The sequence below is a fragment of the Arvicanthis niloticus genome, chromosome 17 (genome assembly GCF_011762505.2).
Source record: "Arvicanthis niloticus isolate mArvNil1 chromosome 17, mArvNil1.pat.X, whole genome shotgun sequence".
Taxonomy (NCBI): domain Eukaryota; kingdom Metazoa; phylum Chordata; class Mammalia; order Rodentia; family Muridae; genus Arvicanthis; species Arvicanthis niloticus.
In genome coordinates, this window is record NC_047674.1 from 53,706,401 (window position 1) to 53,845,409 (window position 139,009).

General features: G+C 49.7%; 5 protein-coding genes and 2 long non-coding RNA genes across 31 annotated transcripts; 3 read left to right on the forward strand and 4 right to left on the reverse strand.

Annotated features, from left to right (window-relative positions):
* The first annotated feature begins 3,116 nt into the window (after positions 1-3,116).
* Positions 3,117-4,189, forward strand: LOC143434865 (uncharacterized). Its single transcript, XR_013104696.1, has 2 exons — positions 3,117-3,278; positions 3,536-4,189. It is a non-coding gene; the product is annotated as an uncharacterized LOC143434865 (long non-coding RNA).
* Positions 3,894-18,607, reverse strand: Slc29a1 (solute carrier family 29 member 1 (Augustine blood group)). 12 transcript variants are annotated; one of them, XM_076915262.1, is made up of 15 exons: positions 12,905-13,025; positions 12,420-12,523; positions 12,278-12,311; positions 11,259-11,341; positions 9,241-9,322; positions 8,908-9,110; positions 8,682-8,821; positions 8,416-8,550; positions 8,214-8,311; positions 8,010-8,088; positions 7,296-7,393; positions 6,800-6,908; positions 6,466-6,554; positions 4,697-4,908; positions 3,894-4,467 (listed from the first exon to the last, which is right to left on the reverse strand). In XM_076915262.1, exons 4-15 carry the CDS (start codon positions 11,285-11,287, stop codon positions 4,356-4,358), a joined length of 1,386 nt encoding a protein of 461 aa, XP_076771377.1. In that variant the 5' UTR covers positions 11,288-11,341; positions 12,278-12,311; positions 12,420-12,523; positions 12,905-13,025; the 3' UTR covers positions 3,894-4,355. The 12 variants fall into 12 exon arrangements, with proteins under 12 accessions (XP_076771377.1, XP_076771378.1, XP_076771376.1 ...); XM_076915263.1 differs by lacking the exon at positions 12,905-13,025 and adding an exon at positions 12,646-12,787; XM_076915261.1 differs by lacking the exons at positions 12,278-12,311; positions 12,905-13,025 and adding an exon at positions 18,496-18,607.
* A 1,342-nt stretch (positions 18,608-19,949) lies between these two features.
* On the reverse strand, positions 19,950-32,110 carry Mymx (myomixer, myoblast fusion factor). 5 transcript variants are annotated; one of them, XM_076915267.1, is made up of 6 exons: positions 31,882-32,110; positions 25,935-26,105; positions 24,546-25,274; positions 22,444-22,544; positions 21,141-21,336; positions 19,950-20,606 (listed from the first exon to the last, which is right to left on the reverse strand). In XM_076915267.1, the coding sequence occupies exon 6, from the start codon at positions 20,590-20,592 to the stop codon at positions 20,338-20,340; it is 255 nt and encodes an 84-aa protein (XP_076771382.1). In that variant the 5' UTR covers positions 20,593-20,606; positions 21,141-21,336; positions 22,444-22,544; positions 24,546-25,274; positions 25,935-26,105; positions 31,882-32,110; the 3' UTR covers positions 19,950-20,337. The 5 variants fall into 5 exon arrangements, with proteins under 5 accessions (XP_076771382.1, XP_076771385.1, XP_076771383.1 ...); XM_076915270.1 differs by lacking the exon at positions 24,546-25,274 and having other exon boundaries at positions 21,141-21,316; XM_076915268.1 differs by lacking the exon at positions 24,546-25,274.
* Positions 32,111-35,605: 3,495 nt separating this feature from the next.
* LOC143434866 (uncharacterized) lies at positions 35,606-40,316 on the forward strand. The gene is made up of 2 exons (XR_013104697.1): positions 35,606-35,815; positions 36,776-40,316. It is a non-coding gene; the product is annotated as an uncharacterized LOC143434866 (long non-coding RNA).
* Positions 40,317-46,015: 5,699 nt separating this feature from the next.
* Capn11 (calpain 11) lies at positions 46,016-68,743 on the reverse strand. 3 transcript variants are annotated; one of them, XR_013104698.1, is made up of 21 exons: positions 68,645-68,743; positions 62,826-63,076; positions 62,513-62,582; positions 57,878-57,996; positions 56,678-56,811; positions 56,316-56,484; positions 54,003-54,086; positions 53,827-53,912; positions 53,592-53,666; positions 53,274-53,437; positions 52,913-53,085; positions 50,194-50,416; positions 49,581-49,620; positions 49,434-49,499; positions 49,271-49,328; positions 49,109-49,173; positions 48,094-48,162; positions 47,611-47,689; positions 47,400-47,516; positions 46,500-46,558; positions 46,016-46,405 (listed from the first exon to the last, which is right to left on the reverse strand). XR_013104698.1 is itself a non-coding variant. In XM_076915271.1 (21 exons), the coding sequence occupies exons 1-21, from the start codon at positions 68,658-68,660 to the stop codon at positions 46,379-46,381; spliced, it is 2,133 nt and encodes a 710-aa protein (XP_076771386.1). In that variant the 5' UTR covers positions 68,661-68,740; the 3' UTR covers positions 46,016-46,378. The 3 variants fall into 3 exon arrangements, 1 of the variants encoding a protein (XP_076771386.1); XM_076915271.1 differs by having other exon boundaries at positions 50,194-50,405; positions 68,645-68,740; XR_013104699.1 differs by lacking the exons at positions 46,016-46,405; positions 46,500-46,558; positions 47,400-47,516; positions 47,611-47,689 and having other exon boundaries at positions 50,194-50,723; positions 68,645-68,740.
* A 3,831-nt stretch (positions 68,744-72,574) lies between these two features.
* Tmem63b (transmembrane protein 63B) lies at positions 72,575-98,207 on the reverse strand. 5 transcript variants are annotated; one of them, XM_034521248.2, is made up of 24 exons: positions 98,072-98,207; positions 91,627-91,809; positions 91,329-91,408; positions 91,056-91,094; positions 90,023-90,113; positions 87,807-87,844; positions 86,749-86,891; positions 86,608-86,659; positions 86,366-86,474; positions 85,812-85,882; positions 82,383-82,463; positions 80,197-80,320; positions 78,890-79,023; positions 78,643-78,780; positions 78,356-78,509; positions 77,734-77,840; positions 77,463-77,549; positions 77,238-77,303; positions 75,912-76,074; positions 75,267-75,372; positions 74,148-74,315; positions 73,858-73,973; positions 73,621-73,701; positions 72,575-73,373 (listed from the first exon to the last, which is right to left on the reverse strand). In XM_034521248.2, the coding sequence occupies exons 2-24, from the start codon at positions 91,783-91,785 to the stop codon at positions 73,182-73,184; spliced, it is 2,499 nt and encodes an 832-aa protein (XP_034377139.1). In that variant the 5' UTR covers positions 91,786-91,809; positions 98,072-98,207; the 3' UTR covers positions 72,575-73,181. The 5 variants fall into 5 exon arrangements, with proteins under 5 accessions (XP_034377139.1, XP_076771387.1, XP_034377140.1 ...); XM_076915272.1 differs by having other exon boundaries at positions 91,627-91,913; positions 98,072-98,205; XM_034521249.2 differs by having other exon boundaries at positions 91,627-91,805; positions 98,072-98,187.
* Positions 98,208-98,247: 40 nt separating this feature from the next.
* Positions 98,248-110,395, forward strand: Mrpl14 (mitochondrial ribosomal protein L14). Of its 4 annotated transcripts, none has more exons than XM_034521253.2 (4): positions 98,289-98,379; positions 104,580-104,613; positions 107,680-107,770; positions 109,962-110,395. In XM_034521253.2, the coding sequence occupies exons 3-4, from the start codon at positions 107,700-107,702 to the stop codon at positions 110,326-110,328; spliced, it is 438 nt and encodes a 145-aa protein (XP_034377144.1). In that variant the 5' UTR covers positions 98,289-98,379; positions 104,580-104,613; positions 107,680-107,699; the 3' UTR covers positions 110,329-110,395. The 4 variants fall into 4 exon arrangements, with proteins under 4 accessions (XP_034377143.1, XP_034377144.1, XP_076771390.1 ...); XM_076915275.1 differs by lacking the exon at positions 98,289-98,379 and adding an exon at positions 102,692-102,759; XM_034521252.2 differs by lacking the exon at positions 104,580-104,613 and having other exon boundaries at positions 98,248-98,379.
* Positions 110,396-139,009: the final 28,614 nt, after the last annotated feature.

Below are 139,009 nucleotides of genomic sequence, written 5' to 3' on the forward strand. Positions count from 1 at the left end.
AACAATTTAGTTTTGGTGAGAATTGAGGTTCTCCTGTCTCTCCACTTCCCTTTATCCCTATTGTCACATCTCCTCCTTTCTATACCTAAATCAGGTTTTTAAACAAAGGTAGAATTTCCCAGTCTTCTCATGTAAACACAAAAAAACCAAACATCCTTGCAGTCACGGGTCTGCTCAATTGCAGTGATGGATTATGCCCACAAGGGGGAGCTCTGCAATCACCACCACTTTGACCCACCCAGTAAAGGGACTTGTACATCAGTGGCAGCCATTCAGAAGACAGACGCTGACTAGACAGACTGCTTTGAACAGAAATGTCAGGAAGTGACGTGCAGCATTGTAGAAGGAAGGATACCTGACAGTCCCTTGTTCAAGCCTCCCTTGCTCCCAGGAAGCGGAAGTGGCCAGCAGTGGCTCCTGATGCTCCTGACCCTCAAAGTGGTGTTGCCTACAGAGCTTGCTTGTGGTCAGAAGCCATCAGTGTCATTACCCAGGCACAAGACTGCGTTAGAAGACTTTGGAGTAGGGGAGGCTGGAGAGAGATCTCCGTGGTTAAGAGCACTGGCTCCTCCTCCAGAGGACCTGGGTTCAATTCCCAGGATCCACATGGCAGCTTACAACTAGATCTACATGCAAACAAAGCACCAATGTACATAAAATAATTCTTAAAAAAGGCTTGTGGGAGCCGGGCGGTGGTGGCGCATGCCTTTAATCCCAGCACTTGGGAGGCAGAGGCAGGCAGATTTCTGAGTTTGAGGCCAGCCTGGTCTACAGAGTGAGTTCCAGGACAGCCAGGGCTACACAGAGAAACCCTGTCTCGAAAAACAAAAAAAACAAAACAAAACAAAACAAAACAAAAAAAAACAAAAAACAAAAAAAAAAAAAAAAAGACTTGCAGGGGACGGGGGTGGGGGGAACAATTATATTCCAGCCATCTTCTTCAACACTGGTGGCAGAATCATAAATGCCTCCCTCCAACACCCATTCAGGTCAGTGCTGGGGTTGAGAGCCTACTAACAGTCAAGGACACGAGCAACGAATGCCACCACATAGCTGGATAGGGCATGAAAATCTTCAGCTCACCCCTAGGAGCCAGGAACAGCACTTTCAGCTCAAAAAAAAAAAAAAAAAAAGTGTGACAAGAGATAAGTCACATTGCAAATACCCTATGGTACAGAAGGGGAAGAGAAGTTCACAAGTCAGTGGTGGCTGGTCAAACATCAGGAAACTTTGGGGAAGTAGGTGCACGTCCCAGGGAGAGACGCCCATTGTAACCGATGTACAAAAGTTTCCTTGTGATGGTGCCATACCTTAATCCTAGCCATCTGGAGGCTAGCCATAGTGAGTACCAGGCCAGCTAGGATGCATAGCCATCTTGCTGAATCTTGAACACTCTTCTGAAAAGCTAAGACTTTGTCTCGTCTTTCAGAAAAAAAAAAAAATGTAATTATAGGCAGGGTAGCAGTGGAGCATGCCTTACATCCCAGCGCTCAGGAGGCAGAGGCAGGAGAATCTCTATAGAGCAAGTTCCAGGACAGTTGGGGCTACACAGAAAAACTCTCAAAAAGGGGGGTGGGGGGTGGGAGACTGGAGAGAGGGCTCGGCTCGGGCTCAGCATTGAGAGCACCAACTGTTCTTCCAGAGGTCCTGAGCTCAATTCCCAGCACCCACATGGTGGCTCACAACCATCTGGAATGAGATCTGATGCCCTCTGCCGGTGTGTCTGAAGACAGCTGCAGTGTACTCATATACATAAAATAAAGCTTTAGAAAAAATGAGTAATTACACCCCCACTAGTTTCTTGTGGGTGCACGTGGGGTGGATTGGGGGAACCCAGGAGCTAGCCTGCAGGTAGGAGATTACTCAGGGTCTCCCGAGGTTCCCAGTGCAGAGGAAGAAAGCTACGAAGCCTCTCTGAGTTTCAGTACAAGGAGGAAGTCAGTCAGTGGAGCTAAGGGCAAGTGGGAGAGACCTGTTTGTATTTTTTAGCTTGCCTCATAGCTAGGGAGCAGGCAGTTTGAACCAGATAGCATAGGAAGGCCATTTCTAACAGCTCAGGTTTTTGTTATGCTGAGGTTTTTTTGTTTATTGGTTGGTTTGGTTGTTTGAAACATGAGATCTGCCTGCCTCTGCCTCTGCCTCTGCCTCTCAAGTGCTGGAATTAAAGGTGTGAGCTACCACTGCCTGGGCGTGTGTGTAGTTTTGACAAACTAGTCTTGGACATCAGTGCTCAGTACAATGATACATTTAACCCCCAATCCACCAATAAGCTTGGCCTTAGTAAGAACTGAGAACAGGCAGCTGGAGGCTGGAGGGGCGGATGGCTCAGTGGTTAATAGCATTGGCTGCCCTTCCAGACTTGGGTTCAGTTCCCAGGAACCACATGGCAGCTGCCAACTGTCTTTAACTCCAGTTCTAGAGGATCAGATGTTCTCACACAGACATACAAGTAAGCGAAAACACCAGTGCACATGAATTTAGAAAAAAAAAAAAAATGGAAGAATTGAAAACAACCCAGGCCATGGTGGTGCACACCTTTATATCCCAGGACTCAAGAAGCAGAGGCAGGTGGATCTCTGAGTTTAAGGCCAGCCTGGTCTATGGAGTTCCAGGACAGCATAGGTTAGAGAGAAACTCTGTCTCAACAAACCACTACCACGGTGGTCTGAAGCCTTTGTTTATATCAGTTCTCACCCTGTGGGTTGTGATACCTTGGGCCGGGTTTAAGGACCCTTCCGCAGGGGTCACCCAAGACCATTGGAAAGCAGGTGTTTATACAGTGATTCATAACAGCAGCAGAACGGCAGTTATGAAACAGCAACAATAATAATGTTATGGTTGGGGCTCACCACATGGGGAAACTGCACTAAAGGGCTCAAGCATCAGGAAGTTTGAGAACCACTGGTTTAAATGAAATGTCTGCAAAAAAGGAAGTCCCAACAGTAGGGCCAACTCTGTAGCCATCAGCTGGTAAAGGACCAGAGAGCAACCAGCCTTGGGGGAGGGGTGGGGGGGGCAAAAGCTTCTGCCTTCCTGGGAAAAGCCTGAGAAGCCTCCCAGGGCTGGGGGTGGGGGGTTGAGAGTGTTTCCCTTGTCTCCACTTAGTCAATCCTGAGCAGCAAGTCCCCTCCCCTGAGTCTCCCATCCCATAACTACCCACCCTTCCTCAGACCACAGTATGGCTGGAGAGCAGGAAGGGCCGACATGAGGACACATAGGCTTGTTGTTCTCCAGGAAGTCTGGCAGCCTGGGCTTTGGTGTCAGGGCCTGAAGCCAAGGTAAGGGAGAGCCCAGGCCTCAGCCTTTTCCTGCCCAGGGATATGGGAGTATGGCCAGGAGCTGGGGGTGGTGCTGGCCAGTTTGGCAGAGTTCATTCCAGGGGCTGAAGACAGCATGGGTGGGGGAGGGGAAGGTAGCCGTGAAGACAAAGCTGCCTCCATTTCCAGGCCTCTGAAATGAGAAAGAGGGGCTGGGGCATAGCTCGGCTAGCAGAGCACCTGCCTAGCATGCACAAAGCCCTGGACTTGATTCCTAGATCCAGGACATGGGGGTACACAGCTGCGATACCAGCACTTAAGAGGCAAAGGCAGAAGGAAGTGGTTCAAGGCCATCTTCAAGGTACGTATGGAATATGAAGAACACTCAGGCCACATCCCGTCTCCAAAAAATTAATCTTTCTAAATCTGGGCCACAGTCTGGGTGAGGTGTCTTTGGCTCCAGGACTGTCCTTTCGCCTGTGGTCCCAGCAGGGGGCGCTGCAGCCCCTCTCAGACTAAAGGACTCCATCCTCCCCGTAAGCCCAGGCCCAGCCTTAGGTCATGCAGAAACCTAGACTCAGGCTGCCAGTCTTCTTTCCTCTCCAAGGAGTTAAACAGTGAGAGGAAGCACAGAGCTATGGAGGAAAAAAAAAATGTTTATTTAATCAGATGGCCTCTGAAGGCACCTGGTTTCTGTCAGTATAAAAAAGGCAGTAAAATGACAAGGAGTGGGGACATGGAACAGGCACAGAAGAAAGAAGGGCAAGGACATCAGGTCACATGATACACCAGTCTCCACCCCATCCTTGTGACAGGCAGACAAGACAGATCTCTCTTGGCCTTGGAGTCTCTTGTGCTTGGTTTAAGCAGGGATCAGTCAAAGCTGTCAGTCAGACCATCGCTGCCTTGCTGTTCTGACCCCCATCCCAAGTCCATCCGCAGAGGCTCCCTCCCTGGTTCCTGGACATCTGGGCCCAGCACGGTCCAGAAGAAAGCAGAAGTCGGCTGAAAGAGCAGTCCCTCTGGACCCCTGCTCATCTCGGGCAGGGAAGGAAGTGAGCAGGAAGCAGGCAGTGTAATTCTTCTGTCCCCACAGGGTCACACAAGTGCCCTCAACAAGAAGGACAATACAGCTCCCAGAGCCAGGCCCAGACACAGAAAGAAAGACATGATGTTTCCTGCTGTTTCCGCCTCAGCTGGTTTGACTTTCCTAAAAGGAAAAGAAGGGTAATCTTAGGCAAGCCAAGCCCAGCCCTGCCCCCGCATACCTCAACTCCCAATCCCAGTGTCTTGGGACCCACCATGCTGGACCCGCCTTGATCTCCTCCCACACAGCTCAGCACGAGCTCTCAGCAAGCCCTCACCTCCACTGCCCCTCCACTGCCATCTCCCTCTAGGTCCTGCCTGAAGTCACCAAATCCCCTCGTGGCCCCACTCACTTGGGCCCGAAGCACATGCAGAGACTGGCAAGGTAGCCATTGGAGAAGGCGAAGGCAGCCATGAAGGTGATGAACCAGGCGTCATGCTTAAAGATGTGGTAGTGCCGCTGCACACCACAGTGGCGCGGCTTCACATTACAGAGCATCAGCAGGGGAACAAACACAATCCGTGAGGCGACCAAAGCCGGCAACCAGCGGCTATCCTGACCAGGCTGCAAGAACAGGCAAAGCTTCATTCAGCGCATGTCAGTCCAACCTCATGGTCTCCTTGGGGCCCCTAGGGACTTGGATAAAGCCTCTAGACCTGGATACCTTTTGAGGGTGCTGATTCCGATTGCAAGGGGTACAGTGGTGCCTATGGGATATCAATTTTTTCTTTGTTTCAAGATTCATTTGTTATCTATACAGCATTCTGCCTGCATGTACATCTGCAGGCCAGAAGAGGGCACCAGATCTCATAACAGATGGTTGTGAGCCACCATGTGGTTGCTGGAACTTGAACTCAGGACCTCTGGAAGAACAGCCAGTGCTCTTAACCTGAGTCATCTCTCCAGCCCCCACCCCCCCTTTTCTGTTTTTTTTTGAGACAGGGTTTCTCTGTGTAGCCTGGGCTGTCCTGAAACTCACTCTGTAGACCAGGCTGGCCTCGAACTCAGAAATCCACCTGCATCTGCCTCCCAAGTGCTGGGATTAAATTTTTTTTGTTTTTAAGACAAGTTCTCATGTATCCCAGGCGGGCCTCAAGCTCACTATGTAGCCAAGGATGACCTTGAACTCCTGATCCTCCTGTTTCTGGATCCCACGTGCTGGGATTTCAGGCGTGTGCTACTGTACTTGTGAGGTGCTGTGGGTTAAGCTCGGGGCTTCGTGGACATGCTAGGCAAGCATCACTGCCAAGCCAAGCCAAGTGGTGGGGTGTATCCTTCGATCCAGTGGGGGGCACACACATACACACCTCTGCGGGGCTACACACCCAAAAACTGTGCACGCAGGTTGAAGATGGTTCAACAGTTAGAGCACTGCTCTTGCAGAAGACCCAGGTTTAGCTTCCAGTACTCACAACCAGTAGCTCAGTCTCCTCTGACTCCAGCTCCAGGGGGTCTGATGCCCTCTTCTGGCCTCTGTGGGCACTGCATTCACACGCACACAACCTCTCACACACATAACTTAAAAACTGTAGCTGGGTCATGGTGGCACATGCATGCACTTGGGAAGCAGGGAGTAATAGATCTGAGTTCGAGGTCAGCCTGGTCTACAGAGTAAATTCCCAGACAGCAACACACAGAAACCCTGCCTTGATAGAAAAACAAATGAATGAATGTGTACACATAGTTACACATAAGTTATGAGTAGATTTGAAAAGGATAGCTCTCTTTACACTGTAGTTTTCCCTTCTTGCAAGTTTTTTTTTTTTTTAAATGAGTGCATTGTCACCATCTTCAGACATACCAGAAGAAGGCATCAGATCCCATTACAGATGGTTGTGAGCCACTATGTGGTTGCTGGGAATTGAACTCAGGACCTCTGGGAAAGCAGCCAGTGCTCTTAACCACTGAGCCATCTCCACGCCCCCACACATACACCCTTTTAATCTATTTTTCCTTCTTGCAGTTTTGCAGTTTTACAAATGGGACTCAGGTGTCATGCATGCTAGGCAAGCCCTCTAACGCAGAGTCACACTGCAGACCCACCATACTTTCTTGGGGGTCCCTCTTGGCCTCAGCTAAACACCTGAACCCCACAGGTCCCACAGTCTATCCTCTACTCACCCACATGCAAACAGCTGTGAGGCTCCGGCCCAGCCAGTCAAAGACATTGAAATTCAAGAAGCAGGCCACGGGAATGAAGTAGGAGCTTTCTAGGAGAGAGACTTAAGACTTAGCACCTGGCCCTCTCTGGACCTCTGTGTCCTCATTCTGCATCAGAAGAGATGTTTCCAGCCAACGGCAGGATGTCAAGTAGGCCCATGTAGATCCAGCTGGGCAGAAGCATCCCCAGGTTGCCCATACTCCACACTTGATTCTGCTTTAGATTCTGTGAGGGAAACGTGCGGTGGGGGTGGGGAGGGGCATTGGGCGTGGAGGGGAGTGGGGACACACTTACTCCAGGGGCTTGGGCCTGTGATGCTGGATTCCACCTCAGCAGTCACAGCAGGGAACAGCCCAATGGTGACCGTGAAGATGAAGCAGACAGACAGAGCCAGGACCCAGATCTGGAGGAAGAGAGAAAAGAGATTCATCCAGGGCCCTGGGTTGTTATGGCTTTGTGTACAAAAGACAAAAGAGCCAGTCACTGGTGGCATACCCCTTTTTAACCCCAGCACTGAGGAAGCAGAGGCAGGCTGATCTCTGAGTTCAAGGCCAGCCTGGTCTACTACAGAGTAAGTTCAAGGACAGCCAGAGCTACACCAAAACCATGTTCTCGAAAAAAAAAAAAAACCAAATAAATAAATAAATAAAACCAGACACACACACACAGAACATTCATAGGAAGACAGGAAAAAGCCCAGTCTTAGGTTAGAAAGAGGGGTGTAAGGTAGACACAGCAAATGGAGAAAGAAGGGTGAGGAAGGGTAGGCAGGACAGCCCGGCCCACGTACACTCTTAAGTATGTCTTTGATAGATTGGTTTCTGTTGGTGGGTGGAGAGTTGGGGCCTGGCACCCCAGATTCCTCTCTTCCTCCTCTTGGCTCCTCTCCTGTTGGGTGAGGTTGTAAAAGGATCTTTAAGTGTTGGGGAAGACAGAACAACAGGTAGGATGAGCTGGAGGTGAGCACCCATCTTAACTGGCTGGTTCATAGTTACACGGTAATAACCCATAGACCTACATCCCTTGACTCACGCCCCTGGGGGCTACCCTTCCCCCAGGAGGCTCCTGTTATTCTGTTGCCTCTGAAACCACTAACCTCTGTCCAAATGCCTGAGACATTCAGGGTGATCCAAGTTTCCCTTTTTTCCTCATCAAGATTTTATGTAGGTCAGGCTGGCCTTGAACTCACTGTACAGCCAAGGATGACCTTGAATCCAATCCTCCTGCCTCTCCTTCCCAAATGCTAAGGCTACATGTGCACCACCTTGCCCAGTGCAGGAATCAAACTCAGGGCTTTGGGCACCCGATCTTACCAACCAAGCGACAGGCCGAGCCCCCTGAGGTCTCTGCTATCTGCCCCAGCTCATCCCTCTTTTACCCTTTCCCTACCCACTCATGGTCACTGTGTCCTCCTTTGACTCCTAGCTGCCAGTTAACACGACATGCCCACAACTGTCCCCCTCCCACCATACTGCCCCACCAGACTTCCTGTAGTAATTAAGACCTTTACTGATGAGGTCCAACTTGGTCTCCTGCTCTGCAGGCCCCGCCAGGGTGAGCTGCTGGTAATGGCGATAGAATTCCTGTTCAAGGGAGATGGGAGAGGCAGAGTCAGGGACAGCCCCAGTACCCAAGCTTGCCATGGTTTAGTTTTAGGGCACCCTTGCTTTGAAACCCTGAGGCCTCCCCAATTCCCCCATTTGCTCACCGTCCGAGGCAGAGCCAGGTAACACACTATGGCCAAAACGACAACTGCACAGGCTGTGATGAAATAGCCAAAGGCGCTTTCTGACAGCTTTGAACCACCTGGCGCGGACAGTGGGCAAGCTCAGATATACTCCACCCCTCCAAATCACCCCACCTGCCTCCCCACAACCAGCAAGCAGGGCAGTGGGCGTGGTCGGACTCACTGGCAATGGCACAGATCATGGCAACAGAGGTGAAGAAGCCAGCCAGGCCCTGGCCACTCATGATGGGGGCTGTGTAGTTGGCTGGCAAGACGCCTGCCAGACCGAAAAGGCTGGCTTGCAAAATGGCACCGAATGCTGGGGAGTAGTGAAGACAGCTTGTCAGCAGTCAGGACTCCCAGGGAGCTTGAACCTGAGCCACCCCCAGCCTGATCTCTGCCCCAGCTCTCAACCCAGACCCAGGGCTGCCCGCCCCGTCCCCCATTTACAATTAATGAGCACAATCTTGATCATGGTGACGACGAAGAAGGACAGAGCATCTATCTCCACCTTCACCAGGGCGGCGGTGACGAGGAACACCAGCAGGATAGCCACCAGGCTGCCCAAGATCCGGACAGACTGAGAGACCCTAGGAGAGAGGCAGGGGGATGGTGGTGCGGGCCAGGAAGGGTCAGCCTGGGGAGCTGGCTGGGTGTCGGGGATGGGGAGACTCACCTCTGATGCAGGAATGAGTTGAGGCAGGTGAAGATCAGCAAAGGCAACATGGCACACAGGGTCATGACATTGTTGAAGATGGCACTGAGAGAACTCCGGGACGGCAAGGACACTGTGTGGTTAGCCAAGGCCTTGGCGCTTTCACATGACTGGTCAGTGACCACGGACAAATTCTGGGACACGTCCAGGCGGTTTGTGAAATACTGTGGGGTTTACAGAGGTTGAGTGTTGGGACCTCTGTCCCTCTCTGTGCTCAGAGGCACAGAACCAGGCCTTGAAAGGCCAGGGGACATGTCCTCTGGAACCGAGTGCCTGCCCCCACTCCAACCTCACCTGGGTTGCTGTCATAAAAAAATTCCAGGGAAGCAGTGTCCCCAGGCCCAGCACAAAGAAGATAAGCCATACTGCCTTATACCTGCATAGGAAAAAAGCAAAATGATTGGTCAGCCTACCTTCCCTCCCTCCCCATCTTCCCAGCTATCCTAGCTGTGTGTATCCACGTGTAGGTGCCCTCTGCAGAGGTGTGAGGTGATGTGTAGGTCCTGGGTACAGAGCAGGCTGTAAGATGGGACAAGGAAAAGAGCCGACGGCAGTTCTTTTTTGTTTGTTTGTTTGGTTTTGGTTTTTTGGAGACAGGGTTTCTCTGTGTAGCCCTGGCTATCCTGGAACTCACCCTGTAGACCAGGCTGGCCTCAAACTCAACCGATGGTAGTTATAAATGACACGGGAGACAGAACCTTTGTTCTCAAGTCCTAGCAGGTTTAGGGGGCCTGGTGAGCTGGGAAGCAGTGTGACCCACCCATCCATAGATGGCTTTGGAACCTCGGCTAAATGAGGCTGGGTGAAGGAGAGAGAGAGCAAGCCCCAGCCCCAGCACACCAGCTGGAAGTAACTGAACTGTCCAAGTGGGGACTCTAGTTCCCTGAGGAACTCTGAGGTCAATTCTAGACCCAGTGGGTCAGATGGGCTGGGTCCTGGGCGTGGGGGACTGGGGAGCAGAGAGCTATAGATTTTCCTGTTTTCCTAACTAGACAGAACCAGTTTTGTAGTCCAAACTACCTAGGGCAGGGCAGATGGACCAGGGCTTATGGACGCCATCTGGTTCTGACCATGACTTTGGACAGTCTTTGCCTGGAAGCTTAGCAACCCCAGTCCCTTCCAGTACAGTTGCCTATACCTGGTAAAATGCCCTCCCCTTAGCCAGCATCTACAGACTTCACAGAGATGGTAGCGAGGATACCCAACTCAGTGGGGCAGGCCTCTTGCAAGCCTTAAATGGGATAGGCAGAAGAATAACCAGGTTGGCCAGTCTAAGCCATGGCCACCAGGGTCTTCAAAGCCCTCCTTGTCCATTCCCCTTGAGGTCAAGATGCCCAAGGCTTGATTCGAAGGCTCAGACAGAAGGTAAAACTCCAAGGGAAGGTTATACAGGACAGGAGGTCAGAGAAGAACTATCGAGCCAGGCAGCAACGAAGTGGGTGAATTGTTGAGGGGCAAGGCCAGGGCACCAGGCAGCCTGGGAAGGAAAGGAGGCAGGAAGCCGGAGTCTGCAATTACAATGCTTCCCCTCAGAAAGCAGTCATAGAAGGCTGATATTCTCACCAGACTTTACAGGTGGAGAAATGGTCCCAGAAAGATGAAGCCAGCTCTCCAGTCAGAATAAGCCTAGTTACATAGCCTTTGGCACAAGAGGGAAACGGTGGGCGGGGGAGCGGTGAGGGCATCAGAGACCCACAGGACAGAGAGGCCATCTGGAAAGACTGCAGCATGGCTTCATAAACTTCCACAAGCCTCAGCCCCTCTGGAGGACGTGATTCAAGCTCCTCCTCCATCCTAACACATTCCCGACCTTAACTAGCTTGGGGAAGATCACAGGCTCCAGAGATAGAAGGCTAGAAGGGTCAGGCCAAAGACCACAGTCAGCTGAGGTCAAAAGAGGCAGAGGCCCCAGGGTAACCTCCGGGGACAAGGGTAGCCCTGCCAGATGTGTTCTGGAATGACAGAAGCAGCCAAGTGTCTCCCCACAGAGATGGTAAGAGGAGCTGGCAGCCACTGTCTAGCTGTGCAGTAACAGTGGAAACACTGACACACTCCAATAGGGGCCTGCTGCCCACCTAGCCCTGCGGGCACGCTAGTCAGCACCCAGCCAAGGCATGCATGTTCTCCACCCTACCCCATGCAGACCTGACTCAGAACCACCAGGCTGGGAACACAGTTAGTCCTGAGGTACCCTCAAGTCCCCAATACTGTACCTACCTCCCACCTTTACCCTAGAGACTCTCCCTAGATTCCTAGACCAGCTCCCCTCCCTGCAACCACCCCTCCCACCACACCCCTTGGCCACCCAGTACCTGTCCTGAGGCTGGTGACTGGTTGTCATGGCTCCAGTGTTCTCGGCTGTGCCTGGCTGGCAGCTCCCTCCCTCTGGCTCTTGCTGGGGGTAAAGGAATATTGAGCCCTGTCTGGCTCTGCTTCCACACTGCCCTGGGCCCTTCTCAGACTCTTGGGGGTAGGGCTGGACTCAGAGCAGGCAAGGGAAGGCACCCTGTGAGCCTTTGTAGACTCAGGACCACTCAACTCAGCCCCATCTGGCCTTTGGCCCCAGGAAGCCCTTCCTGTCGTCTCTCTGCCTGACTGGGCTGCACCTGGCTGCCAGCCTGGCCGCTGCCACCGCTATTTTTATCCAGCAGCAGAAGCAGTTTATAAGCTTAGGAACCGAAGGGTAGGGAGCAAGGGAGGAGGAGGAAGCATGATTGAGAGGCAGGAAAGACAGTCGAAGACGACAGAAGAGATGAAAGGAGTCAGGGACAGTGATGACAGTGGACACAGAGAGAGGACAGAGCGGGCAAAGGGGAGGAGACAGAGCAGAGGGAAAGAGAGGGGAAAAGGGGTAAGACAGCAAACAGACCGCAGGAACCCAGGTCTCCTGAGGCCTGCTGTGAGCCTGCACTCTCCCTCCAGGGTGCCCCCACCCCATCACCCAGTCAAGGCTGTGGCAGGGAGGGCCTTTGCAGACTGCTTCCTAGAGTAATTGGGACTCCCTCCAGGCGCTGCTGGAGCCAGCATCTAAACCTTTCCAACTGCTGCCCAAGGGCTTCCCGAGTTCTCCAAGAATATATTTCATAATTGTGGGAGGGACATGGCCTTCTCCACAGCAAGTTCCTTTCCTTGACCCCCAAGTCCCAGAACGTTCCTTTCTTTCCCACTACCCCCCCCCCCCAGTTTCTTTCTCAGTCACAGGCCACTAACTATCCTCTTCCAGTTTCTGACAGTGGCTTTGAAGGGAAATCTGGAAGGTAAGGCACAGGCTACCACCATGCTCCAAAGCTCCTAACCTCACGCTCAACATCCCGCTCTGTGCTCCACTCACCAAGGGGAGATAACACAGCACCAGTGGGCTAGTCCTGTAGGGAAGCAGGTTCAGAATATGCAAGACACACCCCCACAGGCACCCCCCTCAGACTGCTATTTCTTTGTCTAGGGCAAGCTCCAGCTCTCCTCTCATCACTCACCGAATCTGGAGACTCGATGTTGGCAGGTGGGCGAGAGCCGACGACGGTACCTGGGCGTTCCCCAGGAGGGGGTCCTAGCTCAGGCTCGGGCAGAAGGCTGGGTCCTGGGTGAGGGTCCAGAGTGGAAAAAGTTGGCAAAGGCTTATCAGAAAGAATCCCTCAGGCCTCCAGTGGCCCCCATTCAGTGGGGTCTCACAAGCTAAGAAGCTGCAGAAGCTGGAAGTACCAGAGAAGCTGGGAGATAAAGGCCACCCTGTAGCTGGGAGATAAGACAGCAGAAGCAGCAGGCTCAGCAGGGGAGCTGAGCCTGTGGCAGCCAGGTCAGCTCGCAGGTGCAGCTAGAACTTCAGGCCCCGCCCACCCAGACAATCGTCACAGCTGGTCACCCAGAGGCCCTACAACCGATTTTCTACTCTTCTGTGGGTGAAACCCAGACTGGGCAAAGGTCTTCCTTTCCCTCAGTCCTGGACAGCAAAGCCACACACCTCCAGAAGGAGGCAGAAGGCTCCTACTGTTGGTTTCAGGTTGCTGAGGGTCTCTGCCGGTCAGCCAAGTTCCCTCCTAGGCACTGGGCACAGAGCGGTAAACAGTAGCATTGCTTTTTATCTAGGACAAGAGGGTTCTGCTGGGGCTGGGGAGAGCCTGAGGATTCAGGTTTCTAGTAGGGAAGGGACCCCCATCAGAACACAGCTGACCCTCAGCGCAACACGCCACACTTCTCCCATACACCAGCAAAAGTGAATGTAGCCCCAAGCCAGAGAGAGGGCTAACTCTTCCTCCATAAACCTGGCCAAGGCTTGGGTAAGTGTTTACACACACACACACACACACACACACACACACACACACACACACACAACTTCTCCCCTTGCAAAAATCCCCACCCCACTCCTGGGCACCAGTTAAAGCCATAGGCAGCCCCTGGGTCCCACCCACATCCAAACATTCCATTCGCTGCTTAGGCAGTTTGCTTTTGTCCCACCAGGGATCTGATAGCAGTTCAGGGCCTCTGGTATCATTTTAGCCATGCCTTGACCTGCAGAGATGGAGAGGCCCCGAAAGCAGCCACCCATCTGAGGCCTCACTGCGTCCTAGGGTCCCAACAACTCTCACACAGCTCCGTTTTTCAGCATAGTTTTTGCAACATCAGAATCTTTACTTGCAATCTGCAGACGCCCCTTTTCCAGCTGCCTAGAAGCTAGCAGGGATGAGTGTCTGTTAAACAGATGGGCCAATTGAGGTTTAAAAAGGTTACATCACTTGAGAAAGGCCTCAGAGTTAGTGCGGGGGGTGGGGGGGGACAGCATCAATACTCAATGTACCGATTATTCTAGATTCCTTCTCAGGTGGGGAAGGCGAAATTAATAAGGCTCAGCTATCCATGCAGACTTTCAGGAGGGCAACAGTGCTCCAATTAAAGGGTTAAAACAAGTTGAGAGATTCAGGTCATTCTCCCACATAACATTAGTTTCAGATTCATGGCACCTCACCACCGTTCCATCGCGCATATATTATTGTATGCAAAGCTCACAAAAGCAGGACAGGACGGAGAAGGAGGGTTAACCGAGTAGAGGGGGCTGACCCGCCGCACAGGGTTGGAAAGAGAACCCGAATGGGGTATAAGGTGCAGGGGTGGAGCAAGTCTTCACCACCGGGAGCCTGGGTGTGCGTGTCCTTATCTTGTCACTCGTTCACTCTCCGCGTTGAGTAAATGAGGACGCGCCCAGGAAAGGGAGGCCAGGGACAGGAGTTTAGTCAGTAAATGAGCAGCTAGCTTCCTTAAGTCCATTGGTATTCCCGCATTCCCCATCCTCCTGCCTCGGGGCAGAAGGCAACGCGGTCCCTCTCTCCAGCTCAAACAGAAGCTGTAGCGTTGAACCACCCACTCGCCGACCCTCTGCGGAAGTCGACATAGCGACAGTCCCTTTCAGGCCCAGAAGCCAGGCTGTCTCGGGCCCGGCTCCTCCCCGGTCCCCACAAAAGGCTCATCCCCCTACCCAGAGCCAGGCCCCTACGCGCCACGTGCTGCGCTGATCTGCACGCGCCGCGTGGGGGCCGCACCCCAAAGTCCCTGTCGCGGCCTCGGAGCTGGCAGGCCGAGCCTCCCTTGCCCTCGTGGCAGGCCGGACACGCCACTCTCTGCCCCAGAGTCCCCAGCACGTCCCACCCGGGTCCTAGGAGCACCTGCTGGAGAAGGACACCTCCGGCGAAGAAATCTGCGCGCTTGGCCAGCGCTTCCCGCGCCCGCCGCCCGAGCGCTTTCAAACCCGCCCTCTGCTGGGCCCGCCCCGAGCCCGTGCGAGCCACCTCCTCCCGGCGACAGCCCCGCCCCCGGGCTCCACGCCGCCCCCTCAACAGATCACCGGCTCCCAGCCCCAGACACCCTGCGCCTAGAGCCACCGGGGCTGCTGGCTTCGATGGCAAGAACGTCTCTGGACCCTTCCCAACTGTCGCCCGGACACGAAAGCCTGGGAGTGGGGAACGGGCCCCACACTGGGTACCCCGAATGTCTGCGCTGGGCCTGCTCTCCCAACTCCTACACGTTCCAGTTCCACGGGACTCTTGCACAGACAGGCCCTCTGCTCACCCGGGCCCAGACGCCCCCACAGCCACGCTCCACCTCAGGTGTTCCGTTATCCCTCTCCGAACCCCGCCCACGCCATTATTCACACTCCATCGTTTTACTGCTAGCACCGCCTCACACACACACACACCCTTCTAATACATCCTTTTTTTTTTTTCCACTCCTCCTTTTCCCTTCAAGAAGACTTTTCCACCCACTATCCTGGTGGGATACCTCAGATTTGATTGTTCTGGAACCCGGACGCAGGAGGTGTTTGTTTTCTCTCTCCAACCCTCAGACTCGCACACCACACAAACGTCATTCCTCCTCCTCCCCCCCCCCCCATAACTTTGCCTTGAAGTCTCTTTGCATAGGGGGACAGCCCTGAGGCCTCTAAGAAAAACTGAAACACAGCTGGAGACCGGAGAAAGGGGAACCAGGAAGAAAGGCCTCACATCTTTGTCCTAGCCAGCATTTATTTCACTGTCCCATCCCAAGAGAACCCTCATGGATAGAAGCCTTGCTGAACCTCGTACCATCAATACCCGCCTCCAGCCCCCACGCTGGGGTAGAAAGAAGAAAGGACCTATTGGAAGCTCCTAGAGTAGCACCCCCTACTGTATGTAACCCAGAAGTTGGGGAGGGTCCTGAGGCAAGAGCATCCCATTCAGATTGCCTGCCTCAGCCCAGCTCCCTAAGGAGCCCGTGCCCCAGAGAAGACATTGGAACTAATTAACAATTACCAGTACTAACATCATAGGGAAAAGGTGCAATCACCCTCCCCAGAGAACGACTGGGCCCTTAGGAGGTAGCTGACTGTGTAGGACAGTGGGTTCTCTCAGGCTGCTCTGGTAGGGGTGTATACAGCTTTCCTGCTCCCACAGAGATGACACATCTCCCCACTAGCACTAAGCAAACAGAGGGCAAGAAGTCGGGCTTGGGTGGTATTTTTCTGGGCACTATCCCATGGCTTAGGAGTAGCCTTACGTCTGTCCACAACGCCAGATGCCTGCCTTGTTTGTCCAGTCTCTGTCTCTCCCTGCCTTTGCCTCCCTTTGTCCGTTGGTCCCCAGCCTCACCCCCTCTTCCCCTTCTCAGGTCTGGCCCTGTAGCCATCCGTAGCTGGCACAGCTGTGGGAGAGATCCACTCGGCATGGCTGGGAGCCCTTGTATGCAAAGCAAAATAGACATAGACAAAAGAAGTGGGGAGGGTCTCGGCCAGACTGGGGAAGGCTGGTTCCTTTCCTCACGCCCACTGGGACCTGGCCGTCTATGCAGATGGCCACAGCCAGGCCTGTTATTATTGGAGGTCAGCCCTTCTGGCAAGCTCCTTGCCTGGGCTCCAGCCAGCACCCACACCCCAGGCAGTCTCAGCCAGTTGCTGGTGCCAGAGCCCTCTGCTGGACAGCCCTGGGAACCCAGCTCGCTCAAGCCTGGGCCTGGGCAGATTCTTAGGCAGGTCTACCAGGTTTTTTTTGTTTTGGGGTTTTTGTTTGTTTGTTTGTTTTGTTTTTAACTTTTTTCCTCATATCATGGCTCCCCTCTCCCTGTCCCTAAGGTTAAGTCGGGAGGGCTGGTCCACCTGACCTGACGCTCACTTTTATGTCCTGTCCCCCACCCCAGTTGGGACCGTGGCTTGCTCTATCACTTCTGCCCCTCCCTCTTTAGAAGGTAGGTTTGCTTCCACCACACTCACAGCCAGCCCTCTCCCTCTCCAGGCCTGTTCTCTCTGCTGTTAGCCACAACCATCTGTGTTTGCTGCAACAGTGTTTGCTCCCGGCTTGGGGGGGAGGGGGAGAAGGGCGGTGTCACAAGCCATGTCTCAAGTTCTCTGTTGTTAGTGATCAGATCTTTGTGGGCTTGTGGCAGAAAAGGAACTAGGGAAAACCCAGGGGAAACACTTGCCCAATGTGCTGAATTTAAGGGGACACCAAAAGGAGTGAGTGATGGATGAAGAAGAATTTTAAGGCAATGTGGGTTCTGTTGTCTTTGTTTTGCTCTTGTTTGTTTTAGGACACTGGGGTCAAGTTCAGGGCCTGGAACATGCTAGGGATACCTCGAGCCATTGAGCTAGCTCCTGAACCCTAATGCCACTGTTAAAGCATAAATACATTAGTGGAAGGACTCCATAATTAATACAAGATCAAACTCCCTCTCCCCCTTCTGTGTGTGTGTGTGTGTGTGTGTGTGTGTGTGTGTGTGTGTGTGTGTGTATGTGTGTATGTATGTGAGTGTGTTTGTGTGAGTGTGAGTGTGTATGTGTGTGTGAGTGTGTGTGTGTGTATGTGTGTGTGTGAGTGTGTGTGTGTGTATGTGTGTGTGTGTGTATGTGTGAGTATGTATGTGTGTGTGTGAGTGTCTATGTGAGTGTGTGTGAGTATGTGTGTGTGTGTTTGTGTGTGTGTGTATGTGTGTGTGTGAGTGTGTGTGTGTGTGTGTGTGTGTGTGTGTGTAGCCAGAAAACTACCTTTGGCTGCAGTTCCTTAGGGACCATCCACATTGGTTTGGTTTTTTTCAAGATTCTGTATTTGCATGTTTGCACCACCCAGATGCAGGTGTATGTGGAGGCTTGGGGGCGGGGGCGCTTTGGATCCCTTGGAACTGGACTTGTAGGCTGTTGTGAGCTACCTGATGTGGGTGCTGGGACCCAACCCAGGTCCTCTCCAAAAGCAGTAGTCACTCATAACCACTGAGCCGATTCTCCAGCCACCTTGAGTTTTGTTTTTTTGAGACAGGATCTCACCCTGTAGCTCTGGCTGGCCTGGAATTCTCTAGGTAGACCAGACTAGCCTGTAGCTCACACAGATCTGCCTGCCCCACTGTAGGACTGCTAAAATCAAAGGCCTGTACCACTAGCCTGGCCTGTTTTGTGACATAGGATTTCTAACCATTTGTCCTCTCCCTTGCCTTCCTTTCCCAGTGATGGGATTTTAAGTGGCATCATAGCTTTGGAAAAAAATATGTATATATGTACATACATTCACATATACATACATACATACATATATACATAGGCTCTAAGAGAATTGAACCAATTGATCCAGTCTTCTCCATGCCCAGTATCAAATTTTCAAATAAAGACAGATGTGTACACAGGGTGGATACTAGGTCAGGGTTCAAGAAGACTTTGTTCATTCCGTCTAAGCCTAGGCTTCTAGCCAGATTTCTCCGATGTGTCTTCTAACCCTCCGGGGTTGGCAGGTAAGTCTCCTCTGACCCAGGGGACAATTTTAAGTGGCCCAGAGCTTAAACAACTATCCAATTATGGGCCTACAAACTCTCAGAAGAAAAAAAAAAATCCTTCCTCTTGAGGTGACATATTTGTACTCCGCGGGGCAAATCCTCGTTTTCGAAGGGCCTGTTGGGCACCAGCAGAACCGTTCAGTCCCCATGGGCGCCTGACTGTATCTACTGAGACCGGACTTGGGGTAGGGGTGGGGGTGGGGAGGCTGGACAGGGGAGAATGAAAATTCCCAGGTCGTGGGGACCCCAGCCATCTCCCGACCTCCTCACCTGGGGGTGGGGGCCAAGGCCAAGGCCGGAGCTGACCAGTCTCTGGCACGGGGAGTGAGAGAGTAGCCGTCACCGACGATAGCTCGCTAGCCTCGAGCTCCGCAGCCGCTGCCTGCCCTGCCCCGCCCCGCGCCGCCTGAGTAGATGGGGATACCAGGTGGCACGAAGGAGGCCCAGTGGGAGGGGCCGTGGGACTGAGAAGGGACACAGCAGGAAAGGTGGGACTGCTTTTAATCCACCTGTCCCCACAGGTCGTACGTGCTCTAGTTTCTGAGGACTCTGTAGGAACAGCTGGGTCACGGGGAGGACGGAAAAGTTCTCCGGGGCCTGGGAGGGGGAGGGGCAGCTCAGCTCAGATGTCACGCTTTCCCAGCCTCAAGTTTCTGTCTGTAGGAACCTGTATGGATTCCTTGACAGGGGCCTGTATTCCTTACTATGCTCTTCTTAACCTACAGCCGAAGTCACTCCAGGAAGGATTATTGTGTGGGAATCATAATCAGATTATCCAGAGAATCGTAGTACTCGATGCCCACCCACGCATGCGTACACAAAAGCGCTCATTCAGCTGGGGAGTGAGAAAGTACATTAAAAAAATATTTTTATGTTTATGGATGTTTTGCCTGAGTGTGTGTCTATGCGCCAGGTCACGCCTGGTGGCCTTGGAGGCCAGAGATGAGTGTGGAACTGGGCTTATAGATGGTTGTGAGCTGCCACGTGGATGCTGGAAACTGACCTCAAGTCCTCTGGAAAAGCAGCCAGTGCTCTTAACTGCTGAGTCATCTCTCCAGCCAGCCCCAAGAAGGGAAATTTTGAAGGTGATTCCTTATTTCTTCGAGGGTAGTAAGACGTCCCTAAAGGTTATACATGTCCCCACTTCCCAGCCTACTGCCCTGCTGACCAATCTTCTTTATCCCATTACCTCTAGCTGAGATGTCTCCAAAGCACGCCAGGGATCATTTTTCCTGCCCTGTCGGCCAGCTAGCCTTCCAGCAACACAGACCTAAGAGCCATGGCTGGGCCACAGTAGGACATTCTAAATGAACTTACATAATTCCAAATAACTTGTAGCTTGTGAGGACTGAGGGGCAGATGAACAAGTTATCCAAAGGAAGTGTTACCCGTTGTCTTCACCTCTACCCCTTCTCCAGCTTCCCACAGATAACCCCGAGATAGGTGAGAGTGGGGTGGTGAGATTTTCTGAACCTGAAATTAGCTCAACTGGTAGGCGAGTGCTTGTCTAGCATGCATACAGTTCTGGGTTCAATCCCTAGTACCACCCAAACTGGGCTTGGATGTTGTGGATGCCGGTAACGCCAGCGTCTCTGAAGTAAAGTCATAGAGGATCAGATCATTCATTCTCAGTTCTCAGGAGCCCAAGGCCAGACTGGTATACATAAAACAGTCTCAAAAACAAACCACCACCAGCACCACCAATAACAACACACTGTCATTTATTGACTAACTTGCTGCATACTAAGCTTTGAAAGTACTCGGTCTCTAAAGGGAAGCAAGATATTCTTTTAAGGTAGACTGGACAGGTTGGGTTTAAATACCACCTCTTAGCTAAACAGTCTTGAATCGACTTTAACTGACCTTGATACTCCATTTGCAGGCCCACCCTGGAGGCCAGAGATAAGGCAGAAGGAGCTGCCCCAGGAGGAAGGGCAATCAACACTCTGTAGTCTGCTAGGTGCTAGGGGACTGGGAGCTGTTCGGGTCAGAACCCTCCTGCATTCAGCCCTGTCTTCGCCCACTGGGCATTCTGCAGTCCGTGCTGATGCCTGGACTAACCAGCTCCAACAGTACTTCGATGGACTTTTGCTGTTTCCAGGACCCAAAGCCTCACTTCTGGGGGCCCAATCTCTCCTTCCTCTGGGAGTGGTCCACTCTGGAGGCCTCTCCAGAATCCGGTGGCTGTTGCTGGCTGAGGACAAACAGCAGACAGCTTAGCAAAGCTTCTCTCATGTCTTGGGAGCTCAGTCGGCGGGCCAGCCGGCGCAGCAAGGGTAGGAGGTGCTGGCGGGCCAGGCGGGCAACAGGCAGCAGCAGGCGCGAGAGCAGCGATCGAAGCACCAACGGGAGCAGTGGGACGGGCATGGCAGGACCTGGACCTGCAAAGGGAACCCAGGTTCTAGACTGTACCTCCGGCACCTACCTCACCTGGCAAAGCGGGGGTGCGGAGTCCTCCCTTCAGTTTATAACTCTGCATTCCCCCGGCTTTCAACTCATGGATTAATTTTACTTTGGTGTAGCTCTTTACTGGAATGAAAGCTGGCTCAGGGGGTTCCCTCACTGTTACCACAGAAGGGAACGGAGCCCGGGGCTGGAGGGTGGTGGCCTGAAGCTAGGGCCTACCTCGTGCGGGTTCCAGTACCCACTTCCTTTAATCCCTCCCTTCCTCCCTCCCTTTGCATACTCTGACCCGAAGCCTTCACTCCTTGCCCTCCCGCTCACCAGCTCTAACCCGTCCGTGGCAGCTCTCACCAGTCAGAACTGCTCAGAATCAATTTCAGGATGCATTTGCCTGCGGTGGCTACAGCATCACTGGACAGCAGGAGGGAGCCCCACCCCCCTCAGCCTCCACCCAGCTCAGCTCGCTTGGGTGTGGAGTGGGGGACAAGGAGGGAACAGCTGTGTTCTGGCACCTGGTATATTCGGTCCAGCTGCTCCCTCTTGCCGTCTTAGGAGAAGAAAGGAGGGGCCCTGTGCAGAAATTCCCCATGGGGTGGGTGGGGGCAGACCTCAGCGTCGGGTTGTACTTTCTAGTTGTGTGACCTGAAGCATGTGAACTCTTCTGGGATCCAGTCACCTCAGGTGTTACCTTTGGAAGTAGAGGAAGAGCTGGAGGAATCACAGAAGAGGACAGCATGTGTTTGACACCTCAGATGGAGCTAAGCTGTGCTCAGACTTGTTTCCCACCCCCCCACCCCTACCTGTACCACTCCAGTGGCCAAGCCAGCCAGGACCTGCAGAGGCTCAGCTGGGCCCTTTGGGGGAAGAGGATGGGGTGGGGGGCACAGTTCTTGTTGCAGCTGAGCACAGTTACACAGAGCTGGATTGTATGCCTACCGGAGGACAGAAGAACTTACAGTTCAAGACCGGCTCCAGTCATTTCCCTGCCTTAATCTAAAGGATGGTTATGTATAGAATGTGTGTGTATTTCCAAGTATGTATGTGTGTATATACATATACATAAATATTTAGTTGTATGTATTTCCAGCTATCTCTGGTTGGGTGTACGACCTGGGTTTTTTGTTTCTTTGGTTTTTTTTTTTTTTTGGTACAGGGTTTATCTGTGTAGCCCTGGCTGGCCTGGAACTCACAAACATCCTCCTGCCTCTGCCACCCCTATGTTTTGTTTTAAAATTTTCACTCTCCCCTCAGAAAGCAGCTGTAATTTAAGGCTGGAGTCAGTGCAGATGGTGGCTATTATGGTTGGTTTAATGTCAACTTGCCACAAATAAACATCATCTAAGTAGACAACCTCTCCTGTAGAACTGCCCTGATTACTTTAACTGACAGAGGAAGACTCGACACGTCAAAGAGGCGTGGCCAAGGCAGATGATCCTATTTTTGCTGGATTGGCCGTCTCTCTGTCTCCTAATTGGTTTAGTTAAATTCTTTAATTTTGACATGTTCATCCCATCCGTTCTGTTCTTTTAGAGAACTTATAGAGTATGCATGAAGTGTTTGCAAACTTCAAAGCTGCGGGAATATGGTCGCTTCTCTTGTCATTAGCTATCCCCATCAGTATCAAAGGCCCGACGGAAGAAAAGATCAAAGATTAGAAACAAACGTGGCGAGGTGAGAGTGGAGATCTGCAGGCAGCAGCACGATTCTCTCTTACTTGCCTTGATGTGGTTCAGTAGTCGCAAGCTTGTCCTACCTACCCTACCCTCCCCCTCACACCCCTCCCCCAAGCCCCTGTCCCTGCTGCTGTGCGGATACCTAGCAAAAAACAGGTGAGTCTTGAGTTCCTGGTCTTGCTCAATTTCTCACCTCCACCTTGCAGGGACGAAACAGTGACAGCTATTCAAAAGATGAAGGACCTGAGGGAGAGAATCAGAATCACACTGGATAAATGGCCAGGCCGCACCCCAGAACTGACATTCCCCAGGTTTTCCGTCTTCTGTAACTGGAATTTTCATATATCCAGTGATTTGGGTATTTTCCTAGATCCCTTGCTTCCTGGTGCTGTCCCCACTCATCAGTAAATCTACATAGCTTTTCTTTCAAAGTGGAATTTGTGGGGACGGTGGGATGGTTCAGGAGAGGAGCTGAGTTTAAGACCCCAGATTTCATTCCCCCGAAACCAGCTCCGAAACAAACTAAAATTAACACACACACACACACACACACACACACACACACACACACACATATTTAAAGGGTCTAGCTATCACCTGCAAAGGCCTGGGACTGGAATTTTATAGACAGTTGTGAGCTACCCCAGGTTCTCTGGAAGAACATCCAGTGCCCTTAACTGTCTCTCTCTATTTCTTTCTTTTAATTTATGCATATAAACATTTTGTCTGCGTGTATATTTATGCACCACATGCATGCAGTGCTTGCCAAGGCTAGAAGGCGCCAGACCCTCTGGAACTGGAATTGCAGATGCCTGTCAACCACCGTGTGGATGCTGGGAACCAAATCTAGGTCCTTGGCGAGAATAGTTAAGTGCTCTGAACCACTGAGCCATCTCTCCAGTCCCTAGCCTCTGCTTCTTGCCTTCCCTTACTCTCTACTCCAGGCACAAACGGCCTCCTTACTATTTCTTAACTGTGCCTCAGAGAACAGTAAGTTCTGCCTGAGGTTCTGCATAGAGGACAAAATATTACTGTGTCCCCTGTCTTTTCTAGGTTCTTTGATCAGTATATGAATTAAAACTGATCTGAAAACAGATTGATAGGTGACACAGATTTTAATTATATAAGGACTAATGTGAGTTCTTAAAAAAGAAGTCAGGATGTAAGTAAGCACTGACGCCTACGTACCATCCTAGACATCACATGATGGCTCACAACTATCTGTGACTCCAGTTTCAGAATCGCCAAACCAGGGGAGGCTGAGACACAAAAAAAGTCACACAGAATAGATTGTCTTGTTATGTAGATAAAAGACTCAGGAGCAGCAGCACTGCTGACCTTGTGGCAGGCTGCTCTCATTGCAAGAAAAGAAAGAAACCTTTGTGGTAAAAGTTTCTTTAGAATAGCTGTCTTCCTGATACAAAAGACTTTACAAGTGAACATTTCCTTTCCTTCACAAAAGGGCAGCTTTACCGAGAGACCTCTGTGTCTACAGTTTCTCAAAAATAGACAGTTGAAATAATCACCATGACAAAAAGGTAAGTTTTGAAGTAGCAGAGTCTGGCCTCCTGAGTCCCAATTAAACCTTCCCCTAAGAGGGTCACATTCCCATTATTCCTTGCTGGTTAGCTTTCACAGTAATGGAAGGCTTCTCAGGCTGCTGAGAGAGGAAAGTCATACAGTCTGACTCGGAGGGAACACTGCGCATTAACCCGCCAGGCAGGATAGGCCCCTTGTGTGCAATACTGGCACGGAGGTTACAGGAGCAACCAACCACTTTCTCCTTGGATTTGAGGATTGCTTCTGTAAGAATGTAATTTGAATGTAAGAATGTAATTTCAGGTCCCAGCTTGAACTTAAAATTAAGAGATCCTAAATTTGAGTTTCAGCTTACACTCAAACATTAGCTGCAAACCGCCCCTCCCAGTAAGCCACATCCTGGGAGAAGCACATTCCAAAGACTCTAACAAACATTTCAGGAAGAAAGACCCAAGATAGGAGTTTATCAGAGAGATGAGCACAGTATGCACAGTATACCTGGGTAAACAGAAGCCACTTAAGCTGATCTTTTTGTTGTAAAAGATAAGATGCAAATTTGAGTTACTTAGAAACCCGGCCTGGGAAGGGCTGTTGGAATTTAGCCTTTGTGGTTACTGTTTAAGAGGTAATTGTATAACTGCCCTTGTAAATTCTGTAAAAATGGTATATAAGCTGCCCTTAGCTTTAATTCAAGGTTCCTCTTACCTGCACATAGAGGAGCCCCAATATACTGGTTATCATCTTATCATCAATAAATCTCATGTTATTGCAACGAATCCCGTTCATGAGTGTGTCTCCTGGTTTTGAATCTTTAGGTCCAACACTTCTCACAAGAGGAAATTCAAGCTTGGCACTTCAAACTTGGTCAAATGCCCATGGTTCTGAAGGTCACAGGCCTTCCTGGGAAACTTACAATTGTTATTTTGATAAATGAAAATGCCGTCAAACCACCTTATAAATATTTGTGCTTGTACCCATAGATAAGTACCCTGTCTTTGGACACACCGGAAGTGGGCATCGGGTCCCATTTCAGATCCTTGTGAGCCAACATGTGGTTGCTGGGAATTGAACTCAGGACCTCTGGAAGAGTAGCCAGTGCTCTTAACCACTGAGCCATCTCTCCAGCCCAAAGCTTTCTTTCTTCAATGGGCAACAGTTAAAGCAGACTCTCCTAACTCATCAGCGTTTTGAGGATGAGTGACAGCTCAGCGTGCAGCCTTATGTGGGATATTTATGTTTACCCAGAACTCAGGCAGCATCACGGAGCAGGAGACAGGAAGAACGTCAGAGCTGGGGGATGAGAAGGAACGCTGTGCAACGCTGTCTCACGACAAGACATGGCTTTGTACTCATCAACTCACAACTTGCACAAGACCTCCACAATCTGAGCCGATGAGATCAGTCAACATTGCAGCAGGCAGCACTACTCAGACTCTAGAGTTATACACACACAAAAGGGTGGTGTGAAGATGGGAAGAGGGCTGTTGAGGGATATCTGGGGGGCTGGGGGGAGTTGCTAGAGATATTTATGATTAAGATACACTACGTGCATGTATGGATTTAAAAAAAATAGTCATTTTTTTTTAAAGTTTCACATTCCTGAAACTGGGTCTGGAGATTATGCTATAATAGAAGACAAAGCATTTCTGGCTATGGAAAGAAAAGCAAGAACCAGGTGTAGCGATGCATGCCTGTAATCTCAGCCTTTCAGAGGTGAAGGCAGGAGGATCAGAGTTTAAGGCCTGCTGGTGTCATGTTCATGAGTTCAAGACCAGCCTGGATAATAAAATAAGATTAAAATAAAAAATTTAAAAGGTCCCCAAACACTACCATCACTAACACATTAAAAAAACAAACAAACAACAAGAACAACAAACAACAAACTGGAGTAAGCCTGGTGGCTGTGGGGCACACCTTTTATCCCAGCAGTCATGATGCAGAGGCAGGTGAACTCTGTGAGTTCCAGGTCAGGCTGGCCTACAGAGTGAGTTCCAGGACAGCCAGAGCCACACAGAGAAACCCTGTCTAGGAAAAAAACAAAATAAAACAAAACTGGAGTTCACTATGAGCCAGTTCTGCGTCTAGGAGCCTCACCTAATTGAGAAGCTCCTCAATGCTGGGCTCAAAGCACGTTTCCCAAGTTGTCTCTCGGGGAGCTTCAGGAATGCCGTGGCACCAGGGTCAGCACTGTGTGGGTTGTTATCTCTCCAGAATTGTACTCAGGTCCCTCCAGCCTCGGCTTGCAGAGCTTCCAGAGAGAAGTTCCTGGTTTTGATGATGCAGACAAAAGAGTGGGACAATTAAAAAGATACAAGTTGGACATGGTGGCTCACAAAGGATGCTGGGAAATTTTTCATTTCTTTAGGCTCCATTGCTTTAGGAGTCTGTTAAATTGAGAGACACAAGTGTCTCTTTAGAATATCTTCATTTTTGCCTGGTCAGTTAATAACCACAACAGGACAAAGCGGACAAAAAGCAGGCTTGGAGGGCTCCCTCTGAGAACTCCCAAACTACAAACCTGAAGCTTAATACCTATGAATGCTGTGACACTGCCCAACTCCCACAACCATCCCCACCGACACAGTATGTCACACTGTGTGTTTTCCAGCCTCAGTTTCCACAGCTGGCTTCAGATATATTCCTTCCCAATTTGTCTCAAGCAACCAGGGAATAGCTCCAAGTCCCTGTGCTGGGGAGACCCAGAGAGGAAACAGGCTATTGTGTCTGTTAACAATGAGGAAATCAAGCAGGGGGGCAGGGGCAAGGAAAGACAGTGGCTGGGTCCAAGGAATTTGTTTAATCTTCATCCTCTGTCTCTCTCCACTCCATCCTGGCCTCAACTCCTCTGTCCACCTCCTTCCCATCCTGTCCCACAATAACCCACCCTACAGGATCCCCTTAGCCTGCCTCTAGCATTTTCATTGCTGGTAAGAATGCCTCCTTGAGACCCATCTATGGGCAAGCACCAATCCCTAACACTATTAACAATAGTCTGTTATGCTTGTTGTCCTCTGAGAGGCTCCACTCAGCAGCTGACTCAGACAGACACAGAAACCCACAGCCAAACAGTGGATGGAGCTTGGAAACTCTTATGGAAGACTAGGAAGAAGGATTGTGGGCCCCCGAAGGGGATAGGAACTCCATAGGAAGACAGAGTCAACTAACCTGGACCCTTATGGTTCTCAGAGTTTGAACCACCAACCAAAGAACATGCATGGGCTGGACCTAGACCTCCCTCACAAATGTAGCAGATGTGCAGCTTGGTCTTCATGTGGGTCCTGAACAACTAGAACGGGGACTGTCCCAAAAGCTGATTCCTGCCCGTGGGATGTGTTCTTCCAGTTGGGCTGCCTTGTCTGGCCTTGGTGGGAGAGGAAGCACCTATCCTCACAGAGGCTTCAAGTGCCAGGGTGAGGGGCTACCCAGGGGCCCCCACCAGCTCAGTGGACATGGGGATAGAGGGATAGGGGAAGGAGCATGTGAGGGGTTGACAGGGAGAGAGTCAGTGAGCAGGATGTAAAGTGAGTAAGTAAGAAAAAAAATTAAATCGAAAAATAAAAAAGAATGTTGCCAGAAAACAGTTTCTTCCCGTTCCTGGCTGAGTCTTGTGTGGTGATATAATCTTCCTGGCAGGGAAGATCTCCTAAATCGACCCTCCCTTTGACTATCAAACTATTGAGATAAAGGATCCCCAACCAATTAGAATTTCCCTAGGAATCTCAGGCTGGGGTTATCAAGGGGCGCCCCTGCCCCACCCTCCGAGTCCTCAGATCACCAGAAAGAAATCGTGGAGCTCAGACAGTGAGCTCTATGGCGGACCTTAGCCAGGGCTGCTCAAGTGTGCACTCCTCTTCCCTCTGTGTTGCTTCATTTTTGATAAATTAACACAAATATAGACACATCTGGGAAGAGAGAACCCCAATTTAAAAAATGCCTGTGGGCTGGAGAGATGGCTCAGAGGTTGAGAGCACTGGCCACTCTTCCAGAGGTCCTGAGTTCAATTCCCAGCAATCACGTGGTGGCTCCCAACCATCTGTCATGGGATCTGACGCCCTCTTCTGGTGTGTCTGAAGACAGTGACAGTGTACTCATATACATAAAATAAATCTTAAAAGAAAATGCCTCTGTTCCATGGCCCTGTAAGCAAGTCTGTGGGGGCATTTCCTGATTAATGGCTGATGGGAGAGCCTGCTCACTCTGGACTCCAGCACTCCTGGAGTATTGTCCCAGAAAGGTAGCTGGGGCCGAACCTAAAGAGCGAGCCATCAGGCAACATCGTCCATGGCCTCTGCTTCAATTTCTGCCTCCAGGTCCTGTCCTGATTTCCCTCCATGATAAACTAGGAGATGTAAACGCCTCTGAACATTGCCTCGGGTCCTACTGTTATCACAGCAATAGAAAGCAAGCCAGGACACTTTCTGTTTGAAACCTAAAATCATGCCAAGAACCACTGTGGCCTTGGGTTCCTCTTCCCTCCTTCAACATGTGGACACATTGAACACACCCTTCTTTGCTCAGCTTTTTATTGTTAGGTGGTCATGTTTGCACATAGCCTCCTGGAGACTGGTGACTAAGGACAGCCTGTTAGGGCTCCCAGGCTCTAGACTCTCACCCTAACACCACCACTAACAAAGGGTCTGGCCTGTACTTCCAGACCTGAGTTTCCCATAATCTCGAGGAAATGGGGTGGGGGTGGGGCAGGGAAGAGCAGGCTATGAGGAGACCAATCTAACCTTCTGTTTCCCCAAGGTCAATTAAAAAAATGCCCATACTTGGCATTCTGGAAACCCTTACAGTCTTCCATATGCAAGCATTAAGTTAATCAGGCCATTGTGTCAAGAACCAGAATGCTGCACACACCAAGGGTCAAGCAGGGTCATGGGCAGTATACAGGTAATGCCTTGGTGAGAGTTTAATAGAACTAACGGATTCTGGCCAGACTTGGGAGCATCGAGCCGCTGCCTCCTCCTCCTCCTCCTCCTCCTCCTCCTCCTCCTCCTCCTCCTCCTCCTCCTCCTCCTCCTCCTCCTCCTCCTCTGTTGGTCTGTATTTCTCTACCCAGGGGCTCCAGGGCACTCCATGGCCACTTAGGACCTACAATTAAAATTCTATCTAGGGGCCGGGTGGTGGTGGCGCATGCCTTTAATCCCAGCACTTGGGAGGCAGAGGCAGGCGGATTTCTGAGTTCGAGGCCAGCCTGGTCTACAGAGTGAGTTCCAGGATAGCCAGGACTACACAGAGAAACCCTGTCTCGAAAAAAACCAAACAAAACAAAACAAAACAAAAACAAACAAACAAAAAACTCTATCTAGGGACTAGGTTGTAGCTCTTTGACTCAGCACATGCTCAAAGCCTTGGGTTTGATCCCCTTGCAAAGTGGTTCTCAACTGGTGGGTCTCGACCCCTCTGAGAGTAAAATGACTCTAACATGGGTCGCATTATCAGATAACCTGCATATCAGATATTTACATTACAATTCACAACAGAAACAAAAGTACAGTCAGTTTAATTAATTAAATGGTGGTGGTGGGGGTCACCACAACATGAGGAACTGTGTTAAAGGGTTAGAGCATTAGGAAGGTTGAGAACCATTGTCCTAACACCACGTAAGTCTGCTAGTCCAGCATGAAGAGGCAGGAGAACCAGAAGTTCAGGTATTAGTTACTGGTATCACTGTGGTGATAAAATACCAAGGCCAAAAGCTACTTAGGGAAGAAAGTTTATTTTGGCTCATGGTTCAGAGGGGTAAGGGTCCATCCACCATGGCAGGGATGTGAAGCAACAAGCCTCTGGCAGTCCACCAGGAAAGGAAACTGAACTCATGCCTTGAACTGCAGTCAAACTGAAGGTAATGATACACCTCCTCCATCGAGGCCACGCCTCCTGAACTTTCCAAAACATGGGAAATACCATGTATTGGTATTAAAATACCAATTAAAATACCCAAGTCTGTAGGGGACATTCTCAAAAGCAAAAATACAAGGCCTGGCCTGGTTCCTCAAAGACTTCCTTCTGCCTTCTCAGCTTTTTTGGGGGGAGGGGGTGTTTCGAGACAGGGTTTCTCAGCATAGCCCTGGCTGTCCTGGAACTCATTCTGTAGACCAGGCTGGCCTCGAACTCAGAAATCTGCCTGCCTCTGCCTCCCAAGTGCTGGGATTAAAGGCGTGCACCACCACTGCCCAGATTTTTTTTTTTTTTTTTTTTTTTTTTTTTAAATGAGTACACGGTGGCTGTCTTCAGACACACTAGAACACTAGAAGAGGGCATCAGATCCCATGACAGATGGTTGTAAACCACCATGGGGGTGCTGGGAATTGAACTCAGGACCTCTGCAAGAGCAGTCAGTGCTTTTAACCACTGAGCCATCTCTTCAGTCCCACCTGTTCAGTTTTTAACTTCCAGGAAGTCCCTACTCAGGCCACCTGAATGGATTGGTGTAAAAAGACAGAGAAAATTAGGGGCACATGGGAAGAAAAGGAACCCTGCTCTCTGGAATATTTTTGTTTAATTTACACTTATTTTATGCATATGGGTGTTTTGCCTGGATGCATATCCACTGTGTGAACATTTGGTGACAGAGGAGGGCTAGACTCTCCTAGAACTGGAGATACAGGTAGTTGTGAGTCACCATGTGGGTGATGGGAATTGAACCCAGGTCTTCTGGAAGAGCAACCAGTGTGCTTAACCACTGTGTCATTGCCCTAAACCCTGCCCTCTGGAATCTTGGTTAGGAGCCAGAAACTTCAACACAACTGGTAAAGCCAAAATTGTCTACAGAAATAATGGTCCAGTCAGGTGTGGTGGTCATACGCCTTGAATCCTAACACTCTAGAAGCAGACAGAACTCTGTGAGTCCAGTCTGGTCTGTCTGCAGAGCGAGTTTCAGGATAGTCAGGGCTACACAGAGAAACCCTGTCTCTAAATAAATAAATAAATAAATATTCATTTCCCTAAAGATTTCTCAAAACAAGGGTGCTAAAAACAACAAATAAGGGCCTGGAGAGAGGTGGCTCAGCTGTTAAGAGCACTGGCTGCTCTTCCAGAGAACTCAGGTTTGATTCCTAGCCCCCAGATGGTGACTCACAGCCATTTGTAACTCTAGATCCAAAGAACCCAACCCCTTTTTTTCTGGCCTCCATTGGCACTAAGTATAAACATATACTCGGGCAAAACAGCCATATGCATACACAATAACAACAACAAGAATCATGAATAAATTATGATTACCTATAATGTTTCTGATCTTTAGTGTTGCTGTCTCGTCCTTAAACCTGAACAAAATACTCCAGAAAAGGCATTTAACAATTTTATGTGCAAAGAAGGAAATTCTTTAAAAGAAGAAAAAGGGGCTGGGGATGGAGCAGAGCTGGTAAAAACATTTGCTTGCTTGTTTGCGTGCGTGCGTGCTTACATCATCAAGCTCTGGGTTTGTTCCTTAGCATTGCATAAAACTGGTGTGGTACATGGCTGTAATCCCAGCATTCCTGATGTAGAAGCAGGATGATCCAATTGGAAGCCAGCCTGTTAGGAAAACTTGCCTAAAGAGAGAGGGGGAGGAATGTGCTGAACTTAATCTTTAAATCTCTTGTGATCACAACCGTTGAGCAACGTGGCTCAGAAAGCCCAGAATCATATAGATACCTGTAAAGACATCACACACACACACACACACACACACACACACACACGCTCTGTCTCTCTCATAAGAAGCCTGCACTCATATTTTGGGTACAGTTTTTCCTTTTTCTGTGTCTTTTCCTCTAGATGACTGTACTTAACTCTCTACTTAATAAACTCACATGCTACTGCGTGTGGCAGTGCACAGCATTAATCCTAGCACCTGGGAGGCAGAGGCAGGAGGATCCCTGTGATTTCAAGACCAGCCTGGTCTACCTAGTAAGTTGCAGGATAACCAGTACTACGTAGAGAGAGGTCCTGTCTCAAAAAAAAAAAAAAAAAAAAAATAACAGATTCTGACTTTGCTTCACTCTGACTTATCCTGAAAAGCCTTCCTGCAATACAGTCATGGATCTGAGCTCACCTGAGTGGAGTCCCACGTCCAGCTTTGTTTTTATTTTTGACAGGGTCTCATGTAGCCACCGAGTGTGTAAAGACAAACTCCAAGTGTGGCTGAATGATGACCTTGGACTTCCGGCCCTCCGGTCTCTATCTCCTGAGGGCTAGATAACAAGCATGTGTAACCACACCTGATTTATGTGGTACCCTGGGTCTGGTGTCTGGTAAGTAGGCACTCTACCCACTGAGCAATATCTCCAACCTGCCCATAAGAAGTCTGAAAAACAGACAGGGCAGCCTTACCACGGCCAGGCAGCAAAGGTCACTACTGTTGTGGGTTGCCGTGGTGCTATTTATACTTTGATGTTAATTCTGCTTCCTCAAGAGGCGCTGCCAGGACAGGCTAGAGCCTGTGATTGGGCAGTGGAAGGGAAAGGTGTGGGTGGACGTTTTAGAGAGGGGAAAGTGAGGAAGGAGGAGAGGAAAATGAAGGAAGAGGAGGGAGAAGGAAGATGGAGCAGAACCACGTGGCCCAGAGAAGCTTCGACTAACAAGGGATCTCACAGCTGGAGAATAGTCTCGTAGTAAATCTGCCCAATCTAGACGTGCAGTTTATAAACACTGTAACTGAGTTATGTGGGTTTTGCACGGGCTTATTGGGGTTGGAGATTTACTGCAACAATCTATGACCCAGGAGAAGGGATGGAGGCTTTTGTGCGAAATCTAGGGAGGTGGGCAGGCACAAGACAGATACTAGGCCCTTAACACGGCAATCTGGCAGGATGTGCCTGAAGTGTTCTAGTACACCGGACCAAAGAGGGCAGAGGTTGCTGGAGGGGATGGGTAGCGCAGACAGGTGGAGCCGGACTGTCCCTGAAAACAGTTGCTCTGGTCAGGGAAAAGGATGAGGCCCAAGTGAGTCTGAGTACAGAATGCAGCCATTGTGCCCACGGAACCAGCTGTCATCCCCCTCATGCTCAGCTGACCGCCTGAGGATGAGGTGTGAGTCCTACATAGTACCTCAGCTGCTTGGGCTAGACAGCTGCTCCTAGGACAGTGGGAGGAACAAGGTGGGAAGTCAGAGTCTGTAAGAGGAGACGAAGGGAGACATGCCTAACATATTCCATGAAGGCAGAGAAAACAGCATAAACCACAAGGCCTCAGGGGGAAGAAAAAAATTGAAGAATGATTGGGCAAGACTGTAATAGGAACACATTTCAGAAACCAAAAAAGGGGACTTAAATATCTGGATGGGTGTGCCTGGGAATGGTCAAGAAAGTACCAAGTCACAAATGTTATAAAGATGTTTATTCTCCTCCAGAGTCATCTAGACATTCAAGACATTCTTTTAAATTCAAATCTCAAGAAGAAAAAACAAAACAACAACAAAACAACCCACGGGCACAGTAAAAAAAAAAAAAGAAAAGTTGGTGCAATTCCAGCCACGTACCAAACGGTGACTCGTAGTTTTTTTTCTTTCAGGATCTGAGTAAGCTGCTCATAAAAATGTGTTTTGGAGACCTGGGTATGGTGGCGTAATCGTTGTAAATCCCAGAATTTGGGTGGTAGAGGCAGGAGCATCCAGAGTTCAAGGTCAACTTCACTAACTCATCTCAGGTACAGGGGACCGTGTTTCCAGAATGCAGAAAATATTGTTGGTTAGGTGGCTCAACAGGTAGAGGCTGATGTCCTGGCTGGAAGAATAAAGAGTCACAAGTTGTCCTCTGACTTCCTGCCTTAGCTAGGATTCTATTGTTGTGATAAATACCACCCAGCAGGGGAGGACATGGATTATTAACAGTTTACAATTCTACTTTATAGTCCACCATTGAAGGAAGTCAGGACAAGAACTCAAAGCAGGAACCTGGAGGCAGGAGCTGAAATAGAGGTCGTGGACAAGTGCGGCTTACCGGCTTACCGACTTGCTCCCCGTGACCTTTTCAGCTTTGTTGTTCTATTTCCAGACAGGGTTTCTCTGTGTAACAGCCTTGGCTCACCTGGAACTCATTATGCAGACCAGGCTGGGCTCAAACTCAGAGAGATCAGCCTGCCTCTGCCTGTCAATCATTAATCAGGAATGTGCCTCAACGTCCTGGCCATAGAACCTTCGGGTCCAGACATTTTCTCCATGGAGGTTCCCTTTTCCCAAATGACTCTAGCTTGTGTCAAGCCTGCCGAAAGCTAAACAGAACACTTCTGCAAACACGTACACACATAGAGATATAAATAAGTGAAATAACAATAGTTTAAAAACAGGGAGTGGGGTTGTAACTTGGTTGGGAGAGTTGCTCACTTAGCATGCAGGAAGCCCTAGGTTCAATTCCCAACAGTCATAAACTGGGTGTTGTATCCAAGCCTATAACCCGAACTCCGAGAGGTAGAAGCTGGAGGGGTCAGAAGTTCAAGGTCATGCCCTGCTACACTGGGAATTCAATGCCGGACCTGAACTGTCAACACAACAAAGAAACAAAAACAAACAAATAAACAAACACCAGCCAGCAAGCCCAGGTGTGATTAGGTTACAGATCTAATTATGCAGGTCCGGTCTCAGCTCATCTGTTACTGAACGGAATCTTCAGCAAAGCAGCCAGTAGCTCAGATGTAACTGACCTGTTAGGACAGATCGGACAGGACAGAACCTAATGTAGAAAATGTAACATTGTTAAACAGCCGGTGAATAGGAACCTTTTTTTTTTTTTTTTTTTTTTTTGGTTTTTTTTTTTTTTTTTGGTTTTTTGAGACAGGGTTTCTCTGTGTAGCTCTGGCTGTCCTGGAACTCACTCTGTAGACCAGGCTGGCCTCGAACTCAGAAATCCGCCTGCCTCTGCCTCCCAAGTGCTGGGATTAAAGGCGTGTGTCTCCACTGCCCGGCTAGGAACGTTCTTAAAATGGACTCAACACACGTGGTTAGGTGGGTAGAACACACCTCCAATCACAGCTCTTAGGAGGTGCAGACAGGAGGATCAGGAGTTCAAGCTCCTCCTCTGCTGCTTAGCGAGTTGGAGACTAGCCTGGGCTACATAAGAGCCTTTCTCGTCTACAACAAACAATAACAACAACAACAGCAACCAGAAAACAATATCTAGGCTGTCAAGATGTCGCAGTAGGTAAAGATGAAAAGCCTGCCAGCATGAGTTCACTGGAAACCGAGTAAAGGTCTAACTCCACACAAGTTGGCCGACGACCTGCATAGGAACACAGCAGCACGGGCACTTCCCAGTGCTTTGGAAGAATAAAATAAAAATAAGTTTTAAAAAGTACATTGAAAAAACCCAGTCCTTCAAGATTGTTTGTCACATTACCGTCTGCAGGTATACAGAGTTCTAGGCCTTTATAACTCTTGGTGTTTTGTTTTGTTTTTCCTTTGACAGACGAGTGAACTGAAGTTCCCAGAGAACCTTGGTGACAGAAGAGGCGGGGGGCAAGGCAGATGTGCTACAGAGGTTTGCACATCAACCTAGGTGAGCTGGGGTGGCCCCAGCTGGAGAGTTGGGTCGTGCAGAACACTTTGAAGCCATTCGTCCCTCTAGGCCTCGGACTCATTCAGTATTCACTAGGTACGGGCTCTAAAGGCCAGTGAGGTGCAAAGGTCAATGGAAAGCGCTCGATGCACAGTCAGGATGGGAGACACAACGGGAGACAGGAAGTTTCTGTCCATAGAAAACGGATGTAGGCAGTATGTGCACGAGGTCAGAGAAGGGAGGGGGAGCACGGAAAGGAGGCGGAAGGAGGAGTGGCCAGAGAAGGAGGCGGGCCTTAGACAGGGTCTCCAGGAGGAAGTAGGTTGGGCAATGCCTTCCCGATCAGTGAGTGGGTGCTTCAGGAGGGGGGTCAAGGAAGAAAGAATCTGAGCAAGGACGGGAAGCTAAGTAGTGAACAGACTGAATCCAAAAACTGCCTAATGGAATCTAGGCCTGGGCCACAAGCAAAGCCTAAGGGAGCCTTGGACATCCCTGCGGGTAGGTGGCAGTAACGAAAAAGAAGTCTCCCGGAGCCCTTGGGAAGGTGGCAGCGGGACTCAGACACCGGAAGGAAGGTGATTCCGAGGCCCCTTAAGACCCAGAGTTTGAAGGCCAGGCAGGGAGGTGTCAAGGATTGGCAAGGAAGCTGCCGGGGATGAGCAGGCAGGAAACTCCCACACTGTGGCCTGTGCTGGGAAGCAGAGTAAACAGAGAGGAAAGGGAGCTGCCAGCTCCCCAGAGGTCCTAGAAGTAAATACACACACAGAGACCCACAGAAGCACGGAGGAAGATGGAGCAGGAAGTGGTTTCCCTGGGAGGCAGAATTTAAGGCAGTTTTCTGTGTTTTGCTGAGAATATGCTAATCGGGTTTTGTATTGGGCTTGAGGAATCAGAACCCTGAGGACTGTAGATAAGCATTCCATCCTTTAATTATAATATGCAGCTACCGAAATCAGGACACAAGACACCAATAGGCCAAATGTCATGAGGAAGTGGCAGGGCTTTGTGGTATATGCCTGGGAGAAAACACATCTACCGGAGTGAAGGAGCAGAGTCTATGTGACAGACATAAACAACCCCAGTGGAAAGACAGTGTCAAGAGGAAAGACATGCAACCCTTGTGGGTGGCTGACAAACGTCTAGTCTAATCTTCCTAAAACAGAAATAGTTCTTAAGGGCTGGGGAGTGGCTCAGCCAGTCTAGTGGCGAAGTGCTTGCTATAAGAGCATGGAGACTTTGGTTTGAGCCTAGGAGATGTGTGTGTGTGTGTAGTGTTTGCCTGCAATCCCAGTGCTAGAGAGGTGGAGATAGGACCCACTTCGTGTTTGTTTTATATATAAAGGTATCTCCAAGACAATTTCATACTGGCTTCCTGGGTTAGATGAAATAGCACATGAAGTGGAAACTTCCAGCTTCTTTGGAAAGGTATGTGAAATGATGGTTTGTTGGGGCACACAGGTGAAAGGATCTCTTGTTAAAGCAAACACGTGAAAGTGAAAGACTTCCTGAAGCAGACACAGGTGAAAGGATGTTTTGATACAGCAGACCCGTGGAAGGACCTGTGATGAAGGAGTATAAATATGACCCCCCCACAGTGGCATCGTTAGCACAAGTTGAGCTCAACACGGCCATGTAAGTTGAACATGTGTGTCCTTAGCAAAGGATGAAGCGGAGCAAACCAAACCAGTGCTCAGTGTTCTTCAGCGTCCTTGTGTTGTTTCCTTGTCACAGTGAGACTGATAAAGCCCAACAAACATTGACACTCACAGTCTTGGTTTTTATGGAGATTTATTTGTCTGTATTTATTTGTCTGTGAGTATATATATTCAATGTGAACTGTGCTTATGTGTTTTATGTCATTTACTTCATGCCAGATTGACTCGTAAGTAAGTGCTCATGTAAACTACGGTTGTTACATTGGCCCAGCAACAAGACTAAAACTTTAAGACAAAAAGTCCCAACTGCAACGGCCTCTACAGGCTAAGGTTGGCCTCCTGTCCGTTATGCCAGCCCAAGGGACAGAATGAGGGCAAAGGTCATAAGAGTGATTAATGTGACAACTTGGGTAAAACACAGAGGTGGTGACATCCTGGGTCTTTGTTTGGGATCGACACAAGTTTAGCACAAGCTTCTAGATTCATACTTTTAAAGCCTTAGTTTAAAAAACGTGTGTATAAAATAATCGTACGGTTCTGTTCAAGATGTTATCTCCTAGATCCTTGTCTTCTGGTTCTGGGACACAGCCCTAAGTTTAAGAGACAATGAATGACTCCGGCATCGGCTGCAATGGTTCCCTGTCAGATAATTGTCCCCCTCTGAGATGCTAAACTTCATTTCATGGGTTAAGAAAATGACTTACCTTTGTGTTTTTAGGGGTATGTGTGTGTAAATATAAGTATTTTAAGAAGTTTCAGGGGGCTGGAGAGATGGCTCAGCGATCAAGAGCACCAACTCCTCTTCCAGAGGTTCTGAGTTCAATTCCCAGCAACCACATGGTGGCTTACAACCATCTGTAATGGGATCCGGTGCCCTCTTATGATGTGTCTGAAGACAGCTACAGTGTACTCATATACATAAAATAAATAAATATTTTTTTATAAAAAGTTTTAGCTGAGATGATAGTGTATGCCTTTAATCCCAGCACTGGAGAGGTGGAGGCAGGTGGACTTCTGTGAGTTCGAGGCCAGCATGGTCTGTAGAGCTAGTTCTAGGACAGGTCAGCCAGACCTACAAGGGAAACCCTGTCTCAAAACAACAACAACAACAAACAAACAAGAAAATTTAAAGATATTTTTACTATTACTACTATTTAATTTAATTTAATTTGAGACAGGGATTCTCTGTGTAGCTCCAGATGTCCTGGAACTCTGTAGACCAGACTGGCCAGGAACCTGAGTTCCTCATGTCTCTATCTTCCAAGTGCTGGGATTAAAGGCAATTGACACCACTGCCGGACTCCTACTACTGCATCTTTAAGAAGCAAAGAAACCAGGAGTGGTGGTTTGAATATGTTTGGCCCTTGGGAAGTGGCACTGTTAGGAGGTGTGGTCTTGTGCATCACTGTGGGGGTGGGCTTTGAAGTTCCACCCAGTGCTGAAGAGTCCCTCCTCCTAGCTGCCTGAGAGACAGCCTTCTCCTGGCTGCTTTTGGAACAAGATGCAGAACTCTCAGCTCCTCTTGCACCATGCCTGTCTGGATGCTGCCATGCTCCTGCCTTGATGATAATGGACTGAACTTCTGAACCTGTAAGCCACTCCCAGTGAAATGTCCTTTATAAGAGTTGCCTTGGTCATGGTGTCTGTTCACAGCAATGGAAACCCTAACTAAGACACTGAGGCTGAATAGATGGCTCAGAGGTTAAGAGCACTTTTGTTCTTCCAAAGGATCCATGTCAGGCAGCTCCTAACAACTGCAACTTGAGCTCCAGAGTCCAAGGCCCTCTTCTGGCCTCTGCAGGCACTGTCATGGACATGGTGTGCACACAACACACCTACACATAAATAAAACTTAGAATCTCAAACAAACAAACAAAAAATCCAGCAGGTGTGCTGGAGGGATCACTCAGTGGTTGAGAATGTCAGAGGCTCCTTAAGGGGACCCAGGGTCAGTTTACAGCAGCCACAGGGTAGCTCACCACCTTCAGTAACTTCACTTCCAGGGGATCCAACACTATAGTCTGACTTCAGTGAGCACTGCATACATACATAGGTGTGTCTATGCACCCACAGACTCATACACACAAAATAAAAACAGATGGAGTCTCAAAAGAAAAAAAAGAAAAAAAATGAAACAAAAAGAAAAGAAAACAGGTTTTTCAAGGGCCATATCTTAGTCACACCAGTATTAAGATACATCAAACTATTGGTGGTAAAAGGCCCTATAACATGCTCAGATATTTAACAGACTTTTAACTATTTACTCTAGCTACCGACAGTGAAAAAGATTTGGGATGGATCTTATCCAAATTAGAAGAAAGATACCAATCTCTGAACAACAGCATTCATCGTTTTATATCTTAAGTGCTGATGGTTCCTTATCAAGTAGGTATTTAAGGAATCTTATAATTAACCAGGATTAAAAAATTAATTAAGGGCTGGAAAGACAGCTCAAGTTAAGAGCACTGGCTGCTCTTCCAAAGAACCAAGGTGATTTGCCAGCATCTACATGGCAGCTCACACAATGGAGATCTGACATGTTCTTCTGACTGCCAAGGGCACCAACCAGGCTTGCCTATAGTACACATGCACATAAATACAAAATAATGAAATTAAAAACAATTCCACAGTATTTGTATATTGCTTATAAAGAGTAGATGAGACACTGAAGAAGGGAACTCAAGTGAGCTGCAGCCATGATGGAAGAAACTGAGATGGAGACAACTCTGAGTCTGTCTTCCACAGACAGCAACTCTGTGTTCACCCTTGAGCGGTTCCTGGAGCTAATATAGCACTTCAAGACAGGCCCCGACCCTAACGAGGAAACTCTGGAGGCCTTGGCTGACTTACAATGACACAAGGTGACATTAGGATTTGGTTCCTGTATCGAAGGCAGGGAGATGGAGCTTAAGCCGTTGTCTGAGGCCCACACACCTGACCTGGAGTCAAGGGAATGTACTTTTCGGTCTCAATTTGTTAGAAGCTCTGGGTCAAACTTTGGCCTAGGAATTAGTTTGATGTTCCTCTGTCAGAAGGATTGGGAAAGGTACACCATACCCATCGGGTTCTACAAAGCAGACTCCTCCCCAAATGACCCTGGACTCCCTGCCGCTTTGGAAGCCTTGAATAATCTCATACTCTCTTCTGGGTACCAAAGCAGAGATAGCATGCTAATGTTTTTTCAGCTTTCTTGTTGGGGCAGGGGTCTATTGGGTCTTATGTCTATCGATGGTACATTAATAATAAACCTGGCTATTCCCAAGTAGATGATACTGAAGAGGGTCGAAGCTTTGGGAACCCTTATTAAAAGTAGGTTTTGAAAAATCTAAACCTACATGAAACTACACTGTCTTCTAGAGTCTCATTTCCATTTCTTTTTTTTTTTGGGGGGGGGGAATTGAGACAGGGTTTCTCTGTGTAGTTCTGGCTGTCCTGGAACTCACTCTGTAGACCAGGCTGGCCTTGAACTCAGAAATCCGCCAGTCTCTGCCTCTCAAGTGCTGGGATTTCATTTCCATTTCTTTAAAACCTTTTAAAATGTATTATTTTGCCAGTTTTTGGTGGTACAAGCCTTTAATCCCAGCACTCTGGAGGCAGAGGCAGGTGGATCTCTGTGAGTTCCAGGCCAGCCTGGTCTACATAGTGAGTTTCAGGACAGCCAGGGCTATACAAAGTAAACATTGTCTTGAAAAAAACAAACAATAACAAAAAAAGTATTTTTCTATGTACATGGCTGTCTTGCCTGCGTGTATGTGCCTGGTGGAACTGGAGTCTGAATAATCATGTGGGTGCCGGAAATAGAAGCCAGGTCCTCTGGAAGAGCTTTTAAAAGCCAGCGTTTTTAACCACTGAGCCATCTTCTCCTACTTCTCATTTTCATCCTTGTGAGTTCGAGGCTAGCCTCAAAAAAAAAAAAAAAAAAAAAAAAAAAAAACCAAGAACGAAGATGAGCTAAAAATAGAGGTAGCATATAGAAAAGTAACCCTAAGCTGCAGCTTATGAAGCTCTGGGAAGACAGGCAGCAGCTGATCAAGGCAGGTACATACTACCCTAGGTAGGGAATTTAATGTTCACGTAACCACTGGTGTGTCTCTCTCCAGCCACCTATAGAAATATTTGTACCCGGCAGTCATTTTCAGACCCATCATCTTTGTTAAGCTGTCCAGATTGCCAGAAAAGCTTTACTTTTTGCCTTTCTTCTCTATTTCTTTGGAAAACTGGCCAAAGCCTACTCACTTTGGGAATTTCTTGCACTTTCCCAGAAGTTTTAATTTTTAATAAAATTGTCCCAGAATTTCCTTCTGATTTGCTTCTTAAATCCTTTTATGGTTGAGACTAAGATTTCCCAAGAGGGGAACCAGATTTTCTTTGGTAACATGTGGAACCCCAGGTGAGACTCCCTAAAGTATGTGGTGACCACAAAGGGACCCTAAAGAAGCAACTCAAAGGGCAAAAGGGGTGATTGACTGAATTCCAGTACCTTAGAAGCCATATGTGCAGGACCTTACACTGAGTCCAGCCACTCACTGTGATAACTATCTCAAGGCAGATCCTTGCTTTACTACTTGAATCTAGCCTTGGAGGCCAGAGTCTGGAAGAGCCCAAGGAGAAGCAAAATAAACTACGTATGGTCTGATGCTCCCGAGTGCCTACTGAGGGACTCTGGAGTTCTTGGTTCTGGCTTCTCTTGGTATTCGGACTACGGTTTGCCTAGTAAACCTGCGTTTACTGAGCTGTTTCCCAGCTGGATGAAGTCTTTACAAAGAAAAAGAGAAAGAGACAGGAAAAAATAAATATTTGCACTGGGATGACATAACATGGGCACAGTGTCGTCTCACTGTTTAGAGTGTCAAAAGATTGGAAACACCTGTTAATAATGAGCCCTTAAGTGTCTGGGCGTGGTTGTTCATGCCTGTAATAATACCAGCATCCAGGAAGTTAGGCATGAGGACGAACAGGAGGTTGAGGCAAACAAGCCAATACAGGGATCCGGAGAGATGGCGCAGAGGTTAAGTTCTTCCTCTCCTCCTTCCTGCTCTTGCTGAGGACCAGAGTTCAGTTCCCAGCATCCATATTAAGTAACCTACAACTGCCTTTTTGTTTTTTTGTTTTTGTTTTTCGAGACAGGGTTTCTCTGTGTAGCCCTGGCTGTCCTGGAACTCACTCTGTAGACCAGGCTGGCCTCGAACTCAGAAATCCGCTGCCTCTGCCTCCCAAGTGCTGGGATTAAAGGCGAACAACTGCCTTTAAGTCCAACTCCACACTATCAGACACATTCTTCTGGACTCTGATGGTACCTGCAACACACGTGGCATACACACATAGTGGTACATACACATAAGTAAAAGTCTTTTAAAATATATAAGCAGAGAGAGTGTTGGCTTTTAGACAATTCCACTAGGCTCCGCCCAACAGCTACCTAGCAACAGCTTGCGTCATCACACGGCTCCAGGTGTGAGCCAGGTGCCTAGTGATGACGCAGGTGATTAGAGGATGGCTTGCTACCCAAGCCCTCCTTCCTCCTCTCTTCCTACTTGTTCTCAGCCGGCCTTTTTTTTTTTTTTTTTTTTCCTACTCTTCTGTCCTTCTCAGTCCCTTTTCTCTGCCTTTACCCCTTTTCCAGGTCCCTGCTTCCCTCCCTTCCCACAATAAACCACCTTTTATACTAGGCCTTCTGCATGGCATCATTTCTCAGAAAGACACCTCGGCCGCAGAGTTAAAAGTGGGGGGGGGGATTTCTGAATCCCCGCAGTACCCAGTGGGGCAAGGGAAAGGAAAGGTCGGACAGGATTGCGATAGAACACTCTACCGCCATCTAGAGGATGCCTCTGCTGGGGAAGCTTCAGTCTTGGTCCAACACTTAACTATTAAAATGTCAAGTGGTCAGCTGAGGAGACGGCTCGGGAGGTAAAGGCGTTTGCTGCCAACACTCCTGACCTGAGTTCAATCCCTGGAACCCACATACAGAACTGACTCTGGAAAAACTGTCCTCTCTTGTACAAACTCTTGTTCTCTCTCTCTCTCTCTCTCTCTCTCTCTCTCTCTCTCTCTCTCACACACACACACACACACACACACACACACACACAACTACATAACTGTTTAGAGTTAAGATGCCAGCCAAACAATTTTTGCTTGCATTTCATTGTGTATTTTTAATGTGTGGACTCGGTACTTTGGTGGATATCAGAGAGCAACTTTGGGGATTCAACTCTCTCCTTCTGCCATAAAGGGTTCTGGGTATCAAACTCAGATTGTCAGGCTTGGCAGTAGCTGCCTTCCCCTGCTCCTGAGCCCCTCTTGCTGGCCCATAAAATAATATACTTTGTGTTTTACATATTTGACCACATTGGAAAAAGTAAAATTTCAGTTTAACGAGCTCATTCTCTTTGTTTCTTTACACTGGTTATGTTTCCAGACTGGATCACATTTTAGCTATTGCTTTTAAGTAGTACCTAATATTATGTGGTTTTCCAGAACATTCCAGACCCCGCTTTCTCAGAGACCAAAAGACTGAACAATGGCGATACTTTGAGGGAGGGGAGAAGCAGGGTAGAGTTGTTGTTCTGACATCAAAGGCTTTGCAGTCAAAGAAATGGTGTGTCCTAAGAGGGGCAGTGTCTATGGAAAGTGGCAGTTGGTCATCAAGAGATAAAATCTAGATTGCCTAAACGAAGTCAGCTCACATGTGTGTAAGCTGACATTTCTGTGCCAAGGGGAAAGAGCAGAAATGTAGGCAAACAGCCTGTGGGGACAAATCCTTGGGAGGCCACAGTGGGGACAGCCTCCTAGGACTTTGAGGTGCATAAAGGGCCACATGAAAGCCACTGGGATGGAGTCAAAGAAGCAGACGACTGATGTGTCTTGTTTTCTGTATTTTAACACAAACTGTATAGAACTGTTGCTCATAGACTGCTGGTAAATCCTGATGTCAAGGGTCGAGTGTTCTCACTTTGCTTGCTTGTTTGTTTATTTGAGACAGGGTTTCTCTGTGTAGCCCTGGCTGTCCTGGAACTCACTCTGTACACCAGGCTGGCTTAGATCTGCCTGCTGGGATTAAAGGCATGCACCACCAAGCCCTGTTTTGGTTGAGACCTTTTGACAGTTCAAAGGACCTGTTAGTTTAGAACCTCACTGGTCTTCCTGCTGGGATGTCCTGCCATCCCCAGGGAGATGAGCTCTTTAGGGAGAAAGCACTGTGGAGAACGGGCAGCTGCCTCACTCAGCGGGAAGATAGGAACAGTGCTTTCAGAGGCTCCCTTGAGAGTGTGACTTATCACATGATAAAGGACACGGAGAGGAAGACAAAGGGGTGGTGGAACAGGAACCAAGTCCTCAAGAGACAGTCAGGTGTGGCCGTGATGGAGGGAAGAGGCGGCTCTGTACAGGCTGACTAAATTGATCAATAAAGTGACTGAGGAGCTGGGGTAGGGCTGGAGAATTAGGAAGGGACCTCAGAGGATGGGAACTCCAGCTGTCTGCACAGCTGTGGGCGGGAACTGGAAACAGTGCATATAAGCAGCTCCATGGTGTGGTTAAGGGGAAGGTTCTTACTGTAGGTATGAGAGGGAGAACAGGCAGAGGCGCCAGTTCAGAGCCGAGACAGAAAGTAGTTGATTGAACCTGGCCGTGGCCGGTAGCGAGAGGTGGAAGGAGGGAGACCAGGAGAGCATGGGCAAGAGAGACCAAAAGAGTGGAGTGGGCCAAGAGAGGACAAATGAGAGGAAGATGAGAGAGAGGGAGGGAGGGAGGGAGGGAGGGACATAGTCAAAATAGCAGGGCAGGGTTATAAGGAGATTGGGAAGGGAAGCCCATGAGCTGGAGGAAATTCAGGATGGAAGGAGAGGCAAAAAGAACCAAGAAGGGCCAGGATGCCAACATGGACTCTGAAATGTGTACCGGGCTCTTGTGAGGCTCAGGGAGCTTGGAGACCAGCATGCACTTTGGAATGCTAACAGACAGCAAAGGCAGCTACTTGTTCCCTCTGCCAGTGATAAGGGAAAAGGCTCCTCTTGGCAGAGGGGAACGGGCTTCACAAGTTCCTGACCTCTGGTGGCTTTTGTTTAACTGCCAGAATTTGGGGAAATGGAGTTTCCTTTGGACCTGACAGAAACCACAGTCCTTAGGAAGCTCTACCCAGAGGCAGGAAGTATTCTGAGTGCTCTGTGGAGTGAAGGTTTAATCTAAGGGAAGCCTTATCTAGGAGGCTGAGTCACAGGAGAAAGGTTTTATGATAACATTATTACTGGCTTTATAAGAGAAGGGAGAGAGAGGACCAGGAAGATGGCCTGCCACTCAAGCCTGATGACCAGAGTTTGAATCCAGGGACTCACTTTAAAAAGCCAGATAAGGTGGTGTGCATCTGCAATCTGAGCACTCCTGAGGTGAGGTGGGAGGTGGAAAAACCCCAGCTGCTCACCGCCCAGCCAGTCCTCAGTAGCCTGTGCAGCAGCAGGGAGACTGCCAGTTTCCCAACAGGAGGGACTCCTCATTGTGTGATCTATTGGCTGGCTCTTGCAAGTGCTTGTCCTTTAATTTGTTTGTTTGTTTGTTTGTTTGTTTGTTTTGTTTTCCAAGACAGGGCTCCTCTGTGTAACCCTGGCTGTCTAGGAACTCCTTGTGTAGACCAGGCTGGCCTGAACCCATAGAGATCCACAAGCCTCTGCTTCTCAAGTCTGGGGATTAAAGGCGTGGGTCACCCCCCACCTCACTCCCAACACACACACCTTGAGCTTGTCTTTTGACCTTAGTGCAGTCTTTGGTGGAGGGGCCAATTTGAGGGAAGATAGGACAAAGGCATCTCAAGGCCTTGTGACCTCTGGCTTTGTCAGCCCCAGTTCGGGCTTCGCTGGCCATTGACTCAGTGGCACCCCTTTACCCCACAACGCTCAGCCCATCTAATTGTTGGTAATGTTTTCATAGCTTGGGGCTGAGGTGCGTTTAATATCCCGGAACCCTGCAGCGCCCCCTAGTAATTTGTAGACTAGCACATTTGCAGATGCTTCGCGGAGATATAATGGAGTCCCTCTTTGGTGTTGAAGAATTAAGTGGTAAACCATGTCCTGTTTATTAGAATAATATGTACAAGGCGGCGTGGGGAGGCAATGGAATTCCTGACAAGAGGGCGGGCTAGCAGGCAGGTGTGAGCTGACAGCGTACTGGAACGGGAAGCTGCAAGGCTGCCTTCGCCAGAGAAAAACTGGGGGAGAAGCCACCTCGTTTTTAGTCTAAATGCGGCATGAGAGTGCTCGGGGTGGGTTGGGGGTTAGAGTTCCTGCCAGCCTGGAGCACGGAATAAACACTGCGCCTGGGGCATTGGAAAGCGAAGGCGACAAGAAGCATCTACCATCCAGTCTGGAGCATCGCGGGTGGACGGAGGAGGGAGGGAGCCAGGCTCCCCATCTCCCTACCCCCACATGGTTATTTGCAGCCACTGCAAACAGAGCAGAGGATGGAGAGTGGGCGGGACTAGAGGGGAGGGGATCAAAGTGTGGCCAGACCACCCTTACCATCCCCCTCCCTCTTACCTGGTTTATATTCAAACAAATAGAACCAGTTTTCTTGGTGTCCATGGATAAGAAGAACGCTGTTTTAAGGACAAGGGCGGGGGGGAGGGGGGAGGTAGAGGGGGCGGGGTTAGAGCTGAGATGCTGATCTGAAAGACCCACTCTCCAAGAAAGGAGACACTCTGCAAGCACTTTTACACGCTTGCTCCTTATTGTTTTAACGCAGAGTCTCACTAAGTAGCCTAGGTTGCCCCAAACTTGTGATCCTCCTGTCTTAGCTTCCCAAGTTCAAGAATTATAACTATGGGCTTTTTAATCCTTGGGACAATTTTTTCATTGTTTGTTTATTTGTGTTTTGAGTCTTTTGGCTGACCCAGGCTGACCTCAGACCCACTCTGTAGCTGAGGATGACTTTCAACTCCTGATTTTCCTGCCCCCATCTCCAGAGTGTTGGGAATTAAAGGTGTGTATCACTACACCAGGGCTTGCTGCAAGCTAGGCAAATACTCTACCAACTGGGCTCCATCTCCGGCCCCTGGCAGAATGGCTATCGTCCAAACCAGATATATATATATATATTGGTTTTTCGAGACAGGGTTTCCCTGTGTAGCCCTGGCTGTCCTGGAGCTCACTCTATAGACCAGGCTGGCCTCGAACTCAGAAATCCGCCTGCCTCTGCCTCCCAAGTGCTGGGATTAAAGGCGTGCGCCACCACTGCCGGGCCAAACCATATTTTCTAGAGAAGGAAATAGGGTGCAGAGAGAAGTCACAGCCCCGGCATGTGGTGGACTTGAACTTGGGTCAGGTGTGTGCTCTGTGTGGGAGAGTTTCTGTTGGCGACAGGCCTCAGGATGAATGAATGGGTGTGGGGACAAGCCAGCTCTCCTGGCCTAACCAGAAGGGGGCAGGCGCCTCACTCACCAAACATGGCCTTGAGCCTTAGAAAACAGTTGATGAAGTCATCGAAGCACACAATCATGTTGTCGTCTGCGTACCTAGCAACGATCACCTCAGCCACTCTGTTGTTCATCCTGATGCCTAGGGGGCAGACGGGGAGACCATGAGGGCAGAATTCAGGCCTCAACCTAACCACCCAGCCCCCTGCCTTGGTCAGCCCCTGCTCCTTGGCCACCTGCTTTCTCTATCGCCAAGCGCATCTCGTAGGAGTTCAGGTTGCCGGAGTGGTCCTCGTCACACTCTCTGAAGATCTCCTGAAGACCAGACACACGCCATCGGCTCACAGTGGTTGTAAAACAGAATACTGAAGCAGGACTGACTTACATCATTTGCCCAAGACCCTGGGGCACTCTGATTGGCCATGCAAACCTCTAATGTTCCTGCTTTCTGGCAGTTGAAGGGTTAATCCCAAGCATCGCAGGGGATGTTGGTATACTGCCCAGTGCTTTCTGCAGGCACCCTTTATGACCATAACAGGCTATACTGGTTACTTACAAGTTTGGGGTGTGTGTGTGTGTGTGTGTGTGTGTGTGTGTGTGTGTGTGTGTGTCTGTGTGTGTGTGTCTGTGTGTGTGTGTGTCTGTGTCTCTACAGTTCTAATTAATGGCTTCTTTGTCAGTTTCCATGCCTCTTGGCTGTTTCTTTAAGGGCCTTTTACCATCCATTTCTTGATCTTTCTCCACAGGACCTGGAACTCATGAAGCCCCAGCTTGCCAGAACCATCTTTCTAGGGAGATTAGTCAAGGATTAAAGAGGGCACTCTGGGGATGAGGAAACAGAAGGCTTCCACACAGGCTTGGGGTTCCTGAATGCTAACAGCCAGAACTGGGATCGCTAGCTATCCCCCCACTCCAGATCTTATCCCTATCACAGGGAGGGCACTGAGGCTGGAGGGATGTTGGGGGCCGACTTTTAGCAGAAAGCCGCTATCAGCTTTGCAGCCATCTTGAGCCATATACCCTGACATGAGACTTGGATTACAATAGCCTACAACAGCTGAGCACACTCTGATAATCTTGGTTTAGATACCTTGGGTGTGTGAGATTAAAGGTGTGTGAGATTAAAGGTGTGTAACTTAAGAGTTTGACTTAGAAGTGTAGAGATCAGATTTAGAGACAAGACCTAAGGGCATGATTAAAGGTGTGACCAAAAGGCATGGCTTAGAAGTGAGACATATAAAAGGCAGAGACAGATGGAGAGAATCAGACACTTCAGAGAGTACAACTTGGAGTAGGAATTAGGCATTAGGTAGCAGGCACTTGGAAGAGAACTTGGAAGAAGTAACTTGGAACTTGGAGGCACTAGGGACTAGGAACTAGGGACTAGGAACTTAGGACTTGGGACTTGGAGAGAAGAAGAGAGACTGAAGAATAAACGGGATTGAAACACATTCTGTCTGGTCTCCATTCTTCGAGTCCGTCCTCACTCTCTCTCTTGCTGAACCCCGACCCGCCAACCGGAGCAGCAGCTTGGACCGGGATACAGTGGCTGCCAAACTCGGAGCAGCCCGGGCCTCAACATTTTGCTCAGGCCGCAACATTTATGGCCACCCGAACGTGGGGCTAGTGCGGTTCTCAACAGAGAGAGAGATGGCCACTTCTGAGTCAGGCTTGGAGGGGTCAGGGGAGAAGATAGGAAACACCTGTTAGGCTTGCCACAGGGCAGAAAGATACATCCATGAGGTTGATCATACGGCGACAGACATCCAAGCTAAAGCCTTTCGTCTTGAAGCTCTTGACTGTGAGGGAGGGACGGGGTAAGAAGAAGGGGTGGATGAGTACAGTGGGGACCAGATGGGGTGGGGGTGAGCTATAAGGGCCGGGTGGACCACTCACGTTTAGCCGACATCTTGTTGAGAAGTTTGTGTAGCTCATACATGTCTACTTCATCATCCTAGGAGAGACGACTGTAATCAGTCACCTGCTCTGATTAATCACCTACTATGCGCCTGTGGCCCGATGGCCACCTCCCTTCCACCTCTGCCCCTGGCCCTCTTACCCCGTTTGCCACCATCTCAAACAACTGTATAGAATCCTTGTCCAAATCCTTGTCAGTGATGGTCTCCTGGGGAAAAGGATGGAGTGAGTCAGTCTTTAAAACGTCCTTCACTCTTCCAACCCCATCCAGCCCAGAGCTTCCTGTTACCTCTTGAAGATGTTCAACCCGGTTGACTTCGTCCAGCAACCTGAGCATAAGAGAGTGAAGGCTTAGGGGTAGCTGGGGGTCAGAGATGTGAGGTGATCTGGGGAGGGTCCTGTCATTGTATATGGAGCACTGTCTAATACTCCATTAAATCTGGGCTCTAGAGTCATTCCTATTTCTATTACAAATTTAGAGGGGCTGAAGCCATAGCTTAGTTGTTAAGAGCACTGACTGCTCTTCCAGAGGTCCTGAGTTCAATTCCCGGTAAACATATGGTGGCTCACAAATTTAGACCTCACATCCTGATGCCTTAGTTTCCAAGAATATAACATATGAAGCCGGGCAGTGGTGGTGCATGCCTGTAATCCCAGCACTTGGGAGGCAGAGGCAGGCAGATTTCTGAGTTCGAGGCCAGCCTGGTCTACAGAGTGAGTTCCAGGACAGCCAGAACTACACAGAGAAACCCTGTCTCGAAAAAACCAAAAAAAAAAAAAAAAAAAAAAAAAAAAAAAAAAAAAAAAAAATATAACATACGACTGATGTGAAGGGAGACCAGAATCTGACACTCTCCAGCCCTTGGGCAGGGTACCTCTCCAGTGTGAGGCTGGCCCCTCACCAGGTCTCACTGTGTTTCTCCGTGAAGACCCGAAGCAGGAAGTCAGCATCTTTATGGGGCTCAAAGGTGGAGGGGATAATGATGTATTCTCCCGGGGGCAGCCGAAGATGGCTGTTCACCTCCCTCGAGTTGGTGAAGGTCTCTGAAAAGCCGTGGTCCCAGTATTTCACGAAGAAGTCTTTCTTCAGGTGGATGTCCCGGAGGTTCTGAAACTGTATGTACCCTGGAGGTGGGTACAGGACTAGCATAGGAGAGCAAGGAGACGGGACCTCCCAAGGTGAGCCATCTTGTGGGCCAGATTGATGGTGGGGACCAGGACCACTGCTGTGGCCTGTGCATCCCCCACATCGTCAAAAATTCAATATGGCCTCATCCTTCCCCGACTCCCACCATTGGGTAAAAGGAGCAAGATTCCTAACCCAGGGTTCCCCACAACTTTTCTCCAGATCCCTCCCCTTGCCATTCCATCTGTAGCCAGGAGGGGGCTGGATGTCTGCTCAGGTGTAAGCCTGTTGTACCTCTTTTGGAACCTGAAAGAGAGAGAGAGAGAGAGAGAGAGAGAGAGCGCTTCAGAGCAATGAAGGGGTTCTAGCCATCAGCTAGGTGAGTGTGCATTGTGTGTGTGCCTCTGTATGTACATGTGAGCACAAACGTGAGCCTGTCTTGGGGTTCATTAGGGTACTGGAGCAATGGTAGTGGTGGTGGTGGGGCATAGGCTGATAGCATTAAGAATCTATCGGTTTTGGATTTCAAACTACAGTTTGCCCAAAGTTTACAAAGGTAGATTTTCTTATCAGCCCAGGTTAAAGACAGTGTATGTCCCTAGAATGTTAGTCCACAGAGTGTCATACCTACAGAAATAGTTAGGTGACCGCTGACATGGAGGAGAGAGAGCAAATACGATTGCGTGTTTGCCTTTTGTCTTCTGTCTTGTAGCCCAGGCTTTGAATATGCTGTGTAGCTGAGGGTGCCTTTGAACTTCTGATCTTCCTGCTGCCGCCTCCCAAATGTCGGGCTTACAAACCTGTGCCACCGTGCCCAGTTTTATGCATGACTGGGACTAGAACCCAGGGCTTCTTGCACATGAGTCACGCTAGCTCTTGTTTTGTTTTGATTTTTTTTGGAGGCAGATATCATGTAGACCAGGCTGGCTAACTATGTAGCTGAAGCTGGCCTTGAACTCCTGACCCCTCTGGCCTCTGCAGGTACCTTTATTCATGTGCACGCACTCACACACAGACACACAATTTAAAAACATTTTTTAATATACATGTGTGATGGTGCACACCTTTGATCTCCTCACAAGAAAGGTAGACAGAGGCAAATCTCTGCTAGTTTGAGGCCAGCCTGGTCTACGATCCAGATTCAGGCCATCTAGGACTGCCTAGGGAGACTCTGTAAACTGAATTAAATTAAAAAGCAGTATTTTCTCCAGATGGTGGTGGTGCATGTCTTTAATCCCAGCACCCGGGAGGCAGAAGCAGGCAGATCTCCGAGTTTGAGGCCAGCCTGGTCTACAGAGTGAGGCCAGCCTGGTCTACAGAGTGAGTGCCAGGACAGCCAAGGCTACACAGAGAAACTCTGTCTAAAAAATCGAAACAAGCAAGATATGCTCATGCACCTCTGCAGTCCTACCACTCCTGAGTGAGATGGAGGTGAGACAACAGAAACACCAGCTGCTCACAGACCTGCCAGTCTGGAGCAGCCGTGATGCAGCAGGAGCAAAGAGGGACTGCCACCCAACAAGGCAGCAAGTGAGAACCGGACTCATACATACGTGCATAGATGATGGAGAAACAGGAGGGTGAGATGTGGTGTGCACACTTACAGTCCCAACATTTGGCAGAAGCAGGAGGGTCCAGAGTTCAAGGCCAACCTTGGCAACATAGCAAGGCCAGGGCTAGCCTAGGCTACATGAGGCCCTGGCTTTTTTCACCCTACTCTTTAGTAGGTCATGACCTACTAAAAGCCCCCGCCAGACACCTAGCAGATACTATTGCTGTCTGCTCGGAATGTCAGAGCGGAGGGCTAAGTGGACCTCTTTTCTTTATAAATTAGCCTGTCTGTGGTATTCAGTTATCCCACCAGGAACAGAGCTGAGAAGAGGACAGCAGAGGCTCGCAACAACTCGGTTTATCTTATTCTGAGACAGGCTCTCACGGTATAGACCAGGCTGGCATGCAACTCATGACAATCCTCCAGACTCTGCAGCTTGAACATGCTAAGATTACCGACGGTCCAGAGAGAGAGAAAGAGAGAGAAAGAGAGAGAGAGAGAGAGAGAGAGAGAGAGAGAGAGAGAGAGAGAGAGCGCTGAGGCCCACCACTTCAGCAGCAGGGCTGTGCAGTCTTTGGGGTGACTCATGCTCACAGGGGTCTTAAGAGGTGAAGCACACATCTCTGAGTTCGAAGCTAGCCTGATCTATACAGCAAGTTCCAGGACAGCTAAGGCTACACAGGGAAATAGTGTCTCAAAAACAAAACAAAACAACCAACCAACCAAACAAACAAACAAACAAAACAAAACCAAAAAACCCCAAACCCAACAACAACAATAAAAGAACAGAAAAAGAAAAAGAGAAAAAAAAGAAAAAAAAAAAAAGAGCATAAACCTTTAATCCTAGACTGGGGAGTTAGAGTTTGACACCAGCCTGGTCTACATGGCAGGAAAAGAAGAGGAGGAGGGGGAGGAGGAGGGGGAGGAGGAGGGGGAGGCACACCGAGAAGATGACAAAGCCTATGGTGAGCAGCTGGGGTCCATCTCGAGCATGTCGCCAGTTCTTCTGCATCAGTGCCACCAGACAGGTGCAAACCATTTCGTTTTTCTCAGAGCCATCTGAATCATCCACTTCGGGGAGAGAAATCTTAAACTGGGGGTTGCTCCAGAATGTCTCTGTGGAAGATGCAGGTCAAACTGGCAGTGCTGGGCCAGGCCTTCTGTTCCCGACTGGGCCCTTTTTGGGTGCAGTGAGATTCCAGCCTGGCTCCCTGAGGGCCGTGGTGTTTGACGGACTCTGCCCTTAACCACCCTGACTCTGTGACCTCCTGCCCAGGCCTAGTTTCCAGGTTGCCCTCACCCACCAGGGTGGTTTCTGCAGCCCCCTGCGGTGCTCCCCCTTCGCCAGCTGCCCTCATAGAAGGTTGTGTGCCAGCAGCTCTTGTACTCCCAGGAAGAGAGTGCATCCGGGGTGAGGTTACAGATCTCCAGCAATGTAAAATTTCTCATGAAGTCTTCATAGGACATCCTGGGACGGAAGAACAGACAGCATCGTGGGTACACTCCACAGTCACAGCTACAGACCCATGACCGTGCTCATCCAGGGCACACAACACAGAGAAGACTGTAGGGAGATGAGGGGTGCCTGTGAGGAGTCTGAGGCCCCTCCTAGCCACACTGACCAGAAGTCTCCATCTTCCTTCTTGTGTAGCAGCTGTATCTGAACATCTGGGTTCACCTCTTCCCACTCCTTGGCTCTGCAGTGAGAAAACGGTGGATGGGAAGGGCAACCAACCGCCTTCAGAGGCCTTGTAAGACCTCACAGCACTGGGGACAGGGTTGGCCCCACTGTGACATTGGCTTCCTCCGGGACCCTGCTGTGGCTTTTGTCCCCTTCTCTTGGGTCAGAGTCCCTACTTGTCACTCCAGGCTCCATTCCATTCAACCCGGCCCCAGGGATTCTGGATCCGAATCAGAGTTATCAACTTGTCTCTGTAGTAGACCTGGGGTGGGGAGGGGCACGAGTTCAGGACACCACAGGGTGTGGCTCTCACGCCTGTGACTCCTAAGGGAGGTCATTTGCTGGTACTCACATCTTCTAGGCCAGTTACTGCATAAGCGTGCCCTTTCACCAGCATATTATGGGTCATCGTTTCTACGTCACTAGTGTTGGTGACCTACAGAAAAGAAGGGACAGTATTTGAGATCTGGCCTGGAAGTCCTAAGAAAGCCATTGTTTCATTCATTGCATTAGGGGCGTGTCTAATATGGCATAGAGGCTCTCAGATTCTCTATGTAGCCAAGACCATCCAATGATTCTTTAACTTCTGATTCTCTAGCCTCAGCCTCTTGAGGCTGTATAGACATGAGACACTACACCTTGCTTATACTTACACACACACACACACACACACACACACACACACACACACAGTGAGGGCACAGAGAGGGAGGAGAGAAAGGGAGAGAGGGAGAGGGAGAAAAGGAGAAGAAGAGAGAGAGACTATGGAGGACACTTGTATGTGCATGGTGTATGTGAACACATGGGATGACCAGAGAAAGCCACCGAGTCTCTTTTGTTATTGCTGTGTTTTTAAAATAAATGTCTATTTTTATTTTATGTGTATGGGTGGTTTGCTTGCATGTTTGTCAGTACTACATGTGCCCAGTACCCTAGGAGACCAGAAGGAGGCCCTGGATCCCCAGGAACTGGAGTTACAGGTGTTGTGAGCTACCACCTGGGTACTGGGAACGGAACCCACGTTTATGGCAAGAGCAGCCAATGCTCTCACTCCCTGAGCCACCACTCTGTCCTATACTTTGAGACACAATCTCTTACTGAACCTGAAGCTTATTGCTTTGGGACAGTCTTGCTGGCCAGCAAGTTCCAAGGATCCTCCTGTTTTTATGCTCAGCGCTGGGAGTACCTATAGGCACACATGGCAGTGGCAGTTTTTGTTTGTTTGTTTGTTTACGTGAGTGCAGGGGATTTGAACTCAGATCTTACATCAGGAGCAAACACCCACCGAGCCATCTCCCCAGCTCCTGTGCTTCACATTTGGAAGCAATTGCTGATTCACCTGCGGTAGTACAGGGAGCGCCTGTGTGCCCCTAACACCGATTCCCTCTGTCTGTTTTGCAACAATACGCTGAGTATAGTGGAGTAAGCCTACAGCCCCAGCACTTGGGAGACAAGTTTTTGTGAGTTTGAGGCCAGCCTGGTCTACATAATGAGTCCCAGGACAGCCAGGGCTACATAGTGAGACCCTGTCTCAAAATAAAAACAAAAACAACAAAAAGCCTAAACAAACCAGTAAGAGGACAAAACAAAACAAAACAAAAAGCCCACAGAACAAGTGAGCGCCAGCATGCTGGTTTTGATGCAACCTGTACATCTCTCTCTACCGTAAGGATTTTGTATGTGTGTATGAATGCTTTTGCCTGTGTGTGTCTGTGTACTATGTGTTTATAGTGTCTACAGAGGCCAGAAGAAGGTTTTGGATCCCCAGGGACTGGAGCTACAGATGGCTGTGTGCTGCCATGTGTGCTGGGAATTGAACCCTGGTCCTCTGGAAAAGCAGCCCAGGGAAGCACCTCTCCAGCCCCGTCTTAGCTTTGTCACTTGTGGTTCTGTGCAGCTTGATAATCACATATTTAGCTTCCTGGATCTGTCACCAGAGTGAGGGTATGGGTCATGTCCTTTACTACTTGCATCTCTAAAGGGCCTTTGTGGCCAGGACCCCCCTCACCCTCTCCTTCCTCCCCTGACCATCAGTAATACTCCAGGATGATGCTGTCATATAGAGTCACATAGAGGCGGGTCACACCCTATCTTTAAGGGCCGTTGCTGTTTGTATCCTACGCTATGTAAGAATCAGTTGGTTTAACTTAGTTGATTCACCTGCAGAAAAGTGATTTCCTGTTACAAGTACAGCTTGCAAAAACATTTGCATTCAGGCTTTGTGGGGAGTAATCTCTCCTCTGCCTTTTCAATAAAGGCCCTGCCCCCGTAACTGCTGTTACATGAAAGTACTCTGGGTGCATTTATTTATTTGAACAAATATTTGTTGGGTGCCTATTGCATGCTGGGTATGGTCTAAAGTCCCAGGGTCCAGTGGTGAATGAATCAAATAAAGGCCACTGCCCTCCTGGAATCTTCTCCCTGCACCCTGGAGGGGATAAGCTATGAAAACTTGCATTATGAGTTACTCAGGGTCATAGAAAATACTAAAGAGAAAGTCGAGGCAATGCAGAGGCCATGCCTGGTGGGAACAGCCATTCTGCACTACAGGCAGACAAAATTTGTTAAGAAACTGTAGCAAGTGACAAAATGTTTGGGCAAAGAGCCTTGGGGTCCGGGTGCAGACAGACGCAAAGGCCCAGCAGCAAGACCCAGCTTGGCTTACTTCGATGGAACAACCCATGAGGGAAGACTTCTCCAGAGCTTTCCTGAGGAGCCTTAGCATGTTGTGAGGGGGCTTCTGGAGCCGAATGCTCTGAGCTACGCCGCCTGTGAAGTCTTCCAAACCCTCCATAGTGCTGCCTCCAGCCAGCGCTTCGTAGGATCCGTTCAGCCTGCAGGCAGATAGGGCGTTGTTAGGAGCCCTGAGTTGGAGCGAACAGTCAGGCGGAATGGTGAGGGAAAGTGAGGCATGCCTTATGGTGGCCTGTCTCCTCCCCTGGTTCAGTTAGTGGCCTGGCCCACCTTCCTTGGTAGCCAAAGCCATGAGGCTCAAGGCCAGCCTGGTTCCTGGCCTGGGCAACTCACTTGGCGTAGGCCTTCTCCAGCAGGGCGCTCCAGAACTCCTGGCGTTGGGAAGAGTGCACGAACACCAGCTTGTTGTTCCTAGTGGGCAGCCGGTCGTCCACCACCACGTTCAACCACTGCCCAAACTGCCAAAGCTGTGGGTAGCAAGGGGACATTTGTCTGCATTCAGGTGAACGCTGTCCTCAGGGCGCCCTCTAGTGGCCAGGACAAGAACATATCAGCAATAATTACTCTTTAACTGGATTTTTTGTAAAAATAAATGGGTATATGTGTGTATAGGTATATATGAAGAGAGAGAGAGAGAGAGAGAGAGAGAGAGAGAGAGAGAGAGAGGGAGAGGGAGAGGGAGAGGGAGAGGGAGAGGGAGAGGGAGAGGGAGAGGGAGAGGGAGAGGGAGAGGGAGAGGGAGAGGGAGAGGGAGAGAGCGGGAGAGAGAGAGAGAGCGAGAGAGCGAGAGCAAGCGAAAGAGAGAGAGATATCGATCTGTCTGTCTATCTGTCCATCATTTTTCTCCTTCCACTATGCAAGTTTCAGGGATCAAACTCAAGTTGCCAGGCCTGGGGGTAAGTGCACTTATCCACTAAACCATCTTGACCAAGGCCCAGTCATTCCTTAGAATAGGCGAGGGAAAGTCAACAAAAGCCTTAAAATCTTAAAATCCCTCCCCATTCCTGCAACTCCATCTCCCCCTCCTGTTTTGCCCCAGTATTGAGAAAACCCCACCCACATTCAGACTGAAAACCAAAGGAAGCTAGAGGTTGGGATTTCAGAGATCTTAAAGTTCTCTCCCCATTTTATGACAGTTTATCAGTCATAAACCTGGCCCTTTATCAGTTAAAGGGCCAGGCCATACTAATTATATGGTGGAGATTTTCAGTGACATGATCCCTTATGTGCATTTGTGGATGCAGGCACATAAGTGCACGCACACACACATAATAGGAATAGGAAAAGAGCCACAAACAGCTAATTATTTTCTTTGGAGTTTTAAAAAAAATTAGCTTTCATGATTTCTTTCATAAGCAGATATTTCTCTGAAAATTAGTTGAAAAGTGTTCCCAGACATTGTCATGTTTGAAAAACAAAATAAGTACATACATGATCTCTCTCCTCCTCCCTTCCTCTCTCCCTCTTTCCCTCCCTTCTTCCCTCCCTTCTTCCTTCCATCCCTCCCTGCCCCCCTTTTGGTCTTTCCTTTACCTGAAAATGGAAGATGCCTGCATAGTTCTTCTTGAAGTTCTGACCTCTGGGCACCACACGGAACAGCAGTTTGGGGCTAGTGGTGAGGGAGCCAATGGCAGCCAGCAGCCAGCAGTCCCCTTAAAGGAAGGCAGGGAGGGGTTACTCCTTGAGCAGCCCCATGTGTGTGGAGACCCCAAATCTCCAGCCAGAGGGGCAGGTCCAGGGAGCTCTCCTTTTCACTGAGAAGAGTTGGGAAGGGAGATAAATGGGGAAACTGAGGCAGAGCTTGGGCTCTGGGACATGGAACTCATGTACTTGTTTAGTCAAGGGAGTCACAAATCAAAGTAACATGCCTTGGCTTGGGGGAATCTGGGGTAGGCTTCCTAGCAGCACCCTGCTTGCTCTCAGGACAGGCTTCTATCTGTTGACATACACATTAATCTTTCTCTGTGGCCCCCATTCCCACTCTGCACACAGGTTGCAGTAGTGGCCAAAGGCCCAAGATGTCTCCTGGAACACTTGTGTAATCTCAGCACTTGGGTGGTGGTGACTAAAAGGATTATAAGTTCATTTGCCAACAACCTGTTCTACAGAGTGAGACCTTGTCTCAAACCACTCAAGAGCTGGAGCCGTGCTCAGCAGTTAAGAGCACACCTTCTCTCCTAGAGGACTTGAGTTCAGTTCCCAACATCCATATCAGGTCATTTGCCACTACAGGTAACTCTAGGTCTAGGGGAAATCTGACAACGCCCTCTTCTGGTCTCCACAGGTACTGCACTCACATGCATATACACACAAAATCAAAAAGGAAAACCATGCCTGATAGTAGTGGTATACACCTTTAATTCCAGCATGCATGAGGCAGAGGCAAGTGGATTTTTGAGTTCAAGGCCAGCCTAGACTGTAGATCGAGTTCCAGGAAGGGCAGGGCTACAGAGCAGCCCTGTCTCAAAAACAAAACAAAACAAAACACAAAAGAAAAAGAGGGGTCGGTTAGAGAGGTCTTGTTGGAGGACCAGAGTTCAAGCACCCAAGTCAAATACCTCACAAATAGCTGTAACTCCAGCTCTAAGGATTGCATTCCCTCTTCTGGTCTCCGAGGACACCACCATAAGTGTGTGTGCATTCTCTCTCTCTCTCTCTCTCTCTCTCTCTCTCTCTCTCTCACACACACACACACACACACACACACACACACACACACACATACACACACACACACACACACACACTGTGAGCCCTGGAGCTGAAGATGGAGCACAGAGCCATCATCAGTCATCTACCGTCCTCATCCGTCCCCTGGGATTGGTCCTCAGTGATGGGCCAGGGTAAGAGGTGTGAATTCCGGGGCCTGGCCAAGCTTTTGGGCCCTGGCAAGTTTCTGTGATGACTAGAGGCCTCTGGGTTTGACAGGAGGCTGCAGGCAGGAGGGAAGACTAAAGATTCTGCAGTTATCACCAATACAAGGGCACTCAGGGATCACTCATTTCTCATCCTTCTTTACCCAGCATCCCTCTGGCCCACTGAGCCACAGAGGCAACTGTGGTCCCAGGGCTCCTTGGCCTCTTGCTGTACTTATTTCGGCCCTTTTTCCAGCCACAAAGAGAATAAAGTGGTCTTGGTGCTTGCCCTGGTGATGAAGGGGGGGGGGGAGGAGGAGGCTCAGGGAGGAGGAGGAGGAGGAGGGGGAGAAGGGGGAGGAGGGGGAGGAAGAGGAGGCTCAGGGAGGAGGAGGAGGAGGCTCAGGGAGGAAGAGGAGGAGGAAGAAGAAGAAGAGGAGAAGGAAGAGGAGGAGGAAGAGGAGGAGGAGGAGGAGGAGGAGGAGGAGGAGGAGGAGGAGGAGGAGGAGGAGGAGGAGGAGGAGGAGGAGGAGGAAGTAACCTGATCCCCAGAGCAGTGTCAGGAGACTCTGCTGACCCATTATTGGGTCCATGCTAAAGAAGTTTTAGCACCTGTGACAGACAACCCTTTGACTTTTTTCTCCTCAAAATATATGACCCAACTCTCATACTGTTTTCTTTTTTAAAGACAGGGTCTCCTGTAGCCCAGGCTAGCTTTAAACTCATTGTATAGGTGAGGATGACCTTTAACTTCCCTGCCTCCCTTTTATCTGGCAAGGTCTCTAGACTCCTGGCTAGCTTGGCACTCACTATGTAGACTAGGCTGACTTTGAATTCATGAGTAATTCTCTGGCCTCGTCTAGATCTTGGGATTATAGGCACATGCCACCAAACCCAGTTTTCCGTGATGCTGAGGACTGAACCCAGGGCTTCATGCATGCTAGCCAAGTACTCTGTCCACCGAGCTACACCGTAGCCCCATAACCCTTTGCATCCTGAGTATGGGCCACATGCAGGGCTTCCTCCTAACAAAACATGATAGAGATGTGTGTGTGTGTGTGTGTGTGTGTGTGTGTGTGTGTGTGTGTGTGTGTGTGTGTGTGTGTGTGTGTGTGTGTGTGTGTGTGTGTGTGTGTGTAAGAGAGAGAGAGAGACACCCTGAGATCAGTTGGGTCAGGATACATCAATGCTTGCCTAGCTGGCTGAAGGCCCTGGGTTCCATCCTAAATAAAAAACAAATGAACCAAATGTGACAGTGCACACATTCAATTCCAACACTTGGGAGACAGGCAGATGGATCTCTATGAGTTCAAAGCCAGCCTGGACTACATTGTGAGTTTGAGGCCAGCTAAGACTACATAGTAGGATTTTGTTTGTCTCAATAAATAAATAAAAACAAGCAAACAAAACAAATAAACAAAAAGCCCTTGGGCTACTGAGTGGAAGTCAGCTACCCAAGCCACTTTGTAGACAAACCTCTGGCAAGGGGCTCAGTCTCCTGCCAACGTCAGGTAGGCGCTGGGACCTCAGGCCACAGGACAGTATTATCTCCAGAGTGGAGCCTTGGATCCAGCCAAGCCTTCAGAGGGCCAGAGTCCCACAGCACCGCTGACCTCAGCAGCAACATCTCCAGGCACTCTGAGCCAGCCCTGCCCCCTCTGATCTGCGGTTCTTCCCAGAGAGCCTGGGGTGAGAATTGCTTGTTGGTTGCTTGAGACAGTCTCATGTGGCCCCAGGTTGGCCTTGAGCCCCTGACCCCTTTACTGCAGCAGCCAGCCCCAAGTCTGGTTAGAGACCTGTGTTTGTTTGTTTATTTGTTTGTTTGTTTGTTTTTGGTTTTTCGAGACAGGGTTTCTCTGTGTAGCCCTGGCTGTCCTGGAACTCACTCTGTAGACCAGGCTGGCCTCGAACTCAGAAATCCGCCTGCCTCTGCCTCCCAAGTGCTGGGATTAAAGGCGTGCACCACCACTGCCTGGCGAGACCTGTTTTTTAAAAAAGATTTATTTTGTCTCTATGTGTCTGCCTGAGTGTTTGTGCACATGTGGCATGTGTGTGTGTGGGCACTCCTGTGTACATGTGGCATGTGTGTGTGGACTCCTGTGTACATGTGACATGTGTGTGTGTGGGGGGGCACTCCTGTGTACATGTGACATGTGTGTGTGTGGGCTCCTGTGTACATGTGACATGTGTGTGTGGGCACTCCTGTGTACATGTGGCATGTGTGTGTGTGTGGACTCCTGTGTACATGTGACATGTGTGTGTGGGCACTCTTGTGTACATGTGACATGTGTGTGTGTGGGCACTCCTGTGTACATGTGGCATGTGTGTGTCTGTGCACTCCTGTGTACATGTGGCATGTGTGTGTCTGTGCACTCCTGTGTACATGTGGCATGTGTGTGTCTGTGCACTCCTGTGTACATGTGGCATGTGTGTGGGGGGGCACTCCTGTGTGTGTGGGCACTCCTGTGTACATGTGGCATGTGTGTGTGAACTCCTGTGTACATGTGACATGTGTGTGTGTGTGCACTCCTTTGTACATGTGGCATGTGTGTGTGTGGGCACTCCTTTGTACATGTGGCATGTGTGTGTGGGCTCCTGTGTACATGTGACATGTGTGTGTGTGGGGGGCACTCCTGTGTACATGTGACAAGTGTGTGTGGGCACTCCTGTGTACATGTGGCATGTGTGTGGGGGCACTCCTGTGCACATGTGACAAGTGTGTGTGGGCACTCCTGTGTACATGTGGCATGTGTGTGTGGACTCCTATGTACATGTGACATGTGTGTGTATGTGGGGGGCACTCCTGAGCACATGTAGCATGTGTGTGTGGGCACTCCTGTGTACATGTGGCACATGTGTGTGTGGGACATTTCTATGTGCATGGAGGCCAGTGGGGGGAGGGGCACTGGATTCCTTGGAGCTAGAGCTTCAGGCATTTCGATAATGGACTTGTAACTTGGGTGCTAGGATCTGAACTCTTCTTCATTTTTTTTTAGGAAGTGCTCTTAACAACCGGGCCATCTCTGCACCCATCTCCGATTACTAAGCCTTGGGTTATTTATCACACATCAACAAGTAACTGCCTTATTACCTCAGCTTACTTCCAAACCAGACAGCAGCAGGGACAGGAGGGACACAGAGGACACATGTAACACTTCTGCTGACTGTCCTCTCTTGGAAGGGGAGGAAGAGGGAAACAGGGGGTCCTATGCTTGCTTCCAGATTTGAGAGCCGTCTGGTTGTCCCTGCCCCCATCCCAATCTCTTTTTTCCCCATTTTCCTCCTGGAGGCCAGCTCCCTGTTGTCTACTTACCCAGGATCCCTTGGCAGATGTCAGTGGGAGAGAAGTCATTCGTAATGAACTGGGGGTTATGCATGATATCCTGTGGTAAAGGAATAAGCATGTCAAGGGGTGATGGTCTCCTTCCCCAGCTCCCTTTACCTCTGATCTCTAGGCAAGCAGGAGGGGGATGCTGAGCCCTAAGCACAGCCTGGGTGTGGCAGCCAGGCTTGGGTACCAGCCCCTGATTAAGCTAGAAGGTTTGGGCAGCAGCATGTTCAGAACTGCTCCCAGCTCTGGTGGCATCAGAGCCTGGTGCCAGGGCCCTCCCCCTTTCCCTACCCACCTTGGGCCGCTGCCAGTAGACGTCCTGCATGTGTTTGGAGCTGGGGCCCAGATCCTTGAAGCCTATAGACTGGGGTTCAGCAGGGAAAAAGGGGTCTTCAAACAGTTCCCCCTTCTTGAGACATGCTGCTCGAAGGTCCTCAAAGTCCTGATTCTTATAGTTGTGGGCATTTTGGTGTTGGCCCACACCCTTTTTCTTGAGCCTGAGGCTGTTTATGGCGGCCACCATTCCATTTTCGCCATAGGAGATGTCTGTTCAGTAAAAAAGACAAATAACCCAAGTTGGAATGGACTGTAGTTGGGCAGGTGGGCACGACTGGAATTGTGGATGTTTGGAAGGTGGACACCGGAGGTCAGGGGCTGACCATCTTCAGCCACAGAGTTTCGTTTTGTAATATTTACTTACTTCTATGTGCACTCGCTTGTGTGTCTGAGTGTGCGCCTGTGCACCATGTGCTTGCAGGAGCTCGAAGAGGTCAGAGAGGCGTTGGAGTTACAGATGGCTGTGAGTCATTATGATGGAGCTGGGAATCAAACTAGGTCCTCTGCAGGAGCGGCCAGGGCTCTTAACCACTGAGGCACCTCCAAGTCCATTTTCCCCTTCCCGTCTCCTACTCCTTCCGGCCCCGCTCACTCTGGCTCTGCCCAGCTCACTCCGGCTCAGCCTATGTCCAGTTTTTAAAATAAAGATTTATTTATTCTGTCTATCTGTCTATCTGTCTATCTGTCTATCTATCTATCTATCTATCTATCTATCTATCTATCTATTTATCTATCTATCTGGTCTTACTGTGTAGTAGTTTTGGCTAGATTGGAACTCAAGTAGATCAAGCTGACCTCAAACTCACAGAAATCCACTTGCCTCTGCCTCCAAAGTTATGGAATTAAAGGTTTGTCCCTCCATACTCAACTTTTTTTTTTTTTTTTTTTTTTTTTTTTTTGATTTTTGAGACAGGGTTTCTCTGTGTATCTTCTTGCTGTCCTGGAACTCACTGTGTAGACCAGGCTGGCCTCGAACTCAGAAATCCGCCTGCCTCTGCCTCCCAAGTGCTGGGATTAAAGGTGTGCGCCACCACCGCCCGGCCATACTCAACCCTTTTTAATTAAAAAAAATATGTATGAGTGTCTTGCCTGCATATATGTCTGCGCAGATGCTTGCAGTGTCCACAGAAGGCAGAAGAGGACACTAGGTCCTCTGGGACTGGAGTTAGAGATGGTTGTGAGCCACCTTATGTGGGTGCTGGGAACTGAACTGGCTCCTCTGGAAGCATAGCCAGTGTCCTTAACTGCTGAGCCATCTCTCCAGAACCATAAATCTAAAAGATGTCTGTGTCTGTATGAGTGTGTGTGTGTGTGTGTGTGTGTGTGTGTGTGTGTGTGTGTTGTGGGAGGTGGTTGGGGAGCAGAAGACGTCAGATCCCTGGGGACTGGAGTTAAGAATGTTTGCAGAATGCCCAGCTTGTAACACGGGTGCTGGGTTCCAGACTCTGGTCCTCATTCTCATGCACCAAGTGCTCTCTCCAGGGCCAAAGTGCTAATACCCGATTTGTGAAAAGCTTAGCTCAAATGGCACCCTGCCTCAGAAAGCAAACAAGAATGGTATGGAAAGTTTCCGGAAGACCAAGGCCACCAGGCGATGTCCCTTTCATGTTCATAGGTGGGAGGGATGACAAGGAGAGGAGGTAAAGACATTGGAGCTCCTCCAGGAAGACTGGAAGTAATGAGTGATGAGGCCTCTTTGGAGAGCATTGTCCAGCAGTGTCTCAATTAATGAAACACAGGGACTGGAGAGATGGCTCACTAGTTAAGAGTGCTGGCTGTTCTTCCAGAGGACCCAGGCTTGGCTCCCAGAACCCACATGGAGTTTTCAAAATACCGGGTAACTCCGGTTCCAAATAATTTGGCGCCCTCTTCTGGCCTCCTTCAGCATCTGCACTCACGTGCACACACCAACACATAGACACATAGTTTAAAATTAAAAAACCTTAAGGGCTAGAGATAGGACTCCTGGATTAAGAGCACTGGCTGCTCTTCTAGAGAATTCAGGTTCAAGTCCCGGCACCCACATGACAGCTCACAACCATTTGGAACTTTAATTCCAGGGGATCTGGCCTTTGAGGGCACTGGAAACTTACTTGATGCCCAGATGTACATGCAAACAAAACACCCATGTACATTTAAAAACAAAACAACAACAAAACATATAGTACTTGGGAGGCAGAGGCAGGAGGATTTCTGTGAGTTCAAGTCTGGTCTATATAGCAAGTTCCAGGCCAGCCAGGACTACATAGTGAGACCTTGTCTGAAGAAAGAGAGGAGGGGGAGAGAGAGGGGGAGAGAGGGAGAGGGAGAGGGAGAGGGAGAGGGAGAGGGAGAGGGAGAGGGAGAGGGAGAGGGAGAGGGAGAGGGAGAGGGAGAGGGAGAGGGAGAGAGGGAGAGAGAGAGATCTCAGCAGAGAAGACTGTTTCACCTAGCCTAAGGACCATGGACCATGTCTAGAGACGCTTCTGGTTGACACAACCAGATGGTGGTTGCTATTGGCATCTTGCAGATGGAGCCCATAGATGGGCTAAAAGCCTTACAGTGCTTTTAGCCCATCTATGGACAAAGGGTCACCCAGCTGAGATGTCAGTGGTTCTGCAGAGGCTGTGACATCTGGGGCAGATCTCAGGTAATCTACACAGGGAAGTGAGTTACTTGGTGCTTCCCACTCAGGGCTATCCCAGGAGGCTTCTTCCAGGTCTACACTGTGACTGAGGATGCTCAGCCTCTGCTGGAGCTCTCAGAGGCTCACAGAAGGTGCTGGCGTCTAAGGGAAGTGGGCATCACTGCGGGTAGACCAGTGCAGTGAAGGTGCACCCTCAACTCCCTGTTTCCCTGGAAGCTTCGTCCGTGATCGCTGCCCAGCACAGGGAGTCATTTCACACTGACTGCAAACCCTGCTTAGAATCCCCATTCAAGTCCCCAGTGTCTGAGCTCATTACTTGGCAATGGCAGCTGGAAGTCATACACCCTACTTTACCCCTACTGCCACTGCTATGGCAACCATCTCTAAAGAAGACAGCTACCCCAAGACCAGCCACATGGTGTTGTGAGGCACTCTGCTGCAAATCTGGCAGCCATTGTTGTCTTCATCGGAGTGGCTGTGATTACTTGCAATGGACTCCCAAGATGGGGGCCTGTTGATATTGCTTCATAGAAGAGTCATGGAGGGCCATCGATCCTTACCTGGGTCTCAGCCACTCTCTCTTGACCTTCCTAGCTCAATGGTTGTATTTCTGCCAATTACGTATGGTCTTAGAAAGTACCACTGTGTATAAAGTGTGGAAGGCTAGTTAAAAGTGGGGGAGGGAGAGATCATCTGTGTGGCTTTTAGGAAGTTGTTATCCATGCTAGGGTGAGACTTTTCAGCTATGCATTTGTTTCGGGGTCGTCTTAGGTCAACTTGATGCAAGCTAGAGTTATCTGAAAGGAGGGACCCTCAGTTGAGAAAATGCCTCCACAAGGTCCAGCAGTAAGGTCTTTTCTTCAATTAGTGATGGATGGCGGGGGGCCCAGACCATGGTGGGTGGTGCCATTGCTGGGCTGGTGGCCCTGGGTTCTATAAGAAAGCAGGCTGAGAGAGCCAAAGGAAGAAGGCTGGTGAGCAACACCCCTCCATGGCCTCTGCATCAGCTCCTGCCTCCAGGATCCTGCCCTGTTTAAGTTCTTGTCCTGACTTCCTTCAATGATGAACAGCAGTGGGGATTTCTCCGTAATTACCTTCCAGTCATGGTGTTTCATCACAGCAATAGTAACCCTAAGCAAGTCACCCATATTCCTGTGAGCAGCTCCTCAACATGCAGATAAATAAGCCCAACAAACCCATTGGTTCACTAAGTTGGACTTTGGTGGAATCATACCTTCGTCTCTCGTTGGGGTCTCTCTTACCTGGGATGAGTATGTGTTTGTCAGTGTCATAAATTTGAAAAGTTCATGCAACCCGAGGGAGGCAAGCTAAGACAGACAGGCAGCCGAGGCTGGAAAAAACTCAAGCAGATGGCCATGGGAGTATGTTGAGGAACATGGCTACATACCAAACTGCCTCCTCTGTCAGACTAAACAGCAACCCCAAAGGTGAGGTGCGGCCCCCATCAGACTGGGAGCCTTTAGAGTTTTGAAAAATTCAATCCAAGAAGAACCTGGTAGCCCATTATGACACCTAGCATTTGGGAGGCTGAGATGGGAGGATCTTGTCTAGGATGGTCCATTTTCTTACTTGATTCATTTGTATGTGTGCATACATGTATCAGAGCACACGTCTGGAGGTCAGGTGACAACCTGCAGGTGTGGGTTCTGTCCTTCCACCCTGTGGGTCTTGGGGATGGAACTCAGGTCATCAGGCTTGGTGACAAGGATCCTGTTTTTGAGGCCTAAGCCACATAGTGAAACCCAGTCTCTAAATCAAAAAATAAGAGTACCACCCCCTCATCCCCTAAGTGTATTTGTTTACAGATGATGCTTTCTCTCAAAACCTCACACACTTTTTGTTGTGGTAAGACTGCTGAATATGAATACTATGTTTGTTTGTTTGTTTTTGTTTTGTTTGCTTGGTTGGTTTGTTTTTGTTTTTAGGTTGGTTGTTTTTTTTTTTTCTTTTTCTTTTTTTTTTCTTTCTTTCAGACAGGGTCTCATGTAGAACCAGACTGGCTTCAAACTCTCTATGTAGCTGAGGAGACCTTGAACCCCAGACCCTTCTGCTTCTATGTCCTGTGTGCTCAGATGATGGGTCTGTCTTCACACTGGTTTTATATGGTCCTGGGGACAGAACTCAGGGTTTTATGCTCGCAAGTACTTTCACTCTGCCAACTTAATTACACCCCAATCCCTACCTTCGGTGATTAAAAAGAAGATGTCTTTTTAATTATGTCTATGCGTACCTGAGTGCAAATGCCCACAGAGGGTAGAGGTATTGCATCTCCTGGGAGCTGGAGTTAGAGGAGGCGGTAGTTAGCCACCCAATTCTGGTGCTGGGAACCCCACGTGGGTCCTCTGCAAGAGCAGTGTGCTGAACCTTCTCTCTGGGACCACTCCCAGTGATTCTTAAAACTATTATTACATTATAATCAGGGAACCAATGGTTTTATGGATAGCTGGATCTCCAGAGCTCAGAGGAAACTGAGATACTGTTTCTGAAAACTTCAGAGGTTTGGGGTCTCCTTGAAGCCTAAACATACAGGGGTCGAGTTACTACCTTGTTACAGAAGCTAGGAGGCAGAGTCTAGGGGCCTTAGTCCTCAGAGTAGCCTGGCTTCCTCCCCTCTCTCAGGCTGAGGGTGAAGGACCGAGCTGAGCCACACTCTTCCTCTGTTACTGAAGCTAGACGCCCCCCACCCTGTCCCCCCAGCTCCTTCCTGCACTGCTACCAGCCCATCCACCCTGGATGTGAGTGTAGCTGGACTGTATCCAAGGGGCTTGCTCTGTGTCTTAGGACCTGATATTTCAGGACTAAGAAGGCTGCTTTTCTGTGTTCGAGAGAGATTTTCTCTGTTCCCTAAGGTTTACTATATCTTTAATGGCTGATGGGCTTTTACACAAACCCTTCCCCAGACAGCTATGAGAGAGGGGTATGGGCCATCCCAACCCACACCAACGCTTCAGTGAAATAAAAGGAGAAACCCCACCTGCCTAGTTGTTCTCTAACAGTATGAGAAAGAAACGAGCCTTTTACTCTCAGAGCATCCAGCCTGGTAAGAGAGGTCCCAGTGTAAGGCCTCAGGGGGACAAGGCCCCATTGTGCAGGGGAGTCTATAGGAGGGACAGGCCCGGTGAACGCCTTACCTGAGATGTTCAGCATGCTGATGGCTATCTATCGGGCGAACACCTAGAACAGCTAGCACCTAGCACAGTACTTGACAGTTGAAGGTTCTTGGTGGTGGTAGTGGAGGGTGGGGGTGGGGAGCAAAGACCACCCCTCCCCCACCCAGAACTCTCCAATGCAGGGGAGTCTTTAGTCAGGGGCAATGGTTTAACTGCTGCCTGTCTCTCCTTCTCATTTGGCTCTTTTGCCCTGGCTCATCTAATCTGCCAGGACCAAGGCCTGTCTTTACTGTGACAGGGGGACAAGCACCCAACTGGGGCTGCCACCTGGGGCAAGCCCTTCCCTTTCAATCTACGATTTCTGGAAGCGGTTACTCCTCTACCCTCAGCCTGTACTTTTATCCTGAAAAGTTTCTTATTTACAAAACAGCCATGATCTCACATCTTCCTGGGTTATGTCTTCATGTCTTATCATACCCCCACACACAACAATTTTTTGAAAACATGTAGCCAAGGCTAGCTTCAAACTTGCTACATAGCTAAGGCCTTGAGCTCCCAGTCCTCCTTGTCTCTACTGTCCAAGTGATGAGATTATGGATACATTTCCTTCTCTTCGTCCTCTTCCTCCTCCTCCCCTCTTTTTCTTCTTTCTTCCTCTTTCTCTCTCCTTCCTTCCTTTCCTCCTCTCTCTTTTCCTTTCTTCCTCTCTTTTTCTCTCCTTCCTTTCCTCTTCCTTCTCCTCTTCCTCCCCCTCCTCCTCTACTGTGTGAGTAAAAACCCATTTGCCAGGGTACATGTGAGACTCAGAACAAGTTTTGCGAGCCTGTTCTCTTCCACTGTGGGTCCCAGGGCTTGAACTGAGATCATTATGACAAATGCTTTTTATCTGATGGGCTATCTCCGGGACCCCTGACCTTCCAGATCTTGAGTGCACACCACACCCTGTCCATGCCTTGCTGGAGATTGAGTCCGTGTCTCTGTGCTGCAAGCACTGTCAATGCAGCTGCCAGCTCAGCTCCACTCCCATCTTATAGGTGAGGATCAGGGTGTGGTGTCGTCTTATTTTATTTTATCTTTTGTTTTTTTGTGAAAGAATTTCTCTGGCTGTCCTGGAGCTCACTTTGTAGACCTGACTGGCTGTGAACTCAAGAGATCCTCCTGCCTCTGCCTCCTGAGTCTCACTACCCCAGGCAGGTGTGATGGTATTTGCTCAGGGTCACTCAGCAAGTAAGAGGCTGAGCCAGGATTTGAACCTAAAGTCAGATTCCTTGCCTATTATTCTACAAAGGAAGAAAAGGGGAGAAGGCAGGTGGCTCCAACTACTGTCCTTACTCCTCTCCCTTCCTTACTCTGTCTCTCTTTCTTCCTTTCTCTCTCTTTCTTCCTTTCTCTCTCTCTTCCTTTCTCTTTCTTCCTCTCTCTCTTTCTTCCTTTCTCTCTCTTTCTTCCTTTCTCTCTCTCTCTTTCTTCCTTTCTCTTTCTTCCTTTCTCTCTCTTTCTTCCTTTCTCTCTCTCTCTTTCTTCCTTTCTCTTTCTTCCTTTCTCTCTCTTTCTTCCTCTCTCTTACTCTCTTCCTTTCTCTTCCTTTCTCTCTCTCTTTCTTCCTTTCTCTCTCTCTCTTTCTTCCTTTCTCTCTCTTTCTTTCTTTCTTTCTTTCTTTCTTTCTTTCTTTCCTTCTTTCTTTCTTTCCTGTCTTCTCCTCCCCATCTCTCCCTTCCTCCTTCTGAGACAGGGTTTCTCTGCATAGCCTTGGCTGTCCTGGAACTCCCTCTGTAGACTAGGCTGGCCTCAAACTCAGAAATCTGCCTGCCTCTGCCTTCCAGGCATACATGCTATCACCCAGCCCCTTCCTCTTTTCTATGCCTGCAGGAGGATAATAGGTCATTAAGACACTTGGATTCCTTGAAGGACCCAGACCAGAGCTAAGCACTGTTTGCTAAATACTACCTCTGATTCTTCCCTGCTGACCTGAATGTTGTTTGATGCCAGCAGCAAGGAGTAAGTGGGCTTGGGCCTTCTCCACTGCAGCCTTTCATTCTGGGCTCTCCTCAGCACCCTTGCTGTGTGGGTTTCACCACAGTTCTCACCCCTAAGCATTAGAACATGAGGCCTCCCAGGAGACTCCCCATGGCAGAGCCAGAACCTCATCCCCACCTTAGTGTGGGGAGACATGCTATGCAGGTAACCGAGGCCAGGGATAAGGTCTGTCCGGATCACACTGGGCAGACAATAGGATTTTCCAGGTAAGGTGTGGTAAGGTAAGGCCTGCTCACCCATACAGAGAATATGCTTAGGAGCACTGAAGAAAATGCTTGCTCCTGGCTCCTCAGTTTCTGCCCATCTGGGCACCTTGCCCCCAATCCTGGGCCTGGCAGTGCCCTAGCACCAATACTTGGAGGGGTGCCACCTGGGAGGTTAGCTTCAACGGCTTCAGATCTGATTTTATGTGGAGAGTGGACCAAGGCTACTCTTTCCATCATGGTAACTGGCCTGGCCACAGTCAATTGCTCTGAGCACTGGCTCAGAGTGTCTGTGTACCTGTGGTACTGATGGCATCACCACTGCTATGGAGGGACCTCAGTTCTGTCCCTCACTTCTGACATTTTCACTGGGGTCTTTGTGCCCTGCACTGGCTGCCCTTTTGCTGTCTCTGCTGGCTTTTTGGTGCCTATATTTTTTTTTTTTTTTTTTTTTTTTTAAATAATTATTTATTTCATGTATAAGAGTCTACTGTAGCTGTCTTCACACGCACCAGAAAAGGGCACCAGATCCCACTACAGATGGTTGTGAGCCACCATGTGGTTGCTGGGACTTGAACTCAGAGCCTATTGAGTCAGTGCTCTTAACCTCTGAGCCATCTTTCCAGCCCCACCTGTAATTTTCTTTTCTCCTGGACTCTTCTCTCTGGGAAGCCTACAACTTATTTTCTCATTTTCTGTTTGTTGAAAGATTAAAGATTCCCCAGGCAGCGGTGGCACATGCCTTTAATCCCAGCGCTTGGGAGGCAGAGGCTGATGAATCTCTCTTTGAGGATAGCCTGGTATAGAGAGTGAGTTCCAGGATAGCCAGGACTACACATAAAAACCCTGTCTCAAACAAACAGGATGGAAAACTGGTCAGTAGAGACTAGGAAATGGTATGCGGGGCTGGCTTTCATCTTCATTTGATTGAGGAAACAAGTCCAGAGGCTTTCTGGCTCCTGCTGCACACAATGCATTGTGGGTGTAGACATGGTGTGCCCTTGCTGAGTGGTCTATAGAAAAGTGAGGTGAGTTGGGGAGTCTTGAGAAGAGCTGGGATGGTTGGAGAATGGGGAGCCCTGGGAATGTATGGGGCTGAGGAAGGCCATCCTGAGGTGCTAGGCAGGGCCCTCTTCCTAAGCCCACATGGAACAATGATTTTACAGCTTTTCTCTCCTGACCTTTGTCTCTTAGGAATTCTTGGGGTGTTCAGAGCACAGGGCTGGTGTGAGGTGACCAAGCATTGAGGCTCTTCCTGAAGACCCTTCTTTAATACAGCTGAAGCTCACTCCGGGACTGCAAACGGTCCTCCTGGGAGGACAGAGGATGAGGTTCCAGGTGGACCTCCAATCAGAGTCCTCCTGGGAGGACAGAGGATGAGGTTCCAGGTGGACCTCCAATCAGAGTCCTCCGGGGAGGACCGAGGATGAAGTTCCAGGCGGATCTCCAATCAGAGTCCTCTGGGGAGGACCGAGGATGAGGTTCCAGGCGGACCTCCAATCAGAGTCCTCTGGGGAGGCCCGAGGATGAAGTTCCAGGCGGATCTCCAATCAGAGTCCTCCGGGGAGGACCGAGGATGAGGTTCCAGGCGGACCTCCAATCAGAGTCCTCCAGGGAGGACCGAGGATGAAGTTCCAGGCGGATCTCCAATCAGAGTCCTCTGGGGAGGACCGAGGATGAGGTTCCAGGCGGACCTCCAATCAGACACAACTCACAGCTTTTGTTTTTATTTTAAAGGAAAACAAAAACAAAAAACCAACAAACCCAGTGCAAAACCCCATTTTCCAGTGTCAGCCATGCCCCCCTCCCCCCGGGGTCAACCCCTGGCTCAGGCCTGACTCTTTCTCCCACTGTGCACCCCTTCCTTCTCCTGTATCCCAGAGGGCTGCAGGTTCCACATCCCTGGAGGCCCTGATCCAGGGGCAGTGAAGGGGAGGAAAGAGACTGACTGGGTGGCAGCTCCTGATCTTCTTTCCCCAGGCCTCCAGCCATGGCTCCAGGTACCCACCTTGGCTCTCATTAACCCTTTCCTGGCCACACTACTGGGTGGTGAGGCTGATCTGGGGGAATTCCCTGCACACCCCTCTTTGCCCCGGGGCCTGCTCGGGGCTGTCCTCACTGAGGTTGGGGGGCTCCCTCTCTCCCTCCACAGTTGGGGAGAGTGGCAAAATCCCCAGGTTTAAATACCTTAATGAAAGCAGGGAATGGGGTAGGAGGAGGGGGGCTTTAGTTCTAATAAATTATTAGCGTTTTGTTTTTTAGTGTCCATGGGGGTGGGGGGAGGGGCAGGGTGTGGCCTCCAGGGCCCCTCCCTCCCCTTACTGGTGAATCTCATTCTCTATGAGGCTGTCCTCGCATGACTGGAAGTCTGTGTCCGTGAGGCCATCAGGCGGCATCAGCAACTCCTCGTCTTGGGAGGAGGATGATGGGGGCTCATCACCTGAGCTCCCAGGAGCCCCATCCCCGTCCCCGTCTCCCTCTGAGTCCTGCAGCACCTGAGCGATGTATTTCTGAAGGGAAAGAAATAGGGGCAAGGTGGTGACTAGCTGTCCATTATGGGTGGGTAGGTGGGGGCGGGCAACGTAGTGGGCAGTGCCCCAGGGGACAGAGTGGGTAGGAGGAAACCAAGTCTTTTCCATTCTGGTATCCACTGCCCTGAGACCTGGTATAGGCTGACTTTTGTGGAGGACTACTGGGATTTACCCTCTGCAGGTCAAAGCCCCACCCCAACCCCAGGCTGTGGAGTAAGGCACTCACCGCAGATTTGGGGACAGCGCCAGCAGTCTGGGGCCGTCCATTACTTCTGGAGCTCACGGCATCTGTCTCTGTGTGTTCAATCTTAAGGGGTCCAGGGAGAGGGGAGGAAACATTCCTGTCTTTAGCCCCGATCATGCCCCAACACCTTCGTCCCCGCCCCCCTTGGCCCTGCATGCCACGCCCACAGAAAACGTCTGCCGTCACCCACACTCCACCACCTCGTCTCCCGCCCCATACCTTGTAGTTGTGGGCACTGAGGTATTTGAAGTGTCCGAAGCAGACGTGGCAGAGACAGATGACGATGGTGATTACCAGAACAACGAAGGTGAACATAGACGTGGGGGCTAGGAACCCTGCGGTGGGAAGGACAACGGGGTAACCACCTTCCAAGGGGCTCTTCCAAGGGGCTCGCTACCTCCGACTCCTTCATCCCATCCACGCAACCTCACAGAGACCCTTCTTGGCATTCTCTACAGGTGGCCCCTTCTGTCCCTGCCACCTGACCCAAGCGGGATGGTGACCCTCACCCGTGCGCATGGTGGAGAAGAAGAGCAGCCAGAAGAGGCAGAGGATGGGCGCGGCCACCACCTGGTTCACAGCCCCCGAGTGGATCTTCTTGTCCAGTTTGGCCGGCAAGTAGGCGTAGTAGAGATTGTACCTGTCTACCAGGTGCTTCAGCAGCATGTACATGAGCCCTGAGGAAAGCCAATGGCCCTGACCTCGGGACCAGCGCCACAGGCCTTGTGTGTCGACCACAGGCTGTCCTGGCCTTCTGAGATGGCTGAAGGGCCGGTCTCTGCTCCTGTCCTGTCCCTTCCCTCAGCTCCAGGACAGGGCAGTGCTCCTTGTCCTACCATAGCTGGAAGCTGCAGCTTCTCCCTCATCAGTCCCTTCATCCCGGCAGCCCCCCTTCCCCCATGACGACCACCAGAGAGCCATTCTTTTAGATGAGCGAGAAGCCTTTGAAACCCATCTTACGTTTTTCTACCCCGTCCCTAAATAGTTGGGTGTAAACTAAAGGGTAGATTTTACTTCCCAAAGCCGAGGGAGCTTTAAACAAGGATGAGGTTAGTTTGAGAGTCTGGAGCCTTCAAGAGCCACAGAGGGTGGGTACAGAGTCAGGATGCTATTGGGGAAGGCAGAGGCTACTGAGGGGTCGTGGTCAGTGAGACACTTAGCTAAACATCTAAGAGGAAGAGAGACCTGCCCAAGTTACATGGCTTGCCTGCATTGGGTCATAGCCCACTCTGGTAACCAAGGGATTTTCTTAAATTTTGAAATGTGTGTACAAGTGTAGACGTTGGTATAGGAATGTGTGTATATGTGTCTAACAACTCAGGGGGAGGGAGGTATGTTCATGTACGCCCGAAGAAACGCCTCAACGCCAGGAAATATTGCTGAGGTGGGGTGGGTGGCTTGACTCAGAGACCAGGCATGTCAGGTGGGCCGAATCTTGATAGAACTGCTTTCCCCATCTTCCCCAAGGCCTAGCCCTTGACTGAGCCAGGAACCAGGCGGGAGGCCCGAGGGGCCGGTCTCCCAGCCTGGGCCCTGTCCAATCAGGGTGGCCTGCCTTACTAGAGTGGAGCGGGTGAGGCCCTGGGTTCCCCCGAGCAGGGCCCAGGTCCCGGCGCGGCGGTGCCTACCGAAGGGCACGATGATGGGGCAGGTGATACTGTAGGTCATGACCACCGTGAAGACGCACATCATCCAAGCGTAGGCTGCGCCAAACTGGAACTCGTAGGCCTGATGCTGGGGGGGACATGGGCAGGAGGGTGGCTCAGGGTGGAGGGGATAGGCTGCAGGAATGCAGGGTAGGCAGGAGGTGGCCAGGAGCTCTAGGGCTGGGGATGAAGCCATCGGGAGTGAGGGACCTAATGTGGGGGTGGTGCACGGGACAGCGAAGCAGGTGGGAGGAGGGGGCTGTGGCTGATAGGGAAGCCAGGCAGGGCAGTGATGGGACATGGGCAGGTGGGGGCAAAAGTTTAGCGGACTCGGGGACAGGTTCTCCAGTGCCCCCTTGTGGAATGAGGGCAGAGGGACCCTAGATCAAGGAAGCTACACCTCTCCCAACTCCAAGCACATAACACTATGCTCTCAGAACTCAAGGATCTCTTAAACACCTATGTCCACCCATAGCTATATGTGTGGGGAAACTGAGGCTTCAGATGGGAACTAAAGTCCCTAACTCCCAGCATCCTTATGCCCGCCACCCGAGCCTGACTGCTGCTGTTTCTGATTAGGCCACCAGAGGGCGCTGTGCGCGTTGCCGCTGCCCTAGGCGGCCATACCCGCTTCACGTTGCGTCTTTCAGCGGCGGAGCGCGCCAGGCAGAGCCGGATCATGTACATGAGTAGGCCTGGGATGCGCAGCAGGTCCATGGCGTTACCGATAAAGGCTGAGGCAATGACGTAGTTCACGAAGAAAGCGCCGTTGTCGGGCAGGAACACACACCTGCGGGCAGCAGGTGCTCCAGCACTGCACCCTTGGGGTGACCTTGTGGCTGTCTGCCCACTGCTAGCATGACAGCACCCCATGCTCTCACCCTCTGTTGCCTCCTCTACATGTAGACCCCCGGCTTAGACCCCCAATACCTGTGCCCTAGTCCTTCCACAGTGTGAATCCCAGAATATCAAAATAACAAAGCCAGCCCAGATGCATACCCTGAATACCAGCCAGCCCAGAGACCTACCTAGATGGCATGCCCTGAAAACATTCAAGGAGAGAGTTCAAGGCCACAAAAGGCCACCAGCATGTGCAACAAATAACTGCTGAGACCACTACAGAAAATCTCAATGGTACCCTCAGAGACCTCCAGGGATGTAAGCCCCAGAAAACTGGGTAAGTTTTCTGACTGGTTCTCCCACAATAGAGCCTCAGACTCCCTCCCCTAGAGCTTCAGAAACCCTTAGTATCTTTCGTGTGTGTGTGTGTGTGTGTGTGTGTGTGTGTGTGTGTGTGTGTGTGTGTGTGTGTTCCTGCCCCGTGCGCGTGCGGGATGACAAAAACCAGAGAGTTCCTAAGTCCAAGACAGTCACAGACAACTCCAGCAAGGGCCTGGAGCCTGAGCCTGAGCCTGAGCCACAGCCACAGTATGAATCTAGTCCCTAACAGGGGTCCGCATCTGCTACATTAGCATCCTCGGTCTGAGCCTAGAGCCAGTTACTCAGTTGTCAGTCTAAGAGACCTCAGTAGATACAGGTAAGGGTTCTAGTGACCCTTAGGGATACTCTGGGAGTCCCAAGTCACCCCCAGATAATGACCAAGTTCCCACTACAAATACCTCCCCCATCTCCTTGGAGAAATTCAAGGCTCCTACAGCAGTCCTGGAATAAGGGCCCTAGTCCCTACAGAACCCCCAAATGTGGGCTCTGAAGACTTAGATCTACCTTGAGCTCAGCTGTTCAGGTACACTCCTGATCACGAAACCCAACACATGTCATCCAAGCACATACCCAATACCCCGAGGGCTGTCTTTTGGATAACCCAGGAGACTCGTGATGTTAATCCCACCCCTTACAGCTGGAAGCTTGGTGACATCCACCCCTTACAGCTGGAAGCTTGGTGACATCCACCCTTGTTATTTTTCTCTTTCCCCAAGTGTCCTCATCACTCACTCAAACCGAATAGCTGCTTCAGCCAGGAATTTCTTGTCAAAGAGCCAGCGGAAGAAGAGGTCTAGGCTGCAGGAAGAAGGATGGGAGCTGGCATGGGGCAGGGCACCTGTGCAGAGCCTGCCACGAGCCTCTGGGGAAGCCTGGGACAGATAGACTTCTGGTCCGGTAGCTCTCTTCCTATCGTGAGCACCCACCCGGGCTCCCCCTCGGTCCTTTGACGCTTACCTGCTCAGCCCCAGCGAGGGCAGAAGCAGCACCATGAAGATTAGGAAGGTGTAGCACTTGTGCATGGTGGTCCTGTTCTCCCCGGAGCTAGGAGGGCAGTGGCAGAGCATAGGCAGAGGTCACAGCAGGCCAGCCCACACTGGAACAGTGCCCTGGGAGGCTCCTCTGGGTGGTGGGGGCTTTTCTAGGGGAGAGGACAGGGCCCAGGGCGGGGAACCTTCAGAGCAAAGGGCTGCCCCGAGACACGGTGGGTGAAGTGTGGGCAGCTTACCGTGTCCAGTGTGCTTCGAAGAAGGCGGAGTAGTAGACAATGGTGGGGAGCAGGGCCGAGAAGCACCACAGTAGTAGTGTAGGGAAAAACTGAGTGATGATGGGGTTCTGTGGGGGACAGGGAGTGTCAAGCACAGATGGACAGGTGGGCGGGTCTAAAAGTTCACAACATTTGGAGGGCTGGGTGAGGGCAGAGGCTGGGGTTGTGGGAATGACTCCTGGGTGAATGATGTTGATGGTGAGCATCTGCTGCACACACCTACTATGTACCAAGCACTTGTGCATGTTCTACATATTAAACCTCATGACCACGAAACTGGCCCATTTTCCCAGTCCATCAACTGAGGAAGCAGAGACAGTTTGGCCCGCTTGAGAGCAGTGGGGATTTGGTTTGGACTGGGGTCTGCATCTTGTCTACTGTACTTCTGAGTGCTGAGTTTCAAAGAAGCATGCTCTGAACACAGCAGGAGGGGAGAGGAGGCCAGGCGGCCATGGGTGCAACCTACTGGAGGAGCTAGGCTGGAGCACCCAGCATCAGAGAGCTACGCTAGGGATGAGGGGGATGCTGCCTGGCACTGATCCTCGTGGCACGTCACGGAGGGCTGGGCAGGCATGGGCCTCACATTGAGGTACTCCACAGGCTTGGTGACGTTGAACTTGTCCATGGTGGTGATGATGATGGCCGGGGTGGTGAGGAAGAAGAGCAGAATGAAGAGGACCACATTGATGACCAGGCAGCGCAGCCACCAGATGAAGCCTCGGATGGAGAGGTGTTCCCTGGGGAAGCGGGGGAGGGGTCACTTTGAAGACTTTGGACGGACCGGTCTCTGGCAATAACTACCCTCTCCCCACCTTCCTGGAAACCGCCCCTCAGCCTGTAAGCGGCCCCATCCCACCCCTTGTGGCTCACCAGTAGATGTTCTGAGGGTCAGGGGCATAGGTCACGGTCCAGTTGGAGATATGCAGCGCCTCACTGCAGGAGGAGGCCCGCGGCTCCCCACGGCAGGCACAGCCCTGGCACTTGCACACGTTGAAGTCCTTTAGGATGCTAGGGAAACAGGTACTCATTACTTCAGTCCCAACTGGGGTCCCCAGCGGGGACTACAGCCCTGTGAGAGGGTGAGGACCAGGGGTGACAGGCAGGGTGGGGAGCTCACATGGCTGTGATGGTCTCATTGTGGAAGGTGACAAAGGCCATGCCCAGAGGCTTCTCGTTCACCTTCTCCTTCTCCCGCCTGTAGTCTTCCTTCAGCCTCTGCTCCAGCTTTGTGTAATACTCAATGGCCTCCACCTGCAGGTGGCAGGGCCAGGGGCTCTGCTCAGAGCTGGGAGGCACCACAGCCTCAGCCGGGATCAGCCCATGCTTCCTTAAGCTGTCTCGTATGTATGAGTCACTCTGTCCTTGTTCTAACCTCACAAGGTGGGCACAGTGGGGAAGCCAAGGAGCAGGGTAACCATGAACGTATTAAAAGCGGAGGGCGGTGGTGGCGCACGCCTTTAATCCCAGTACTTGGGAGGTAGAGGTAGGTGGATTTCTGAGTTCAAGGCCAGCCTGCTCTACAGAGTGAGTTCCAAGGCTATACAGAGAAACCCTGTCTCGATCCCCCCCCCCCCCCAAAAAAAGGGTCAGGGACTGGAGAGATGGCTCAGTGGTTAAGAACACCAGCTGCTCTTCCAAAGGTCCTGAGTTCAATTCCCAGCAACCACATGGTGGCTCACAACCATCTGTAATGGGATCCAATGCCCTCTTCTGGTGTGTCTGAAGACAGCAACACTGTACTCACACACATAAAGTGAATAAATATTAAAAAAGGCAGAGTATGACCCTGAACTTCTGATCCTCCTGCCTGCGCCTCCTGAGTGTCAGGATTACAGACATGTGCCATGGCTGACTTATACGGTACTGGGGATCAAACCCATGGCCTTGTATATGCTAAGTCAGCGCTGAAGCTGGACGATACCCCAGCCCCCTGGCCCCTGCCCCCTGCCATGCTTGCCTAATCTACGGATTTAAAAGTTATCACAAACAGGACAGACCAAAGAGCAAGAACAGGGGCTTCAAGGGCTGACAAGATGGCTCAGTGAATAAAAGGAGCTTGCAACCAAACTCTGATGACCGGAGCTGAGCTACAGAATCCACGTGGTTGAGAGAACTGACTATCACAAGCTGCTCTCTGACTCCCACACATGCTCCGTGGCACACCCTCCCCACATAAAGGTAACAGTTAAAGAAAGGATTTGGGGTTTCATGGACTCTGGAGGCAGTTGGAGGCTTGCTGGGATGGGACCCATGTCTTCTTTCTCTAGGTGTCTCTTTACCTGTGAGTCTTACTGTCTACCATATCTGTTTGTCCTAGGGTAGGGGCTGTGACTACCCTGGGGCATCCATGTCTACTGAGGCCTGCCCAGACCTCCCCAGCCTTGCCAGGGACTCCGGCCACCCAGCAGCCGGCCCACACGGTACCTGCTCGCAGCCTCGAACCACACAGCAGCAGAGGTGGCCGCACGGTTTGGGGTTGATCATGGCGGGAACATTTTCCTTGCTCTGCAGGTTTGTGAAGTAGAGTTTCCCCCGCTCAGCCTTCTTCCTGTGGGATAGGGGCCAGTCACCCACTGCTTAGTGTCTGGGACTGGCTGGGAGGTGGGGGAGAGAACTAAGCTTGGGGGCTAGGGGTGTCACAAAGAAACCCCAAACTTCTTAAACTATGGGGCCACAATGTGGGATCGCATGACTGAATGTGAGGGTATTGAAAGAATCAGGCCACGGTCAAATGTTTCTGAAAATGCAACCACCACAGAATAATGAAAAAGAAACACATTGGGAATCTGAGGTGCTTCTGGCGAAGCCTGCCTGTATTGCAGCAAGCAACTTCACGGCAGCTTGGTTTTGAACATGCAGCATGCCCGGTTTGCGTGGCCTATGCCACCAAGCCGGCAACGGTTGCCAGAAACAGTGTGGCTCGGGGTCAAGACCGTGTTGGTGAATTGTAGTGACTCTGCCATGCATACAAAGCTTTCTGCTCTTGTAGAAAATGATGGCTTAACTATGGAAAACAAAGAGTTAATATTTTCCTAATGTCATTTCTCTTTGGTATTGTGTACAACAAACACATCCATCTTAGGAGTATGCTCTCATCTTCTTCGTGCTGGGTGTGTTCCTGGGTGTACACGTGTTCATGTACGTGTGCAAATGTATATGCATATGTGTATGTATACACGGAAATAAGAAGTTGACGTGTGATGTGTCCCTTGATTGTTCTACAAGTTAGATGTGTGATGTGTCCCTTGATTGTTCTACAAGTTAGATTTTGTTTGGTTGGTTTTGTTTCGTTTTTTGAAACAGGGTCTTTCTGCACAGCCCTGGCTGTCTTGGAACTCACTATGTAAACCAGGCTGGCCTTAAGTCAGAGCCACCTGCCTCTGCCTCCGGAGCAGTGGGCCACCATGTCACTGCATCTTAGTTTTTGAGGCAAGGTCTCTCAATGAATCTGGAGCTCATAAATCTGGCCAGGCCAAATGAGTCTCAGGGATCGGCTGTCTCTGCCCCCAGCACACCAGGGTCCTCGCTGTACATGAAGATTACCTGTACATAAGAGTTGGAGACCCCGACACAGGTCTTTACTCTTATATGACAAATGCTGCAGGCACTGACCCATTTTTCCCAGCCAGGTCTTTTCATTAAACAATAAATATTAAGATTGTATGAGAACTAAGGAATGTTTTAAAAATGAGTGTGTGTGTACGTGCAGGCATACACATCTGAGGAGGCCCGAGGAGGCCTCAGGTACTACCCTCGTTTGGTCTGCCCATCTCCTTCGTTGCAGGATCTCTTGCCTGAGTTTCACCAGCACAGCGGTTACAAGTGTGTGCAATGACACACGACACTTTTACGTGGGTGGTGGGGAATGACTCTAGGTCCTTGCTTCTCAGGGCAAGTTCTTTGCCAACTCAGCCAGTCCGCCAGCCCTAGGAATTTTTAAAAATTTCTTTCTTCTGAGGGATGGGGGTGAGACAGGGTTTCTCTGTGTAGCCTTGGCTGCCCTGGAACTCAATCTGTAGATCAGGCTGGCCTCAGACTCAGAGATCCGCCTGCCTCTGCCTCCTGAGTGTTGGAACTAAAGGTGTGAACCACCACCTGTGTCTAAAAGAAATCTTACGATTTATTCTCTTTAATGTTCGGCTTGTATTCCTATTTATGTGCCTACAGGCCTGAGGTCATGTAAAACTTTCTCAGGTGGAAAGGGCTTGGGAGTGGACAAGACTTAGGAAAGCTTGCTTTAGCTCAGTCCCCAAGAGCAGGGGCTGTCCTGTTAGTGGGCTTGTTTAGCCTGTACGGCTCGGCCACGGTTCCATCCAAGGGTCTCCTTGCCCATTTCTGGAGAGCCAGTTCTTATAGTCTGCCATAAATTTCCCGTACTGTAGCTAAAGAGGGTTAAGTCCTTAACTAGGTGGAGACCGTAGACCCTTCGCTCCTGCAACATACACCAAGCTCCAGGCCTTGGAAGCAACAGAGACTCCCAAGGTCTAGTCATATTCAAAATGCTCCAAAACCACCTGACAGGGAGGCCCTGTTCCCACAAGGAGGCCAAGAGTCCCTCCATGACGAGCAGAGGACCCTGGGTGACACCCTCCCCGTCCCCAACCCGGTACCTCTCGGCATCAAGGAACATAAGACGAGCCACGTTGTAACAGGGCCGGGCTTCCAGAACTGTGCAGTTGGGGTAGGCCTCCCTGAAACACAGGCAGCAGTCATGCCCTGCAGGGCCCCATCCACGCGCCTGCCCTCACTTACATCCAGAACACCAGCACTTCAACATCCCAGCTTCTCGCTCTCAGCCTACAGTGTTCCTCAAGAATGGAGCTTGGAAGTCCTTACACTATGAGTGGGAACTGGGTGCAGGTGTGCATGGGGCCTGTGTGAAGGCAGCAGGTGCTGAGAGCCCAGGCTGTGTGAGGATACTGCTGTGCGGGGCTGGGGAGGCCAAGGCTGTGGTCTGATTCTTGTCCAGGGCTGTAAACTTGAGGTTCACAGAAACTGTTTCTAGTTACAGGCTGTTTGCTTTGCCCTGTTCCCACAAGTCCTGGTCTGGATCCAACACTCGGCCTTAACTTTGGATTTACTCCGACCAATCTTGGCTCAAGACCAACAAGAAACTGATCCTGAAGCAGATCTCTAACCCTGGTCATGACCCAGACCCAGACCCAGACCCAGGGCTGACCTTCACCCCTGGCCCCCAAAAGGTAGACTGATAGGGCTGGCTGCCCTGCCTCGCTGGCACTGGCTCCGGGGAGCGTTCACAAAATGCTTGCTGACCCACCTAGCAGTGTCCTTCCCAGCTGACTGCAGCCTGATCCAGTCCTGAATCTCGACTGAATATCCAATTTTGATGTCATATTAAAATTTAATGAGAGGTCACTAAGTATTTGAGACACGTATGACAGAGTTCCTTAACAGCGAGACGAACGACACAAACTCATGAGAATTTAGAAAGTCGAAGCTGACCCAGGGTCCTTGAAAATGAACTTGCCAGGTGGCCACAGCTGTATCCTTCACGGCTCTTTTGAGCATCCTCTTTGGGAGGTTAATTCTCATCCTCATGAGACTAAAGGCAAATCCTTTAAAGCTAACTCTTCTTCTTCTGGGGCGTCCTCTACTCCACAAGGTCCCCAACCCTGGACCATGAGCCTCTGAGCGTGATGTCTGCTCCAGAGCTCAGTGTGGACAAGGACCGGCTGCTAATCCTCAGAGTCCTCTGTAACAGCCTGCCTGCAGTGAGCACTCAGCAAAGTCGGCTCCGTGGACAGCGGGATGAAAGGCTGACTTCATTCCGCTCACGCCACTCAAAGCCCCAAAGTCTAAACAAAGACCAGATCCTCTTGACACCCGCTTTTAGAGTGAGTGCCACAGAGCTTTAACCACAGGCTGTTTTCTTAAACAAAGTTAGAACTAACCCTGAAGCACCAGCCAGAACACTTCACTACAGTCTTACTGTTTGTCTCCCACAGCACATCACAGAGCTGACCCGGAGGGTACACTCCTCTGCTCTGCTCAGGTCTTTGTTCCAGTGTGAGGGTCCCTGTCACACAGCCCCCTTCCTCACTCAGGATAGCACCTTAGCACCCCCACAAGGTGAGATCCTCTGACTCCTAGGAAGATGTCTGGTTTTGTTTACTGCTGTTATACCGAGCCCTTGCCCAGGGCAGGTCACTAGAGGTCTGCATCAGGACATGTCAATGGAAGCTGATAACTGTCCAACTGGACAAAATGTCACTGGATCCTGAGCACACACTAGTCCCCCTCTCGGCCTGCTGTGCCCTTACACTGATGTAAGCTTGAACTCCAAATCATTCTCTCACCCTGTTTTGTAAGCTGTATGAGGGCAGGGCTTGCTTCTAAAACACCTATGCCTACATGCAGAAGATGTTCAATGTGTACGTCAAATGTATAAGTACCCGCCCATCAGTGTTATCAGGGTTTAGCTCCAGATCCCTGTAACACAGCTCTGGAATGTGACCTGACCAGATACTGCCCTGATCCTGCTGAGACATTACTGCTGATGGGATGACAAACTGACCTGCTCCAGGACAATGACTGAGCTTTGATTTGCACCAATAGCAGCAGACCTGGACCTCAAGAATGAACCTGGGGCTGGAGGGATGGCTAGGGTTTAAGACTTCCCATGTCCTTCCAGAGGACCAGAGCTGATCCCCAACATCCACACAGCCACTCACAACCAGGTGATCTGTCTCCCTCTTCTGGCTTCCACAGGTACCACATCTACATGGTACACAGGCATACATAGTCGAATACCCATACACATAAAATTAAAATAAAAATAAATAAAACTTAAAAAGAGAAAAGAAAGAATAAACCCTGAATCCATCTGAACCTTGAGCTGGGATCCAGACCATAGTGTCCCTTGTCATGGCCACTGGCTGGCTCCTATTCTGGGTCATGGATTAACTTGTCCCTTGTCATAGCCACTGGCTGGTTCCTAAACTGGGTCATAGATTAACTTGTCCCTTGTCATGGCCACTGGCTGGTTCCTAATCTGGGTCATGGATTGACTGGTCCCTTGTCATGGCCACTGACTGGCTCCTAATGTGGGTCACAGATTAACTTGAACCAATCTCAGTTGAGACTGTTGACTGGCTCCTACAGGTTGACCTCTAAGTGTGATCCTTGAGCCTGGGTGACTTTTCATTCACTGTCTGCTATGGTAACTGAGAGACTTTGGCAATAAATGAATCAAAGTATGCAGGACCTCTAATTCTGTGTGGAGACCGTCTGTCTCTCTACGTCTCTACAGCTGGCCCTTAACTTTTTTGTGTGTGTTTTGAGACAGGGTCTCTTTCTGTCACTCTGGCTATCTTGGACCTCTCTTATAGAACAGGCTGGCCTTGAACTCACAGAGATCCACTTGTCTTTGACTCCCAAGTGTTAGGATTAAAGGTGTGAGCCACCACACCTGGCATCTCTTGACTCTCTAGCCCATGGGCTCAGCACCAAGGTGCCTCTAGTACCCAGATACCTGAACTGCAGAGCCAGAGAAGCTGAAAGAACAAGACCAACCTCCTCAGACTCCTTCAGATGCCACCACAGTCCACAGGCTTTCCCACAACATCTGTATATGCACCAAGTAAGTGCTGCTGGTAATTTTTGAGGAAGCTGCCACCTCAGGACCCTGGGCCAACCACCCATGACCCAGTCCAAGCCAGAGGATAAAACAGATGTCACAGGCTGTACTCTTCAGGAGTCCCTCTTCTTTCTCTCATTTGCTAATTATTATATTATTTTTTGAAAGTGCTCGGGATCAAACCCAAGGCCCTGTACATGCTAAACATGGGCTGGATCCCGAGTGACCCCCTCAGCTCTCTGCAGTTCTCCAAGGGGCTGGCTGTCACTCAGTGAAAGTGGGAGACCAGCCCGGCTCGGCATGTGAGAGGTCTTCCTTAATCTGCTCCCCTCAGCCTGGGCCTCCGACTGCTGAGTATGGGTCCAGGGGTGCAAAGATGTCCTTGGGGCTAAGGGACAGGCAGGCGTCTGCCGGCCTGAGGTGGGATGGGCTGTTTACTCACTCAAAATGTTTCTTGATTTTTTCTGACTCTGCATATTTGGAGATTCCATTGATGAAAAGAGTCCGCTTGACCTGAGGGAGAGGGAAGCAGGCTTGTCTTCCTGTGTGTGGGCTCTAGAAGAGCCAGAGGATGCAGGCAGGGGCTGGGGGATGGAGCAAGCCTTAGGAACCGGTTAGGCCTCAGTGGAGTGTTTGTAATAGAAGCCAAATGGAAGAACCAGGAGGTGGCTGTTCTTTGAGGAGGTCTCAGGGGTCACTAGGTGGGTGGACACCTAGAACCTTGAGGACCTAGCACAGTGACTAGCATTTGGTCCAGGCTAGGTAAATGGCTGTGGAAGCTGAAGGAATATTTCTACCATCCTCGTCAAGTAAGACGACAATACAACCATCTGACACTATTACCAGCCAGTCATTTCCCCAGGGCCATGCTCAGGATGGGAAGGGACAGGCATTGCCTTCCCAGGATCTCTGGAGAAGCATCCTTATCCGGTGAGTAGGAGGGAACCCAGGCAGCCCAACTCTATGGTGGCCACCCTGAGGGCTGCACTTCCTCACCAGATCATCTTCCTTGTAGCGCATCTTAGAGGTGTGTCTTCGCATGCTGTAGACCGTGAGCAGCAGGTACAGGAAGGCAAAGGATGTGTGCAGCCAGAGGAGGTTATTCCTGTGAGGAGCACAGGACACATGGGTCACTGCGTCAGCAGGGTCGACCTCTGCTGTGTCCGTCTGTCTCTGCAGTCTCCTGTCTCTTGTTTCTCCCTTAGACCCCAGCCCACGGCAGAGCTGCCCAGACTCACCCTGATTTCAAGTTGGCAATGGTGGTTCTCCCAAAGCTGTAGGCATTGTTCTCTGGAAGGCGGGAAGGAGAAGGGGATGGCGGTGGGGTAAGAATGGACGCCCTCTGCCCCTCCTACTCCAGCCGCCTGGCCCTCACTGACCTAGCAGGTCCCCTGAGAAGTTGACAGGCAACACGATGCCTACGGAGAGGACGCCCACGACAACCAGCAACCCAATGATGTGTCTTTGGAAGGACAGGTAGTGCACAGCGTCGCCCCCACACTTGTCTCGGATCTCATCGTCCCTGTAGGCCACGGGAGGCAGACAGAAGACGCTGGTTAAAAACAGCAGAGGGCAGACTGGAACCGGCCTGTCCCACCCCCAGCCACCCTAGCCACCCCTGCTGATGGGGCAGCAATGGGGTTGAGACAGACCTTCCCATCCCGATTTCCTGGGAGGAAGGAAGGAGAAAAGGGAAAAGAAGGGGAAGGAGAGGAGGAGGGGCAGGAAAAGGAAAAGGAAGAAGAGGAAGAAATGAAAGAGGAAGAGGAGGAATTCACAGTGTCTGAAAGTTTTAGCAAAAAGAAGAGCAAGAGAAAAGAAAACAAGATCAGGAATGGAGATGAAAAGACAGGAAGATGGAAGACAGAAATGGGAGGGGACAAGAAGGAGGGATGTTCTGGGGGGACGTTGGGACGTGGGCAACAGCAGCTCCTTCGAGGGCCTTAAGGCCACCAGGGCTGAGTGTCCATGGTCAAGGGCCCAGAGCATGGTTAGGGCCCAGTGCTGACCTGTCCCAGCTTTCTGCCTTTCTCAGCGCTCACTGCCTGCCTGTGGACTCTGGCTGGATCTCCTGAGTTCTGCCCGCTGGCTGCTGACTCTTGCCTGCGGCTGCCTGGCTGCTTCCAGCCTGCCTGGTGCCCCCACCTACTGGCTGCACAGAGGCTGAGGTGGGGGCTCTGGCCCCTGGTCTCAATCAAGCTGTGGCCAGGGCTGGTAGACCAGGCATGGCTGATCTTGTGCAGGGTGTCACAGAGGAGATGGTGGGTCAGAATAAGCATTCTGGAGTAATGCCTGGCCTCTTGGAGTAGGCCACAGGGTACTGTGATGGCTAGGAGCCCTATGGCCCTCAAAGCTGCTGGCCTTGGTTTTGGAGGGAGGTGACAGGTGCTGAGGTTTCTGTCTCTTTCTCTTTAGAGTGCGCAGACCATTCACTTACTTTATCCTGAAGATGGCTGTCAGCCAGGAACAGAAGCCCTGGGGAAACAGAGGGAACAGAACTGGAGATCCCAGCCTAACAACCTGACTCCGCTTCCTTTAGCCCCACCCATCAGATTCTCAGAATTATCTCCAGCTTGTGATCACGAGGACACAGCCCCTATACCCACCTGGCACCTGAAGAAAAAACCTCATGACCACCACAGATGTGTCTGGGAGAGCATCTGCCTAGTATGAGTGAGACCCTGGTTTCTATCTCTAGTACTGAAAGAAATCAAAGTGTATGAGTGGGGAAGAGGGAGATGGCTCAGTCAGTAAAGTGCTCGCCTTGTAAGCAAAAAAAAGCAGGGCGTGGTGGTACACACTCCCAGACCAGGGGAGGCAGAGACAGATGGATCTCTGGGGTTCATTGGACAGACAGGTTAGCCTACTAGGAAGACATAGGTCCCAGTTAAAGACCCCGTTCCAGAAAAATCAAGTGGGCCTGTCAAGATGGCTCATAAAGGTCCCTGCTGCTAAGTCTGATAACTGGAGCTTGATCTCTGGACTCTAACATGGTGGACGGAGAGAACTGACTTATCCAAGCTGTCTTCTGTCCTCCAGCTTAGTGTGTATGTACATCATGGCGGGTAAATAAACACAAAATAAACAAACAAACCAAAAAAACAAAAAACAAAAACAAAAAAAACAAGGTTGTTACTGCCTGGGAACAACAGTCAAACGTGACTACTGTCCTTTCCATGTACCTGTATATGCATGTACACACACACACACACACACACACACACACACACACACAAATCTGGAGATGCAGCTAACTTCAAAAGTCTGAGGTTCTATGGGCCAGATGGAAATGGGGTTCGAGAAAGGTTCTGGGTTCTCCTAATCTCTAGCTAATAATAAGAGTTTGCAGGCTTGCAGGATGGCTGAAAGTCGTCCTCTGACCTCCACACATACAATGTACACATATCCACATTCATATGTACATGTATGATAAACATATCCACAAACTTACATAAATAAATTAATTAAATTAAAAAAAAATAGGGCTGATAAGATGGATCACTCAGCAAAGGCGAAGGTACTTGTTGCTAAGGTTGACGGCCAGATCCCATAAATTGTCCTCTGATCTCACACATGTGCTGCTGTGTTATCTTCCCACTTCTTGTATATGGGTGAGTGGGAGTGCACAAGTGCATGAGTGCACACACACACACAATGTAAAAATATATAAGAATAAACAATCATACAAAAACAGAGGTTTGCCATGCTGCCTAAGCTTCTGCCTCTGTCTCCCAGTCCACCTTGGAGGGACCAAAAACAAGGCTCCCTGGCTGCAGGTCTCTCCCTGTCCTCCTCGCAATCCTGTCTGCAGGTAGAATGTGGATGCTTAGAAAGAGGGCCCACCCTACCTTCTACCAAGAGAAGGTCCATGTCTAGTACAGGATGGGAGAACGTGCCTCCTGACCAAGATGCAGGACCAGTTACCTGAGCTCCATTCAAGTCTGGGGACCATCTGGACACCTGTCTGGCAGGGATGATCCCTGTAGCTTGCCACGTACCCTGTGAGTCTCAGGAAGCTGATGCCTAGCTCTGCTAAGGCTGCTGCAGGAGCCTCAGCCCAAATGAGACTGACCAGGGCCATCCTAGAGTGTGAGGATTGGCATTCTGCCTGGGACCAGGCAGGCAGGAAACTGCTGTGCGCCTGATCTGATGGAGTGAGGTCTGGGGACTGTTGGCCTGTCATGTCTGAAGGGGCTGCTCAGTCAGCATTAATCTCTGGCAAGACAGCGGGTCCCTATGTGCACGGACACTAGCCAGCAAGCTCTGTGCAGCACAACAGTGTCTAAGTCTTATTGCATAGACCCCCAAGGCTTATTACAGTTTCTAAAACCACATTTAAAAAAAGGGGGGGGGGTGATTTAATCAATGTTGTCTCAGTTTTATTGCACAGACCTTCAAGGCTCATGGTTTCTAAAGCCACGTTCAAAGAAAAAAGGAGTTTTAGTCAATAATGGAGGTGAGCATCAGACTCTACTGTGGCAGACACAGTTTGGAACTGACAAATGTTAGAGGCTCCAGGCCTGTGCCGCAGGAGCCCTGGGCCTGCTGATGGCCTCTGAACCTTAGCAAGTCACTCCCTGTGCAGAGAGGTCCACACTAATGCCCCTGACCTTACGGCAGTGTACCCAAGGAAATCGGGAGGAGGACACTCACATTGTCCCTTTGGTCAAAGTCGACAGAGCTGGAGACGGAGGTGAGACGTTCATATCGGTCATGACTGTCCCCATGCATAGCTGATGCCACACTGGGGGTGGGGAGACAGAGCAGAGGAAGGTGAGAGGGGGAGTGTGGGCCTCAGAGGACCAGCTATGAGCACCCAGAGGGACTAAAGAAGGCACAGAAAGCGCAGAGGCTGAAGCAAGAGTGATCTTCCCCTACCCATGCCTCCCTCGAACATGTCTACTTGAGGGATCACTGTTGGTGGGCCTTATTGGAGAGGGTGTCTTCATCACTGCCCAGAATAGAAGAGGAAGCAAGAATGTTAGAGGTCCCTGCAGTTCCAAAGGTGGCCAGCAGGGGGAGTGGGGAGTAGGCAACAGAAACAGTATTACCCCCAAAGCAAAAGGGAAGTGAAGGAAAGCAAGGATCAGAAGATGAGGGTGGCTAAACTGGAAGATGTCTCTTGGGCAGGACCCTCCCCTTCGTTTTCCCTGAGCCACTAGCTGCCACAGCTCCAATTCCAGTCCTACGGACAGAGACCACAAGGAGTCAAAAAGGCCACAAATGGGGGGGGGGGGGGGGGGGGAGCCTCCTTGGGCAAGGACCAGCCCAGGCCTCCAGATGGAGCAAGGAACCCTGAAATATGAAAAACTAGCTGTTAGGGGATGGGAAGCTGTTGGTGACACCCGATCTTGTCTCTGCATCATTGTGCTGGATTGTCTAGGGAGTTCCCAGAGGACGGTCCCTCGCCCCTGCCAGTGAAGGCTGCGAATGCAGGGGTATACACAGAGGGGATTTCTTAGGCAGGGAGACTAAGAGGAGGAACTGAACCAGGATGGGCAGAGACAAGCTGAGGAGCACCCCGCACTGCAAAGCACACCGCCTGCGTTAATCTGAAACATGAGTCTGCAGAGGAGAAAACTGCAAAAGAGAAAACCAGCAGCTGGCGTGAGGAGAAGAGAAGCATGAAAAAGAAGAAAAAGGAGAGCAGGTTTAGTGTGGATGAGGGGGCTGGTGCCCCACATACTATTCCTGTTCCACTCGCTCCCTCTCCTGCCGGCGACGCCTGGGGACAGAGAACAGAAAGGGTTAGGTGCAGCAGATGAGAGTCCCTGGGGACTGGTGTGGGACAGAGGCCCAACTAAAGGTCCTCACACCATCCCATGTTGGCCTAGGGTCTACTAGTCCCTCTCCATCCCCCAACAGAGGAGACAGGAGAAGGCTGGTGTTCCCCGAAGGCATCGTGGAACATGATGCTTGTGTGCAGCATGGAAGGAGACAGGCCCCGGCTCTTTCTTACCTGTCTGCATCTGTCACCAAGGCCAGCCGCCCGTAGTCCCAGGCCACCTTCCGGAGGATAGAGAATAAGAACAGCAGGGCCTGAGGGCAAAGGGGAAAGCAAGTGGAACAGCTGTCTGCAGCCAGGGGTTAGAACTTATTTAAAAGGAAGGACCCTGGCTTAGATGAACGGTCAGTAGTTAAAAAGTGGCAATCCCTCTTTTTTGGTTAGGTCTGGGAAGGTGGACAGGGGTACGAGGTGGAGGATATTCACAAGGGATGTCCTGGGCCCAGGTGGGGGACAGTACGGGGTCACTCACAAGGAAGCACATGAAGTCCAGAGCCAGCACGGTGGGGACGCCCCCAAAGGGCAGGCCCTGTAGGACAGTGCTGCGGATACGGGCACTGTAGCAGTAGTCCTTCGGGTTGCTGCTGTTGAGGGCTGCGGTGCCCAGTGTGGCCAGCAAGAACGGCAGCATGGCTGCTACTGCCGCATGGTCTTCCTGGGCAGAGGGCGAGTCAGTCAGCAGGGTTCATCCCCTCCCCAGCCTGGCCTAGCAAGATAGGTACCGGGACGGCTGAGCAGCTGCCTCAGTGGGTGGAAACTCTGCTCGTGAGAAATAAGAACCCAGAGAAGAGACGAGTGTATCACACGGATTTGCTTCATGGCCCTCTCGCTGTGACTCTACAGTAGGTTAGGGCAGCACACCCTGATCCTAACGAGAACAGCTTCACCCCCAACTTACAGAGAATCTCTCCTAAGCAGGAGAAGTGAGGTGGGGTGGACACTAGACGGACGATTCAGGGGTTAAGAGCTTTGCTGCTCTTCTAAAGGGCTTGGGTTGGGTTTCTAGCACCCATATGGAGACTCACAGCCATCATAATTTCAGTTCTAGGGTATACGATGCCTTCTTCTGACCTCTGCAGGCACCAGGCATGCATATGGTGCACACACGTATATATGTATGTATGTATGCAGACAAAAACTCATACATATAAAGCAATGGAAATATATTTTAAAATGATGGGTAGAGACCTGTCCCTATGCCAGAGAATAAGAGTCCAGAGCCAACATTCTGATCTTCTCAGAAGAGGCCCTAAATTCAATCTCTGAAACCATAATAAATGAATGAAGAATAAAGGGGGGGGGGGACTTCTCTGCCTTTTGGCTAAGTTCGAGTGAAAAAAATATGAAAAGAAAACCAGAATGATCAAATGCGCTCAGAGTTTTTAATTCTGTTAACCTCCTCCACACAACCACCTTCTAAACAGATGTTTGGTATCAGAGCTGCTCCTGTATCCTCGGAGCAAGCAACGGGCTGGAAGGCAGGTAAAAGAGCCAAACGTCAGTGTCTGTGTCACCACTCGAGCCCCAGCCACACCTGCTTTTCTCCACCACATTTGCAACCCAGCTTTCCTCCCTTCTCTCCAACTAGCTGTACAGGGGAAAACAGAGGGGTGTAAGGACTACAACTCCCAGAATGCTGTGCTTCTGTCTACAGAGCAGAGCAGGCTGGGAATGCTGTGCCCTTCAGCCAGCTTTTCCATTGGCAAAAGAGTGGGAAGAGTGGGCGAGGCCTCTAAAGGCCCCCAGCAACCACTGTACTACTGTCTTGCCCGGTGCCTGCCTGGTGCCCTGCCACAGCCTTTGTGCTCTGAGTGGATGAAGGGCAGGAGAGGAGGGAAGGGGAAGCCAGTTGCAGCCCTGGGCTCTGGAAATGCTTGGGGATAAAGCTGAGCAGGGCCCTGAGGAGGTTCCCAGGCTGGAGAAGTGTGACTGTAGCAGAGACGGCTACCACACAGCCTAGCTCCCCCTGGCCCTACTCAGGGGCCCCTGGGGGCCCCTTCTGCTGACAACATGGACGGTCTGCCTAGGGGAGGGTCCCTAGGGAAGAAAGGCAACCAGACAAAGAGAGAGAACAACAAATCTAGAAGAGGTGACTAGCAAGTTGGAAGCAACTGTCTGTCCCTCAGCCCCCTAGGGTGTCCTAGCAGCCCTGGGGTCCCCTCGTCCCATTCAAACATCCAATCACACAGGGCAGGAGCTAGGAGATCTCTAGAATGATATGGGCATTGTTTGTGTGTTTTTCTTGGTCCAAAGGAGTCTTTGCAAAAGCTGGTTCAGGACAGAACAGAAAATAACTCCCTGCATGTGTTATACAGGCTCCCTTTTCTGGTCCAAAGCTGCCTTTAAAAACACATGAGTTTAATCATTGTAGCAAATACTAGTTATCTAGTGTCCATTGTTTTAAGAATAACAATATGTGGGGCTCCAGTGGTAGGTCAGCAGATGACAGTGCTGGCTTCTCTTGAAGACAACAAGGATTCAATTCCCAGGGCAGGCTGCTAACAACTGTTAACTCCAGCTCTGACACCCTCTCTGGCCTCTGCTGGTACTGCACCCACATGGTACACAGACACATACAAGCAAAACACTCCTCCTACACATAAAATAAATACCAAATCTTTTAAAACAAAAGAATAACATACATGACTGCATTTAACCCTCAAACATCTTGTGAGTTGTCTCACTGTCATTGAAGATTTGAGTACAAGGCTCACAAGGTCTCACTACCAGTGAAATGATGGAAGCTGGAATTCAAACCTAAGTCAGCTTCTACTTAAGCTGGGACCCTTCTCAGAACAGGGGCGCTTTGCTGATAGGCCTAGAACAGATGAAGAAACAGCTGGGCCTCACTCTTCCAATTTGTAACAAAGAATCATCAGCACGGCTCTCACAGAGAGGTAATAATGTATCCACACTGTCGGAAACCCCACTGTCTCTGTCTCTCACCAAGTTCTCTCTACTCAGCCTAGGCTGATCTCCAACTTAAGATCCTTTCTATATATGGAAGTTTCATAAATAAAATATTTCAAAAATAATCATAATGTTTATTATTTGTCCTTGGGCCAGTGAATACAAGAGCAGTCCAGACATGTTCAGATATGTAAATGTGGTCATATGTGTGTCTGTCTGCATAGGCTGCTATATAACTACATGATAGTGTGCAGAAATAAAGGGACTTGTGGCCTATGAATGGAGGAGTGTCTGTGTGTGTGTGTGTCCGTCTATCTGTGTCTCAGTGTATAAATTAAGATACACAGATGCTGAAGCGCCAGGACAGGTCAACAGTGGGTATAGGTATTTTGGGGAGGGAGGCTCTGATTAGCCCTCCCCGCCCCCCCCCCCCCCCCCCCCCCCCCCACTTTTTCTTCTCCTTTGATACAAGGTCTCATGTATTGCAGACTCGCTATACTCTTGCTATGGGGCTGTGGATGACCTTAAATTCCTATTGCTACTTCCCAAGTGCTGGGACTCCAAACTAGGGCTTCCTGCATGCTAAGCGTGTTTCCAAGCCTGCTACATCCCCAGTCCTAACTTCTCTGAACTCCAGGAACTTCAGTGCCTGCTCCCACCCCTTGTCTAAGCTCTTTTAACGTCATCCTCCCGTTCCTGTCTTCTCTACTCTGAAGGAAGATGGGACACTCTGGGAGCTTCTACAAGATGTGGTTCTGTTACAGTAGATGAGAGTTCCCCAGGATTGAACTACACAGATCCTACCCTACACCCAAGGCAAGCAAGGCACACCCAGATCACCCATCCACAGGAAGGAAATAGGGACCAGAGAAGGGAGTGGAGCCAGGGAAGGTCACGGGGTAGGTAAGAGGTGGAGTTGGGCTGGTGGCTTTGCTAGGTGACAGAGTGACTTCAAGCTCTTTAGGGGTGGGGTTGCTGGGCTGTGTCATTCAGGGCAACTGCCTTCAAATCCAGCCTAGCACTGGGGAGCCGAGCGGAGGGCAGAATGCTTGGGAATAGTGGAAGCAGGCAAAGATTCTCCTTATCCAGACATACTCAGCCAGCTGTGAGAGCATTTCTCTAGTTGGATACTGAAGTTGGTATTGTATAGAGATGGGGGTTTTAGCTTAACCAAATTAAGGCTGTTATTTCACTAATAAAAACTGGGTTATGGGTTAGAAGTTATTTTTTGCTTGCTTGTTTGTTTTCCTTGTAGAGTTTAGGGCTTCTTTGGGTTCTTACAAAACCAGTGAGTAAGAAATTAACTCTTACTCTGAGGCCATCTGGGCCTCAGTCTTCCAATCTGTAACAAATACCAATGACTTTGCTAGGCTTTGGAGGAACTCAGAGAAAGGCAAAGGTGTATCCATTGTATCTATAGGCGGCCCCCTGCTGAATCTCTTCAGAATCTAGCTATATAGCCTAGGCTTGGCTCCAAGTCAAGATACCAGTATGCTCCACCACACCTGGCCTGCCTTACTTTTATTCTGTCCCCAGCATTACTTCACTAAACACTTTGTAAATGTTGCTATTTGTCACCCTTCAAAACCCCAACAGGCCACTGATGCACAGAGACGGCAAATAACTTGGGGCAGGTCACACAGCACTCTGTGATAGATCCAGAGGTGGGCCCAGGCATTTTGCTGCTTCTGTCAATAGGAGAGTCCACTAGCAGGGCCCTGAGGGCTGTCAGCACCAGCTCTGAAGAATGCCATGCTCTAAATCTACAGGTCTGCCTTTTTTTCTTGCATAGCTGACCCTTGACGCAGGTGTGGGGTTTGTGGGCTCAAGTCCTGAGGCAGGGGTAGAGGACCAAGGGCCCTAAGATGAAACACATTTGGCTTTTATTCTGGAAAGGGTACTCAACCAGCTCAGGTCCTTTACCTATAAAATGGAGACAGCAACTCAGCCCTGTGGCTGCTTGAAAGATGAAATAAAATTTAAAACAAACCAAAACAACACGAACCACCAAAACTCTAGTTCACAGCTCTTAAAACAAGCAAGCAAGCAAGCAAGCAAGCAAACAAACAAAAACCACCACAAAAAAAGGACCAGCTGTTGAAGGCAAGCATTCTGGTATACACCTGGAAGATTAGAAGTTCAAGGCTAGCCTGGGCTAAATGACATCTCATGGCAAACAAAATAAAACACAAAATCAGCTGTTATTAATAAGATATAGACTCCAAGAGGTTGCTTTAGTGGAGGAAGGCTGGTTAAGACCAAAATAAAACATAGAATTTCATGATAGGAATATAATAGAAAACTCCTCAGTGAGGGGGAGGGTGCTTCCTCTATACTAGGGACTCTGTCACCAAGTCCCAGAATGTGCCCCCATCCACTTGTAGTAGGTAGGGTGGGACTCCAGAGGAGACAGATAGGTCAGGAAGTTCAGAGACGTGAACCCATTATAATCGATCAACTGTCAGGCAGAGTGCCAGGCTATTTACCTGCATTAAACTATTGGATCCCAAAGATGCACCTCAGAAGGAAGTGGTAGTAACTACTCACGCTTTTAGACAGAAACAGAGGTTCAGATGGGTTAAGTAACTTGCCAAGGTCGCACAGCTCCAGAACAACAGAGCTGGGATTTGAACCCGGTTTTCTGTTACTCTGCTGTACTTGGAAGGAATTTGTACCGATGCCAAAAAGGGGTTCTTAGCTACTTATCACCCATCTTCTGCCTCAAAACATCCCCACCCACCTACTCGCTCACTCACTGGCCAAGACTTCAACAGCAGGCCCCAGCATGTGCTGCCTGGGACATGCCAGGACGTAGACCCTCTGGTACCCCGGAGGACAAAGGTGCTGCCAGTATACCCACCTCCTGAGCGTGGCAGCCCCTCCCCTTCCCCTGCTCTCATATATCTGGAAGGCAGAGGGCTGTGGGTCCCTCTTCACGAGGTGTTGGGTACAATCTCATTCACCCCGGACTGTTGCTGACCGGGAGGAGGTTCAGGGTCAGGAAGTGGTACTAGGTAGGGAGCAGAGCCCCAAGCTCCTCTGAGCAACCGGCCGCCAGACTTCCAATCAGGGGACCAAGGCGGGTGGCAGCACAAAGCTCCAAGGGCAGCCGGCCCCTCTGACCTCTCTTCCCCACTTCCCGGGCATCCTTGTTTTTTCTGGGCAACACAACGACAAGCTTTGGGACAGTCCGCACCAGGCGGTCAAGACGGCCGGGAGGGACAAAGCGCGCCCCCTCCCCCTCAATAGGGCCTTTGCCTACTCCGGATTCGCGTCTGAATCTTCTCCCCACCGCACCCTCCAACGCAGGCCCGGGCGGCTCATGAATGAACTGCTCTGTGTGGGGCGCAGGAGAGGACATGCTCCCCGGGCCGGCCGCCCTCTCCAGCCGGCAGATCAGTCCTCACCAGGGCTGGGGCAGCCACCCGTCTGGTGCTAGCAACCTCGAGCCCTGCCCTTTGCCCAAGCCTGGACCCCTTGTTTGAGGCCAGCTTCGTCCCCAGCAACAAGAGAAAGAATAAAAAAGAGACCGAGGGCATCGGACTTGGCGACCCTAGAATGCAAAACTCGGGGGCGGAGGCGGGTGGTTCCCTTCAGCGGCGCCGGCGGCTGGGGAGCAGCTGGGACCCGGCGAGGGCCGCGCAGGGGCCGCGCACCTGGACGGAGCAGGTGGAACTAGAGTGGCACTCGAGGGCCGGGACAGAGGGGTCCCACCCCTTGGGATATTCCAGCGGGGCGGGGGCAGAGGACGGCGCACATCTGGAGCCCCGACAGGGGTGGGAGGACTCACATCTGGCCAGGGACGGCGCGGGTTTGGGGACAAAGCGTGCCTCCGTTGGGTCCCGTGGGGCCCGGGCACCTCTGGGTCCCGCAGGAGGTGGAAGGGAGGGAACGCGCAGCTGAGTCCCGGTGCTTTTTTTTTTTTTTTTTTTTTCCCTCTTCCTTGGGGTGGTGGTGAGATCCTATGAGCCAAGTAAGGGGTGCTGGGGAGGGGTCCGCGTACTCACCCCTAGGCGCAGACTCGGCTCCGACTCGGGAGCCCCGGCTCCGGGCGGGGCGGGGCTGGGGAGGGGGAGGGGGAGTCGCCGGGCGGCTAGAGCTCTGGGCTCCTGCGGCGGCCGCGGCAGCGCGTGGGGGAGGGGGAGCAGAAGGAGGGAGGGGGGACGAGGGCGGGGCTCCCGCAGGTCCCGCCCCCACGCCGTACACGTAGAAAGTGCGCGCGCACTCACGGAGCACCACCGGCGCGCAGGCGCAGCGTGCGGGGCGGGCCTTGCAAGCGGGGTCCGTGGCGGGAGATTCCCAGGCTGTCAACGCGGTACGATGGAGGTTCACGGGGCACCTCGCTCCCCTTGCTACTTCTCCCGGTTTCTTCTCTGCTGTGGGGGAGGCGCTGTCGGGGGGGTGAGGACAGGCTATACTGGGCCCCTTGGGAACCCAGGGTCAAGTGAGAAGGGTTCTCGCCCTTCGCGAGGCCTCAGGTCTGGACCCTCTTGCCTTCTGTTTGCCAAGGGCTTCGGGGTCCGCGCCTCTCACGCGCCCCCGATGCTCTCCTCACCTGCTTACCCAGGTCCGAGATGTACGCCTCGAGGAATGGGATCTGCGGTCTAGCCTGAACTAAGTGGCTTAGACCGGTTGCTCTGACGCGTCTTCTGCAGTCTTATCTGCCTCTCTCCTGCTGGGTCTGGAGATGAGTTTGCTAGAAGCTTCTGTGGTGTAAAGAGGGAGTCCTTACTTTCGCTTCTGTCAGGCTGAATGACTCCTTTGGCCTAGGGGATTCCCTGTTAAGACCTCATCTAGCGGGGTGTGTGTGGGGGTGTTTAAGACTGGAGAGATGGAGAGGCGGAACGCCCCTTTTCTGTATGTCACCACACATCAGGAGCACAAAGACAGGATAAACAACACCTGTTAAATTCGAGGCCTTAAAGGGGACAGAAGAAATACTGCTTTCCACTGTATGCACTAAGTGAGCTTTGCAGGCTGAGATGTGAAGGGACTGACAGTGTAGCAGTCCCAAGAGCTGAGATGAAGACACGTTGGGTTACTTGGGAAATGGTGGCACCCAGGGTCTTGCACCGCGACTGGACAGTATCATCCTGGCCAGTGTGTCTGCTGTATGTGAATATTCAGTTGCCCGTTTTGTAGCTGGAGGGTACAGCTATAAGATTTGGTCTGTTTACATGTCTCTCAAACACTCCCATGAGTGACTTGGAAATCAGTTTAGTAGATCATGGCCATCGAGTGTGTGTGTGTGTTTGTGTGTGTGTTGCGCTTACAGTAGCAGGTGTCCTGTCTTGGGACACAAAGGTATGAGAGTGTATTCAGTGTCTTATACTGTTTCTGTGTGTTGTAGAAAAGTTTGGAAAAATATTGATCTCTTGTATACCTCTTGCTTTCCTCGGCTTGAGTTTTCAGTCGGTTTAAATCCTCTGAAGATGCAGTTGGTAATACCAGTAATGAGCAACCTGGAACGAGCCATCAGTGATCACATCAGGCTTGCCTGTAGTCCCAGATGTAGGCAGGTGTTCAAGGCTAGCCTTAGCTGCTTTGTGTGTGTAAGGCCAGCTTGAGATTGCCTGAGACAACAAACATGTCTCAACCAAACCAAACCAAACATACAACTCCCCCAACACTGAGGATTTTGTTGGTGGTCAGGGAAAGAAGATGGTATTGGGGCTGTCAACTGTAGACTGCCTGGTGGCAGGAGTCTGTAGATCTGGGTTCTGAGAAGCTGTATTGAGTAAACAGTTTTTGATGGGGCTTGGTTGGTAGTGGTGGCACACCTGTGGTGGCACAAAACCCTCCAAAAACAAAGTTAAGGACTTTTGCACCATCCAAGATTCTGGGCATATAACAGTGTGCTACTTGAGAAACAGACTCAGGAACCAGAGGCTTGGATTTCCACTTTATCATTATTTTTTTAAGTGGTAGAATTTCAGAAATATCTTCCAGTGATCTCCAGAAGTCCCCATATCAGGATACCAGGCCCTCTACTGTCCTCTGGATATCCATTATCAGTGCTATTAGGCCTCAAAGTGAATTTTATTGTTCCAGGGAGTGGGTCATGCTAGTTTTCCGCAAATACACACCCAAATCAATACAGTTATGTAAAAAGTCCACAGGAAAGACATATCCAAGAACCCCTGTGGATAAAATGGATAACCTGTTTTATATAAAGCATTATATAGCAGATTCTTTTTCATTAAAAACTACTTTTATTTACTTATTTTTTTCTGTGTTTTTTGTTTTGTTTTGTTTTTTGAGATAGGGTTTCTCTGTGTAGCCCTGGCTGTCCTAGAACTTACTCTGTAGACCAGGCTGGCCTCAAACTCAGAGATCCACCTGCCTCTGCCTCCTGAGTGTTGGGATTAAGGCAAAAGTCCTTTAAAGATTGTCTTGTCTGCTCCTCTGTCATGGATAGTGATATCCACTGTCGTATGTGAACCTGCCCAATGTATTTTCCCATTATTTATTTAACTTGGATCTATGGGAGCTTGGGAAGGCCTCAAGAACCAGGGCATAGTTTAGCCTGCATTTATTGGTTTGTCTGTTTATGTGATACTTAGGACCCTTCTGCCTCTGCCTCCAAAGTGTTGGGATTAAATGTGTGCACCACCCCACCCATTTCAGTCTTCCATTTTAGAGGTTTATCAGGTATAATTTTATAGGTGTTAACAATTATAGTTAGTGTTCAAGAAAGGACTGTGATTCAGGGCTCACAGTGTTGTTCTGGGTCACAAAATATGCGGTCCCAGAGGAGGTGTCCATCAAAACACCAATGAAAATCATGCATGTCCTCGGAAGGTCAGGAAGCACTTTCTTGTGTCTCCTCTAAGCTGAGACAACTTGGAGGACTGTGTGATTTTCAAGGGAAGAGGGAGACCCTTGTGATGGAGGAGTGAGACCACTTTTCCAGCCCCGAGCTCAGGAAGCCAGCTGTTTTACTCTGTAAAGCAGGATTCCCCAACCAGAGTGGTTTCTCCCTTAAACCAAGCTAAAGCACTTTGATATCAAAGTGTCTTTACTCTTCCCAGTGATCCATTTGTCCACAATTCACTGCGACCTGAAGAAGTGATTTAAAGGTCACAGACTTCTCAGAGAGGAGAGGCTGGTGCTGAGAGATGAGTCCTGCCAGTAGCATTTCCTCTTTGGTTCTAACCCTGCTGTCCTGCATTCCTCTGGCTACCTGACTTCTTATTCCTGGCTCCTTGCCACTGGTGTAGTTAAGTCCTCATAGAAAGTTAAGTGTAAGATAGTAACCTAGTTGAGAAGAGGTCAGTGGCAGCTGTCATAGAAATTGATCCATGTTGGGCTGGTGAGATGGCTCAGTGGTTAAGAGCACCAACTGCTCTTCAGGAGGTCATGAGTTCAAATCCCAGCAACCACATGGTGGCTCACAACCATCCTTGAGATCTGATGCCCTCATATGGATGTCTGAAGACAGCTACAGTGTACTTTGGGCCGGAGTGAGCAGGGCCAGGAGTGAGCAGGGGCCAGAGCAAGAGGGACAAGGGAAAAGGAAAAAAAAAAAAAAAAAAAAAAAAAAAGAAATTGATCCATGTTGTTAAAGGGGGCTCTGCTCTTGGGGACTGATGCTGGGAAAGCTCACACCTGGGAGGGCGAGTCACATGGGCCTCTGCTGTGCCTTGGGCTGCAGGGTGTGGTTTCGTATTATTATTATTATTGACAGGATCTTACTATGTAGTCCTGGATAGCCTGGAATTCTGGGGTTTTTTTGTTTGTTTGTTTGTTTTGGTTTTTTTGTTTTTTTTTTGGTTTTTCGAGACAGGGTTTCTCTGTGTAGCCCTGGCTGTCCTGGAACTCACTCTGTAGATCAGGCTGGCCTCGAATTCAGAAATCCACCTGCCTCTGCCTCCCAAGTGCTGGGATTAAAGGCATGTGCCACCACGCCTGGCTGATAACCTGAATTCAATATGAATTCACAGAACTCGCAGAGAGCCACTTGCCTTTGCCTCCCAAATACTGTTATTATAGGGATGACCCACCACACCTGGCCTTGGTTTGCTGTTTGTTTTCTTTACTTTTTGACACAGTCTTATGTAACCCAGGCTGGCTTTGAACTTGTATTTGGTTTGGGGGAAGTTTTCAGTGGGTAGAACTGTATTTGAGCCATACCCCTGCCCTACAGAGTATGCTGAGATAGGAACAAGTTTGAGCTCTGGTCTGGACTTGGTTGCCTTATAAACTGAGTGGGGTGGCAAGCACTGGTACCATTTTGGATTTTATTCCGCCACCTGCAAAATGATGCAAGTCCTTACTGGGCCAGCCTCCTTCGGGCAGGTACCTGTTCTTATTTGTTTTTGTTTCCAATGGATCCAAAGGGTTGAAATCATCAAAGACAGTGCTCTGGTGAAGATACTTTGAGAATTGCAGTATGTTAGACTTGTGTGAGATTAAACTATATACACAAAATAAACTCCTGAAAGAGAGAGAGAATGGGACAGTAGGGAAACAATAACAAGTGTTTAAGTCACAAATACGAGTATTTGTTGGGCCAAAATGAAGGGACGGGTTCATATGGAAGGATGGTGGTCTTCAAAGTGGCCAGGTCTTTGCTTTTTCCTGTTTAACATGATTTATTTGTTTGATTTTGGAGACAGGGTCTCACTCTGTAAAATGAAGCTGGTTTAGAATTCCCAGGCTAAAGGATGACTCTCTTCTGCTTCCTTCCTCCAGAGTGAGTGCTGGCAGGCCTGGCTTGGAAACAATGTATAGGTCTCTGCTGCTCATTGTACTACGTAATTGTATAGCGAGACACTTTGCTGGTTACTTTGTAACTGTTATTGAAAACCCAAGTTATACCTGCAAAAGATGGCTCTGCTAGGCAGCAGCATCAATGCACAAGTCTGAGAACGTGAGTCTGCTCCCCAGAACCAGTAAAGGTGGAAGGAGAGATCTGACTCCATAGTTAGCTTCTACATGACGTACACACAATAATAAGTAAATATCCTCAGGTAACGGTGTTCCCCCCTGCCCCATACATACACAAATCATACCAAGCGTAGGTGCTTCCCTGATTGTTCTAGCCCTAAGTATGAAAAGTAGCAAAAATCCACCGGACCTAACAAAAAAGAAAACTGACTGAAAATGAACCCTCTAAAGCAGTAGTTCCCAACCTTCCTAATGCCTCAACCCTTTAATCAGTTCCTTATGTTGTGGTGACCCCAAGCATAAAAGCATTTTAACTGCTACTTCATAACTGTAGTTTTGCTACTGTTACGAATTGTAATGCAAACATCTGTGTTTTCCAATGGTCTTAGGAAACCCCTATGAAAAACATCGTTTGACCCCAGAGGGGTCATGGCCATAGGTTGAAAACTACTGCTCTTAGACATCAGAAACCTGGGTGCATGAAAAAGTCAAGCCAGGCAGTGGTGGGCACACTTTTAATCCTAACACCCAGGAGGCAGAGGCAGGCGGATCTCTGAGTTCAAGGCCAGCCTTGTCTACAGATCAAGTTCCAGGACGGTCAAGGCTATACTTTATATATTTGTATAGGTCTCTGCTGCTCATTGTACTACGTAATTGTATAGCGAGACACTTTGCTGGTTACTTTGTAACTGTTATTGAAAACCCAAGTTATACCTGCAAAAGATGGCTCGGCTAGGCAGCAGCATCAGTGCACAAGTCTGAGAACGTGAGTCTGCTCCCCAGAACCAGTAAAGTATAATATATATATACCTGTCTTGAAAAATGAAAAAAGGAAAAAAAAGCCAGAACACATAAACACACATGGAAACTCTGGCTCGATTTGACAATCCCTTCGCTGTAGCCTTGTGTCAATAGCTGCTCTCCCTTCCTACAGCACTAACCAAGCAGGGCAGGTCTCTGCCCCCATGGAGCATGCGTCCCAGTGGGACGTGCATGGGTGAGTCTAGTGTGCACATCACACTTTGAAATCCCCACCCCTTATGCCTCTGCAGCATAATGGAGCTTAACCAAGAGGGGAAAGGGGCATGCATCCCATGGATTAGGTCATCTCTACCCTGCCCTTGGAGGGCAGGTTGTGATTCACACTCTGAAATGGGAAGATAATGCTCTGAATTGACCAGGAAGTCACGTGAAAGGCCACCTCCTCCAGCACTGGAATCTTCCCAGTAACCTGGCTCCGTCTAAATGAGTGTCAAAAGAAATACGGAGGACCATCTGGGCAAACACAAGGCTTAGAAAGAAAGAGGGTAGGGTCTACCAAGCCTCAGAGCCTGTCTACAGGATGGACTCTTGTTGGCAGATAACACAAAGGCCTGTTAAGAGTTTCTTTGAAGTCCCTAGCATAGCCCTCCCCATCCGAGGTGGTTATTTAGTGATGGACAGTGTTCACACTACACTGGGACATACTTCCAGGGCCTTGCAGACAAAGCAGGTGCTTCCCCAACCACTAGCACCGTCTTAGCACCAGGAGACCCTTAGAGGGGTTGCTTCCCTATGAGGTCCCTGTGTCTCCTCAGTGTGTGTGCAGGCATCTAACTCATTTATTGCTCTCCTACTGTTTTTCAGGACCTGAGGTCTTTTCCCAGTGTGGGAGAAGCAGGTGAGTTGTCTGCGCCTGTGCCTTCAGGCCACAGCAGTGCATGCTGCTGTCTTCACTGCTCAGTCAGCTGCGGCTGAGGTCAGAGGTCACAGTCAGTACCAGATACCTTAGAAACTGAAAGTAATCGTGGGCTTTTTCTTAAGAAAGTTGAAGCTGAGCAGTGGTGACATGCACCTTTAATCCCAATGCTCAGAGGCAGAGACAGGAGGATCTCTGTGAGTTCTAGGATAGCTAAGGCTACATAGAGAAACCCTGTCACACACACACAAAGTTGAAGACTTCTCTATAGAAATGGCCCCGTGCTCGAGGGTAGGGCACAAAGTTCCTGCCTTCCTAATACCTTGACCACTTGAGGTGTCCTAAGTTTCTGAATTTGGGGTATTAAGTTGCAAGGAGTCTAAGAGCCCATTGTAGAGGTGAGGTTCCTGTGCCCCAGGATTGACAACGTGGGCTGCATCAATTCATCTTGAGTAGCTAGGGAGTCCCTTTCCTCCTGGTGAGCCTGAGGGCCTGCTGGCATTGGAGGGCACAGACAGGCTACTCATCAGAGATGTGGTGAGTTGTACCCTCCTTTAGTTATACAGACAGCATGAGCCCTTTTGCTACCTACACCACAGATTGTCTTTAGATCTTAGATGGGGCCTGGAAAGTCACTGAGTGCTCCCCAGACGTGGTCCTTGGTGCAATCCCAGCGCAGAACACAGCCAAACCTTAGGTCAGATTGAAGGGAGTCTCCTTACCTGGTATTTCAAGTCCTTCAGTAGGCAGTGAGGTGCCTATAATCAAAGTGGACGTATAGTGTCAGTGTTTTGGTTTTTGAGACAGAGGTCTATTTGTAGTCCCCTGGCTGTCCTGGAACTGGCTATTGTAGACCAGGCTGGCCTCAAACTCTACCTGGGCTTCCTGAATGCTGGGATTGAGGGCATGTACCACACCTGGCAAACACCAGTATTCTTGATGGAACTAGAGTTTGTTAACAGTTGTGGAGAAATACTAATATTTACGGGTGCCATGTTTACTCTTGCTTGAGTAAGTGTGACAGTTCAGGAAGCCGGTTACTGTGGTTCAAATTGTCACTCACCCCTGTTTCACCTTGGCCAACTTTTTCTCTGGTCGTGTGTGTGTGTGTGTGTGTGTGTGTGTGTGTGTGTGTGTGAGAGAGACAGAGAGACAGAGGTCAGTAATGGTATACACTGCACAGTAGTGTTTGTGAGTTAAGTGAGATGACAGGTGCACAGCATTTAGCCTAGTATGTGGCTTTATATAACAACCTCAACAAAGATTCAAGAAAGCAGAAGGACTGATAACTCAAAGCCTGGGGGTGCAGACGTCTGAGGCTGGGGCTCCTTGTGAGGCTCTATGTAGATCACTAAAAGTCTCTGTGCCTCAGTGTCCTCATCTATGAAATGAGATGGGAGCTCGCAGCCTGGGCTGGGCCCTCTGCATCGCTAGTGCCTGGGCTCACAGCTAGATGACTTGCACAGGATCTTAGTAAAGCTGGGCTCATCTGTCCAGTGCTCAGGTTCCCTGAGTTAGCTGCTGTCTGCTTCAGGTTGTTTTCAGATTGTAGAGTAGCCTGGCACTTCACAGGTGTCTCAAGGAGAACACTGAGGTGCTGGGATTTTCGGCGAGGCACCAAGTGACTGGCATTTATGGAATGCCCCCACGTGGAAGTGAGTGGTGAATTCTCCCACCACCTTTATTAAATAGTCTTATCTGTGGCGCCTTGAAGCCTCACTAAGCAGAACTGTGTGTAAATACTCCAGTGCGCAGGCATGGCTCTGCGGGGCTCTCCAGCGGTGCCCTCTGCAGCTAGGTGCCTGGATGGAAGAGCTGGCCTGCTGACAGCTGGGATCCCCACCTGGTTGGTATCCCTCACCATGCTGCAGTGATGTTTGTGCCCTGCAGGACCTTTCGATGTGTGTGTGTGTGTGTGTGTGTGTGTCCCGCGTGCGTGGGAGCTTGTACTAGGGAGCAACAGAGCCAAGATCTGTGAACTAGACTCCTGACTCCTCGATGCTGTAGCTTTGTTTCCTGTCTGTGGATGTTTTTCCATGCTGTGGGGGAGACTCACCCAAATATAGACTTTGGTCAGTGCCTTGGCAAGGGTGGCTTTGGCCCTACTCTGCCGACCTTGGGCTCTCCAGGTGTCCTGGCATTGGCATTTGGGGGAAGGGTGATACTAACGGCAGCTTAGGAGGCTGCTCAGATCATCAACATTCTCACCTCACTTCAGCCCAGGGACCAAACCCAGGATGTGTGCAAGCACCCTACCACTGAGCTGTTCTCAGCCCTTTAAAAAAGTATTTATTTTTGTTTCATGCACAGTAGTGTTTGCCTACATATGAGCCTGGTGCCCAAGGAGGCCGGGAGGTCTTCTGCAAGAGCAGCCAGTGCCCTTAGCCACTGAGCCATCTCTCCAGCCCCGTGTTTTGTTGTGTCTTTACTGATGTCTTTGAGTCAGGGTCTCATGTAGCCCAGGCTGGCCTGGAACTCACCATGTAGCTCACAGGTCTTGAAGTTTTCATTCCCCAGCCGAGGCCTCCCACAAGCTGGGATTTTGGGTATGAGCCACCGCACCTGGTTAATAGTTTTTATCCAGGAGCTCCCTGTCTAGTCCAGCCAGGTGTCGGATGTGGATTCCCCAACCCAGAATAGTCGGGATTACAGACCCGGCCTCCAGACTGGGCTAATCTGCTTTCTTCCTGGGTGCTGAACTGGCACACAAACTGGCACACTTTCAGGAGGCACACTGGTGTCAAGAAGGGAATGACATTCAATTTTGTGGCCCTTTTGGGATGTTGTGGCTAACTCAGGTATGTAGAAGGACTCCTGTGTTTTCTGCTGCCTGGGGAAGCTGAGGGCGGTGGGCGTTCTCTATGCTGGCCTGTTACAGCTGACCTTCGGGGAGTGTGACTCAGCAGAGTTGGAAGCTGGAGTTCTGTCTGATCATCCATGTATCTTTCAAACACCAAGATTCTTATTTAGTGAGTAATAAACTTGTGCTGCAATGTCCCCTCCCACAAAGGTCCCCAGAGAACACAGCCTGTGTCCCTTTTCTTGCAGGTTTGCCGTCTGGGGACCCCATGGCTGTCCTTCCTGGGCTCTGGGGCTCCTTTGCCTGTGTCAGCAGAGCATTCAGCCAGCGCTGCTTCAGGTAATACTTAACACCTCGTTCTTAAGGAATGTCCCTGGGCTAGCCTGCCCCTCCGGCTGGATCCTGCGGGACTAGAATGGGAGTGGGAACTCAGAGAGCTGTCAGGGTCAGTATGGAGGATGGGTTAGGCAGATGTGAGGAAAGAGTGGCCTGTGGAGGAAGCTGTTTTCAGTCCCTGTCAGTTCCTTAGAGTGCTGCTCTGCGCCTGTCATTCATTTTGAAAAATTCACTCTGTGTGTGTCTGTGTCTGTGTCTGTCTGTGTGTGTGTGTATGTGTGTGTGTTTGGGCACGGTACACATGTGGAAGTCAACTTGCAGAAGTTGGTTCTCTCCATAGTGTGGATCTCAGGGATCGAACTCAGGTTCTTGGACTTAGTGGCAAGCACCTTCATCTGCTCAACCATCTTGCTGACCCCAAACTTTTTTAAGAATGAATTTTTTTTTTCAGGACCGTGGACTGAAATCCAGGGTTTCCAACCCTCTTCTTATATTTTCTTTTGATTTTTGTTGTTTTTGTTTGCTTTACACAATAGAGTTTTACTAATAGCTGTAGCAAGCCTAGACATTTCCATGTAGACGAGGCTAGCCACTTCCCACTTCTACTTTCTGAACACTGGGATTACAGGTGCATGCTATCAGCTGTCTGTTACTTGTAATTTTGAGACAAGACAAGTTTCCCAAGCTGACTTTGATCTCACCCTGGCGCCCACAGGACTTTGAACCTGCCATCCTCCTGCCTCAGTCTCCCATGTAGCCAGAATTGCATTCTTGGACCACGAAACACAGCAAAATTAACCTTTAATTACAACATTGCCCGATCATTGTCAATCCATGCTTCCTTACCAAGCCAAGATGGCTCCACCCCAGCCTCAGTGCCCTCCCTTTGAAACTCTACTTCCCCTTTCTTCCTGCATCCTGCAGAGTTGAATGAGAATTGCTTCTTGTGCAGAAGAGTTCTCAAGGTATGCCTCTCTCAGAAATTCGTGCTGCGAAGCAGCTAACTCTAAGAAGCCGTGATAGGCATGGGGGAAGTGGCTCACAGTAATGGTGGCAGCCACCAAGCCTGGTGTCCTTACTGAGTTCCATCCCTAGGACCCACGTGGTGGTGGGGGGACTGTACCAGCACCTGTCCGTTGTCCTCTGTCTGCCACATTCATGTGTATGAGTGGAGCCGATAGGGGAGGAGGGTGAGGGTGACTAGAAGGGAAGTGGGTCCAGCCTACCCAAGCCTCTAGGGTGTTCCTGAGGAAGCTGCACTGGAGGGGCTTACAGAATGGGCAGGAGGTCAGTTGGAACCTCTGGAGTTTGCAGGGTGTGTGTAGCATAAGTTGAAGAGAGCTCTGCAGTGGAAAGTCAAGGCTAAACAAAGAAGAGATGGCCTGGAGGTGGAGTCACTAGCAGGAAGCCATGGGGTAGGCATGTGGGGAGGTGCTGGAGGCCCTGGATTATCCTGGAGAGCATCCCACCATCCGGAGATGGAGCTCCACAGGGCAAGACTGGCTCTGCTCCTAAGACGCTTCTGTTTCTGAAGAGGAATGGGTTTGGAGGGTGGTGGTGCCGCAAGACGTGTACTCCTGTTCCCCATGTTTGCAGGCTAAGGCAGGAGGTTCGCCTGGTCTCAGGAATTGGCAATGTAGAAGACCCATCTCAAAAAGCAAACAAGACCCCTTTGCTAGTGTTAAAAAGTTGTTATCTTGACAGTTTCTAGTTTCTGCCGTGTTGTGTAAGGGCTCCCTCAGAATAGAGTCTCCAGGTTCCCAGACTCCTTGAGAACAAGGAAGCAGGACCTGGGGAAGCAGGTTCTGCAGGACTGATGGGTTGAGGCAGCCCATGGAGCTGCCTTTAGCTCTCCTCGGCTTTTAGAAAGCAAAGGCTAGAGATGAAGTCTGCCATCAAGTTTCCTGTCGCAAAAAAATTGGAATCTTGACACCCAATATAGAAGCTCTTGGTTTTATAAGAGTAACACAGATTGGCCTTGAGCCTGTGGTCCTCTGCCTCAGCCTCTCAAGTGCTAGGATTACAGGTCTTTGCCAGCAAACCAGCTTAGAAGCTCTCCATTATGAGGTCACATTATGGGTCACTCTGCTTAGTGTGTACATGTGTGGATATGCGTGTAGCTGGCATGCACCTTCCTGTCCTCTGAGAGGCCCAGAGAGATCTCTGTCACAGACTGATTTTTCTCTCCCATTAGCACCTATGGGAGGCTCAGTGCAATCCAGAAGATGACTCGGGTCCGTGTGGTGGACAACAGCGCCCTGGGCAACACCCCATACCATCGGCCTCCCCGATGCATCCACGTCTATAACAAGAGTGGGGTGGGCAAGGTGGGTGACCAGATCCTGCTGGCCATCAAGGGGCAGAAGAAGAAAGCACTCATCGTGGGACACCGAATGCCTGGTTCCCGAATGACCCCAAAGTTTGACTCCAACAACGTGGTCCTCATTGAGGACAATGGCAACCCCGTGGGGACTCGAATTAAAGTCCCTATCCCCACCAGCCTTCGCAGGAGGGAAGGAGAATACTCCAAGGTGTTAGCCATCGCTCAGAACTTTGTTTGAGCAGAGCGGCCATTCACTCCACACTGGTGACAGTGTCCTGGAACAGAATAAATGTTTAATGTGTGTATTCTTCCTGTGCTGTCCGAGCTGTGGTCGTGAGGTGGGTAACTAAAGCAGCTGAGTGCTGGTGTCCTCCCCAGACTCCAGGTATGGTCTGGGCTTCTCTTACCTGACAGCCTTGGGCCTGTGCAGTGACTGGACAACTGTTTCTTTTCTTTTCATTTGTTGATCTCCTTGTGGGGAGTAAGTACTCCCTTATTTCTTTAATAGAGTCTTACCAATTTACAAAGTCATTTGTTTAAGACACTGTGAGGTTCGAGAGATGGCTTGGTGGTTAAGAGCAATGGCTGCTTTTCTAGAGGACTAGGTTCCATTCCCAGTACCCATCTGGTGGCTCACAACCCTCTTCACCTCCAGTTCTGATGGATTGATGCCCCCTTCTGGCCTCTGCGGAGACTGCATGCATGTGCTGCACAGATACACCTATACATAAAAATACAAAAATATCAAAAGGTTCGATAGCCACTTATTACAGCATCTTCTTGGCCTCCGACAAGTTCACGAGAGTGTTGGTCACAGGTTCTAGGTTCAGGCTGCCTGGGTTTGAGTCACAACTCCTCCCGTTACCACCTCATGACACTGGGCAAGTTGATTTATTTTTCTGAGCCTTAGTGTCTCCACACGATGTATGATGATGATGACCGCTTGGTGCCACTGATACGAAGATTAAAAGACCCAGTGCCCATGAATGCTTATGGCAAACCCTGGTGACAGGAAGCTCTCTGTATTGGCTGGTTTTTTTATTGTGACTGTGCATATGCATACCCCGGGAGAGCAAAGGTGAGAGGAAGCAGGTGTGGCTCTCGTCCTCCCGCACTTAAGAGTATTACAAAGGAGCCCAATAAATCCCTCTAACAAGGGCTTATAATGAAGCCTTAGACCTTCAGGTTAGTGCTGTCCCAGAGAAAGGGTGGCCTCAGCTGCATTTTAAATAGGCAATGTGACAGAAGCCCAAATGAGGGTTACTTAAAGGGCTGGGTGCAGTGTGAACTGGGAAGGGGCAAGAGGGAGGCTTCTGGCCATTGGGAGTGTGTTAGACTTAGCAGCTGCATGAGTATTTATAGTCTGTGAATAATTAATGAGCTGTGCGCAGTCATGTCCTTTTAAAGGAGTGGGAATTTGCTAGGGAGAAAGGAGCATGTGTACAGCCTTGGAGTGAGTACCAGGACCTTTAACCTGTGAGCCTTCCGGGCCACTTCAGATCCTGCTATACCAAGTCAGGAGAGGAGTGGGCCTCCATTCACTCCTGGCTGCCAGGCCCAGGGAAGGAGGCTTATCCTATCCAAAGGCATTCAGATGCATGTGATGGGTATTTAGGGATGAGGAGGGAGGTGGGTTGGCTTTTCCCTGAAGAGGGTTTGAAGAGGACAGACTGTAGTACTGCAAGATGCCACCGTGGACTGTGGCACACTCAGACGTAGGCTGATATGGAGAAGGGCAAAGATGAGTCTGGGGTTCCTAGATTCACCCATTCAGAACATGGAGCTTGGTGCTCTTGGACAGGCCTGAGGATCTGAGAGAAGGGGTAGTCCGGTGGGTAAGTGGCAGTTCCTCTGAGGTGCCAAACAGGTAGCTGTGTATAGTCTTAAGTTGTAGCAGTCATGTGCTGTGGAGAGATCCAGGTATGGGCATCTTAGTGCTTCTCACAGTCCTTGGGTTTAGGTGGGTCTCATTACCTGTGAGGACAGTTTCAGGGGCCATGTGGGAAACCTGGATCTCAGACCAGGTCTCTGTCTTTCCCCTAGCATCCCCTGCTCTCACTTTTACTGTCGCCGAGGCCTCTATTCACTCCTGCCAGCTATGATCCTATAGACTGCCATTTTGATTATCTGGAACCCCTCAGGGCAGACCTTGGGGGGTGGGGATAGAGGTGGGAGCTGCCGCCTGAACATTAAGAGGCAGAGACTTGGCTTATGTCTCCACCCGAGTGGGTCTAGCTCCCAGGTCCCCTCTGGCTGAGTTTGCTTCAAGGGAGCCTGGGTATTTTGGGAGCATACCTGTTTTCTTCCTAATCTGGCCCTCTGCAAGGACTGGTACAGTGTGGCTGCCATAGCGGACTCTAGGGGTAGACCAGCTTTGGCAGAGCTCTGACCAACACATTGCTGCTTTGCTAGTGTGTTTACAGCCCTGGTGCTGGGGCTTAGTGGACTCTTAATTCTCTGCTGTCTCCGAAGCTTCTAGAAGGTGGACTGGCGGGGGGTGGGGGTGGAGTGGATGAGGCCTCTGTCTTGGGACAAAGGAAAGTAGCAGTTGTCCTCAGCCTGACACAACCTGCTTTCCCCTGGACCTTTGCCCTTCACAAGGCAGCTTGACCGGTGCTATCTCACAGTTTCTCTGGCCATTTGCTTAGCCAGAGTTGGGCCCTCCCCTCCCCCTGCCCTGCCGTATGTTTTCAGGGTGCTGGCTGCTCTGCTGTGCCCCCTCAGCCCCCTCACCTGCCTCCCGGCTGTAGAAGCTCATCACTGTCCTCTGAGTGACTCTATCCTTGTTGTCCCCTCTGGTCTCTTAAGGACTTAAATGTTCCTCCCAAGGTGTTCTGTGCTGACCACTAGAAGCCTGTGGTTTCAACACAGTCTACTGCCTGTGACGCAGGCCCTTGGAGTACACTGCCCAGAATAGCCCCAGCCTGGTTGCCCTTCCAGCCATCCTATCACTTTGCAAAGGGAGATCTAATTTGTAGCCTACCCCCCACCCCATGCCCACAGCCGGTACTTTCTTTGCCCATGAAATATTTATAATCACAGATTATGTTTCCTTGGGAGTATAAACTTGCTTTTGTTTTTTTCCCCTTCTGTGCCCTTAAGAAAGCCACCCCTGTTGGGTTGCAGGCCTCTCTCTTGTCTTCCAGGGTTACCATGGGCTTCCTTGCACTGTCTATGCTGGTGTCCTGCCCACCCATGGTGTGACTCTGCCACATTGCTACAGAAGGTTGTGGTAGGAAAGGCTCCTAGGTGGGCATCTGCGGTTGGAAACTGGTCACCAGCTTGCTGTGTGTCTCTGGGCAAGCCACAGGCTCAGGCTGAAGGGGAGATGCAGCTTATCCTTTGATGGTTTTGGTGCTCAGGATGCCTGCTTGATGGCTTTGCTTTGCAGATCCAGCCTGACACTAAATATAAGTCCTTGTCCCATCCACCCAGAAGGATGTGCCCATGGCTGCAGATAGGGACCTGCCTGAAGCATCTGTAGAGGCCGTCTGTCTATGGCAGGAGGGTCAGGTGGTCTTTCCTGACATCTCCAGTGCCATCAGCCCTGCCTCCAGTATGGTCTTTGCTTTCTTCACCTCTTATGTTCCTTCATGGTTCTTGGTTAGAGAACTCTAGACTGTCTCCTGCTCTAGTGCAAGCTGGCTTGGAGCTGTCTATGTAGACCAGGCTGATTTGCTCATACTTGTACACCTGCCTCAGCCTCCTAAGTCCCAAGGTTATGGATGGGTGGTGCTAGGCCTGGCTCAGGCTGAGAGGAGATTTTGGTGGAAATTGCATTACATTGAAGTTCAATGCATAGTTGGAGTTTCCCACAGCATCTTTACATCTATACATCCATCCCATCTATACATCCATCCCATCTATATATCTATCCCATCTATATGTCCATCCCATTTATATATCCATCCCATCTATATGTCCCATCCCATCTATATGTCCATCCCATCTATATGTCCATCCCATCTATACATCCACCCCATCTATATGTCCCATCCCATCTATATGTCCATCCCATCTATATGTCCATCCCATCTATATGTCCCATCCCATCTATATATCCATCCCATCTATATGTCCCCTCCCATCTATATATCCATCCCATCTATATGTCCATCCCGTCTATATGTCCATCCCATCTATATGTCTATCCCACACCATCTTGCCTTTCCCAATTTTGAAATGCGCTCTTCAACAAAGCAAGAACACTGGCATATTGTCTTGTTCTTTTCTACCTGTTTGGCTGAGAACCATTGGTTGATTCTCAGCCTTTGGGATGTATTTTTGCTAGATGGTTTTTACCAAATTTGAGTCATTTCCTCTCCCTTTCCTGAGATGAAAGGGATTATGGACTTGCTTCAGGGTAGTGATGACCTCCTGCCATTTGCTTGACTGTATGACAGGCCATCTGTCTTCTTGGATGGCTTTTTGAAAAGGAAACACTGATTTTTGAGAATTTGAAACTAGCTCTTGCACAGTTGGGATACCCTTGGGTATTATGAAACCTGGAGTGGGCGTGTGCTTGAGGCCCAGTGTTTACATTGCCAAACAGAGGGAGGCAACCCTTGCTCACCCAGGATGGAGGAGCCAGCTGGCCATTCGTTACCTGTGTCCTGCCCACTCCAGCTGCCAGATTTCTATTGATTTTACCTTGGTTCCCCAGAGCTGCCTGGCCTGGGAAGAGAAAGCTGGCCCTTCTCTCCCAGATGCTAGCCCTTAGTGCTGGCTACCACATCTGGCCTCTGGTGGATTTTCAGAACTGGGAGTGGACTGTACTGCCCTTTCTGGGCTAATTCAGTGCCTTCCTGGTGAGCCACAGCTGATATCCAAAAAGCGGTGGGCATCGGAGCCAAGGAGTGAGCTGTATGCCCATAAATCTTACCAGTGTTATGTTCATGAGAGACATTAACTGAATTTGCTGACAGCCCTGTTTCAAGGGTGTGGTGAAAGAAGAATGCTTAAATTGAGGTTTTAGGGTTCTTTGTAGAACCTCTTTTTCCGGGACAGGTCCCTGTAATTATAGATAGTCTTGTGGTTTCTCAATTATCCCAAACAACCTCTACTGCAGACCTCCCAGCCCGTGGACACCCTTTGCATTTAATCTTTTGCAGAGACTTCGTGCGTACATGTGTGCATTTTGTCATACCTACAAACTAATTTTTGTCCCATTCTCTCCAAAGGGTTATATGTTTATGTGTTTGAAATATTTATTTTTACTTTGTGTTTATTAGAGGCCAGAAGAGGTGTCTGATTCCCCGGAGCCGGAGTTACATGTGCTGTAAGCCATGGGTTCTTTGGGAAATTCACTTCCCTGACAAACCACCCAAGAGAAGCAACTTTAAAGCAGGGAAGGCCTCGTCTGGTTTGTGGTTTCAGGCCATGGTCAGATGCTCCATTGTTTTGCGGCCTATGATGAAGCACATCGCAGAGTGACTGCAGGGAGAAGGCTCCTCCCATCACAGGGGCTGCAGAGTGGAGAGAGGAAAGGGTTAGCCTCGAGATAATACATACCCCCACCCCCACCTCCACCCCCTGTCAAACACAAGCCCCATGGCCTCACTTCCTTACGCTAGGCCCTCCCAAACAGTGACAATGGCTGGGACCACGCTTTTACACATGAGCCTGTGGGGACATTTAAGATCGGAGTCACAGTATTTCTGTTAGTCTGTGAGGATTTGGAGGTTTCCATTTCAAGATTCCATGCCCAGGACAGAGATCAGTTGGCAGAGTGCTTGCCCAGCATGCATGAAGGCCTGGGCTTGATCCCCCAGTGCTGTTTCAAACAAGTGTGGTGGTGCATGCCTCTAATTCCGATGGAGGTAAGAGGATCACGAGTTTAAGGTCATCCTTGTCAGAGTTTGAAGTCAGCCTGGGCTCCGTTTGACCTTGCCTCCTCTTCCTCCTCCTCCTCCCCTTCCTCCTCTTTCTCCTCTTCCTCCTCCTCTTCTTTCTCCTTTTCGTCTTCCTCCTCCCCTCTTCCCCTCCTCCTCTCCTCTTCCTTCCCCTCCCCCCTCCTCCCTCTTCCTCCCCTCCTTCTTCTTCTAAATCTAATGCTCAGAGATGCAAAGGGGGTCTTCCTCCAAGGTCAATGCTTTGTTGTAGTCAGGTGACCTATGGCTTAAGGCCAGTTTATCTCAGAACACAGCTGAAGTAAACTTACCACTTTTCACTATAACCATGGAGATGTGAGGGCTAAAGAGATCCCTGAGGGATTGGACAGATGGCTCAGTGGTTAAGCATGTGGTGTGCATGCCTGAGACCAAATACCCAGCACCCATGGAAATGCTGGGTGAGCATCGTAGCATGCCTGTTACTCCAGCCTAGGAAGGTAGATACAGACTGGCCATATCGTGTAGCTCTGGGTTTGATTGAGCACCCCTGCCTCCATGGATCAGGTGGAAGAGTTTGTGACCTCCAAATGTGCGTGCACCCGCAGACATGTATGAAAAACACATGTGCAACACATGTAGAAAAAAGTAAGGGGGGGGGGACAAGAGAGAGAGAGTTCCCAAACATTATGTGTGAAAAATAGCAGCTTTAGGGTTGGAGAGATGGCTCAGCAGTTGAGAGCACAGTCTGCTTGTTCTTCCAGAGGTCCTGAGTTCAATTCCTAACAACAACATGGTGGCTCACATCTGTCTGTAATGGAATCTGATGCCCTCTTCTGGTGTGCATTAAGACAGCTACAGTATACTCATATACATTAAATAAATAAATCTTTAAAAAATAAGGAAAGAAAATAGCGGCTTTGGGCCACATCCAAGGTTTTCAGATCTTTTTCTCCCTGAGTCAGGGGACTCCTAAGGGCTCTTTCACCAGACTCTGATGAATTCCCTGAAACATGCTTTGAGAGTTAGCCAAGGTGGCATATGCCTATAATCCCACAGTGTGGGAGGTAGAGGCAGAAAGATCAGGAGTTCGAGGCCAGCCCAGGCTACCCAGAAACCTTGTTTCAAAACGAGACAACAGAAAACTCTCCCAAAACAAAAAGCAAAGCCCTGTGGACGGGACTAGCCTAAGAAGCTGGACTGGTTAACAAGCGAGGCTGCTGTGAGGTGGGAGCCTGTTTTCAAGAACGACTTCCTGGGGCACAGTGAGGTGTAGCTGAATGTGCAGTAACAGACTGGACTGAACCAGCAGGACCAGGCAGGAGGCAAGGCACTGGGGGTGCTGTGTGGAGACTCCCCTTTGAGCCCTTTGTCCCCAACAGCCTGAGCCGGCCCAGGAGGGCCTCCTCCAGGACTGAGCACCTCCTTATCTGGATCTCCATCACTTCTGGACAACAGTCTCAGGCAGCATCTGTCCCCCACAGGGCTTGTGTAAGGCCTTGTAATGATTAGTCTCGCTTGTCAGCCTGTGAGACTCACCTGGGGGAGGGGGTGGGAGGCTGGGCACGCCTGCGGTGGGAGATGGTTTTGGTTAGGTTAATTGAAGTGAGAAGGCTGTCTGCTTTAGGTGGAATTGGTTCCTGGGCTGGCAGCCTAGACTGTAGAGAGAAGTGAGCTGAGCAGAAATGTTCATCATGATGGAATTTTTTAGTTTTCTGAGACAGGGTTCCTCTGTGTAGCTCTGGCTGTCCCGGAACTAACTCTGTAGACCAGGCTGGCCTCGAACTCCGAGATCTGCCTGCCTCTGCCTCTTGAGTGTAATTAAAAGCGTGAGTCAACATGTCTGTGAGTACACTGTTACTATCCTCAGAAACACTAGAAAAGAGCATCAAATCCTATTACAGACGGTGGCTGGGAATTGAACTCAGGACCTCTGGAAGAGCAGCCAGTGCTCTTAATGGCTGAACCATCTTTCTAGCTCTTGAAGTCCCAATTTTAAAGACAGAAAACTGGGCCCAGTGAGATGGCTCAGTGGGTAAAGACACTGGCTGTCAGACCTGAAACCTAATTTGGATCCCTGGAAACCACATGCTAGAAGAGAATCCTGCAAGTTGCCCTATGACCTGGGGGCAACCGTACACACCCGCTAAATGAATAAATAAATATAAAAGAACATTGAAGAGGGCTAGAGAGATGGCTCATCAGTTAAGAGCTCTTGTGGTTTTTCTAGAAGATCTGAGTTCAGCTCCCTGCACTCAGGTTGCGTGGCTCACAACCACCTAGATCTCTGTCTCTGCGAGATTCCGTGGTACCTCTTGCCTTTCTGCACGGTGCTTCTTGGACCCCCGTGGAATTTGCCAAGCCCCTGAGTGCAAGCTCAGCTTCTGTCCTGTTCACTACTGCTCTGTCTCCAAGAGTTCCATGTTAAGATTAGGGCACCACCTCTCTTGCTGCTGAAGAGCTGGCTCAGTGCCTAAGAGCACTTGCTGCTCTTGTAAAAGATGGCGGTGGTTCAGTTCCCAGCACTCACGTGGTGGCTTACAACCTCTGGTAACCCCAGTTCCAGGGCATACAATATCCTTTTCTAAACTCTGACCAGGAGTGTAGGTGGTACGCACACATGCAAGCAAAGCACTCACATGCACACATAAAATAAATAAATCTTTTAAAAGAAGAAAAGATTAGGGCTCTTTGTTATTTATTTTCTTTTAAAGATTTATGTATTTATTTTATGTATGTGAGTACACTGTATACTGTACACAGTATACAGTTCACTGGTATGTTTTCAGACACACCAGAAGAGGGCATCAGACATTAGAGATGGTTGCCAGTCACCATGTGGTTGTTGGGAACTGAACGCAGGACCTCTGGAAGATTAGTCAGTGCTTTTAACCACCGAGCCATCTCTCCAGCCCTTATTTATTTATTTTTGTTGGTTGGTTGGTTGGTTGGTTTGTTGACACAGGGTCTTATGTAACCCAGACTGGCCCTAAACTTCCCATGCAGCCCGGGATGACCTTGAACTTCTGATTCTCCTACTTCTAATTCCCAAGGGCTGGGAATACAGCCTTGTGTCATCACACCTGGCTCTTGTCCTTTGAATTTAGGAGTAGTCATAAAAGGAGTCATAGTGCAAGGATCTGGTATAAGGTTGGCATTCTGACACATGCAGGTTTGGAACAAGCACCTGAGCTGGGCACGGCTGCTCACTTCCGAATAGATTCTTACTCCCACAGACTTTGCCCATATTGGCTGGGTGTCTCGGGCATCCTACCTGTGAGGTGTCTTCCTGTGCCAAGTCTAGACTGATAACCCAGTTAAACTGGAGTCTGCATTTATGTGCAGAGAATCGATGTGTTTCTTGGAGAGAACCTTTGCTGATGTGACATTTGGCTTTAACTTTGATATCTATTCCAGGACTGTGTATGAAAAGGGGGCGTTTCCCTGAAAGCTACTTTCCTCTTTCCCTTTCCCTCCCTTGAGACAAGGTCTTACTATGTAGCCCCAGCTGGCTTGTCATTTAGTAGACCAGGCTAACTTGGAATTTATAGATCTGCCTAACTCTGCATCCTGAGTCCTGGGGATGTCTTGGCATGCCCTGCCCCACCCTGTCTTACTTTGTCTTTAAAAAAATTATATCTCTGTACATATACATATGATATATTATATGTATATGTTATATATGTGAATAATATATGTATAATATCTGTATATATTATATATCTATATAATATAATATATGTATATCCTTTGAAACAGTATTCCTTTTTCTTTCTTTTTTTTTCCTTCGAGACAGGGTTTCTCTGCATAGCCCTGGCTGTCCTGGAACTCACTCTGTAGACCAGGCTGGCCTTGAACTCAGAAATCTGCCTGCCTCTGCCTCCCAAGTGCTGGGATTAAAGGCGTGCGCCACCACTGCTCAGCTAAAACAGTGTTTCATGTAACCCACAGCAGCAAACTTGTTATGACCAGTGATGATCTTGAGCTCCTGACCCTCTGGGTGCACCTCCTAAGTGCTGGATCACAGGGGCACAGAACCACATCCTATTATAACTAGTTACTTTCTTCTCCAAATTTAAATCCTGTTTCCTATCGCCACTGTTTCCAATTGCACAGAAGTTACAATGATCTAGTTTTCACAATGTTGAGGGAGAGAGTTACAAGGTGGCCAATGGAGCACTTGCTTCTGGGAGAGTGGAGAGGGGAGTCATAGTCTCAGTCTGAGTGAGGGGCTGTGTCTCAGATGGATGGGAAGGAGGAGGGGGACTCAAACTGACTGTGTTTACATGGTGTCTTGAAAGTTAATCAGCAGTATCAGGCTCAGGCAGGGAGCAGACAGGAAATGGAAATAAAGAGGAGTTGTTATACCTAAGGGAAATGACATCATGCAACCACAAATTGGACTCAGTATTCTTCAGTTTGCAGAAAGATGTATGTATGTATGTATGTATGTATGTATGTATGTATGTATGTATATTTTCACAGGTGACAGGGTTTCAATAAATAGCTCTGGCTGGTCTTAGGACTCCTATTTGTAGAGCAAGCTGGTCTTGAACTTGCTGTAATCTTCCTCCCCCAGCTTTCCTGCTGCTGGGACTAGAGTTCTGTGCCACCATGCCTGGCTGTAGGACATTGCATATGAACAGGGTGTCTCACCTCCTGGTTTTCCCTCTTGTGCCCACCCAGAAGGCTGTAGAATAAACAAATTCATTGACAGGCTAAAGTTGACTTGTTTTATCTTTAAAAAAAAAAAAAAAAAAAACCCAAACAACTTGTTTAATTTTATGTGTATATGTGTGTGTGCCTGAGTACATCTGTATGTGCACACGGGGTGAGGGCGGGGAAGAAGAGGTGTCAGTGAAGACTACCAGAGGACCAGGGCCAGTCAACTCCCAGAGCAAGATGGGGGTCCTTGTTTCATGTGAGTGCAAGCACAAACATGAGCCGGGGTCTCTGCCAAGGCTTTACCTTGGCCCCACCTACTGGATGGCACGGAGGGTCACCTGCCTGGTCACCATCAGGACCTTGTTTTCTGCTTAGACCTGGTTTTCCTTGACTGTCCCAGCAGTGGCTTCAGCCACCTTCCTGCCTGACAGGATGACTGACAACTTATATCCTGTTTTAGTTTCACAAGTTGCTTTCCCCCCTCTTCCCCTTTAAAATGAAGAGGAGCAGGAGGCAGGCAGTGGTGGCACATGGCTTTAATCTTAGCACTTGGGAGGCAGAGGCAGGCAGATCTCTGAGTTCAAGGTCAGCCTGGTCTCTAGAGCAAGTTCCAAGACACTCAGGGCTACACAGAGAAAGCCTATATCGAAAACCAAAAGCCAATAAACAAACAAACAAACAAATCAATTAATTAAAAAATAAAATTGAGGGCTGGAGAGATGGCTCCATGGTTAAGAGCACTCACTGGTTGCTCTTCCAGAGGTCCTGAGTTCAATTCCTAACAACCACATGGTGGCTCACAACCATCTGTAATGGGATCTGATGCCCTCTTCTGATATGTCTGAAGAGAGCATGTTGTACTCATGTACATAAAGTAAGTAAATATATATTAGAAATAAAAATTTAAAAAAATAAAATTGAGACAGCTTCTCATGTATACCAGGCTGGTCTCAAACTTGGCTGTGTAATCCATAACAACATCTGATCACCCTGCTCTACCTGCCAAGTTCCCGGATTACAGGTGTGCTCCCCATGCCTGGTTTATGTGGTGCTGGGGATGGAACCTGGGGCTTCATACACGCTAGGCAAAAGCTCTGGGAATCATGTTCAGTCCCAAATTCTGCCCCTGTATAGAAGCCTCTACTCCTCCTTCTGAAACCCCACACACCTGTTTTTTCTCCATCCCAGGCCTCCCCCACATCTTTGCATGCTGTAAGAGTTTCTTTAGGAATCTAGCAGCATCCTGCACTACCGGTTCCTGGGAACAGAAGCCACGCCTCTTCCGCCTTGAGATAGATACTAAGCGTATAGGAAACACAGAAAACAGGAGCAAAGATGAGCATCTTGTCTTGCAAGTGGTCCTCTCATTAGTGTTCCGATCGTTGTATGCCTGATTTAAGAGAGAATACCCAAGCTGACCCAACTTCAGGAACTGCCGGGTAAGAGGCAGGCTGGGATTCCAACTCGGAACCTTCTGACCTCATGACTTCTGCTCTTTCAGCTCCCCCTGACCTGTGTTGAAACTATTTCTTGGTAAGGTGCCTTCCCCAGCAATTAAAACTGAAACTGTCTTCCGGAAGCAGCCTTTGGATAACCACCAAGATATTTGGAGTTGCTTCTGGTTACCTCTTGGATTATCTTCTCCTAGCCTGAACGGAAGGCTGTGCTTCCCACTGGAGCCTGCCTGCCTTACCAGCTCTGCAATCTCATGGTTGCATCCACTGTGGCCAAGGAAACGGGCCCTTTGCCTTCATGGGGCCTATGCCCTGTGCCGGGCACCACAGCGCTTTCAGGACCCAGCAAGGGATGGTTTCTCCATGTTTGTTGAATAAAGAACTAAATGAAGACCGTGAGCCTTCTCCCACACCAGCAATAGGTCCTCTCTGTTTGTCTCACCACGCCCCGTTCCTTCTCTCTGTAAACCCCAGGGCCATGGAAGCCCGTTAAGTGCTGGGTTCTATTCAGTGGCCCCTGCAGTAGTGAGGTGGAGTTTAGTCCTGCTCAGGGGCTTCTCATTTGGTCCTTTCTTCTCCTGGTCCATCCCTGGGATTTCTGCCTTGAGTTCCCAGAATAAGCCCTTAAGGGCTCACAGGTGGCCCTGTAGCCAGGAGTGGCAGCCCCGTGGCCAAGAGTGTCCTTTCTTGTCTGAAGAGGTGACAGATCATTTTATAGAGTCCTGCTCAGATTTCTCACCAGTGACGTTCTGGTCAGCAGACACTTATATCCAGGCTGGGCGTCTTAAAACAGCCTCTCAGGACTTGCCCTGTCTCTTTCCATGCTTCTCTGCATTGGGGAGGCAGAGCAGGAGCTTGGAGGACAAGAAGAGCGAAGGATGGAATGTCTGCCACTGGCTTCTTTTCTCCCTTCGAGCCTGCCACAGCCCCGGTCACTTCACAGCTACTCTATAGACAATGTTGACATTGCCCAGGTCCATGCAGTACCCATACTGACCCACACCTTTAAAAGCAGTCCCTTTGAGTCCCACCTCTTACCTCCTCTGCTCTTGGCCTTATGCAAACATTCATTACAAGACGCTCCTGGGACGGGTTCTCCAGTCCCTTGAACATTTTACTCTGTGATGGTGTTAAGACGCCATCATTAGCAGTTGTCAACCTGGAAGAATAAGGGCTTCCTAAGAGATGGCCAGAGCTGGGGACGCTAGTCAGAGTTAGCCAAGTGACAGGGTTAAGTGAGAATACCCTCTGTCCCAGCCAAAGCCACAGATGTGACAGTAAGTGAGTGGACTGTACTGAGACATGCCTGTAGTTTGTGGTCCATAGGTAGTGATGCTAAGCTGACACAGGCAGGCCTGTGGGCTGCCGGAAAGCCACAGCTTTTACCCGTCAATGCCCAGCTTTATGCTCATAGCTTCTTGTCCCAGAGTACTGTAGACAATGGTCCCAGCAGTGCCTGCACATGCATGTACACACACACACATAAAGGAAGGCATTCAGACAGGTTTGGTGGCACCGCCTGTGAATCCCAACACTCTGGAGGTGGGGGCAAAAGAACCAGGAGTTCAAGATCATTATTAGTCACATAGGATATTCAAGAACAGCCTGGACCACAGGAGACATCCCAAATGGGGGGGGGAGATGGGGTGAGAATAGGTATTTAACAGTTTAAGGAAACTTGTCACTGCCTGCTATGACCCTTCCACTGAGGAGCAGACCCTCATTTGGGCTGTGGCCTCTAAATCAAGCACATCTGTATGCCTGTCCACATTCCAGCCTTCAATCCACAGGAGACACTGCTTGTGTCTCCAAAATTGGGCAGGACTTCAGGAATGGCAGAAGGTGGGCTTTAGAGAGAGCGCAGTGGTTAAGAACACTGGCTGCCCTTGCAGAAGACCAGGTTTGATTCTTGGCACCCACAGGGTAATTCACAACCATCTCCAACTCCAGTTCCAGGGACTTATCATATAAATCTCACTTTAAAAATATTAAAAAGACCCAGGCATGGTGGAAGCATGCCTTTGGCCCCAGCTCTCAGGAAACAGAGGCAGGCAGATCTTTGTGAGTTCGAGGCCAGCCTGGTTTATAGAGCAAGTTGAAAGACAGCCAAGGAGGGCTACACAGAGAAACCCTGTCTACAAACACAGACAGACAGACAGACATGGGGTAGGAATGAGTAAGGATCCACTATAGGTCTTGCCTGGGGTTACAGACAGACTCCCCACAGAGTTCACCATCCTGGGAGTGGAGCTGGAAGAAAGGAGTAATATCTGATACCAATTTGAGAATGTTCAGAGACAGTGAGATCTACTTGGCTCAAGGCCTGGGAGATCTGAGGGAAAGATTTCAGCAGCATCAGGAGTGCCTGTGTAAGGGAAAGAGAGAAGCGCAGTGAGCCAAGAGCAGACATGGGTGGCAGAGAAGGAGCTTTGTGAGACCTCCGGCTGGACCATTGGGGAAGGAGGAGAGGGGATGAGGAAGTGGAGTCCTGGGGGGGAGAGGAAGTGTGCAGGAGCTGGAGAGACAGATAAAAGGTTAAGGGCATTAGTTGCTCTTCTAGAGGACCTGGGTTCCATTCCCAGCACCCACATGGAGGCTCACAACTGTCTGTAACTCCAGTTTCAGGGGATTGGACACCCTCACACACATAGACAGACGTGCAGGCAAAACACTCATAATAAAAATAAACAAATCATTAACAAAAACAACAACAACAAAAAACCAGGATGTGGCCAGCCTCATGGGACAGTGACACCTGCAGAGGGGACCACAGAGGTCTCAGGTGAGAGTGCTGGGGTCAAAGCCTCCTGAGGTATTGTGGGAAGGAGGTGGGATCAGGGATGGTTTCCTGAGAAGGGCTGAGGTGAGAAGGCAGACTCAGAGGCTTATCTCACTCAGATTAGAGGAATGCTTTAAAATTGTTGTAATCATTATTGTTACTGTGTGTGCCGTGGTGCATGTGTGGAGGTCAGGGGTAGAACGTTCCAGATTCAATTCTCCCCTCCCATTGTGGGTCCTGGGGATCAAGCTCAAGCTGTCAGGCTTGCATGGCATGTCCTTTAACTGGCTGACCCACCCTTCCAGCTCAGGATGTTTTGATGGGGACTACAGACTGTCCTGTTACCTCTGTTCGATGCTAGTGGTTCTATGAGACCCTGGTGTTGCCGAAGGTCGCGGGCCCACTCTTCATGAAGGTCCCTACCCGTGGTCCCCTATAAGCACATATTCCATCCATAGCCTTCCGATTTCCCAGGAGCCCTTGCAAGGCAGGCTCTGTCCACATCACTGGGTTTGCTCTGTGCTACAGACATCAGAGTCAAAGCTCTGGAGGTGGGGTGACGCGTGTAAGATGCCAGGCTGAGGCGTGGCAGGGCTGGGCTGCTTAGCACTCTGCAGTGTGGCCATTCTGTAGTGGAGAGAAGCTGGAGGAAGGGAGATGGTAGAGATTGGTGGAGGAAGATGCAGCCGAGATGGAGATGCAGGGCAATGTGAGAAGGTGAAAGGGTGTCCTCTTCCGAGCTGGGGAGGCAGGTGGACTGATGGGGAGTGGGGTGAGGGCTTGTCAGGGAGGTAAGCAATGTGTGCCAGATGTTTTAGTTAGGGTTTCTATTGCTGTGAAGAGAGGCCATGATCACAACAACTTTTATAAAGGAAAACATTTCATTGGGGCTGGCTTACTGTTTCAGAGGTTCAGTCTATTATCATTCTGGTGAGAAGCATGACAGTGTACAGGCAGACATGGAGCTGAGAGTTCTGTGGATCTTGATCCTCAGACAGCAGGAGACTGATTTGAGCTTCAGTGGATGTAGCTTAAGCATGGAAAACCTTAACCCCACGCCCACCCCCAGTGATACACTTCATCCAACAAGGCCACACCCACCCCAATAAGGCCACACCTCCTAAAAGTGCCATTCCCCATAGCCAATTATTCAAACACATGAGTCTATGGGGGCCATTCCTATTCAAACCACCACACTGGGTGTGTCTATAATTCCAGAATACAGGAGGCTAAGGAAAAAAGACTGAAATAAATTTGAGGCCAACCTGGACTATACTGTAAACTCAAGGCTAGCCTGGGCTACATAGTAAGACCCTATTTTAAAAACAAGAACCAAAACAAAAAACAGGGGGCTGGAGAGATGTCTCAGCAGTCGAGAGCACTGGCTGTTCCTCCAGAGGGTCCAAGTTTGGGTCTCAGTGATACAGCGGCTCATAGCTGTCTGCACCTCCTTTCTAGGGGAATCCAGTGCCCCCTCCTGGCCTCCCATGGGCACCAGGCATTCAGGTGGTACATATACATACATACATACATACATACATACATACATACATACACACATGTGAAACACCCATACACATTTAGAGAAGTAGGTATGGGGGAGGGGAGGATGCCTGCTGAAGTCGTACAAGCAGAATGTGACATGAGAGAGACTAGGACCAGCTGCCACAAGGGAAGGAGAGGCAGAGGCAGGCTCCTGTGAATTTTCTTTTTTTTTCTTTTCTCTTTCTTTCTTTCTTTCTTTCTTTCTTTCTTTCTTTCTTTCTTTCTTTTTTTAGACTGACTGTAGACCAGGCTGGCCTCGAACTCAGAAATCTGCCTGCTTCTGCCTCCCAAGTGCTGGGATTAAAGGCGTGCGCCACCACTGCCTGGCGAATTTTCTATCTACTAGGAGATCTTGTTCAGCTGGACTCTGTGGCCTTGTGTGTGGGGACAGAATCAAAAAAGACGCCAGGGACATCTTGGGTGTAGGCTACAGGGTGCTCTTAGAATATTCAATGCCCAGGACAGAGTCATATCCCAGGCTGGCCTTGAACTCACTGTATGTAGGAGAATGCTCCTGAACAGTCCCTCTGTCTCTACCTCTTTTGTGGTGTTAAGATTTATGAGTATACTGTAACTGTCTTCAGACACACCAGAAGAGGGCATCAGATCCCATTCCAGATGGTTGTGAGCCACCATGTGGTTGCTGGGAATTGAACTCAGGACCTCTGGAAGAGCAGTCGGTGCTCTTAACCACTGAGCCACCTCTCTAGCCCAGGTTTTGTGTATTCTAAACAGGCACTCTCCCAACTGGGCTCCATCTCCAGGCAGTGTCTTCTGGGTCTTCAACATACTCTATTCATGGGTACCACACTCGGGTTCGCGCTGAACTGGGTGCCTGACTTGGAAGAGCAGCGAGTATGTCTTTTGGTGTCTTTGGTACTTAGCACAAACGCCAGTGCTTGCATTTCCTACCTGAGTGGAAATATCTTTGTCCCCCTGTAGTTCCCCTCAGGACTGGCAGGGTGGGCATGTAGCACTGACTAAACATTTGCCTGCCAGCCTGGAAATGCTCCATGGGGGGAGGCATTGCTGCCTCTCAGGGGTTTCCCCCTCCCCTCACACACCAGCACACATAGTTACAGTGTAGATGCTGTCCATCCACCTGTTCATACATGTGGTAGCCCCACACACTTGCTTCAGTCCGAGCTGTTCCTTTCCAGCTGTGGCTCAGTCAGACCCAGGTCAGTAGTTTGCCTGGTGTTACTGCTCCTAAGTTTTTTTTTCTATTCTTTTTTTTTTTTTTTTTTTTTTTTTTGGTTTTTCGAGACAGGGTTTCTCTGTATAGCCCTGGCTGTCCTGGAACTCACTCTGTAGACCAGGCTGGCCTCGAACTCAGAAATCCGCCTGTCTCTGCCTCCCAAGTGCTGGGATTAAAGGCGTAGGCCATCATTACCTGACCCTAAGTCTTTCTGTCTAATCACTCTGTCTCTCTCTGTCTCTCTGTCTCTCTGTCTTCCTTTTTCATTCTTTTAGACAGAGTCTCATGTAGTGCAGGCTGGCTTGGAACTCATTATATAGACAAAGATGAAACTCTGACCTTTCTGCTTCCACTTCCTAAATGCCAGGATTACAGATGTGAACCAATACTCCTAATGTATACAATGCCGGGGGGCAAACCCCAGGTTTCCTGTGTGCCAGGCAAATACTCTGCCCAACTGAGCTACCTCCCCACCTTGATTTTTTTTTTTAAGGTAGGGTCTTAGGTAGCCTAGGATGGCCTTGAACTCCTGATTCTCCTGCCTCACCTCCCATGTGCTGGGGTTATAGATGTGTGTCAGCAATACTTGGTCTCACTGCTCCTAATTTGTCCATGACAGATTTGGGTTTAGAGCTCAAGGGGGCTGCAAATCCTGGGCAAGCCTTGGTCCCTGCCCTTGAAATCGTTGCTTTACAGCCCTTGAGTAGAGGCGATGCATGCAGTCCATGCAGGCATCAGTACCAAGTTTGACAGCTCTCTACAACAGCCCCATGTCATCTCATGGAAACTAAGGCCCCAGTATTAATTGGTTGCCCAAAGGCTTCTCTGGAAGACTGGAGCCAGGCTTTGGCCCAGGTTTGGCCCCCATGGGTCCCCTCCATATATACAGCACTACAAAGCTGGAGATGGGAGTGCCATACTTTTGCTGTCTCCTTGAGCATGTACCACAGGCTAGCTGGAGCACGAAGGAATGAAAGCCAGTACAGGCCCCGTCTCTTGACTCCCACGAGGCCACCAAGAACTTAGGATGGTTATCCTAGGTACTCTCCATAACACCATTAATTCAGAGTTAGTTCCAGGACAGCCAGAGCTATACAGAGAAACCCTGTCTCGAAAAACAAAAAAAAACAAAAAAAAAAAAAAAAAAAAAAAAAAAAAAAAACCCTTTAGGTGTGATGTCAGGGGTTGGGCCCCCACCACTAGGCCTCCTGAGGCTCCCAGGTAGAAAACAACTGTGAGAAGTATCTGTCAGCATGCTAAGTTGATGGGAGAGATAGTACACTTAGAACATCCATCACCACACACAGGAGCCTGCATGGGTGTTTGTCTCAACTGATACACGCCCCCCCCCCTTTTTAAAGTAGGGTCTTAGTGTGTAGCCAGGCTAGCCTGAAGTCCATGAGTCTCCTGCTTCCACAACGTGGGTGTTGGGACTACAGGTGTGCACCACCAGACCCGGCTTCATTTAAAACGTCTAAACATTAAACATTTAAAATATGTCTATTTAAAACAAGTTATTTATTTTATTAAAAACATTTTTTGAGACAGGGTTTCTCTGTAGCCCTGGCTGTCCTGGGACTTGTTTTGTAGGCCAGGCTGGCCTCAGACCATAGAGATTCACCTGCTTCAGCCTCCCAAGTGCAGAGATTAAAGGTGCATGTAGCCACTGCCCATCCGACATTTTTTATATAGTATATTTTGATAATACTTTTTCCCTCCTCCAACTCCTCCCAGATCTTCTCCACCTCCCTCATGTTCTGTCTCTGTCTCTGTCTCTGTCTCTCTCCATCAGCTTTGTTTTTAATAGTGAAAATTAGGAATGAGCTCCATAGCCATCAATAAGAGACTACATAGACAGGTTATATTCTCTTGTCCCATGGAATACTGCGTGGTAGTTCTGAGAAAGGATGGTATAAGTGTAAACAGATGTAAGTCCCAAGACATTCAGCTGACGGGAATTACTTACATAGAATGAACACATCACTTACACATTACTTACACAGAATGAACACATTACCTACACACTAGCTAAGTAGAATGAACACATCACTTACACATTACTTACATAGAATGAACACATCACTTACACATTACTTACATAGAATAAACGCATCACTTACACATTACTTACACAGAATGAACACATTACTTACACACTAGCTACGTAGAATAAAGCAAAGTAAACTCACAGAGCAGCGTCGCTTAACTCTTAGAGCTACAGAAAAGCCTGTGCATATGCACATAAGAAGCACGGCACAGTGGCTCCCAAACTGCTCACACAAACTCTGTAGGGAGAGGAGGGCCTGCTCTTAGGTAAGATAGTTCTATCAATAGCATTGTCTGTGTCGGTCTTTGTGTGGCTGGGCGAGCGCTCTGCTGAGCCACAGCCCTGGTCCTTTCATTTAATTAAAAACTCTTGATGATTTATTTATTTTTTGCCTACATGAATGTCTGTGTGAAAGTGCCAAGTGCCCTGGAAGTGGAGCTACAAACAGTTGTGAGCTGCCGTGCAGGTGCTGGGAATTGAACCCAGGTCCTCTGGAAGAGCAGCCAGTGCTCTTAACCACTGAGCCATCCCCCCAACCTTTATTTATTTTCATTTTAAAAGACGGGGTCTCACTGTTTAGCCCTGACTGGCTTAGAACTCACCATATAGACCAATCTGACCTCCAGCTCACAGAGATGTGCCTGCTTCTGCCTCCCAAGTGCGGGGAGTGCACCACCGTGTTTTAGTAAATCTTGTGGGGTTTTGTTTGTTTGTTTTTTTTTTTTTTTTGAGATAGGGTCTATTATATGGCTCTGGCTGTCCTAGAACTCACTCTGTAGACAAGGCTGGCCTCAGAAATCTCCTTGCCTTCACTTTCTGAGTGCAAGGATCAAAGGTGTGCACCACCATGCCTGGCTGTCCTGGAACTCATTCTATAGACAAGTCTGGCCTTGAACTCACAGAAATCTCCCTGCCCCTGCCCCTGCCCCTGCCCCTGCCCCTGCCCCTGCCCCTGCCCCTGCCCCTGCCCCTGCCCCTGCCCCTGCCCCTGCCCCTGCCCCTGCCCCTGCCCCTGCCCCTGCCCCTGCCCCTGCCCCTGCCCCTGCCCCGCCTCCCAAGTGATGGGACTAAAAGTGTGAGACAACACCACCTGGCAAGATTTATGTTTTATGTCTCATGTGTATGTGTGAGGGCCTTTGTGTATGTCTGTGCACCGTGGTCATGCATGGTGGCCCTGGAGGCCAGAAGAGGGCCTCAGATCCTTGGAACTAGAACTATAAGCAGCTTAGTGTTTCCATGTGGGTGCTGGGAATTGAACTTGGGTCCTCTGCAAGAGCAGTAAGTGCTCTTAACTGCTGAACCATCTTTCAGGCCCCTGAGTACTTTAATTTTTAAAGAAGGAGAATGTATCCCTGTATTATTTATGAATTTACAACCAATTTTTAAAATGCAATGTTTACACGGAGTGTGGGGGTTGTTGAGAGAGGACAGGATTCTGTAGGGAATGGTGCAGTGTGGAAGACAGCTTCCCTCCTCCACAAACCCGTGTTCCAGTCCTGACCTTGACAGTGACCGGCCAGCAACCCCAGGTATGTCCTTTAACTCCCTGAGCTGATACCCACTCATTTGTGAAGACGGCAAGGATGACCTTCAAGGGCCCTGCTGAGCAAGCAGGCCAGAGCCAACATCTAGGTGCTTAATCTACCATACCCACTGTTTCTCTTTCAGCCTTTACCCCTAGGACATTTGGACTTTCATCGGGTGACAGTTGTGTTAAGGGCTTTGAGACTGCATCTGGTTCCAGCCAAGGACTTCTGCAGAAAGCTTAGCTGGGTACATTAGAGACAGATGCTGTTGGCAGAAGCCAGGAGTGGATGCTACTTACTACCATGGTATACCGTGGGATTCTGAGAGTCTGTTTAATCTGTCCTCAGACAGAACTGGGAAGCACAGATCCTTGGAAAGGGAGTTGTCTGAGGAAGAGCTGCGGGGAAATTCAGAAAGCTGGATAGCCTTGTAGAGGGGGAAATGACCGGCTGGGTTTCACAGTGGGATAAGCCTCCTTCAGAGACTTGGGATGTTCACCGGTCTGCATTGCTTTGGTAAGTACTCAACTGCTGGGTACCAGAAGCCCGACAGAGAGCAGGAGTCTGTTTTATATATGTAAGAGGGTCTTCACAGAGGCCGAAGGGCAAGTGGCAAGAAGAGTGCCAGTAAGGGCCACCCAGGGAGGCCAGAGGACCCTTCAAGAATCAGGTAAGTAGAAGAATAGTTGGCCATCATCTGTAGTTAACAGTAACGAATGTCCTGCAACCCAGGAGTTCTTTGTCTTATTCAAACTGGGCAATGGGTGTGTGTAAGAATGCTCAGTTGGTACTGGAGGGCGCCCGGGTATCGTGTATAAATGTGAGGTGCCCATCAGGGGCTGAAAATACTCTTGGCAATATGAATAAACCTTAAAAAAGAAGAGGGGGAGAAGTAAGAACCATGAATATCCTGTTTTAGTTTCCTTTCCTGTAGATGTGATAAAATACCCTGACAAAAGCAATTTAATAAAGAAGAAAGTTTGTTTTAGCTCTTTGTTCAAGGCATGCACAGTAAAGAAGCTGAGCACAATGAGCGGGAGCTGCTGCTCTGCTCATTTCCCTACACTATACATGGCACAATCCTCTGCCTAGGGGATGACTCCGCCCGCGGTGGAGATTGGTCTGCCTGCTACAGTTAACTTAATTAGAGGCCCATCTCCCAGGTGGTTCTAGATTTTGTCCAGTGGAGAACATGCACCATCACAAATACTAAGAATGAGGAACAGGTGTAGCAGCATCTAGGAGGCTGAGGCACAGGCCAAGGTAGGTCAATGTCTGTGAGGTTATGTCCAGCCTGGTTGGCATAGTGAGTTCCAGGCTAGCCAGGCTACATAGTGAAACTCTGTCTTTACAAACAAACAAAATATTTAAAAAAAAAAAAAACCGCATGCACTTGGCTTACAGGCACATATGTGTGGTTGTTGTGGGTGGGGTGAGAAATTGGGATAAAATAAGAAATGAACTGGTGTAGTAACTTCAGTCCCCTCCCAGGTGGCAGGTGAGCGCGAGCCGGTAGCCAAATTTCTGTGCACATTGCGCCCTCTATTGGACGTGAGGGCTACCAGCAAGCGGGTCCTGGACCGGAAGTAAGACTTTGGCACCCTGAATGCCCACAGTGGCTGTGTGTGCCACACTCCCGCCCCCACTCCCGTCCTGTTTTCCCAGTAGAGATGCAGAGAATCAGAGAGCCAGAACCGGCTGCGGTGGTCGGCTAGGAACAGTCAGTCTGAGGCAATCTGGCTATCAGGGCAGTGGCTGCCTCTTGTGCAGTCTGGGAGGGTTCCACAGGCTGGCCTGATCCCAGCCTATTCCAGGGGAAGCCCACTTTGGCACCTGGCACAGACTCCGAGGGGGCGGAAGCTGGGACTCAGATACTGAATCTCCACATGAAGCTCTCGGTTCTGGCAGATAAACAAAACAGTTGGCAGGGTCTTCGAAGGAGAAAGGGAGAGAAAGGCACTGGAGTGGGAATGTGACCCCGAGGAGACCATGGATCCTGATACCAGACCAACAGGGACCAAAGCGGATGAGCCTGTCATGCCTCAGTTTCCCTCCTGCACCTGAGTCTTCTTATTTAAAAAACAAATTACTCTCTCTGTGTATGTGATAGCCCTGACTCATCTATCTATCTATCTATCTATCTATCTATCTATCTATCTATCTATCTATCTATCTATCTATCCATCTATCTTATCTATCTACTTATCTACTTATCTACTTATCTACTTATCTACTTATCTATCTATCTATCTATCTATCTATCTATCTATCTATCTATCTACCTATCTACTTATCTATCTACTCATCTATCTATCTATCTATCTATCTATCTATCTATCTATCTGTCTATCTGTCTATCTGTCTAATCTATCTATCTATCTCTATCTATCCATTCATCTATCTATCTATCTATCTATCTACTTATCTATCTATTCATCTATTCATCTATCTATCTATCTATCTACTTATCTATCTATTCATCTATCTATCTATCTGTCTAATCTATCTATCTCTATCTATCCATTCATCTATCTTATCTATCTATCCACTTATCTATCTACTCATCTATCTATCTATCTATCTATCTATCTATCTACTTATCTATCTACTCATCTATCTATCTATCTATCTATCTATCTATCAATCTATCCATCCATCTATCTGTCTAATCTATCTATCTCTATCTATCCATTCATCTATCTTATCTATCTATCTAACTATCTATCTATCTATCTATCTATCTATCTATCTATCTATCTATCTAATCTATCTATCTCTATCTATCCATTCATCTATCTTATCTATCTATCTACTCATCTATCTATCTATCTATCTATCTATCTATCTATCTATCTATCTATCCATCTATTCACTTTCAGTTGAGCCCATCCCTCCTCTCCTCCCAGTCCTCCCCTTACAAATGCCTTCCCCCACTACCTGCTCCCCTTCTCCAGCACAGACCACCTTAACCTGTTGAGGACCTTCCTTGGCTTCCTGCTGCTCCTAGAGGTAACTCAGATGCCAGAGCCTCTGGTCAGAGTTCCTGTGACTTCCAGACATCCACTCTCTGTAGCTCCATCACCCCCTCAGCTCTCACCAGACCATATGTGTTCCCTGCTGATCTCTGCTCACAAGGGACGGTCCTGCTGACTCCCCACGCTTTCCCTTCCTCTCATTTTCCCACCCGCTAAGGCCCCTTAGTTCTTCAGCCCTGGTTCTTGTTGGCTCCTATACAAGTGAGACTTCCCTGAAAAGTAGCAATCCCCCAGCTCCTGTCATTGTATCTGTTGTTAGGGGCCGAGGATTTACTCAGCATACACGAAGCTCCACGTTCCATCGTCAGCACTGCATAAACCAGATGTGGTGGGTGCACACCTGGAATCCCAGCACCCAGGAGATGAAGGCAGAAAGATGACAAGTTCAGGGTCATCCTTGGCTACCTAGCAAGTTTAAGGCCAGCCTGAGATACATGAAGATCCTAGGCCCTGAAATAACTAATGGGGTCAGGGAGATGGCTCGGTGGGTGTCTTAGGGTTTTATTGCTGCGATGACATACCATGACCGAGGCAACTCTTATAAAGGCTGGCTTTTAAATGGGGCTGGCTCGCAGTTTTGGAGGTTCAGTCCATTATCACAGAGAGAAGCATGGCAGCATCCGGGCAGACATGGGGCTGGAGGAGCTGGAGTTCTAGATCTTGGTCAGAAGGCAGCCAGGAGGAGACTGTCTCAAACTAGGTGGATCTTGAGTACTCGGAGACCTCGAGACCCACCCACACAGCTACTCCAGCAACACCTCACCTCCTCCAAGGCCACACTTCCTAATACTTCGACTCCCATGGGCCAAGCATTCAAATGCACTGAGTCTATGGCAGTCAAACCTACTCAAAGCACCACAGTGGGCAAAGATGCCAAGGCTGACGACTTGAGTTCCATCCTTGACCATCCACGTGGTACACGGTGAGACCTGATTCCCAGAAGATCCCTCCAACCTCTATGTGTGCTGTGGCAGTTGTCACAAGTAACTTCACTGGCTTATTTCATGTTGGAGCAGCCAGCCCAGCGCCTCTGTAGGTGGAGTGACAAAAACCTGTCCTATGGTCTTTGTCGATAGACCTAGAAGACTCTTGACTTGGTCACAAGGGTGACTTGATAGCTGTATCATAGTATCATAAGTGATTTGCTGAGACTCATTCCCCCCCCCAAACTGGGATGAAGCCCACATTGCACACCTGAATCCTTCCCTTAGCCTGCAGGGCCAACCCAGTCTCTTTCCCTGTTCCTCTTGCCCCCTTTGCTCCAGCCATGTAACTTCCTGACATCTCTTGGCTTCTTGGCTTTTATACGGCTCTTTTTTCTTGAGATCTTCCAGCTCTTTTTCAGGGTCACTTCTGAGAGGCCCTTTGCCCACTCTAAATCTGCTTGGCTCTGCTTGGTCCCTTGTTCTGTTTAATATCCTTAGGACAACTGGTCTACCTTTTAGCTCGCTTGCTGCTCATAAATCAGGGAGAGGCTCTCGGGAAGTCAATGGCCTGGGTGTCATGGCTCCTCTTTCTCGCTCCCTTGGGTTGGCCTGCTTCTATAAGTCTATAAGCTCCATCGCACATGAGGGGCTTCTGCCTCCTCATTCCTGCTTATACTCCAGGCATTAAGCCCTGGACCTGGCCCACGGTGTCGTTGACGCTCCCATCCCATGTGTACGTGTGTGAACCCACATGAACCCACATGCATGTGGAAGCCCAAGGTTGATGTTGAGAATCAGCCTCACTCACTCTCGTTCCCTGAGGCAGACTCTCTCAATCAAATTCAGAGCTCTCTGATATGGCTACTCTTGCTAGACAGCTCTGGGGATCAGCTCCCTTCTTCTGTCTCCCAGGACTGGAATTACACACAGGCTGCCAAGTTCTTCTGTTCTTTATGTGAGTTTCAGGAGATTCGAACTCTGGTCCTCATGTTTAAGTGACAAATTTTAACCACTGAGTCACCTGTCTTCATCCAGCCTCATGAAGACAGGATTTTAAGGGGAGCCTGAGGCATCATTCAGCTTTCAACATCTCCTGATCTAGAATGATCTTGCTAAACCCTAGAGTCTGAAAAACACCAGGAGGGCACAGTGAAATCCATAGGGGCTATGTCTTAGTTTGGGTTTTACTGCTGTGAACAGACACAATGACCAAGGCAACTGTTATAAAAACAACAGTTAATTGGGGCTGGCTTACAGGTTCAGAGGTTCAGTCCACTATCATCAAGGCAGGATCATGGCAGCATCCAGGCAGGCATGGTGCAGGAGGAGCTGAGAGTTCTACATCTTCATCCAAATGAAAACAGGAAAAGACTGACTTCCAGCAGCCAGGACTAGGGTCTTAAAGCTCACACCCACAGTAATGTATTTACTCCAACAAGGCCACACCTCCTAATAGTGCCACTCACTCGGCCGAGCATATACAAACCACCACATTCCACTCCCTGGCCCCCATAGGCTTGTTCAAACACATGCATATATGGGGGCCATTTCTACCCATAGCATAATAAAAATACATTTAGTCCAACATCCAAAGCCCCATAGTCTATAGCCGCCTCAACAATGTTAAAAGTCCAAAGTTCAAAGTCTCCTCTGAGATTCACCCCATCACTTAACTGTAATCGCCAAAGCAAGATAAGAAACCAGCTGGGCGCCGGGCGGTGGTGGCCTTTAATCCTAGCACTTGGGGGGCAGAGGCAGGCGGATTTCTGAGTTCGAGGCCAGCCTGGTCTACCGAGTGGAGTTCCAGGACAGCCAGAGGCTATACAGAGAAACCCTGTCTCGAAAAACAAAACAAAACAAAACAAAACAAAAAACAAAAAACAAAACAAAACAAACAAAAAAAAGAAACCAGCTGGGCAAACTCCAAACTCTGCATCTCCAGGGCTGATGTCAAAGTGGTCTTCACATCTCCAACTCCTTTTTCATCTTTGTTGATTGTAACACACTTCTTTCTTCTGGGCTGGTTCCACTCCCTGTTAGCAGCTTTCCTCAGCAGGTATCCCATGACTCTGACGTCTCGAAAATCTTGGGGTCTCCCAGGCAACTTCAATGTTATACCTTCTTGTTCCAATGTCTGGGATCTATACATGATCTTCTGGGCTCCTCCAAAGGACTTGGGTCACATCTCCAGCTCTGTCCTCTGTAGCACTCTAGGCTCTGGTTGACTCCACTCCACTGCTGCTGCTGTTCTTGGTGATCATCCTATGGTACTGGCATCTCTAATATACTAGAGATTCCGCTGCAACTAGGCTTCACCAATAGCTTCTCATAGACTCTCTTCATGGTGCCACGCCTCAAATCCTTTGCATGACCCTTTCAGTCCTGGACCATCAATTGCAACTGAAGCTGCACCTTCTCCACCAATGGCCTTCCATGGCCTCTCACAGTGCCAAGCCTCTGCTGCTCTTCATAGCCCCTTCATACCTTTCAAACCCAGTACCACCCGAGTAACTCTGACCCATTACCAAGTCCAGCTGCAGCATGAGGTACAACCTTGGCTATCTCTGGAACACAGCTTCTTTGTGCTCTCAGTAAACACTTCCCAGAGCTCACATTAGTGATGCTGGTCTCTTCTTAATCACACATAATTTCTTAGCTCCAGTTAACCAGCACCAATTGTCCCAGTAGTTTCCTCCTCTTGACTCTAAAGCCAGAGCCACATGGGCTTGAACAGGGCCCCTTGTTCTAGTATATTATCACCAGCTTTCTATTTTCAATGAATTTATTCTCTGCCTAAGCTTGGTTATCCTGGAACTTGCTCTGTAGACTTTGAACTCAGAACTTGCATGCCTGTCTCCTAAATGCTGGGGTTAGAGATGTGGTCCAGAGATACTAAGAGCAACAAGGCAGTGAAATCATTTTACTTCCCCCCTCCCCCCCAAATTGTAGAAATGTTTGTATACTGGGTCACCTAACCCTAAGACTTCAAGTGCTAGGTGGGCCCAGGATCACTAAGCCATAACCTAGCCTCTCTTTTGCATTTATTTATTTATTTATTTATTTATTTATTTATTTATTTATTGAAACAGAGTCTCTTTACATAGCTCTGGCTGTCCTGGAACTTACTATGTAGATCAGGCTGGCCTCGAACTCAGAGATCTGCCTGCCCCTGCCTCTCGAGTGCTGGGATTAAGGGTGTGTCCTACCACCTCCCACCTCATAAATACATTGAAAAAATTGTAAAATCTACACAAAACATGTCGTTTAACTATCATCTTCAAAACATACAACTGAGTGGCACTTCGAACATTGATGCTGGTGTGTGAATGTCACTGCTACACCACCCCAAGCCTCACTAAGGCATCAGCTTCTATCTCCTCCCAGTGCTCCGCTCCCAGCAGTCCTTGGGCTTTGTCTGTCTCTGGGGATTTCCTCTAATGGCCATTTCTTGTACAAGGAAACCAGGAGGAAGATGCTTTCTGTGTCTGGCTCCTTTCTTGTTTGTTTCTTCTTCCTTCTTTCTCCTCCTCCTCATCTTCCTCCTCCATCTTCCTCTTCTTCCTCTTCCTCTTCTTCTTCTAGGTATGGCTTCTCTATGTAGCTGTGGCTGTCCTGGAACTTATTCTATAGACCAGGCTGGCCTAGAACTCATAGAGATTCACCCACCTTTGCCTCCCAAGTGTTGGGATTAAAGGTGTGTGCCACCACACTTGGCTCTACTCCCTTAAATTTAGTTTTTCTTATAGCTATCCTAGCCGTAAAATGGCATTTCACTCTATGCGTGTGCATTTAGAGTTGTTTTCATTATGTAACTGTGTATGGGTAAATGTAACATATGTGCAGGTGCCCTGGGAGGCCAGAAGAGGGTGCCGGATCCTCTGGCACTTGTGAGCCACCTGATGTGGGTGCTGGGAAT

Coding starts and splice junctions, on each gene's coding strand:
- Slc29a1 (XM_076915258.1), bottom strand. CDS start 10,658: ATGGCCTCTCTGTCCTGTGGGTCTCTGATGCCCTCACCGCTCCCCCGC. Junction 6,909..7,295: donor TCAAAGACATACTTAAGAGT/GTACGTGGGCCG, acceptor CTCTTCCTCCAG/ATCTGGGTCCTGGCTCTGTC. Junction 4,468..4,696: donor TGCATGTGCTTCGGGCCCAA/GTGAGTGGGGCC, acceptor TTTTCCTTTTAG/GAAAGTCAAACCAGCTGAGG.
- Mymx (XM_076915270.1), bottom strand. CDS start 20,592: ATGCCCGTCCCACTGCTCCCGTTGGTGCTTCGATCGCTGCTCTCGCGC.
- Capn11 (XM_076915271.1), bottom strand. Junction 54,087..56,315: donor TCATGGGTTGTTCCATCGAA/GTAAGCCAAGCT, acceptor TCTTTTCTGTAG/GTCACCAACACTAGTGACGT. Junction 53,913..54,002: donor CAGTAACTGGCCTAGAAGAT/GTGAGTACCAGC, acceptor TCCCCACCCCAG/GTCTACTACAGAGACAAGTT.
- Tmem63b (XM_034521248.2), bottom strand. CDS start 91,785: ATGCTGCCGTTCTTGCTGGCCACACTGGGCACCGCAGCCCTCAACAGC. Junction 77,841..78,355: donor AGCCTGTGGAGTACCTCAAT/GTGAGGCCCATG, acceptor TGTCCCCCACAG/AACCCCATCATCACTCAGTT. Junction 73,974..74,147: donor CTTCTCCACCATGCGCACGG/GTGAGGGTCACC, acceptor TTCCCACCGCAG/GGTTCCTAGCCCCCACGTCT.
- Mrpl14 (XM_034521252.2), top strand. CDS start 107,700: ATGGCTGTCCTTCCTGGGCTCTGGGGCTCCTTTGCCTGTGTCAGCAGA. Junction 107,771..109,961: donor TTCAGCCAGCGCTGCTTCAG/GTAATACTTAAC, acceptor CTCTCCCATTAG/CACCTATGGGAGGCTCAGTG.